Source organism: Elgaria multicarinata, chromosome 5 (genome assembly GCF_023053635.1).
Source record: "Elgaria multicarinata webbii isolate HBS135686 ecotype San Diego chromosome 5, rElgMul1.1.pri, whole genome shotgun sequence".
In the NCBI taxonomy this organism is placed as follows: domain Eukaryota; kingdom Metazoa; phylum Chordata; class Lepidosauria; order Squamata; family Anguidae; genus Elgaria; species Elgaria multicarinata.
The window spans coordinates 73,233,558-73,377,736 of NC_086175.1; the positions used below are offsets into that span (position 1 = coordinate 73,233,558).

General features: G+C 41.9%; 3 protein-coding genes across 13 annotated transcripts; 1 reads left to right on the forward strand and 2 right to left on the reverse strand.

The window, feature by feature from the left end:
* Window positions 1–1,048: 1,048 nt before the first annotated feature.
* DOP1B (DOP1 leucine zipper like protein B) lies at window positions 1,049–68,139 on the reverse strand. 2 transcript variants are annotated; one of them, XM_063126657.1, is made up of 37 exons: window positions 68,048–68,139; window positions 61,197–61,359; window positions 51,974–52,155; window positions 51,194–51,364; window positions 48,567–48,756; window positions 47,037–47,135; window positions 45,577–45,700; window positions 42,518–42,627; window positions 41,959–42,073; window positions 39,724–39,844; window positions 37,210–37,329; window positions 35,927–36,032; window positions 35,301–35,492; window positions 32,867–33,557; window positions 31,602–31,873; window positions 29,449–29,601; window positions 28,343–28,443; window positions 27,670–27,860; window positions 24,909–26,535; window positions 24,094–24,205; window positions 22,675–22,860; window positions 20,606–20,731; window positions 19,942–20,076; window positions 19,632–19,687; window positions 18,535–18,639; window positions 18,386–18,452; window positions 17,520–17,664; window positions 15,323–15,405; window positions 14,909–15,018; window positions 13,657–13,803; window positions 12,831–12,892; window positions 12,471–12,599; window positions 9,366–9,502; window positions 9,081–9,136; window positions 7,330–7,485; window positions 5,324–5,453; window positions 1,049–3,241 (listed from the first exon to the last, which is right to left on the reverse strand). In XM_063126657.1, exons 2-37 carry the CDS (start codon window positions 61,332–61,334, stop codon window positions 2,984–2,986), a joined length of 6,903 nt encoding a protein of 2,300 aa, XP_062982727.1. In that variant the 5' UTR covers window positions 61,335–61,359; window positions 68,048–68,139; the 3' UTR covers window positions 1,049–2,983. The 2 variants fall into 2 exon arrangements, with proteins under 2 accessions (XP_062982727.1, XP_062982728.1); XM_063126658.1 differs by lacking the exon at window positions 68,048–68,139 and adding an exon at window positions 67,673–67,718.
* Window positions 68,140–74,634: 6,495 nt separating this feature from the next.
* LOC134398962 (carbonyl reductase [NADPH] 1-like) lies at window positions 74,635–81,353 on the reverse strand. Of its 2 annotated transcripts, none has more exons than XM_063126656.1 (4): window positions 81,244–81,353; window positions 79,500–79,815; window positions 78,068–78,175; window positions 74,635–75,737 (listed from the first exon to the last, which is right to left on the reverse strand). In XM_063126656.1, exons 2-4 carry the CDS (start codon window positions 79,783–79,785, stop codon window positions 75,301–75,303), a joined length of 831 nt encoding a protein of 276 aa, XP_062982726.1. In that variant the 5' UTR covers window positions 79,786–79,815; window positions 81,244–81,353; the 3' UTR covers window positions 74,635–75,300. The 2 variants fall into 2 exon arrangements, with proteins under 2 accessions (XP_062982726.1, XP_062982725.1); XM_063126655.1 differs by having other exon boundaries at window positions 79,500–79,790; window positions 81,244–81,351.
* On the forward strand, window positions 80,517–97,534 carry SETD4 (SET domain containing 4). 9 transcript variants are annotated; one of them, XM_063126647.1, is made up of 12 exons: window positions 80,517–80,679; window positions 81,980–82,100; window positions 82,297–82,405; window positions 83,044–83,139; window positions 84,563–84,600; window positions 85,214–85,302; window positions 87,457–87,886; window positions 88,758–88,932; window positions 91,131–91,212; window positions 94,658–94,738; window positions 94,859–94,982; window positions 97,302–97,534. In XM_063126647.1, exons 3-12 carry the CDS (start codon window positions 82,333–82,335, stop codon window positions 97,434–97,436), a joined length of 1,323 nt encoding a protein of 440 aa, XP_062982717.1. In that variant the 5' UTR covers window positions 80,517–80,679; window positions 81,980–82,100; window positions 82,297–82,332; the 3' UTR covers window positions 97,437–97,534. The 9 variants fall into 9 exon arrangements, with proteins under 9 accessions (XP_062982717.1, XP_062982716.1, XP_062982715.1 ...); XM_063126646.1 differs by lacking the exon at window positions 80,517–80,679 and adding an exon at window positions 81,534–81,587; XM_063126645.1 differs by lacking the exon at window positions 80,517–80,679 and having other exon boundaries at window positions 81,536–82,100.
* Window positions 97,535–144,179: the final 46,645 nt, after the last annotated feature.

Genomic DNA, 144,179 nt, shown 5'->3' on the forward strand with positions numbered 1-144,179 from the left:
CTATAAGCATGTACAGCTACCCCTCAAAATTATGGGGGCTCAGAGGATCTTGTGTCCAACTTCCCAGTTACAATTTCCATTCACAAAATGCATATTGTAATGTGGAGGAGTGACCTTGATAGGATGCTGTTTGTAAAGTTGGAGTTCTCCAGTATGTGTTAGAAAATTATCTGCAAATATCAAGTAATAGTATGACCTGCTTTGCACATCACACTAAGCTACCATGTTTAATTAACCCGCAGGACTTAGCGCTGTGTGCCAGCTGCCATTTTGAATATGTACTCTGCAGCAGGTGCACACTGTGGCTTGTGTCATGCGAACCTGGGCAGCGTGGGTCATTCAAGGGTTAAAAAACTCTTGGATAACCTTAGAACAGCACAGTCTGCCTGCATTAGCACAACACAAGCCATGGCACCTGCCCGCTGTGGCTTGCATATTAAAAATGGCAGCCAGTGTATGTCACTAAGCACTATGGGTTGATTAACCCATGGTGGGTTACCTGGCAAACAGATTGATCTAGTTTTGTCAAAAATTTAAAAGATGTTTTAAGTGGTATAAACTATATTAATCTTGTCCTCAGGATTGTTTAAAAGGAAATGGGGTGGATGGGAAACAAACAGAAGGGAATATGAAAAAAACTTGATGGATATCATCTTATGTGGAAGGCTATGTTACATATACTATGCACATCCCCCTCTGCAGATTAATATGGGATCCTGGAGTTAATTGCATGGTGTTATGTATTTGATAGTTCTGTTGTTTTAACCATATGTAGTATTGTATAATAGTATAGTAAAATTTCAAGTTTGTATGTGTTACAATGATCTGTGGATTGAGCAATAAACGTTTTGTGTGTGTGCATGGCGAAATATCTGATATAAGCTGCATTTCACCAGTATTGGTAGAGAAGAGTAAAGGAGATACGTAGAGCGCTTCTGTCGTAAAACTGGCATTGCAAATGAAAACTATCCTGTTTCCCTGAGTATTACCAACATTTGCATACATTTTGAAAATGTTTAAAACTCCAATTAGTAAGGAATACACAATATTGAGCAGCATTTTATGCTTTATAATGGATACTACATCTTTATACCTATGATTAAATAATGTGTGAAATAATTTACATTCAGAAGAGCTGAATTTCACATTCATAATGAAAAAGACCATTTCGTTTTTGAGCTTGATTGCATCACATTAGAAAATTATTAACAAGTGAATAACGTTTCATTTTAGCCACTTTAACATAATTACAATAAAGCATATAGTATGTTCAGCATTTCATCAGTATCAAAATTAATACAGAAAACCCAACATAAATCTGTAGATAAGAATACACAGATAACCTACGATATAAAATGTTGAAATTAGTGTCCGTATTGTCAGACATTTTTGCACCATACACCAGATATTTGTGGTACTGGTGGGCACTAAGACAAAGAGTGATAATGATGAAATTAAAAACAAAACACAAAAGCAACTCTTGCCATTAAATATTGAAATTCAGGTTTTTGCAAGAATATTGCACAAAAACATTCGGCTCAATCTAGCCAATCTTAAGCATTTGAACTGCCCCTTTGATTTCAATGGAGAAATTTGACCAGATGTCTAACTTTCACATTGAAATAAATGCGACTTAGAAATGTTCAGGTTTAGCTAGGTTTTGTCCAATCTATTTTTAGGAAGTGACTGTGCTTGATCTACCACAAGTAGTCAGTATTTGGGGTGAGGTGGGGGAGAGAACAAGAGGGAGAGAAGACAGACCTGCTAAAGAAATAGTATTTTTTACAAGAACTTATGAAACAAGGGCAGCATAATATCTAATAGATTTAAAGAACAGGCAAGCAATTACAATTAATACATAATTTATTTTCTAGATAATTTTTCCATTTGTAGCAATTGACATTGCACCGAGATAACTAACACCTTCCTGCTCCCACAATTCTACTCATGCATTACAAATACTGTTCAGTAAACAAGGAGCTGGAACCAAGAGTCTCTCTACCCTCAAATTAAGTCACAATATGAAGAGTTGTCTGTAATCTTTGTAACACTTTGAGTAAATATCCATATCTGCACAGAAGTTTAGCACAGAATTATAAACCATTTGCTTAGAAAATTAAGTATTTCTAATGCAGCAGATACACCCCCCACGCCTTTCAATAACTGTACAGCCCTTATGCACATATTCTTTAAGAATTCTTATAAGCCCCCACAATTAAATTCTAATTCAGCAAATTGTCAGCGGCAATAATGAATTTAAAACTAGTCTAAAAAGCTTCCAAGTAAAAAGTTTTCTTCTACTTTTAGAATCATTATTCTTCTATAAATCCTATGCAAATATATAAACTTAAAGCCCAATCCTGAAGATACTTACTAAAAAGTAATTCCCATTTAGTTCAGTGAGGCCTGCTTGCTAGTAAGTATGCTTATTATGTTTGCAACCTTAGGCTGTTAAAGTTGTTAGAAAGTTTATACATATATTTTGTTAGAAGAATTCATATGGATACCTACACAGCATGCTATTTTGTTTGTCCCAGCTTACCCAGTTTACAGACAAAACTAAAAAAGAACAGTGCCTTCATCTGCCAATCTATTCGTTGCACATCGAACATTTTATTTCTTGGAGTTTTGCCTTTAAGAGAGTTGTACAAATCTGAAAGTCTCTAAAAACAGCCTTGATCAGATAAACAGCAAATATACCGCCTTAATTATATGAACAACTTAAGTATGCTTCTGTTTTATTTTCCTTCATTTTAAGAATTGTACTAGCTATTATGCTAATTTGCTCCTACAGAAAATGAGGATAACATATCACTAATTAACAAAAATAAAACCAGTGTAGACGGCATTGGTAGGAAAAGTAAAAATGAGTTGAAATCTGTAAACTTTAAAGTATTTAATCCTAGTATTTACATCTTTTCAATAAAGCTGAAACTTGGTGATAACTACAAGCCTCATACAATGGAACTCTTTTTAAACAAAACTAACTTTCGATATTTTCTATAAAATCACGTTCCACACATTCTTCTAGTAGCTTCAGTGTCCTTGTGCTGCTGCCAATGGGACAGTCCATTTTGAGAGCCTTTGAGCAGTGTGTGTTTAGTGACTTGTTGCTTTCAGTTTTAAAAGCACAGCTTAGTATCCTGAAGAATGGCATTAACTGTGTGATACTAGATATAGAACGAAGGTCCAAAAGAGGAAAGTCATAGTTCTTTGTTGCTCTCTCATTGATATTTTTTTCCTGCAAAGAAACAGAAAATTAAAATTATTAATATACATTTGCAGAGATTTTTTAAACTATACAATATAAACAGAAATATGTCCTGGATATTGTTTTCCATTTGAAGAACATGATTTTAACATTATATAATTAACTTACTCTACTAGGACTTAAAAAATAAGTTTTTTTTTTTTAACAAACCCCAAAATTACCGCCGATGTAGCTTCAGTTCAGTGTACTTGGTCATATGTTATTACTCCACCATGATTACTACTGAGACAGACATGTGTAACAGAGTTATCCTGTGCAACTGTCACAGGAGAATGTTAACATCCTCCCAGCTTAAACAAGTAGAAATATTTTGAAAGTTGTCCTCCCACCCCACCCCCAAGTAATTCCCTGTTGTTCTACAGTAATGCTTGAATAACCCTTTATTTTCACTTTTAAAGTGGCAAACAGAACTAGAGTTTCTCCTCCTCAAAAAGTCCCCATTTAAGAACACTTCACCTTTATTTTTTCTCTTTTCTCTGAAAGGTATATGCTTGCTCTTTCCAACATAGCATACACATCTCCTGCTTTTAAATAGGGCTGCCAGTCGCTAGGAAATCCAGCCCCTTTGGGGGCTTGATGGATTTCCCTGCAGGCCTTGGCTCGGCTTGCATTTGTGAGCTGAGCTGCTGACTTTTTCCTGGAACCCAAGAAATTTTCAGGGTTTCTCCCCATCCCTGCTAAAATCAGAAAATTGCAGGCGCAATTTGTGTAGCGTGTGCACATTTCAGTTACAATTAGCATAACTTGCACAAATGGCAGCTCTAATTAGCATAATTTGCACAAATTGCATCCATACAGTACAGTTATGTGGAAATTGCCACAATTTGCGCAAATTACGGCTGCAATATGGCTACAATTTGCATGACTCGCAAATTTTAGAGAAAAAAATGGAATGGAAATCTATGAGCTGGCCAGACTCACACAGATTGAGTTGGGCCAGCTTGCAGGTTGGTGAGTTGAAGTTGGGGGGGGGGGGAGGGGGCTGAGCTTCGGAATGCTCTGCGGATGTCACTCCCCCAGACAGATTCCTCTGACATCCCTCCTTTTAAATATGATGGAGTATGGTGGATCTGTGTGTTCCCAAGTTCTATCTAACAGCCATCAAGGAGGGCATTAAGTGTAGTTGCCCCTGTCCTTTGGAATACCCTGCCCCTTGGAATGAAGGCATGCATCAACGATTGTGAGCTTGCTAAAAATGTTTCTTTTCACCCAAGCTTTTTCAGCGTAATTTTTGTTGGTAAAATATGCCGCTGGTTACTCTTTTGGATTTGTATTTTAAAGTGGACATGTTTCTTTTTTCTATTGTATTGTATTGTTAATTGTGGTTTTGTATTGTACACCGTTTTGGTAAATTCCTTTGTTAAGCAATATATAAATTTATTTAATAAATGAATAACCAAACAAGGAGTAAACTGTTTAATCTCCCTCAGCAATGATATCCTTTATTTGTACTAAACTCATACTAGGGGCGCAGGCAACACTGGGAAGTATTCAGAAATCCATCATAGAAGAACAGCAGGATCTAAATGTAATAAATCAAATCAAATCAAATCTGGGCTTAAGTTTCAAAATAGAGCTAGATGATCCTTCTAAACCAGGTATGGACCATAGGGCTTTACCATCTAGCCCACCAGCTTATTTCCTTGGCCCCTCACCTAGGAAAACAGTCTCATCTCCAATCAGCAGCTAATAAGAGATAACACCTTTTCCCTGGCTCAATGCTGAGAAAGGGAGCCTCTCAAAGGACTGGGCAAGGAAAATGCTTCCCCTCCCACACATCTGATTTGCATGAATCAGCTGAGGACGTGGGACTGGGGAGAGTATGTACATGCACAGATGAGAGAAAAGAGAGAGAGAGAGAGAGATGGTGTGGATACACAGATGCTTATAGTGTGTGAACTGTGTCTCTGTGAATGTGGGGTGATCAGATTCAGTAGGTTTTGTGGGTGGGAACTTGGCCTCTGGGCTGGAAAAGGTCCTTTCCATAGATTGCTTTCAAAACAAACTATGAAATTGTTAAACCATGAAAGTCACTTGAAATTTAGTATTTACCTCAAATTTCAGCTTCAATAAATCCATGATTCTTACAATATGTGGTTTATATTCCTGGTGATTTTCCATTAGATCTGAGGTCATGTTGTAACCCTCTGTGTCCACCTCTGGAACAAACGCCCATCTGTACCTGAAAACAGAGGCATTTTGAGATAAGAAATCCAGCACTTTTTTGAGAATCTTGGTTAATAGAAACAGAAGAGGAAACACTGCCAGTCTTCTAACAAGCTGATTTGTTTAATACTAGCAAATATACTAGTGTTGTCTGGGTTCCATAATAACCCTACTTTAAAAAATTACATTCTAACCCACCTCCAGATGAGCTAGGAACTCTAAATTTTGGACGTACCCGAAAATAAATGTAAACAAATTCGAGGCTTTGGCAGCCATTTCAGAGTAGCTGCCTCATCCTGCACCCCCCTTGCATCCACTGACAAAACGCCTACAACTTCCAGCATGCCTTGGCCAGGAGGGCAGACTCACTGAGCTCTGGGAGCAGCAGAGTGCTTGTGGCCTCACCTGCACTGATCTCGGGGGATTGGCCACTGGTCTGTGTGATGGGGACTGTGCAAGACCCTGCATAGGTTCCTGCAGCATGTGCAAGTGCTCCGCAGCTGCCTGTGTCCTGTGAGAGTGAGGAGTGGAGGAAAGCAGCTCTCAGGGAAGCTGTGGGAACCCATGTAGGGTCTTGCATGGCCAGGTGGGCAATCCCCCGAGATCAACAGTGGTGAGGCCCATGCGATTGGGGCTGCGCAAAAAGCTGCATAGGTCCCCACAGGGTGTGCGACCACCTTGCAGCTGCCAGTGTCCCGTTAAGAGTGAGGAGCGGAGAGAAGCGGCTCTCAGGGGATGCAAGCAGCTCCAGGACACTGGCATACCCTGTGGGTACCCATGTAGAGTCTCGCATATCCAGGTGGGCTATTCCTCCCAGATCTGAGGTGGTGAGGCCATGAGCACCTTGTCGCTCCTGGAGTCTGGTAAGTCTGCCCTCCTGGCTGGGAGTTGTAGGCGTAATGAGGCTCGCTTGGCACCAACACTGTTATCTTTTCGACGCCAGGTCAAGGCTTTTCTCTTCTCCCAGGCATTTAACAGCGTTTAACAACATATGCTAAGTTTGTTTGTTTTTTAATGGACCCCAGAACTATTGCTGTTTACATGGATACTGTTGTTTTATACTGTTGTTTTTATATTTTTTGATGGTTTAAAATTTTGTTTACTGTTTTTAATGTTCACTGTTTTTAACTGTTGTAAACCACCCAGAGAGCTTCAGCTATGGGGCGGTATATAAATTTAATAAATTAAAATAAATAAAATAGAATAATGGCTGCCAAAGCCTTGCATTTTTTCCCCGAGCACTTAAACAAACACACACACACACAAACCTGGTTTTTTTTTAAAAAAAATCTGGTTGATTGTACAGCAAGACCTATCAGCGTCCAAAATTGTAAGTTTCTAGCTCAATTGGAAGTGGGTTAGAATTTCCAGACATACAAACACCTAGACATACGTTCAGCTTTATATGTATAGATGAAGAGGCCAAGTAGCTGACCACTATGAACTTGAGCAAAAGTAAGACATTCTAAGCTCTACTGACCCCCTTCCTTATGATATTAATTTGGCATACAGAATATAATGTACCCCATGATCAAACAAGTTCACTAAAAATGGTCACCACAGAGCAGCTAAAGGGAAAGCAAACATCATTAAAAACAACAATCTACTAAAACAGAGAAAGCAGAAAGCACACATTAAACTTACAAATCTAAGAAGAGCCAGGACATATCTATGTAACAGAAAGATCAAAGATGTGCTGGGGGAAAGAAGTGGTCAAGTGGCAATGAAACACTATTAAAGAAGGAAACAGGGTTTTCTACATACTGGGTGCCATGACTGAAAAGAGAAAAGACCCTCACATATCTCTGCAGCAAAGAGATGTGGGAAAGGGCCTCACTAGATTATTTTCACAACTTTCCTATCTCATAATTTGAATAAAAATCAGCACTTACATTTGAAATAACTGCATCTTGTCAGGTGGAAAGGAAAGTGCAGTGTCCAAGAACTTACAGGCTGATAAATACAAGGTTAGTTCATTCGGCTGTATATCACCAAGTAATGGACCATTGCAATCTGATGTTTTCTGTTTGCTTATTTTGCTGCTGTTTCTGTGACATTCAGAAAAACAGAAGTTAAGGATTTAAAAGCAAACCTAGTGAGTTATGTTTTTATGCCAGGAGAAATGTGGACATTGAAAAAGGGGAAACCACAAACTATACACAAAAGCGTATCATGAAACCCTGACATACAGGTAGATCTGCATTTGAAGCCCCATAGGAGAAAAGGTGATCTGAGGGGAAAGCAGGAATTGGCAAAAGGCTAAGGCTCCCCCTCCCCTGTGTTCAAAGACACAGATACCACAACTGTTTTTCTTTTTATAAAAACACCCACATTGGGGCTTCATTACATGAATTTGTGTGTAAACTTTAGCTTGTTTCTAAGAGTTAGAGCAGGACTCCCCAGCCTGGTGCCTTCCAAATATGTTAGAATACCACTCTATCATCCCCATCCAGAATGGCCAATCGGAAATGGCTGCTCAGAGCCAACAGCTATTACAAATGATGTTGACAGTTACCATCTGTTTACAAAAATCCCCTTTTGGTCAAGGTGCTTGAGAAGGTGGTTGTGACAGATGCTGAGGCTCTTGGAAGAGATGGAATAACTGGACCCATTCCAATCTGGGTTTAGGCCTGGTTTGGAGACAGACCCAGCCTTGGTTATCCTGATGGATAACCTTTATTGGGAGAGGGACATGTGACGTGAGACCCTGTTACTTCTCCTTGTTCTCTCAAGAGCTTTTGATATCATCAAACATGTTATCCTCCTGGACCCACTCCATGAAGTTGGAATAGGGGGCACTGTATTGCAGTGGTTCCACTCTTACTTGCAGAGTTAGTTTTAGTATTAGGGATTGTGTCTTCGCTCGTTGGGAGTTGTACTGTGGGGTACCAAAAATGCGTTTTAACATCTATGTGATAGGCGTGGTCAGTAGGGAATGTGGGATGACCTGTCATCATTATGCAGATGACACCCAGCTCTGTTTCTCTGTTACATCTGAATCAGGTGTGACCATAGGGCTAACCAACTGATGAACACAATATCAAAATCAGACATCATAGATCTAATACCATAGAGAGAACTTTCATTTGAAATGCAACATTTTTCAAATTAGTCCATTCACAGTCACACTGCTAGTCATCAAGTGCTGAGCTGTCAAATGGTGAGAAATAAAATGCACATGTGAACCAGCCCACTGTATTATGTATACTGATCCTTATAAAAAGAACAGACTTCTACCCTCCTTTATTTGTGCAAATCTAGGATGAAGTCTTAGTCAGTGCAATTCTTGGAACACAGGAAACTACCTTATACTAGGCCAGACTATTTGTCCACCTAGCTCAGTATTGTCTATTCTGACTGACAGAGGCTTTCCAGCACGGACTTTCCCATCATCAACTGCTACCAGATCCTTCTGATTGGAGATGCCAGAGACTGAAATGGGTATCTTCTTTGTGCACAGCATATGCTCTATCACTAAGCTATGGTTCACTCCCAAAGCAAAGAGGGGGGGGGGAATTATGAAACAGGTCACATAGTTGACAGCAACCACAATCACCATATCAGTGGTCTCACTAAGATTGTTCATCTTATATACTTGATTTTTAAAATGTTTATTATGTACAGTAAAAAACAAAAACCTTACTTTGCTGTTTCTTCATCCTCAGCTAAATCATCTTCTAGTTGTATAAATGTTTGAATCTGGGTGGTAATGGAGGAAAACAAAAAATGTATTAGTACATGCAGTTCAATAATTAACAATGATTTGCATTGTATTATGAACAAAGGAACTGTGCATCATCATGTATTTGAGGAAAAAGATCACAAGGCTGAACCATCAGCAACACTCTATTAAACAGTAAGCTTCAGCTCAAAAGAAGGATATTATTTTGCTGAAGCTTACTGTCCAGTTATATTCATGATTACCTACCAGTTCTGTCACCATGATAGGCCATAATGAAGTTAGATGCTGAGGGGAAATTCTTAGTAACAGAACCCTGAAAAACAGAAACATCTGAGCAGCTGCTACAGAAGTCTGTCCAACACGCAGATTATCAGTCAATCGCTCTAGAATAAAATTTAACACAAAAAGTATTAATATACATGTGCTGAAATGTAATAAATCAAAAGCAAAAAAATGTAACTGGCTAAGTCAGTTGAGGGACAGAGGTAGGGGCATGAAACTTACCCCACAACATCCCTGCATGTGGTCTCCCCATCTGTTCTACTCCTGACCTTCATATATTTATTGAGAAGGCCTGAAGGGGGCTTCTATGAAAAGGGCTTTGTTGTCATTATTGGGAAATTACTACACCTTTTTGCTTCTATTACTTTGATTCTTTTTTTTTTACCTCCTTCATTTATTCTCTCTCTCTCTCTCTCTCTCTCTCTCTCTCTCTCTCTCTCACACACACACACACACACACACACACTCTCTCTCTCTCAGGAGAGATAGGAGATTAATATCACTATTTCTCTGGGATGGCGAGAGATAGCAATGTAGTATGGAGGTCTGATTTAATATCATTTTGCTATTTTGAAAAATACACATCAGTGGGTGGCAAAACAGAAAAAAAATCTTAACAGAATACTAGGGGAATCCAGAAAACTGGATCCCAGTGAATAACTCAGCAGAATTGAATACTACCAGTTGCTAGGGAACATGAGCAGGAGGGTGCTATCACACTTATATCCTGCTATGGGTTTCCTATGGGTATCTGGTTGGCCACTGTGAGACAGAATGCTGGACTACATAGGCCTTTGGCTGGTTCAAGCATGGCTCTTATTATGTACTTAAAATTGGTTAACAGGAGATTCACTTCAAGTCATTCCCTCCCACCCCAGCAATAAAACTGTCAGTTGATGCAAAAGATGAACATGAAGAAAGATGTAGAACTGTGCAAGCAACACTGTAACATGGGACCCTTTTCATGGGTATTTCCCAGTAATGAGCACTAGGAAGAGATTTATTTGTCAAAGCAGAAAGACACACCTAGGAGGCCAGACCTCTTCCTGTCACATGCTGCACAGAGTAAAGTTGTGACATCAACTGAGTAATGGGCTGAGTCATCAGCAAGGCTAGTGTGCATGATGAGCAAGAGGCTTCCTCCCAACCCTAGAGCTATAGACAGAGGAAAGAGGATTCAACAGCCCTAATGTTGGGTGGAAGCCTGGAATTTTCTCTTTAAATTTGTATTAGGAAATAAATAAAAACACACACACACACACGAGAAAAGCAACAAACAAATCTAAAAGACAATAAATAATCAGTGTGACACATGGGAATCAGGGGTGTGGGCCCTGAAACCTGAGGTGTCCATGCAGATTTCAGCCTTGTTTCATTAGCCAGCTACTTGGGCTCTGGCCATCCTCACTACTGAAGTATGGATCATGACAGGTTTTGGCCAAGGTAATGCAGAGCTCAACTGGAAAAGGTTCCGCACTCCAGATGTAAATAAAGCAAGTTATGGGCCAATGATGAACAAGGCATAGCATTCTAAAACTTTTGATAGTGGAAGAAAACTACAGAGCGAAGTTGGGGGATGAAATTACAAGGCTTAATATATGCACATAGTTGTGTATTTTTCAGGCTGTGCTGTTGTTCTAGAAAGATCTCAGGAATACTCAGTGAATGGGTCCCAAGGTCAGCCGAAAGACCATACTAACTAGCTTGGTGTGCAAGCCTCTTAAGCAAAGAGAAGCACTGAAGCATGCAAGAAGTGTGGGAGGAATTCTACGGTGATATTTGTTTCTGCTTTGGGGTAGCTGGGCACAAGCGCAGAGACAAAACAAGCCTCTGCATCCCCTTCAAGGTTCTAAGGTGGAGGGGAAAGGCACAAACGTCAGCTTGTCTCTGCACCTGCTAGGTGCTTGGAAAGCCCAGCAGACTCAGAGGCAAAGCCAGACAACACTTCCCAGCCTCCCTTGTACAACTTTGAGGTAGAAAAGGAAGCAGAGGCCTGTGGACTTGCCTGGGCATGCAGGGCACTCTGAGCACCCAGCAAGCACAAAGTCAAAGGAAGCCTGCAGTGTCACTCCAGAATCAAGCTGGAAAGGCAGGAGCCTGGGCTTATTTTCACCTTGCACAGATTCCCCCACCCTCTGCCCAGCTCCAAGCATGGGGCTGAAGGGTTAGCAGGGGAATTTCCGCTGACCTCACACTGCATTTCAGACAAGGAACAAGTCCCCTCCACTTGGGAGGCTGGCCTGGCCTTGTGGACCACAAAGTTTTGGTTGGCTACCAAGACCCACCAAAATGTGCAGGTCCCTGGCAATGGCTATCTGCCACATTATACAAACAATCAGCTAAAAAAAGAACCTACATTCTTCAGGTCAACTATTAATAAAACTTCATTCTTATGAGCAATGCACCTCACTATCAGACCGGAACTTCTGCTTGATCCAGTTCACTTGCAATGCCAAATCATGCTTTGATGTTTACATGAGCAAGCATCTGACTCATAGGCTCCCTCCTACACTTCATCCCCTCTTGCATGTTACAATTCCCTCTCTTTTGTGGTGAGTTACTGTTTTTACATCTGAACTGGCAAACTATACTTTATGGTCAAATAAATAAAATTAACTGCTGAAGCAGGTTTAACCTGGGGTACACTGTTATTTCTTACTGATGTGTTTTCATTGGATATGTTCTTATTTTATGAGGTTTTTTTATTTTAACTTTTTATTTTAACTATTTTATTATTAGCTGCCTTTAGCACTATTTTAGTGAAATATGTGATATAAATTCAATTAATAAAATAAATAAATTTGTGATTGCCTTCTAAATCAGAATTATAAACCAGTTTTATTCTGGTTTGCAATTTTGGATTAGAGAGCAAGTACGAACTATAATTTGCCACTTCAAATTATGGTTTGCTGCAACAGATGTTGTATGGGACGGTGTGAGCCCAAACTATGGAGTTCCATGGAGCTCAACACCTGAACTGAACCTATGCCTTTGTAAGTATGTTTCCATGAAGGTTGAACTTCAAGAGGTTGGCTGAACATTTCTAAGCATTGCAAAGTTAATACTCACCTTGTATTAAAGGAAGATAAAGGTGATATTGATCAATTTCTCCACTGAAAATTGCAAAGGCTTGGCGCTTTAACAACATTGCTTTTTGCTCAAAACTTGGGAAAAGTTTTAAGGAACTGCTTTGCATATCTGAAACCAAAATCATAACAGGTAGTAACATTAACTTGCAACTATTTATGAAACACCTAGTTGCTGCCTTAACAGGTTGGTAAAGGAACAAAACAATAATAGAAGCATTACGTATCAGCCGCCTAGGTGTAAATAACTCAACAACATGTTTAACTTCTTACTTTCTTCTTGCCAATTTAAACTTTCTATTGAAGTAATGGGGGAAAAAGTCAATTATGGGAAAATACTTACTCATCAAATCTTTAAACATAGTTTTGTCATGTGTAAGAAGATGATCAATAATGGCTTGCCAACTGAAAAAAAAAGACAAATAAAGATTAGTGTAATTTAAGTGTAAACCCTCTATCATCTTATGCGACATAAGCAAAAAGGAAGATTGCAAACCCATATACTGTACAGAGAAATAGTGCAAATCCTTTGTGTAGCTAGTCTGTGAAGTATGCATAAATGACAATATAGACACATGCGTGTTTGTCATATGACTACACAAAGAGTTCCCCCAATTACCTACACAAGTTAGAAATGACATCTCTTTAAAAATTTCATCTTGGGTTAAATCACTACTGAGATATAATTTTTAGTTTAATGTTTCTTACACTTCTTTAAATTTATGCTAGAAAAAAGATGCAGATTATAAAAGTAGGTTTTGAAAAAAAATACTTTCTCTGCACACTGATGGAACTGTATTCCTTTAATAAAGCCCAATATTTTTCTCAATGGGCGGGTTTGCATGTCACACTAAGTTATCCTGAGAACAAGCCATAGCAGATGCATTGTTTGCAGAACAACCCATGCTACGCCCGACAGATGTCTGGGCTTGCTATGGCTTGTTCTCCCTCTCCTTCCCTCTCCAGCCAGCTCTGGCTTGTATCTAAGGCACCTTTGCAAAAGAATTCATCTTGTCTCGTCCCCCTCATCCCTATTCTGATTGTTCCCCCTTTTGGTTCGACAGATTTAAAATCCAAATTTTAGAATTACAGCTTCATTATAATCCACTGGCGATTGCCAGTTTGTTCATTCAGAAAACAACTACAAGATTGCCCTTCTCACGTCTTACTGAATGCACGAAGTGTCCATCTGGAAAAAAGCTGGATCCATATATAATTCTAGAACTTCTTTCTTCCATGCTCGCTTCGTATAGGCATAGCCACTTAGGGAACTGAGCAACTGAGTACCAGCACGGAAGCTAGGAAGGTTGTAGGCACTGTAAACATACACAATATATACACATACAGATCACTCACTTTTGCATTATATATGCCATATGACACAGGAATTCCAAACCTTGCAGAACATTACCCACTTAATTTTGTTGATATAGAAGAGAATAGCTATAGGTTAGCTGTATGGAAGATGAATGCATTGTATTTCCTAAACTCAGAGCTGGAGCCAGTTTCATCAGCCAGCAAGCAAATCTAACATGATAGATAAAGATTACACTCCTCTTCTAGGGCAACTAAAATGAACAAGAGACTGGAGCATTTCCCCTGTGAAGGAAGGTTACAACAGCTGGGACTGTTTAGCTTGGGGAAAAAAGGGGGCTAAAGGGAGACACGATAGAGGTGTACAAAATTATGCATGGTGTGAATGTGGATAGGGAGACATTTTTCTCCCTCTCCCATAATACTAGTACTAGGGGTCATCCCATGAAGTTGATTGGTGGGAGATTCAGGACAAATAAAAGGAAGTACTTCTTCACCCAGTGCATAGTTACAACTATATTATTTGCTACCAGAAGATGTGGTGATGGCGACCAATATAGATAGTTTTAAAAGGGGTTGGATAAATTTCTGGAGAAGGCTATCAATGGCTACCAGTCCTGATGACTATGTGCAACCTCCAGTATCCGAGGCAGTAAGCCTATATGCACCAGTTTTGGGGAACATGGGTGGGAGGGTGGTGTTGCAAGGTGTCCTGCTTGTGGGTTCCTGATCGACAGCTGGTTGACCACTGTTGGAACAGAGTTCTGGACTTGATGGCCCCCTGGTCTGATCCACTATGGCTCTTCTTATCTTCTAATATTCCTAGACTTGATTCCTAGACTAATATTCCTGACCCACTGAAATGAATGGGCCTTCAGTTAGACTAACTTAAATTCCATCTATTTCAATGGATCTATTCTAAGTAGGATTTATATTGGATTTTACTCCATGTGTATTATCACTTAATTTCCACTGATCTGTCAGACATGTTACAGATTAACAGTCTTGAAGTGGCCTAGACCTTAATCCTCCCTAAGCAGGGTCCCTTGTTACAGTATGTGGATTGTAGAAGTTACATATACGTGATGTAAGGAAAATGTTATTTACCTGTGGTTGCGTAAGTAAGGAAACACATAATATAGCAAACGTGATATTAAAGGCACTGCTTTCTCTTTTTCATCACTTCGATAAACCATATCCAGGAGGGAAGCAAGAACCTAGAGAAACAACATTCCACATTGAAAAGGAACAGCACTTCGCAATAGGTCTAAAAACTGGCCACGTCTTCTTTAGTTCTATCAATAGATCAACTGCTATGGCTATGATTCAGCTTTGCATGCAAATGACCCACACTGCAAACTATGGAAAAGTGGTGTATGCTCAAGGAGCTCCATCTGTCACAGAGGGTTAGGAGAAGCTCTGTGAGCACAGAAAAGTGGCAGTTGTGACATATATATATATATGGACAACAGCTGCTACAGGACTGCTGCTTTCTCAGAGAAAAAGGGAATCAGGACTCACCTCTGCAAGGAGAGAGAGGGCTTGAACACTGTATGCTGATGGAGCAGAGGCAGAAACCATTGAAGAAGGTACTGCTGAAGTATCTGTAGAAGTGAAATTTTATTTTTTGTTTTATTTTGTATTTTTTGGAATGAGGCTGACATTTTTACTGCAGAAATAGTAGTTTTGAAAAAGTGGCAAAAGCACAGAAAGTAGCTTGGATTCACATGTTGGGGAAAAAAAGTTCTGCACACAAGGGAATAAACTAGACACAACAAGCCTTATTGTTGGCTCAAACATCTAGTCTGACAGTGTACCCTCATGCCCAGTGCCTCTTAACAAAAAGCAGAGCTGCTTTGGGAAGGAAAATTAGGAGCAGAAAGCAGTGGAGGAAGAGGTACTTAACCTTCCCCTCAACCAACACAGGGAAATGTGCATGCCACATGGAGGCCCCATCTGAGAAGCAATGGGCAAGTGAAGAGCTAAGTAATCATCCCTCCCCATTGCTTTGCTAATCTAAATTTCCCCGCTCCTGGGCTTTAAGACTTCAGCGTAGTATGGAGATATTTGAAACTCTACTGGGGTGTGTGAAGCAGGGGAGATTTGGAGCAAAGAATTGGCCGCCAGGGAAAGAGTTAAGTATCCTCTGCCATTTATCTATTCCAAAATGTCCCTCTCCAAGCTGCTTTCCTTAGGAAAAAGGTGGCTAAGTATGTTGGCTTGGATCTAGATTTATGCTGGATCAACTGTGCCGACAGAAGTGGACTTCCCCACCCACCCCCTTTCCAATGGCAGCCCTTCAAGGCCACTGAAAATGCTCTCCAGAAAAGAGTCAGAAGACCCTGATGGAAGAGGTGAGCATGTGTGTGTCTGGGGGAGGGGGAACTCCCCAAATCAGGCTAAGGTCCTGGATCCAACCCACAGCATGCAATGTCTTGTTAATCCTTTGATTTAGTTTTTAAATTTCCCATCCCAAACAGGTTTGCATGGCACCCTGCATGCAAACACTGTGCAGAGTTGGCTATTTGAAACACTATTAATTATTGTGTTATGTGGAGGGTACTGTTGATTATTTCCTTGACCACCATTGGTTATTTTGTCAGCCACAGAGTTGCAAGGCAAGAGCAGTCACAGTGGCAACTGCCGCTCTAGCCCAGCTGGTAGGATAGATTTTTGGTATCAATGGTTGATAGGATACAAGCAGGAGGACTCGGGGTGGGGAGAGGGGGAGTCAAGTGTGGACTAATAGTCAATTCAAGCCTGATCCTAATCCATACCATGATTGATTATTACCATGTTGTGTGGGGAGTACCTCCTAGAGAAAACACACACACTGTTGAGTTGATTATTACTGCACTGTTGACTATGTGTTGTCTGAACACAGCCATTGAGTCAGACCATTGGTCCATCTAACCTAGTACTGTTGACACTGAGTGGCAGTGACTCTCCAGGCCTTCAGGCAGGATTCTTTCCTAACCGTATCTGGAGATACTAGATATTGTGGGACCCTCTGCTCGCAAAGTCTGTGCTCTAACATTGAGTTACATCCCCTCCTATTAGGGGGATATTATGAATCTTAAAGTCTCACTGGCTTGAGTTTGCACGTATTGTTAAGCCATGGTAAGGTTTGTTGAAAGCTAGCTTGTTGTGTCTGAAGCTGTCGCTGCAAACAAACCATGGTTTCTTAACCACCTACAAATCACAAATAGAAACCATGCTTTGTTGTTGGCCTATGAAGTCGTGCTTGTCATGATGTCTGAACCGAAACCATAGCTTATCCCTGGTTGTCCACCATGAGACAGAGGCACCTGGTAAGAGCAACCTGTAAACAAAATCACTGTGAAGGCTGGTAAACTGGGCAGGACAGGAACAAACCAGAAATAGGGAAAACAAGCCTTAGCTTAATTGTAGCTTTTTGTAACTGACAAGCAAACTATGGGTAACAAACTATGGCTTAGCGTTACATAAGAACACAGCCAATTTATGGCCAAGGTAATTGTCTTCTCCTACTCCTCCCCTCCATCTTTAGACTAAAAAAGTCTGCCACCATTAAATTAAGCCAAGTACAACAACATACACCACTACTGGAATAATATTTTCCTGCCTCCCTTCATTTTATCAAACATTCTTCCTGAAGAGCTGTGTATGACTAAAAAGCTTGCCATTACTGCATTTTGTTCCCTAGCTGATCCAAGTAACTAGTTTCTGTTTCTCTTACCACAAAAATCATCTTCAGCATTGGATTCATCTAAAGAGATCTGAGGCTGTGCTTTCACCTCCAGATTCCTACTCAGCCAGCTAGTTTGTTCTAAGGAGGAACCAGCAACACTCCCCACGGCTTCCAGTATTTTCTGGGTTATCTCCTGAAAAGTGTGAACAGAGTAAGAAAGAAAAGTAATTCATACATAGAGACACACAGTTTTGTTTTTGAAAGTAATATTTGTTTTATTGTAATAAAACAGACAAAGGGCAGTATTCAATGGTAGTCCTACTTAGATGCATTCACTTCAATGGGTCTACTCTGTGCAGGAGTATCCAAAGCTGCAAAACCAGACCAATCACTACTAAAATTATCTTCCAAGAAGGCTGAATATCCTACAGAGGGTTTTTTTTTCTTGGCATGGCAAACCAAAGTCAATTATCTCTTATTCTGAAATTCATTGGGCTATCAATCAATATTCTTTCAGCCTCTAGAGTTTCCTCCCCATTCCCCACCACCCGATATAAACGGCAAGGCACTTTTCTGTCTGAACAGTGAATGCTCCCTTCTTCCACAAGTCAAGGTGCACAGTACCCCAGGCCAGCTATATTATTTTGACACCTGAGCCAGAAATAGCTAACAAATTGCTGCCCTTTAAGACACCCAAATCAGCTGCATGATGTGGCCCCCTCTCTCTGCCAGCCCTGGGTACAACCAATTCTATGCTTGGAACTCTGGCCATGGAAAGAAGATTAAGTCAATCCATAGACTGAGGCTATTAAATACAGGTCTTCTATATATTATTAAGTTAATTGTCACATTTGTTGCATGACTGGGAAAACCTAAGATATAACTATATGAACTGATGACATGTTATGGATTACCTGAAGGTCTTTCTGATCCTTTTTATTTTCCTGGTTTGGAGTTCTAGTCACAAAATCATTCAGAGTGCTGGAGAAAAATAAACTAAATTTAGCAAAATAATCTATTATATTTATTAGTGCATAAATTAAAGTAATTGCTACTGTCATACCTGAGAAGCAAAAAATACCCAGGTGGTACCAAATTCAGTTGCACAGATTCCTTCAGCACTCCTAACAATGACTGGAAGTTCTCTTGCAAGATTAAGACAGGAAGTCTGTGGAGGGAAAGCCTCAAATTCATTTTTGAAAAATACCAAAGCTTCACCAACAGGAAGTATCATCTACAGCTTTACAGATAAGGCTACTCTAACTGAGGCTAGCTATTCCTACCTATTGTTGCTATAGGGCAATTGATTGGTGCTGTGGCAAATTTTTTAGCGGACAGCTAACTGTTGCAACTCACTTGGAGCCTTAATTTGCATACTTATTAATGTACCTATCAGATACATTATACAAATGACAGTATAATGTCTGTTACAGCAGAACTAATAAAGAATTTTGTGGTGCCTTAAAGACTAACAAATTTATTCTGGCATTATTCTGGTTATTCTGACATTGTCTGCTCCTCAGATGATCAAGTGTTGACCTCAAACTGGCAGATTTATCTATGCTGGGTGTGTGGAAGGATGGAGAGTAAACTGTATTATCAGAGGGAACTGAAATGCAAAAATGACAGTGATTACTTTAACAGTTCCACTCACCAAAGTGTCGGGTGGTAACATGGGCATCATTGCAATAGTGAACCAATTAACATATATAGTGTGATAAAAAAAGAAAAAAATGTCCTTATTCAAACAACAGGAAACAGAACTAAATAAACTCCACTTCAGTAATTTTGTATTGATATCTTTCCTTTGTAATTCCTTTGTCCAAGAAAGGCCAGTCCCTATCTATTAGTCTTTCAATTTGCTAAACTCCAAAACAGCCAGTAATTGAAGTCACAACCCATATATGGATCATAACCTTAAAAATAATTAACCAGACAGTGTCCTGATGATAAAAGGGATTAAATTGTTGTTGTGGCTTGTGATATCATGTCACAACAATATGGCTCTTCAGGACAATTTGTATTAACCTTTTGCAGCTCTCTGCTATTTTCCTGTAGCACAGGACACAAGAACATTTGCCCAAGTATTTTTTGTAAGAAAAGACTCAGTTACCGGAATGCATTCCAAAAGAAGGGAACAAAGCCTATCAGTCTATTTACCTTTGTATGAAAGCATAGCAGAACTGGAGCACAGGGATATCCACTAGGGAAGATTTCTGGGAAAGAAAGAGGGGGGGGGAGTCAATATAATTCCTATGGGTAATACCCCATCTTAGTCCTATGTAGAATAGACCAATTGAAACGAATGAGGAAAGTTAGTCTTACAATTGTGCAAGAGAAGCAGGAAGCAAAGCCCTGGTAAGGCAATACAATTTCCACTTAATCTACAGAATCCCTCAGAAGGTTGATCAGCACCTGCAATTCACCAATTTGAATTAATTAACAAAGATTCAGTAAAATGTACTGTTACCTCTTCACCTTTGATTTGGGATGGTTTCTTTACAACTTCTTTTACTAGATGCAATATAGTGTCAGTCTTCAGAGTATTGAGTGCACAAACTAGGTCAAGTAGTATGAGCTGAGATGAACTAGCTACAGGAGAAATCTGAAACAAAAATGGCATTAGGGAAGAACCAGCCCTCAGACACAAATCTGAGACATGCATTTTCTGGCGTAACAAAGACTTCTTATTCTGAAGAAACTCTGCATCCAAATTAAGAGTTGCAACCTTGAATCGGTTCAAATGTTAGACTGTTTAATCCCCTAAAACTTTGGATGATTAGAAGAGACAAATTTTAAATCAGAAAAGCACACTACATTTGGTTTTAAAAAAAACGGTTTTAGTTCTCCTACTACAATTGAAAATGAAGAGGAAATTAATGAACCGTCAGCAGAAATTAGTACTCAGATAATGCATCTGAATTGCTTTCAACCCTTGAAGCTGGGGCCTCTCAGTCTACTGAACTGTTTCCTTGTAGAGTCCCCATTTATATCTGGTAGACAATGATCTCCCTTAACATTAATTTCTGTGAACCAGCCAGAGAGCTTGGGTGGTATAGAAAAGTAATAAATGAATAAACAAACAAACCTTGGGAAAAGAATAAACTATTTATGCGGAGACTTTTCTTCTTTACCTTTGTTTTGCTTTGACGCTTATGAGATTTTTTGCTGTTCCATACTGCTGCTACTGCAGCCATAAACTGCACTCCAAGATGGCCGGTGAGGGGATTCAAGAAGTCTAGGATTTTATTCTTTAACGTCTATAAAACAAAGTATCAAATATTTCTTGTAGAATGGGTTCTCATGGAATTTGGTATCCCAACTGCTATGCACCCTGATAAAATGGAATAAACCAGGCCCTCATCTTGATGTTGTCAGGTCTGCAGCGTGAGGTGGCACGAAGCAGTGCGCTGCTGCATTGGCGCTCCTTCCGACCATCTACAGAAGGAGCGTAGCTGCGGCTTTCCTGTAGGTGCCACCACTGCCGCGCCTGCCCGCCCGAGCACACACATGGCAGTTCAGGGGTGCCTGAGAGTATCTGCACCGGGGGGGGGGGCGACAAGGGGGGGAGGAACAGGGTGTTTCCTCCCTCACAGAATATCCAAACCCCTTTATGTATTTATGTTAAAAATTATTATTATTTGAACAAGGGTCTGCAGTGGCAAGGAGCCTCGTTCCAAGCTTTAAAAAAAGCAGGGTAAGTGCTTGACTTTTTTAGAGTGGAGCTTTGAGGCTTTGCCCCTGGATTGCTTCGGAGTGACGGCTGCATCATGTAGATCACCTGCTGCCACTCTGAAACTACTGCAGGGAAAACGCCCGTCTAGACAAGCCCCAGATCACACTACTTCTGATCATACTTTTTGTTCTCACATTGATAAATCCTTGCTTGCAATTTCCTGTAATCTTGATTCCCACAAGAGTTACATGAACAGTGGGGATTTTGATACTCTTTTTCAAACAGCAGTTTCTTCATGCTGCAATTGGAGGCTGCTTTTGAAACTAAGTGTTCCAGTTGTTGAGGAATGTAAAAGAAACTTGCTGCATGTATGAAAATACATTTTGGCTTAAAGTAAGTCAGTGAATCTGGGCCTATTTACTAAGCCTGTTTAGTATTCAGTGGGACTCTTGAATAAGGATGTTTAGAGCTGTTCTAAAAGCCATTTACAATGTATGTTGCTACTGGACTGTTAGTGACAACAGGAGTGAGTGGGGGATTAAAACGGTGTAGATGGCTCAGCTTGAGTTCTACAGCTTTTGCAAAACTGGCTTCTTTGTTCACACTGTACATTTGTTAATTATTATTATTATTAAAAACGCTTGGTATAGTAAATTATCTTTTCCAGGTAGCCTATTGACAAATGGAACAGAGCAAGCAAAAAAAGTAAGTAACAAATGAGTATTATGGGCTTTTCAGATACTTAACAAGGCAAGCAGCCTCCTCAGTCAAGAGACAATAAACCAACAACAAACGTGCATGCATGTAGGTACAAATATATGACCCTTTTCCTAAGAATAATGAAGTAAATGCATGGAGGCTATGGGGGGGGGGGGAGAAGCAGAACAATCAGAATATTACTCCAAACCCAATACAGTCATCTGTTTGCACTACATGTTTAAGACTGGAAATGTAAGCCTTTGCAATTGACCAATAGTAAACACTATCAATAATTTCCATAATAGCCTGGAACTTAATAAACCAGGATTCCCTTATCGTTTATGGGCAGTGTGCTACTGCATACTGCCTAATCTCTTCCACTTGGCTTTTCCTGCAAGTAGGAGCAGCTAAACAAACCATGGGCCTTCCCATCGATAAATTTTTGTGAACCGCCCAGAGCGCTTCGGCTATTGGGCGGGATAGAAATGAAATAAATAAATAAATAAAATAAAAATTATTTATTGTTATGAGCAAACTGGGAATTCCGATTTGGTTTGCCCGGGGAGAGATAATCTAGAGTTTCTAGTTTGCACATAACAATCAACAAATGAAAGTCTGAAGATCCGTGTTTTATTTATCAGCTCCCACTTTTAGGAAGAGCCAAACAGGAGCGATAGGGCAGAGTGCAGGAGCATGTTGCTTGAGCATAAGTCCAAGCAAGGTTGATGTCTATTTGGAACTTTTCAGATACATTCAGAACCTTTAGGATTATTCCAGCAGTGGAGCCCCCTGCCTACATGTCACCCAAGCTTACTGAAGCATTCTTACTTTGGTTGCCTTAAAATAAACTGAAGAAGAGCCTTTTGTTCCAAGGAAGTCAGCTGGCCTTTTCTGAGATTCTTCCTTTTTTATAACACTCCAAAGGAGAGACATGGTGTTAATAATTTGGGGAAGTTCTTCCAAAATGGCATTTCTAGCATTTCTTAGACTTGTAGGGTCAGCGCTCAAAAAGGACTGGGAAGACCAAAACAAAAACAAAAATCCACATTACAGATATGCAGGAAAGAAATACCACATTCATAATCTTAAACAATATATTCTTAAAAAATTAAGCAAGGTTGTCCACCACAATAAAGACATTGTAAATCTGGCCCTGTTTTACTATATGTTCATAAAAATAATACAATAATTTATGGGAAAGTCCTATTAATGCATAAACAGGGCAATGATTTTATTTCACTATTCCTATAATTTAGACAGGAAAGGGAAAAAAGGTGCTCTAATTCAGAATTCAGATCATTAATATTGCTGATTCCATTAATGACAGTCTTGGCTTTGCAATCAGACTTAAATTAAGCATAAAATGGAAAGGAATTTTGTAAAAAATTCAAGTCAAATGGACTCATATCATTCAATTGTTATTTTAACGAAAATCCTATAAAATATTTAGAAATATTTATTAAAATACCCAACGCTTCACTTCTCAAAATATACTAATACACAAACTTAATCAGCATCCTTTAAACTAAACACATGTCCAAGATTCTCCCCTGCCCAGCTCCTCTGGCTCCATTTGAACACTACACATACAGCTACCTTTAAGGCATGCAAACTGGGATGGTTGCACACTTTTAAGATGCGTCCATAGTCACAGACAATAGAAAGCCAGTGTAGCATAATGGAATTCAGGCGATCTGGGTTCTAGTCCCCATTTGGCCATGAGGTTCACTGTGTGACTGTAGGCCAGTCACTGGCTCTCAGTCTAACCTACCTAACAGGATTGTTGTGAGGATAAAATGGAGAGAAGGATCTAATAACTATTCCTATAATTTAGACAGGAAAGGGAAAAAAGGTGCTCTAATTCAGAATTACATTATTAGAATTACATTATTAGAATGTAAGCCTATGCGGCAGGGTCTTGCTATTTTACTGTTTTACTCTGTACAGCACCATGTACATTGATGGCGCTATATAAATAAATAATAATAATAATCAAGTAAGCCACCTTGGGTTCCTTGGAAGAACTAACTAACTAACTAACTAACTAAAATAATCCTTTCTTATCTTGGCCTGACATCTGCTAAACCAGTCTTCTTTTGACACGAGAATCACATATTGCCCATGCACTAACAACCTAAAAATCAAATTTGATTTTAAATGTTTCTATAAATGGGAAGATTAACCATTAAAAGCATGTAGTAGGCACCTTGTGACAAAAAAGAAAGAAAGAAAAACAAGCATGGTTACCTTTTTGGTTTGATTTGGATGATCCAAAAGACAAAAATGGCCAATAGTTGTTAGACCTTCCAAAAGAGTTAGAGGATAATCTGGAGTAATGTTCTCCCTTTTAGAATGAATGCTTTGGGGGAAAAAAGTTAATAATTCAATAGGCTATTTCAGTCAGAATTTAGGGGGTGGCCCCACTTACTCTATTAACCAAAACCTTTTCTTCACACTCTCCTACTCCTTTTCCTTCACCCAGCTAGATGCCTGCTGCAGATCTACCTATATGAGGATCATTCCCCCACTGGTTAACTTTCAAAGGCAAAAAGAAAGCCAGGAGAGCTTCCAAATGGGAAAAAGGAACAGGGAGAAAAAACAGAATGAAAGAAACTTGGAAGAAAGTGAGGCATATTTTTTTTAACACAAAACTCTATTCTTCTGTCCAAGGCAGGAGAAGAACTGCAGAGGGCTTCCCCTCCTGGTGGAGATAGGAAGTTGAAACAAACCCTACTTCCAGACTCCGATGGGGGGAACTATCCATAGCTCAATGGAATAGTGCATGCTTTGCCTACTGAAGGTCTCAGGTTCAAACCCTGGTATCTCCAGTTAAAAGAGACCCTGGAAAGCTGCTGGAACTTTCAGGTGACAATACTGCGCTAGACAGACAATAGTCTCACCTGGCATAAAGGCACCTTCCCATGTTCCTCCAGCCTCCTCCTCCAGAGTAAAATTTAGAATACTCTAAAATTAATTTTCTAAGAAAACATGCAAATAAGGAATGATATGCTGACCAGAACCTAAATTTGCAGGACATAAAAAACGAATAGGCATTTGCTTACCTTACAGACACTTTCGTTGACAACTTCAGAGTTTCATGTTCATATTGTTTGACAAGTTCATCCAGGTTCTTGCATATCTGTACAATAAACGGTGCTACTGTCCACCCTAAAGATTTCCCAAAGTATGGCAAGGAATACGCAACCAAGCTCACCCAAGCTGGATGCATGCCGTACCCATACTCAGGCTGCAAGCCTCGGACTACAGCAGACACAAATAATCCTTGCGAAGTTATAGGATGTGGATGTACATACTGCATAGCACCAATTGCTTCCTGGAAGTTAAGAGCCCTTTGCCATTCCTTTGATAGGGCTGGCTGATTCTCCAGTTCCTCCTCAGTCTGTCCAAGATGATGCTCCAAGACTATCAACACTTGCAGAAGTTTAAGCAGCTCAATCTGTAAAGGGTGCTCGCTCCAGATCTGATCACGACCAAAGTTGATGAGGCTCTCCTCAAGGACACACTCATCACTGAAACCATTAGTCTTATCAGCCATCATATGTTCATAGCATTTTTGACTAACATACATGGATGCAGATAGAGAAAGAAGGACAAACTCTTGAACTTTGCATCTACCAAGCAAGTTGTGTATAAATTCTATATTCTTGCTCTCTGCTGATTTGGCCATTGTAGCCAGCTGGGTCATCATTCTGATCAAAACTTCAACGCTTTTGACTTGGACATCCCTATTGCCAAGCACATCTTTGTGGGTCACCTTTAAGTAACAAGGATAATAGGAGCGCAGGAAACTCAGACAGAGGTATGTTAGCAATTCTATTAGTAACGAATGGGGACACACAGTTGGTGACTGAGTTTGAAGCTTTCCATAGAAACTCTGCCCCACAAGAGCTTCCTGGTGGCGAGCTAGAAGATTGTAGATGAGATTCAGATGTGCTGTGGAGCTGGTATCCATACTAGTGGTGGCCACAGCTTCAATAAACTCTCTAGGGTTTGTTTTGAGCACTGCTTCAAGTACAGAGAAAGCATACAGGACCCTTTTGGAATCGTATGGCTGCAAGTACAAAAGAATGTGCTTAAACAGAGCCTCAACTATCTCCTGCTTTTCCTTCTGCTGTTTTAGCAACCTAGATGTGGTAAATGCTTGAAGCTCCAAATCCACCTCCTCATCACTTGAAAGAGATTCTGATGCCTGAGTTTTCTCAGAATCTGCACGAACCAGGTTTAGCATGGCGCTGGATTTGGAACTGTCAGGAGGATAAACATTAGAAGAACCAACATGTTTCATGTTTTCTTTGCCATCTGTTGAGGCACTATAGTTCTCCTCATTGCTCATATCTTGCTGGTCCAGAGAGGGAGAAAAGGATGATGTATTATCACTGTCAATAGGCCCAGTGCTGGTATCAGCAGACTCTGTGTGTTCACTGTTATCCTCCTCACCCAATTCTCGTGGAGTTTCTGCACACTGAGAAGGATAATTTACAGACAGCTCATTATTTAGCAGACATTTCTCTGGATCTTTTTCAACTTCAGCCCATATAGCTTCCCTGTCCACGGCTGTAAACTGGCTCATCGGCAAACTTTCTTCAGAACTGCTTTCATGTAGCTCAGGAGCTCCCAATGGCTCATGGAAGGAGGCTTTTTTCTTTTTATACCAGAGATGCATATCTTCTGAAAAAAACACAATCATTTTTTTTTAAAAAAACCCCACTCATTTAGTAATGAACAAGCATGTCTCCAGACAGCCACCATATCCCTGTCCCACTATCTGAATACTATAGAACTTGGACCATAAGAGTGGGTTACCCTCTTCTTCAGCTTTTCTAACTTGGGACCTTCCAGATGTTTTAGACTAGAGCTTCCACAATCCCTGATTGGCAATGCTGTCTGGAGCTGATGGGAGTTGTAGACCCCAATCTAGGGCACAAGATTGGGAAGGGTTGTTCTTCCTTTTCAACTATGCCATGGTGGTTATTTGCATGTTTTAATTTGATTATAACACAGGAACATTATGGGCTTTTGTTTTTATATTGCACCCTGCCTTCAGGATAGAAGTCAAAACCATGGTCTTGATAAAATATCTAATAACTTTAAAAATATTAAATAGTGTGTTGCTAATTTTTTTAATGAACTACAGCAGCTTTAGTGTTAATAAGAGACTACTTTCACTTCTTGAACATAATGCTTTATTAAAATAATCCAAGCAAAAACTAAGAAATAATAGGCCAGTTAACATAACATCTACCCAAGGTAAATTGCTGGAAAAAATTTAAAAAAAATAGAATTAAGGCATAAGATATAAGATATAGAAGAACAAGATTTGCTAAAAGAAGAATCAACATGGCTTCTGCAAGGGAAATCCTGCCCCATGTGGCAGATTAGGCAAATCTTTCATATTTAGACCATCTAGGTAATTCTATAACCAAATGCATGGAAGAGAATTCTGGAATTAAACATGGGATTCCAATGGCTAATGCAACACTGTGTGGCCTCCTGAACTGCAAGTAATAAAAGCGCTCATCTCTGAGGATTGCCAGATGAAAAAGAGCAATGCCAGGCCATTGGAAATTGATCACTGGCACCCTTTACTGATAAGAAAGGAATCCAGATAAAGAGGGGCCCATGATAAATTTATAGTAATGTCTTTCTCCTAACATTGTAAAAAAGGGTACTATAAAACAATTAGCTTCATAACAAAGTCAGGTAGGCCGTCAGATAAAGTGACCAAAAAACTCATCCCGGATCATAAAATACAGATGGATCCTCAGTCTGATCCAAGAGGACTCTTATTAAATATAATCTTACCTGCTGAGTTTTTCTGTTTGATGCAGTGAATAGAGGTACGTTGTGTCCTGGGATGAAGCAGAAGCAGAAGAACAGGTTCAAGAATTCGTGCAACATCATTAAGGGAGAGTGCTCGTATCAACCAACCCTGTGCTGCAGCACCAATTGCTCCATCTGAATAATTAAGGCTGTCCAATACAACAAACAGGGACCTGCATGGATAAATTACAGTAGTGTTAATACAAAAGAGCAAAGCTGAAGTAGAAGATTAGAACATAGTTTAAAAGGAACATAAAATTTTAGACACTTTTCTCATTAATAGTAAACTTTTCTGCCATCTTTCACATCTCTCTCAAGGACTGGCAGTGAGGAATGCTGCTATATATGCATATATATGAGAGGATGTGTGGAAATGGCCTCTAAGATCAGGTGGGGGGGAAAGGCTAAGCCTGACATGTGAAAATACTGAGTGACATCCAATTAGAGCAGACTTCTAATTAAAGAACAGAACATTCTCCCCTCCAAAGTCTGTTTTAGAGGGTCCTCCAACCCTCTGGAGCAGATCTGGGGAGGGGGGGAGAGCAGGAATCCACTCAGCAGATGGACACAACTAGATTTTACTCTTAAGTCTTTTTAGCTCAATTGACTAAAATAAATATAGTTTATCAAGTATACAAATGATGAATAGCAATACCTGTCAAAAGATCGATTGTGGGAAGTGACTCTGCTGCCTTGAATTTCTCTGGTCAAATGCCACATGATAGAGAATCGGAACAGTGCCTCCAGTCTTGTCCCCTAGCAGGAAAGGAACCCAAAACAGTTAAGAACAAAAGTACATAATACAGCAGAATATAGTTAAAAGATTTCCAAGTTATCATTGCAAGCTCCATCTATTGATAATTATGGAAGACAAAAATAGTTTGCTGAACTTGCAGCTTGTCCTCAGGTAAAGTGGTAGTATTCAGAGCAAGTTAGTTTCTTCTAATTTGAGAAATATAATCTGGCTGGAAAGTGCTGATCTGAAAGATGATTGTGAATATGAAGTTTCTTCATCTCTGGAAAAATAAGTACTTTTTATTGCTAGAAAGCGGGCTGGTTGTTTTCTAATTATCCAGGTAACTGCAGTCTACTCTTATTTCAAAGCCCAGCAGAAGGTGTAAGATATCATCTATGGATTGAGTAAAGGTTGCTCAAACATCGCCATAAAAGCAACGCAAAGTTAAACAAAATATTGAATTTCTGCAAAGATGATTTCAGTCCAGAGCTATGGTAGTCTATGTTGGGTAAGGTGAAAGATTTCTGCCATTATATCACTACTGAATAACAGTCACAGGTCCAAAAGAGAAAGCAAATTGGCTTGTTTGTTTGTTTAGTTATGCAGCTAAAGACATTTTTAAAAGGATAGAGTTTGGCAAATGTCAATCATCATGGGAATAAACCATTTAAAAACACACACCTTACTGTTATAAAATTTAGTGGAACTCAATACTAGGCACCTATGATTATTTGTTGAGTAATCCCTCAAACTATGGGAAGGAATGAGATCGAATTGAAGCTTTAAAAAGCAGAGACTATTATAAATCACTCTGGGAGGGTATACAGGACTATAAGTGGATATACAGGACTACAAGCCTCAGCATTCTTACTAGTAAGTACACCCTATGGGACACAAAAGGGCTTATGTCCAAGTACACGGACAATGAATAGCAGGACTGTGAAGGTGGGCTCCCAACAATCCGTATACACCATTAGACTGTTCAACCCTTAATAACGCACTGGTCTCAGAACAATAAGCCTTACTTTATCATGATCTAGTAATGCAAGGCAGATAATGTCTTCACAAATATTAGCCGATGGAGCCAGACAATGCAGACGGTAGAACAGCTCTACACATGTATTGTGATGCTCTCTTGTCTCTTTGTTCAGCTGATCCCAAAGCACCTGAGCAACTCTCTGTAGTGAATTTAAAAATCAAATGAACAGGCAGGTTCAATACAGAATAAAAGAAGCTTTGTATTACTGAAAATATTTCATGTTTTTCTACCGTCACACAGTACCATTTTATACATGCAAAAAAGATGAAAACAGACACCATCTTTGAGTCAAATTAGGCCATGCAGCAAATATTAACATTTACATTTCAGATTAACTTAATGCAAATTCATTTTAAAGCAGCTAGTGGAATAATTTGAGAGATAAATACCATTGGACAGCAGATTTTTAACGGGAAATTCAGAGATCGGAATTTACTGATATATTTTCCTATGGTGGCTTTGCCTTGGCAGAAAGCACTTCCACTCATAAAAGTCAGATTTGTGCAATTTTCACCAATCCACACATCTCACTTAAATTGTTTATACCCTTCCTGCCCTTGAAAAGCTTCTCCTGAGGGTTGGGAACCCTGAAAAGAACGAGATATGGCGCACAGGTAGGGGGAAATTGATGGAAATAGTTTTGTGTTGGCTTTAGGATATGGAATGCGTTCTCTACAATTGGGGCCCCCTCTCTTGGACCTTTAAGAAAGGGTGCAAAGATGAATCTTTTTCATTTAGCCTTTTTCAATTTTTAAAATTATTTTTCTGGGTTTTAATGTTCTTGATTTCATTGTGTTACCATTTTATTGTTTTAAATTGTTGCACACTGCCACAATGGCTTTTTAGCAGATAAGGTGGTATATAAATATTAATAAATAAGAGTAAATAAAATAATGGAAGTGCTTTCTGCCAAGGCAAAGCCACCAATGGATATAAGGGTTATAGATTCATGTATATATTTGTGTATTTATTTACAGCATTTATACCCCAACCTTTGGCCAAAAAGGCTTCCAGAGTGCCTTTCAAAGATGAGTTGCATGACAGTCCCTACCGTCAGGTTTATAAATGATGCACAGGAATAAGAAATAGGGAAGGTGGGATGATATATAACTTTAGAACACTGAAATATAACCTAATTGAAGTGACAGTGACAGTTTACTTCTTCCTCTCCTACTCATAGGGCAGGTAGTTCTAACAGTCTCTGCAAGGGGAAGTAGGGCCCAGTGCCTGCTTGCTGAAGCAGCAGCAGGTAAAGAGGGTAGTGATATATACTTGTGTGTGTGCATATGCATGTACATTGTTAACAAATTTTGTTACTATGGGCTCATCTACATCAAGCAGGATATTCCACTATGAAAGCGGTATATAAAAGGCAGGAGCCACACTACTGCTTTATAGCGGTATTGAAGTGCACTGCAGGATCTACACTACTGCTTTATAGTGGGTACTGAAGTGCACTGACAACTGTTGGGGCTCAAGACACATCTACACCAAGCAGGATATAACACTATGAAAGTGGCATGAAAGTGGTATATGGCATGTGTACATGGCTCCAACAATTGTCAGTGCACTTCATACCATTATAAAGCAGTAGTGTGGCTCCTGCCTTTTATATACTGCTTTCATAGTGGAATATCCTGCTTGGTGTAGATGAGCCCTATGGTTACAGAGGAGGTTCTTTAAGTTTTGGAAGGGCTTTTCAGAAATAACATGGGCAAGGGAATATGGCGTCAACTGTACTGTTTCTATTTTCTTTCTCAGATAGCTGCAATGGCTCTCTGTTTTCCTTGCTGCCCACTGGGATGCTTAGGTATCTTCAATGATAATAGGGATATTAGTGCATCAGGTGGTAGAGAGCATCCTGGATAGAGTTTGGTACTGTTCACTGTACCTATGGCACCACTACTACTACTGCTGCTCTAGTAGCTTAGCTGTGTTTTAGTTGGGTTTAGCAGGTTTGAGGACAGAATATTTCAACAGCTAGATAGTAACAAGAAACATTATTCAGTCAGAAAGATAATGACAATGCTGGTAAATAGGACAAATGTATCAGTCCTACAGATAATGTGCTTCTGAAGAAAGTTCATCATATTATGGCTTTGCATGCATTTTTTATTAAAAGAAAAACAAGTACAAAACCTGATAGAAGTCTGTTTTCTCTGAAATTAGTTTTAGAACTCCAGGAGCAATAGGAGGAACAGTGACCATCTGCAATCTTCCGAAGAAGGGGTTTTGCCCAGGAATTTTATACCGCTTTATTCTGTCTTCAAGAACCAATGCCAATGACTGGGAATGGTTGATTACTTCTAGCAGTACAGAGATGGACACATTTTGAATGTAGCGGTCATTTTCACAGCAACATATTGTCATCAAGGATTTGAGCCACAGGGGTAAACTGGATTCACAGCCTCCTGAGGAAAGCAATCAAATAGTTTAGCTACATTTTTTGCAATGATAATTGGTTCCTTGAAATTCTTAAAAAGTGATGTCTCCATATTAAATAGCTGCAACAAAATGTTGTAGTGTATCCTCATCTCCAAGCGGGAGTATTCCCCCCTTCAGGGTTCTAGTCAGCCTCCCCTCCCCCTCCCCACAACCAGTTTTCCCAATTTTTTTTTCCAATTTACAGAATCTACTAGAATCTATAGCTACTGAGCATGCTTAGTCTTCTCTGAGCGAAGTTCTGCATATTTTACCCCCTTAGGTTTTTTAACAAGTGCAAACTTTGTGGTTCCTCCAAGCATGTTAATACCTCCACAACTGCTTATCTTTCATCTGAAAGAGCCATTGACGAATTGTGCATGGGATCAGATTAGAGAGATTTCACATCCATACCTGAATATGCCGTTGTTTCCTCGTATTTGTAATGTACATCTAAACAGTACAATCCCATGCATGTAAGAATTACCATGCTCAATGAGACCTACACTCAGTTACGTGAGCACTGGATTGCAGCGAAGAATATTAGCACTTTTAGGGACATCCCGTTTCTGTGGAGTGGCCACAGCTCAGTAGTAGAGCACTTGCTTTGCATGCAGAAGATCCCAGGTTCGATCCTCAGCATTTCAGGATGGGCAGTAAAAACTCCTGCCTGAAACCCTGGATAGCAACTGCCAGTCAGTGTCAACAGTATTGGGCTAGATGGACCAATGGTCTGACTCAATATAAGCAGCTTCCAGTGTTCTGGCATATTGATACAGTTTAGATATCTGCTTGATCTGCCACCCATCAATCTGCCTCACATCTATCAAATTTAGAGCCTAACATGTAACACAGTTAAAATGTGCACAACACATTGTGCACAGTTCTCATGGAAGTCTCCTGCTTGCCCAAAACATACTATTTCACATTCTTCTGCAAAGGAGCATTCCTGCACACTAGAGCAATAAGAATGTTCCTCTTACCAGGCACTTGAAAGAGAGACAAATAGAGCTGTTCAGTTTCTTCTTCAGAAAGATAGACGGGGAATGTAGTACAATCCAGTAAGAGGTAGCATACTGATGCAAAGGCCTCTCTGCAGTCCTCTTTTAAATCTCCCAAATCAAGCATGACTTGGTCAATGTCCCATTCTTCCTCCTCTTTCCCTCTTTGACTACCAAGGTCATTCAAACAAGATGGAGGCTCCAGACCTTTCTGTTTAAATGGTGATCCCCGGACAGTAAATAAGTCTGAAAGCATCTGCTTAAACTGAGGCACAGTGATTTGCTTGGAATCCCACGAGTGTTTTTTCTTTCCATTATTTCCAGTGGCTCTGTAATGGTTTCCTTTGTTGTCCCCTTGTCTTATGCATGCTGTTGGAACACTGCCATTACTAGAATCTTGTAAATGAATCCCAAATATGTATTTACTGGCAAACTTTGCAACCAACTCCTGGATGCAGTGTAAGGTCTTCTGCATGCTCCCACCCTTTTTCCATACATCATCCTTCTCAGGGATTATCCTAGGCATCATCAAATGCTGGGATAGCTCTGGGGATGAAGCGCTAAGAGCAATACCGCTGTCTTCAGACTTGAGTGGAGGAAAAGGAGTGTCCTCCTCATTCTGAAGCCCTTTGGATTCTGAACTCAATTTCTGGATCTCTTCCTTTACAGGGCTCTGAAATAATTAAACAAATTATGTGTGGTTCTAAATGTGGATTTGGAGGATTACTTAATATAGCACCATTTAAAAACAACACCAGCAAGAGTTAATTAAGATATCCTTGCAATTAACAATACTTCAGTTGGTTGGGTCCAACTGGGGCCTTGTGCGCATGGCCACAAGGCCGCACATGGCCCTTAACTGTGTGAGGCTGCGATGTAGTGCTTCCAACCTGCTCCTTCCAGAAATGATCATTTTCACTCATTTCAGGGGTTCCCTCAAGAAGCACTACATCATGGGCATGTGCAGACTGGGGCTGAACGTGCATAGACCGGAGGGATTGGGCAGGCGCGCAAGGCCCCAGCTGAATCCAACCCAATGATTCCACCCTTAAAGGTGGCTTAGAAATAATTTTAAATGAAATAAATAAAAATAAAGTGGAACATTACATATACATGAGTTGAATACAAGACTGGTAGAGAAGACATAGATTTTAAATCTGTCTAGCATTTTACTATTCAAAATCTAAAGCCTATAGGCTTCTAGTATTACACAGCAGGAATATCAAGTAATCAGTCTGAGGATCAAACTAGACGTGATATTTGTCATGTAATTTGGTGCAGTGTAGCCATTCATTTCCTTGAAAGACAGAATGCCCCTGCCCACTGCACCTGTTACCCGAAGTGGAAGAAAAGTTTCAACTGACACCAGTGGGAGTGTTCTTTCTATTGTGAATAGCATGCAGTGACGTGTATGTGACTGGTACAGACTGAGACTGCAGCAGGGGCAAAAGGTTAAAGCCTGCCTTTCCCCACACACTGTCCTGATCCAGCTTATGTCCCCTGCACTGGTTATTTAAAACAAACAAACGGCTGTGCAATGCCAAACTACATGACAAATGTCACATCTAGTTTGGCCCAGAAAGTGGTGAAGTATGGGGGGAAAAGGATATGTATATTAGGCCACCATCATCATAATAATGAAGTAAGTGTCATTGAAACTGCATTATAATAAAATATGTAGACAGCTATGGCATTCCACTACCACAACACCTGGCTCAGTTTGTTTCCATCTATTTTCTAACTCTGAAGTAAATTCTCTTCATTTACGAGACCACTGACAAAGAAAATAGCTGGAAACAAGAAGAATCTGACACTAATCGTTATAGCCCCTAGACACATTTATTTGGGAACAAGTATGAAAAATATTTTCAAATGAAAAACATCTTGCTGCGCCAGAAGGCAATTAGCAAGTGAAATGTGTTTTCTGAGGCAAGCTCATTACCTACATTTAGGACACTTTATTAAGCAGTCCAATGTACATTGTAATTTCCCAGATACCAGAATATTATTATAGCCTAAATCCTGGGTTGGAATACGAATTACCTCTTATAATGTATGAGGCTGAATAAAAAGTTTCCACAAGCATCAGCCTAAAAGCACATCAAGTCATATTCAACATTTACATAACTATTTACACCTCACAAGAAGTATTTATTTATTATTTATTTACTACATTTTTATACTGCCCAGTCACTGAAGCTCTCTGGGCAGTTTACAAAAATGACATGCCTTTGAACAAAACAGTACTGATATCCAATTTAATTTTAAGAAGGAAAAACAAACAAACTAGTGTGAAGTGTTCCATTACAGCACAAGAACTACAGAGTAGCCTCAATAAATCAACACATTAAAGATCTGATGAGTCCATTTACAAAACATGTCAAACATTAGTTATAACACACGTTTTAATACGTACAGTGTCTGAGCTTCCTGTTTCAGTACTTAGGTAGGCAGGAGGCATCTGCACTTTGCTAAGCACTTTGAAGCATGTCCGTAAGGCATGGGTGAGCTCTGGTAAACTAAGAGTTTCCATGTTTTCAAGGAGAGACTGCACCATGCAGCTGAGCATCTGTGGCAGATACAGAGACTGCACTTCGGAATAAAGTTCCTACAAAAAAAAAGAAGGCATTTCAAATAATAAGGGTGTGGCACATTTCATTTAGAAATTAATTCCTATGTACTTTTAAAGACAGATTTCCCTGAATTAGAGAGACTCTATAGAAGTTGCTTTACTTTAGCCCAAATAATGATTAAAAAAACATGGCCTAGCTTAGATAAAGTTAGGCAGTATCAATCAGGATATAAAAACAAGTTTCTAGGAAATTCCAACTGAAGTTCTAGGTGTTTATTTAAAAAATGCCAATTTCCTAGTACAAAATCTCCCCATAAATGTGTGATAAGATGAGCAAAGCCTTTCCCATATCTCTTTATAAATGTGTGACGTTCAACAATAAGGCAACTCAAATAAAAATGTGTGTTTTTTTGGGGATTTTTTTTTGGGGGGGGATGGCTCTAGACGCAAAACTAAAAACATTCACTTACCAATGGTATCACATCTAGAAGAAATACCAATAGTGTGCAGAGTTCTGAAACTGCTGCAACATTGACAACATTCTTAGTCAGAAGTTGTGTCTGCACAGATGTGTTTCTGCCAATGGAAGAGAAAGCATGTTTGAGAAATCTTTTACCAGTAATTGACTATATTGATCATTTTATATTGCTTCCCACTTTTAGTAGAAATACAGCTAAAAATAATACAAGAATATACAATACAGCAGAATGTAGGCAGTTTAGAACTAGAACTGACATTAAGTTCCTCCAAAGAAAGCTACATTTTTTTTCATTCCCAAAACTAGACCAGTCTTAAAAATAAACCTTTCTAGATATTTTCTAGTCCAGACAATGTAATTGCTGGATAGATAAATGTGACACTAATTTCTAGGAATAGTATACTCTGGATGTTCAATGCAGTTAACAAAACATGGGAGGTAGGCAAATATGGGCTTTCAGCTGATATTTGAATTCTGCTGGGATGATAGTAGACACTTTTGCATTTATTTCAACTAGCTAATCAAAGATCAACAAGGTATTTTTCCATACAGTTTTCCTTCCACCCCAAACCAATTGTAACATTCACTATTATAGGAAGGGCTGAGGGACTCCCAAGCAACCGTAGAATCTGGCAGATTTGAGCATCCTGAAAATTTCAGCTATCATTAAAAATCTCTAAGTACCACAGTTATAAATAACAAGTTCAGAAGTATAGGCTGGAAGGATCTCATACACAAGGTCATGCCATGTAACTGGGTATCTGTGGTAAACAGCAAGTATAGACTTTTGGAGGAAAGGGACTTTGATAGGACTATCAAGTGGAGTAAATATGACAGCAGTATTCATGTACCACCCAATCCATATCCTTCAAAAATCCTGTTTACATGTAAATGTGAATATATTTTATGCAAATTATGCATTTTAATATCAGGCATGCCTTCACTTTAATTTTAGGGGAGAGCAGGCTAGAGGCAGAAGATCTGTTTTTTCTTAGTCTCCCACCCTTCAGGATCAAGGTACCTATCTCTGAGGTAACTTTTATCCATACAAACAGGACAAATTAACAAATACAGAATTAAAAAACCCTCTGAAAATTATGAAAACTAAAAAATGAAAGATCACATTTGTTTATGAAGAAAGCCTCTTCAGTTAAAAAAGAAAGTGAAGCAAGCACCCAAGTGTTAATTTAATTTTGCCCTCCTAATTCATCAGACTTCAGTCTCCTTCAATTCAAATCCATCTCTGTAAAGCACCAGTATAAAATGTATAGCTACCTGAAGCAGTCTTCGAAACATCTGGTCATATAATCCCAGAGAAAATCTGTGCTTAAGGAGGTGATCAGCAGATTAACTGTTTTAACTATCTCAGATGCATTCTTGTTTTCTTTGATTGCACTAAAACAAAAGAGTAACCATACAACACATATATTTTTAACTATTAAGCAGTGCTATAAGAGTAAATAATCAACCCATATTGTAAATATTGTGACCCATAACTGTGGTCATGGGTAGGGGGAGGTATGGTGCTAGGGGAGGAACAGGCCAGATGAGGAGAAGAGGGGATAGATTCCTGGCGGCCTTATCAGCTTGCTCCCGGGTCTAATATCCCTTTCCTGGGCAAGGTGCTTGAGCGGGTGGTTGCAGGACAACTCCAGGTACTCTTGAATGAAACGGATTATCTAGATCCATTTCAATTGGGTTTCAGTCACTGCCTTGGTCGCCCTGTGGGATGACCTCTGTCGGGAGAGAGACAGGGGGAGTGTGACCCTGTTGGTTCTCCTGGACCTCTCAGCGGCTTTCGATACCATCGACCATGGTATCCTTCTGGATAGGTTGTCTGAGCTGGGAGTTGGAGGTACTGCGTTGCAGGGGTTCCGCTCCTACTTGGATGGCCGATTCCAGAAGGTGATGCTGGGGGATTATTGCTCTGTGCCGTGGCTCCTAAGCCATGGGGTTCCACAGGGCTCTATCTTATCCCCTATGCTGTTTAACATATACATGAAGCCGCTGGGGGAGGTTATCCGGAGATGTGGACTGAGGTGTCATCAATATGCAGATGATACCCAGCTCTACCTTTCCTTTTCATCAAACCTAGGTGAGGCAGTGACTGTTCTGAACCAGTGCCTGGGCATGGTAATGGACTGGATGAGGGCTAACAAACTGCGACTCAATCCAGACAAGACGGAGGTACTGTTAGCGGGTGGTTCATCTGTCCGGCGAGGTGATGCTTGCCCTGTCCTGGACGGGGTTGCACTCTCCCTAAAGGATTGGATCTGTAGTTTGGGGGTGCTCTTGGATCCGGAACTGTAACTTGAGACACAGGTGAACTCAGTGGCAAAGAGCACCTTTTATCAGCTTAGGTTGATATACCAACTACGCCCTTATCTGGACAGAGATAGCTAGCTACAGTTATCCATGCTCTGATAACCTCTCGTTTGGATTACTGCAATGCGTTATATGTGGGGCTGCCTTTGAAAATGGTCCAGAAGCTTCAGCTGGTACAAAACAGGGCAGCCCGTTTACTAACAGGGACTGGCCGGCGAGATCACATTACGCCAGTCCTTCATTGGCTGCCAGTCCAGGTCCGGGCCCGATTCAAAGTGCTGGTATTAATATTCAAAGCCCTAAACGGTTTGGGGCCAGGTTATTTGAAGGAACGCCTCCTCCCATATGTACCTGCCCGGACCTTAAGATCATCTACAGGGGCCCTTCTCCGTGAGCCCCTGCCAAAGGAAGTGAGGCAGGTGGCTACTAGGAGGAGAGCTTTCTCCGCTGTGGCACCCCGGTTGTGAAATAAGCTCCCCAGAGAGGTCCGCCTGGCGCGCCTACACTGTACACTTTTCGTCGCCAACTGAAGACCTTTTTATTCTCTCAGTATTTTAACACTTAATTTTAACTTAAATTTAAATTTTACTGTTCTAACTATGTATTTTAATCTTATATCAATTTTGCTGCGTGGTTTTATCCTGGTTGTGCTTTTTATACTGTATTTTGTATTTGTGCTTTTAACCTGTTGGTTGTTTTATTATGGTTTTAATTTTTGTGAACCGCCCAGAGAGCTTCAGCTATTGGGCGGTATAAAAATGTAATAAATCAATAAATAAATAAAGGGTGGAAAACGTAACTTTAGCAAGAAAAACATCAAATGAATCCATTTTCAGATGTGATGGTGCCAAAGTTTGGAACTAGGAGTTCAAAAATTAAAGTGAGACTTCAAGCCCATTCTTCTTCTGATATTTAGGACAGACTTATGGGGCCTCCATTACTGAGCTAGTGCTGCTACAGCAGCATTCAAGGTTTAAGAAGTCATTGGTCACTGAAGAAATCTAATAAATTCTGGGGAACTATATATCTCTTTGATTGCTGCTGCACATGCTTACAACAGCATCCAGGCCACAGAACTCCATAATAAATATAGTTTCCTTGAATCTCGATGACCATAGCAGGCCATAGGATGCATTGGAACTATGTTTCCAAGGGACTCTTCTAGCTCAGATGAGCTGATGATCTAACAGAGGTCCAGGAGAAAATCTTTCCCATGACATCAGTAAAAGCATGTCATTAGTTAGGAATGGGGCCAAGAGCAGTTCAGGACCAAGAAGAATTTACTTTCAAGTAAATGCACAAGATCTTGGCACTCAAAAGTGGAGAATACTGGTTAGTAACATAATAATTTTGATCAGCTGAAAATCAGCAGACAGATATCCATAAACACAAATAATGAAGATACATATTTTATTTATCTAGTAAAATGAATAATCATTTGAACATAAACGACTAATGGTTTACCTTGTAAGTGTATTACCAGTTTGACTATAGCTAAGTTTAAGATCAGTACCCAGTGCATCCTTGCAATAACTGTAGAACGCTCTAATCACTTCAAGAAACAAATCAGCAACAACTGGTGGCCCTGCAATAAAAGGAAAATTAAATTAATACAGTGATTAAAGTCTGATTTAGTGCAAAATCTTACGCTAAGATTTTATTTCAGAATTTGAGTACAGGGAATATAAACCCAAGATAGTGGTTCCATGTATTACGCAGATAATTTTCAAGCATTATTTGAGTTTCACTGGTGTGATTAAGAACTGGATAAAGTGATCAGAATTTGCACTGCAAAACTTCAATGTTCTGTATTGCTCAGTTTTACACTCTTTGTTACTTCAATGAGAAAGGTCTCGATTCATTTATCAGCTGATGGAGGGTCTTGCCTAAAATGCGCATAGTAATAAACTACTTCACCTTTAAGCTGCCAGATTGTTTTTTTTTCTTCAGATAAACAATTGCTCTGGAACTTTATTTTAACTACATAAAGATTCTTCAGTGTTATACATCAGAAAGGTGTGCTGTAATTGCTTTAGAAACATCTGGTGTTTTTTCCTGGTCACTGCAACTATTAATATGATCCACTACAGACTTTCACCCACTATAATACCTCCCTCCATTCCCATGGCACCCATTTTCCAGCATCACTCCACTGGCACCCAGAGTCCAAACACAGAAGCAGCCAAGTTACCTATTTCTATTTAACATCATAAAAAAGCTCCTGCTGCATTCATGAAGACTGAAGGAGTGAAATGATAAATATGTGCCTTTGCTTGTTTGTATAGTGCTATGCAAGTTAATTGCTTACAAAATCATGTCACAATTTGAGAATTTGTAAAGGAGAAAAAAGGAACAGGAAGCATTGGAAGCACAAAAAAATCTGGACTACTATAATATGCATTTTCATGTAAAGGTGAAATGAGACTGATGTGCTTGAAAATGTTCACATCTTTGAGCATTTCCTTCAAAGCAGGTAATTCAAAAGGTAGCCATGGTCATCCTTAAGAAAAAACAACAACCCTACAAAATCTAGTCAGGCTATGAAAACACCAGTGGATGACATCTTCATTAAACTTTAAACTATTTTCTTCCAGATATGTTTTTTAAAAACGGAGAGAAAAACTTGCTTGCTAAAGAATATACACCAAGCAAGATTTTATCAGAAGTTCAACTATACTAAAAATCAAGATGTTGACTGAGGTTCTCTTTTAACTAAAACATTGCTCTGGTGCATGAAATAAGCATTTTTCTAGGGTGATATATGGCAGGCTTTTAGGAGTGAAGAATCGGCATCTCACTTTTACCAATGAGATCCACTTCCCTGTTTCATTAGAGAGAAGGGTAAAAAGCAGGATTATGAAGCACCTTACAGTTAAGCCACAACAGACTCTGCAAATGCAAGATGAGCTCAGCAATTTCTTTAATTGTGTAGAGAACTACTGGAGACAGCCACAAGAAGTAACAAAGCAGCTAAAGCTGGCAGGCATTGAAGACATAATCCAGTGCTAAAACCATTCAATAAACTATTATGAAGACAGCCGTGGCCATAAAACCGATGCAGACAAAAGAAAGGTCCGTTCACTAATAAAGCACTCACTACATATCTTTTAGGCATACTGAAGCACATGGCTAGTGATCCGGACAGAATGTTTTATCAGGACTCACACAATCACAGAGTTGGAAGGGACGTCAACCCCTGTTGTAAATTCATTGTTAACAACAACCCATAGTTAGTCAGGATCATGCCAGAGCAAGAGAGCTGCCTCCTGTGCACTCGCTGCTTCCGCTTTGCATGCTCTTTATCTGACAAGCCAGGAACGCTCCAACCATGGGTTGTTTGATGTGACATCCAAACCCAGAACTCTGATTTTTGAGGGACAAACAATCCATAGTTTGAACACATCTTTTGTTGTTCGGTTAAAATTATGTGTGATTCCTCCCTCAACAATCCAGAGTCCTGGGTTTGCACATCACAATGGACAATCCAGGAATGGACATTCCTAGGTTGTTTACAAAAGTGGATGTAAAGCAGAAATGATGAGTGCACAAGAGGCAGCACACTCCCTCTGGTTTGACCCTGAGTAACTATGGGTTGTTTAACCCATAGTTAGTCATTACATGTGGACCAAGTCAATGTACCCACCACACTGTAGCCTGGCATTCTTATGTATCTGTTCTCTTTAGAAACTTCTCTCTTACCTATTTCAGGTTTGTCAAGTAGGCTTATGAGAATGCGGAATGGTTTCAAATATGCATGATGCTGTTCCTCCAAATCAGATTCTGCAAGTTTCTGATGTAGTATTTCAATCAATCCCTGTTAAACAACATGAAAATATTGATACAGAGTCCTTTTTGGTCTACTCCTGTGAAGCAGTGATTACTGCCCGTAGAAAGCAATTTATTTTATTTATTGAGTTGAAAACATTAAAAAAAACCACTCTGCCACATGCTGTGTGTGTATTGTAGGTGGAAGTGGGCACTGTAGCTGAAGAAGCAATATATCAGCCATTGTTTTATGCCCATATTGCTAAGCAGAAGAGAGAGTAGTATATGGCACTCCTGCAGTGTAGTCCAGTGATGTCTAGTCTGTTGGTGCACTGGGTTGTTTTTTTTTAGGGAAATGCAACTGACCTGTCATAAGGACTGAGTTATACTACATCAACCAAGATCTTGAAAACTTCATTAATGTAGCTTGAGCAGTTACCAGAGAATTTATCCCAATACAGGTTGTATTCTTTAAAGAATATTACACACTTACCTCAACTAAAAGATCTTTGGAATATTTTCCAAAAAAATAGAGGGCATGGTCTTCTGAAGACATAGAAATAGACGAATCTGGTACCATGGTACCTCCTTTGATATCAGAACCTAAAAATTAAACATAATAAATACAGAACATATGAAAGTAGTTTATATTTTATATGAACGTAATACATGTTTTCAAATTAATGGCACAAGAAATTATGGCAAAGGTTGAACAACTTTTTCCCTCTTGAGACCTTAGCAGCACTCCTTGCCATCATAGTTGTGTCAGCTATGTAAATTGTGGAATTAGAATCCTTGGGTAGTATCCAACCATGCTCCAGTGTTAGCACGAATTGCACTGCGCCAGCATAAAGCAACGCTTGCACAATGGAACAAGCACTTGCCAGGCAATGGAAATAAGCGGCAATTTGCCACTGCTTTTCCCTAAGTGCTAGTTACGTTGCACACGCGTTGATTTACTCTAGTACATTTGGATATTACTCCTTTGCTCCATTTGGCAGGAGGACTCACCTATAAAAAGCAAACAGAGCATGACCACTTTTTTTCTGATCTTCTCTAGCATCACATACATGCCTTGTTTTATACTGGAAGGGATGGAAACCCATAATGTGACCTGCTATTAAACAGGTCCAATGTGAGCTAGCTTCCTGTGAGCTATACAAATTATATGAATATCATGTTTATTAGCATAGACACCATCAAGAAAGAATTGCAAGTATCACTCGGGGTTCTAATGCACACAACAATTTATAGTAGACTCGCCCTCCTGAGTCAGATACTTGAACAGAGATTAACATTTCAGATAGATGCCTGCCAGTTGTTTCAAAACATATAGAAGTCAGATATTCAGACTTAACAGTGATTACATAGGGCAGAAAACTTTGGTAGTAGAGCACTAGATGACTATCGTTACGATCGGAAGCAAACTCATATGTAAGCAGGTTAATGAGATTAGAGTCAGTTTCTTCCTTCCACCTCTCAGGTATTTATTTACTGTATTTTTAATCTTCCCAAGAAACAACATTCGCTGGATGGATTAGAACAATAAAAAGACTAAAATGAAAGCAGTTAAAATGTAATACACAATACAATATATAAGAACATAAGAAGCGCCCTGCTGGATCAGACCAAGGGTCCATCTAGTCCAGCACTCTGTTCACACAGCGGCCAACCAGCCATCGGCCAGGGATGAACAAGCAGCACATGGTGCAACAGCACCCTCCCACCCATATTCCCCAGCAACTGGTGCACACAGGCTTACTGCCTCGAATACTGGAGATAGCACAGAACAGAACACACTATCAAATATACAGGAATAGATAAAACAGCCCCAACAGCCCCAAGAACATTTAATGCATTTAAAACTAAACAATACAAAATTCACGATCTGTCTAAAATTGAATTCTTGGATTTAAGACAATGTAGAGCCACCAACACAAGTGTTATTATTCTATGTTGTGTTAGAATAATAACACTTTCTGATATTCCACATCAGAAAAAAACAAACAATTATACTGTATGTACAGTTTCATGTGAATGCCTACTCGTCCTGAACAAAAAGTCAGATTTTCTGATTATGGTATGAAAATGTCACGTAATGATGGAAACCCCTTTCCTCTTAAATAGAAGCAATATGTATGTAGGAAGAGTATTCATAGGATGATGCCCTATATTGAGTGAAATAACCAGCTCCATCAAGTCTATATTGTGTGGCACCTGCTCTCAAGGGTTTCAGACTTGCTATTTCATTATGGAGTCCTTCCCAGTACTACTTGGATAGGTGAGAGATTGAATTTGGGACTTTCACGTGGAAAGCAGGTACACAAAAAGGTTCTTGCCTTAACAGAATGCAAATGAATGATAAGAACAAAGTTAAGGACAATGGTTTATATGGAGTTAATGATTATTACTAGGCTGACTGATCATATAAACTGAGTTTCCTTTGAGACTCCTTATCCTATGACTTCTTTGTTATACAGTATGCTACAGTTGAGGCTTGACTAGAATTGAAACGTTTTACTGTAAGTAGTCTTTACTTGTTTATCTATATGTGTGTACACACTAAAATAGTAATGTTATAATTGGAATTTTTAATATGTATCTCAGTATGTATACTGATGATTTTACTTGAGAATGATATAAAGCAGTCTGCCCCATTTGATCATTTTCCCCTGTGCATACAAGCCTAGGTAGGTGTAAAGATTATGTGTTGTATATACAAACATTTTCTTCCATTTCTCCTTCTAAGGCATTAATGAATACTGTTTGTATTTCCATGTCTTTATATGCCAGATATTTGGCCACAGAAGAAGACTTTCTGGACGAAGTGTGTCCGGCCACTTGAAAGACAGTGCATTTTTAGTAATTCATTGGATGTAAAATTTGGAACCACAAGTGCTCCTATGTAAAAATACTGTTATTTTTAATTTATCTGTTTTGTATTAAATTTTGTACATTTCATTGTCCTTAACTTTGTTCTTATCAGTAAAGCAAATGATTTCATCATAATTAGTTGCAAAATGTGCCTGAAGCCAGACTAAAAATACCCCAAATCACTTATGAATTGAATGGTCAGTTACCCAGTTCTGCTACACCTTATTTGATATTTCAGAGAACAATTCCTAACATAGTAGACGTAAGACTTCATTTATGGTTTTATACTTGGTACTCCTGGAGTAAAGTTCCATTGTCCCAATAGAATTATTGTGTAAACAAGCTGCTCCATGTATGGCACTAGAGTACAGCTAGGTTCACACAGGGGGCTATTCACGTGGTACTCCCTGTCCATTGAAGTAACTGAGGAAGCCCTTACACACAGAGATTTTTTTTTTGGGGTGAACATACTGTTGGGGCATCTTTCTACATTAGTTGCAAAAAGCAATTCTATCAGCAGTGTATTACATACTACTGTTTGAGGCTGACAGTGCATTAATTTAATATTGTGACATATGACAAACACTTTGCAAAGGTATTTCATTACAGAATAGGCTGTCCATTAACTCAGATAAAATCTGCAGCACTTTAAAGATGTGACTATAATTTGTACAGTACCTAGTAACCATGCATATAACCTTCTGTTTAATGACATATCTCTTCTTAAGAGAGTCTGTGCAGCTGCTGAGAGAAGATGGACAACATCAGACCTAGATAGTGGAATGGCACTTTCATTGGGATCCTAAAAAAAAAAGGGAAAAAAAGGACAAGTCAGTTGCAGGTAAGCTTCCTTAAACAAAAACAAGATAGGGAATATAGAAGCAAAACCACTAAGGCAATTAAATATTAACAAAAGAATCCTCTCACTTCATTACTGTAATTCATTCATGTCTTGACAAAATCATGGTAACATGTATCCCTGGCTGCCCTTAATGTGTTCTCTATCTTGGTTTTCCTTGAAGGAAAAATTAGTAGTTAATATCTATTAAACATTCCCAACTAGACATTGCAGAGGGAAAAGAACATTGCCATTTGCCATCTGTTTCCTTTATGCATGGGCCTACTCAATAGTAAATTTAATTATGTGTAGGTAAAGCAAATTACTGTTTCAGGCATTAGGTATAGTAGTGAGCTGTTGATCTGCTATTTTGTATCCTCCCCTTTTAAACAATTGAAGCTAGAGCATACATATTCAGACCACGGGTTTGTTTGATACGTGTGAAGGTTTTTTTTTGGGGGGGGGGATATTTAAAAACAAACAATCCTAGATTCACTTGTATGTACAGGAAATATATAAAGATTAATACTGGAACAAAGAGGGATAACCAAAGAGAAGAAATGCACCACTGATGCAATTAATGCAAGTAAGAGTAGTGCTAATTAGATCAAATATAAATAATAGGCTCTATGATTTCCTGCAAATGATCACTGTACATGCCCATGAGGTCCACTCAGCACATAAAATTGCCTGTGAGTGCTTATGAGTCAACACTGAGCAAAATTCTATGTCCAATAAGTTTCTATGTAATGACTCAATGAATAGATGTTTCTCAGTCTCTAACCATGGGCATATTTGGAGTCAGGTAGCAATTCCTTCCTCTCTCTTACTAGACTGGCAGAAATGCTGGCTTCTTCTGGAGAATGTGGCTTGGATTATTCAGACCCTGGAGCAAATAGCTCCAGCTGTCTAAGAGCCTTCTCTCTACTTGTAGTACCACTGTGGACTGGACTACATAAATAGACCTGGGAGCAAAGAGTTGGTGGAGGCATGGGGTGCCTTTTGGTTCTTTCAACCCTTCAAAACAGCATTCGGAAAGTAGAGTACAGGCTGATTTGTTACTCACTGTTACTCTTACTCACTGACAGGTATACATACGTAGGGGTAAACTGCCTAGGATTCATTAGTGATATGCTATAAACAACTGCTTTCTCAATTTAAAAAAAAGCATTCCTGCAATGACACTTCAACATGTGTTGTGGTGCTAAACTGAAATGTCATCTTTTCCTAGCATTTATTTGTCAATGTAGCAAGCCTTAGGATCAAAACGCAAATAATTAAACTGAGGTCACCTGCTTACCAAAGATGAATAAAATGGAAAGAAGAAGAGCACCACTTCCAAAGTGTTTCTTTGTACAAGAACATTCGAATCCAGCATTGACACACAAAAAGCTTTGATCTGTAACAAGAGTAAAAATAGCAGAATTACATTTGATGCTACAATGAAGCCACAAAGTCAATCTGTCACCCTACAATAGGCCAATTTATTGCTCTTGCTTAGAAAATTTGACGGTTCCATGCCTTTACGTTTACTCTAGTGGGAAACAGAAAATCTAATAGTTGTATATTAGCAATCTCTGTCTCCAGTCAGAACATTGTCTAGGTGCTAAGGTGCTATCCAAATGAAGAAAAAATTAATTCAAGACATGACAGCATGGTGTTCTTTAAGGACATTTGTTCACAATTTTAGTCTTGTAATAACTATGTCCAAACAAGAGGGGTTACAAACACATAACCACTAAATTAAATAATTAAGTAACAAATACAAAGTGACAAAGTGTTGACAGTTCTTTTTTAAAACAACAACAGTACACAGTTAAGTGGAGGAGAGGTCAAGTTCTTGTAATCTAGGGTAGTTGTTGTTATTGTTGTTTTTAAAATTTATTCCTAATCAAAACTTAATCTACTTAATTTGTGTTCCTAAGTACACTGCAGCTCAAGGTATGTGTTGGAGCCCCTGCACTGGAAAGGAGCATAGTTAAATACTTAACATGGGAGTGGACAACTTGAGGTCCTCCAGATATTTTGGCCTACAAATTCTCACCATCTTCACCGGCTATGGTGGCTGGGACTGATAGGAGTTGAAGGCCAAAACATCTAAAGGGTCACAAGTTACACAGTTAGCTTCGGATGCTACTACTGGTAAGCTTCCGAGAGCGTAGACCTACAGTGCACAAAAATGACAATACAAAGCATCTCTTCCACTCTAGAGGAACAACTATTTTCTTCACACAAGGACAAAGGACTAAAGAACATTTCAGCCTGTCTCCCTAGAGCCCATTCTGTGATTACAGTTCGCTATATGAAAGTGGTTGCACTCTGAGCGCCCCATGTTACGCGAAGGCTTGGCCGTTCATTCCCTGAAACAAGTGATGTAAGGTGCACATTAGTATGTAGTCTCTTGCTGCCAGCCTTGAGTTGTATGGGACATTTGTACAGAACCCCAATAGTACTGGGCAGATTGGGCCATTATTTTGATTGATATTCTACTAATTTTATTTACATTTCCTGTTTTTACAGTTTGCAAGATTCTCCTTACTTTCAGTGGGGCATGTCAGCAAAAGGATGGCAAGGCCTCTTGCCAAAGCAATCAATAGGGGGGAGGATTACCACCAGAGTTCACCTCCCCCCATGCTACATTTCATGTGGCCCCCACTGCATACAGATTTATTGCTGTTGACCAACACTGTCAGAAAAAAAGGAGAAAACAAGAAGTTGGCAATATTACTGTCCCTGAGTTTATGATTAAATCTGTTGTTTGCCCATGTTTCTGCCACTGTTTATTTACAAACACATGCAAAAGAACCACGTTACCAGCTGTGTAACCTACCGTGAACTTAGGATCAGTACCCAGCATGTACTTCTGCTGTTTTCCAGATAATTCTCTGTTGATATGACTAACACCAAAAAGGGATGCAGGTAGTCTTATAGAAGGGCTAACTAGGACACTTCCCCACAGTGCTGAATAGAACACTTCCTTTCCAATCACTAGGGACAGCTTCACAAGCAATGCATCTGTTCTGTAAAAAGGAAATGAAATTAAGTGGAATAGAGCTAGGCATTGAGAACATACTACACCTATTTAATGTGATCTACATTGGTTCCCAATGGCCTTCCAGGCTCCCATAAAGGTGCTGGTTTTAATATTTAAAGGCTTAAATAACTTAGGACCTGTCTTCTTCCATATGTTCCCTTCCTGCATGCTCCTATAACCATCTGAGGTCTTTTTCCAGATACCTCAGCTGTTTGAGGAGCAAGGGTTGCTCAACGGGGACATCTACCTTGTAGAATAGCCTTTCTGGTGAGATTTGTCAAGTCGCTGCACTTTACTTGGTTAAAACATGGTTGTTTAAGAAGATGTTGAGTGCGTGTGTGTGTGTGTGTGTGTGTGTGTGTATGGGTTAGGGTTATGTGATGTTAATGCTGTTCCCTTTTGATTGCAGCTTTAAATTGCTGTTTTTGCTTATCACTTGAATTCCTGATTTGCTATATTAATGCTGCTCCACCATGAACCTTGCTTTACATGGGTTGATGCATAGGCTTTTATATATGGAACAATCTTTTATTATTTTAAGTTCACTTTTTAAAAATAAGGCAGAGTATTTGATTTTTAAATTAAAAAGGACTTCATTCAGAAAGCTTGTATATACTGACCTGAAATGAGTCCTGTTCCTAGATGCCTTTTGGTGCAGGGCTATTTCTAGAGAAAGTTTCCTTCTAGTTTGTACCTGGGAGCACCCGATTATTTGCACTTATAATACTGCAGCCACATAATTCATGCTGAATTATTATGTCAATTCAATAAACAAAAAACCTATGGTTTATAAAACAACGTCAAGGATGTACCCTTTTCCACCAAGCACCAAAAAGTGGGAAAATTGGGAGTTAAGGCTCACCAGCCTTAACGCCACATCCTCCCTAAGGAGGCAGAAAGTACCAGTGAAATTCTCATTCTCCCAAAGCAGATAAACCATGAGGACAGGATGGAGAATAGGATATGCAGAGGTGACTGTGGGGTTGTGGAAAACTGATGACGAACAACTTAGAGCCACCTACTTATTTTTTTGTTTAGAGCAGCCCTTCCCCAACCTGGTGCCCTCCAAAGGTGTTGGACTACAACTCCCATCATTGCAAGTCAGTATGTCCCATGGTCAGGAATGCTGGGACAGCAGGATGGGGAACATAGGGCGGTGGCTCCAGGCAAGCCCCAACCCTACCCCACCCCACTTACCTGCTCTGTCGTTGCTGGGCCCGGGCTTGAACTGAGCGCCCTGGTGCACCTGGAAGCAAGGCCACAACTGCAGCCTTGCTTCTGGGTGGACCCAGGGGCTCTATTCAAGCCTGGGCCAGGCAATGACGGAGCAGGTAAGAACCCCCCCTCCCGCCTGGCCCCTTACCTGGACCTGCCGCCACCGCTGCACAAACTGCAGAAGCTCCAGGCAACCCCCCTCCTGCCTGGCTCCTTACCTGGAGCCGCTGCTGCACGAACTGTGGGGCCAGCTTCTGGTGGAGCCGGGGGCTCCATTTAAACCTGGGCCAGCCGTCGGAGGAGGAGGTAAGTCACTGCCCCCCACGGCCTGGGCCCACCGCTGCCGCCGCATGAACTGCGACGGCAGTGGCGGCCCCAGGCAAGCCCCCCCACTCGCCCCCTCACATCCCGGCTGGGCTCGCCGCCGCATGAGCGGTGGCTCCAGGCAAGCCCCCCCCCACTTACCTGATCTGTTGGGGATGAGTGCAGGCCGTGCTCTCCCTTCTCCCCCCCTCCCTCCGGGGAATTTGACGCTGACGTGCATGCGTTAGCTTATCAGACTCCCCATAGGGAAACATGCGGATTTTAAAATATAAATTAAAAATGATGGAATGGTCTTTTGAAAAAAGGCCATTCCATCAATGGGGAGGATAGGGCAAATCAATCCTACTAATGGATTGCATGGGGAGGTTTCCAATTTGGCGTTATTAGTGCGCAAAAAAATGGTCGCCAACCCGGAAGCATTTCTGATCAGTTTGAAACAGAGATGCTTCCCCCCTTTTGTCCTTTGAACTGCCATCCAGCCCTCAATATTTCAGCAATCTTCCTGAAACACGCAGGGTATGTAAAACCAGCATTTCTTTCTGGCAGTACTCCGTTTCAGAAAGATTGGTGAAATATTTTTCATTTTAGAATGCTAGAATGACCCACCCTCCAGTAACTGCTTTTAACATGGTGGAAAGCTCTTTTTACTAAGCATCCTTAACTACAGGGAACACGACTGTGTTCCCTGTAATACAAAAAACAATATCTGCCCTTTATGGGTTATTTTCAAGAGCTAATCTTCCCCTATACTATTAAAGACTTTGGAAAGACAAATCCAACCCCAACATTACACCAATGAGGAACTTTTGGAAGTGGGGGGTTCTTACTAGATAGGAAAGTGTTAAAAAACAATTTAAGTTCTTCTAAAAGCAGGAGATACCTACCTGTCATAGATGTCTGACCCTTCCTCCAATCCAGGCAGAAGTCCAATTAAGAAGGCTTGAAGACTTGGCAGGAGGGACTTCTGGAGCGGGAGAAAATACTTCTCGTACAGACCAAGAAGAACAGGCCTCACTGACATTGCTGCATTTGCCAGCAAGGGAAACAAGCCAGAGCTGGGGAGGGAAAGACAGAAGTTGTCTTTTTAACGGGAAGCATTGATGGCTGTTCTCGCATGTAATACCAAACCACCAAACCACAGTTTAGTCTGAGGCGGAGCTGCAGTGAACCTTGGGCTCGTGTGTTCTCCCCTCCAATGTAGCCATGAAGAGTTAGGATGTTTCCGCTTCCATTTTAGGTTAACCATGATTTGTTATAACATGCAAGTCTAGAAAAAACCATGGTTAACTTAACTATAGTTCACTAAGTTGGTTTGTTTCATCAAACCATAGTTAATTGTAACTTCAGATTTGGGTTCAGACATAGGGCTGAACTGTGTTTAATCTAAAACAGAAGTGGAAACTTTTGGTCTCCTCCTCACAGCTGCAGAACAGGGAGGGAGAAGAGCATGCAAGCCCAATGAGTACTGCAGCTCATCCTTGTACTGCTAATATTTAGCATGATGTGCAAATGTAGCCGCAGTCCACCTTATGTAAATCCCATTGAGTTTAATAGTCCCAGGTATTGGGAGTATTACAGTTTAATTCCAGGTGAGTATGTTTAAGACTGCAGCATCAGTTAAATGTTAGACTTTTTTTTTTTTTTTTAAAAAAGAGAAATCTTACCTGTACAGAAATAAGTCCTTTGCAAGCCATTTTGTCCCAATAATTTTAAATATTATTTCATACGTCTCTAGTGCTTTTAGATGCACTCCACTAGGTAATGCTGGATGTAAACACTGAGACAATCTTTTGCTGATAATGAGACGTCTTGGTAAAAGGGAGTACTTCAAATTACTCTGAAGAGCCTATAAACATGGTGGGAATTAAATATTATAACTTACACCAACTTCAGTCAGCAAACAAATTGAAGCAAAGTATTTATTTAACAGAACTACACTTTTGAGAATTTGATACATTGTTGAATTCTAGAGATCTATTATAAAAACTCTTCCCAAATACCTAGGAATATCTTAATAGCACCCATAAATTAAGATGCAACATCATTATACTATTAAATCCTGGCCCATCACTCAAAACCAATTACAAGATCAGCAACCTTAAAAATAATAAACTTTTCAGCAAATTAATCTCAACAGAAAGAACTGCTGTATCAGAGGACTGCAATCCACCACACACTTACCTGGGAGTAAATGAAACAAAATTTAATGAGAAACATTATCAAGTAACACAATTGTGTGTACAGAACGGGGGGGGGGGGAACCCTGCTGTTTTCTTTTTCTGTGAGGGTAGGGGCCACATAGAAGCACCAGACAAGGAATAATCCATTCAGTAATGACCTCTTGTTTGGTGATAAGTATCACATTCACTAAACAAAATTTAAAATGGCTGATTTGTGATTGTCATTTTACACAGCCAAATTATTACTTGTCTATACAGATGGGTATCTTATCTATTTTGCTCTATGGGTTTTTTTAATACGCTTTGGACTGCTTATTTTATACACTGATTTCTGTTCATAAAACCAATGGCACTGTTTTGAAACAGACTTGTATGTGTGCGTTTATTGGAACAAATCTGCCTAGACACAGTGCAACTGATATTAAAAGGTCCCTTACGTGTATCTTTGATCGTCTGTATGAGCATACACATATTCAGAGAGGACATTTGTTCAGGTTTTATGCAAGTTTGAAAGCCACTGTTATAAAGCTTTGGCACATATACAATCAACTACAGTACCACTGTGTACAAATGAAGATAATTAGAAAAAAATCAAAATCATTTTTAATTTAACAAGTTTAAATCCAAGAGATAACTTTGCTTGAGTGAAATTTCAAGTATTAAACCTATGAAATATTATTTTGCATTGTGGTTTACAAATTAAGCTGCAGTGATTTGGACTTTGGTCAGTTTACTTTAGCAAAATAACCAGAGCAATTCACACACCCTTAACAAATACTTTGCACCTCTGTCTAGCCACCCCACCATACCCTTGATGATGAATTCTACATTTTACAGCAAATTAACATTTTATAGTAAAATTAAATGCAAATTAAAGCAGCTATACATATTCTGTCTGTGGCAGGACTACCATGTAAAGGCAAAAATGTGACAGTGAATGACACACCTTTGATAAATACCATTCTGTCCTGCTAAGACCAACGCAAGCTTAACAAAGTTTAAGGGTGATAATGCAAACAATATTTAGTCTAATAGATAAAACAGAGATCTACATATTGCTGACCAACACCTACAGCTCCATCTTGCATTGCTTGACTTTTAGGAGTCATTTAGGGGTGGTTGGAGGACAATCATTTTTCTTCCTTGAGGGTGTATATATGTATTTAACCTTTACTTTCCCAATTAGATCTCCACTTCAAGCATCTGACGAAGTGGGCCCTAACCCATGAAAACCTATACCACAAAACAATTGGTTATTTATATGCCACAAGACTTTGCTGTTTTTATACAAATTAAGACTACATGGTCCACTAAACTGTCTGGCACGATCAGGTTTATGTGCACTTAAGGGTGTGTGGACCTACTTAGTAATCAGGATGGGAGATCATTAGGACATCCATGCAAGAGAAGGAAATACATGTTTTTTTAAAAGAACAATTAACAGTTGATTGCCAAACAAAATGGAACATTTTCCAGCCCTTGCAGGAAGAACTCAGGCACTGACTTTGATGCTGTACTGCACATTTTGGTAGATTTAAAAACAAACCAGGAGACAGCAAACAATACAGCTAACCCTGCTTCCAACTGTAAACTGCAGATTAAGAGGATATGGTACTCGTATTGAAATGCTGATTTGCGAGTGTGCTGTGCTAAAGGCAAAATTGGATGGGGGCAAACTATGCCTTTGTCACACCCAAGTATCAAATTAGCAGGTAACAATCTGTACCAAGTATAGAGTACCTCACAGTTACAGCAAATTGTTTCAGCAACAATTATACAAGGGGGACTTGAAGTACATGTTCTCAGTTCAAGTTTTACAAATGAATTATGTTCTAAAGAAGTCAGGTATATACATTGTTCATCACCACCATAACAGTTGAGTCTGGGCAAATTCTACTACAGAGTCAAGACTGTCAACTGTATAATCCACAGTATCCTCTTGTCATTTCCGTTAATGCCATTAGATCTAATTAAGACCAGTCACTGTCAGCAATACTAATAGAACATTTCAGAAGCTTAGCGTGTGATTTATTACCTGCAGCTGAGAAATCAGAAGACAAGAAATAAACCTATTAAAAATACAGCAGACAAAAGCATGAAAGAAAATTAAGAGTACAAGTTTAAACCGAGGAGTTCTAAACTACAGCTAATTTGTTTGGCACAGATGTGAGAAGTGCATGCCTCATATTATAATTACACTTAATTTCCTGTGCTGCCCACTGCATTAATGTAAAACCAGTAGAGATGCTCTGGGTAAATAGATTACATTCCAGTGCCTATTTCAAAGTAAAAGCATATTCTCCAAAAACAATTCTCTTTGTGTTGATGCTTTCTAACTCCAGAGTAATTTCATCTGCGGAAGGAAGGCTCGAACTAGTCAAAGTGCAAATCACCCTTTATTGTTGTTGTTAGTGGGGTGAGAGAGGAGAAATTAAGCAATCCCTTCCCCCTGCCATTCCTCAAAAACTTACAATATTTATATGCCAACTAATAACCCAAATTTCCTGGCAGCTTCCGGTAAAAATAAGAACAAATACAAAACAAGATCACAGAATCATAATATCTAATATGGCATAAAGCGACCAGCAGAAATAAAATCAATACAACGAAGTTCACAGAAACATCAAAATAGTTCTTAGAACTCCAAGAATACCCAAAGATCTAATAGAAAAAACAACAGTAAAAGAATTTAAGACTGAAACGTGTGGGGGGGGAAAGAGCTTTTTACCTGTTACCAAAAGGACTACAATATGGGAACTCAGGAGTGCATTCCACAACCGGGGTGCTACCACGAAAAGGCCCTCTGCTTCTCTTTCATAGCCTCCCAATGCACTTCATTTGGCAGGAGCACCTTAAGAAGGGTTTTGAAAAGATTATCTCAAGGTCTGGGCAGATATTTGTGGCAGGAAGTGATCCTTCAGGTTAGCTGATCCCAAGCCTTGAATTGGACCTAGAAATGGACTTGACAAGCATTGACATAATAGGATCACACCACCAAGTTCTAGTTAATAACATTGCTGCCTTATTTTGAGATAGATGAAGTTGCTGGACAATTTCATTGCAATAATCTAAATAAGAGGTTACTAGAGCATTGGTCACTATAGCAAGCCTGTCTCGGTCCGAATAAGCTGATTGTACCCCAACTGTGCAGGGTTCCAAATCAAATGGAAGCCTAGCATACAGCTGTATGCACAAAGGTATCCTTGCTGCAGGTCTTTGCACTGTAGCTGTGCATGCCTTCCTGTGAGGAGGGTTATGCGATTACATGATGTCATGGGACAGGCTACTGAACATAGCCCTGTTCCTGCTTCCATGATGTATTTCAGCACTTTTCAACAATGACTGAATCAGGCTTATATCTCTGTCTTATCTGGACTGAGGCCCAATATATTGGCCTTCATCTAGTTCTAGTGTATTACTGAGCCTCGTCACATAGAACATCAACTGCCTCACCTGGATTTGATGAAAAGGTGAGACAAATCTCAGTTACATGTATTTGCTGTGTAACATAATTGTCATTCAGGGCTAAAGCTCTTTAAATGCTTGTCTGCTAAAAATCAGAAAGAACATGCGACAATTCTCACAATAGAGTCAGCATATATAGGGCTTTTGTAAAGAGCAGGCAGGAATGCAATTGTAGAACTTTTATAGAAAGCTTTAAAAACACACACCAGGAACTGGCTTATACAAAAACTCATACTGGAGGTGGCAAAACAGAAAGAGAGGCCTATGCTTTAGCAGGGTTGCAAGATTTAATCAACAACAAATCAGGGCTGCAAGGTTTAATCAATTGGATTGACATTTATTTGGGGACACCTCTTCAGTTGATTAAAAAAATTACTGCCCAAGTTAAAGAAAACATGTATTTAATTTATGCTACTACTTATAAAAACTGCAGATGGCAAGCACAGAGGAGGGGATGCCTTTCCTGCATAAAAATAAACACATCATGGAAAGCACAAAATGCTCCCCTTCCTCACTTACAATGTGCAGGTTTCACTCTCTTGAAGTCTGATCTTAAGCTTGTTTGCTCTTAAACAACTCACAGATTTGTATTACACTGCAGCTTAAATGCTCCAGTACAGCAAGTATGTCGTACATGGAGACCTGCCAAGAGCTGAAGAGGGTATTTGTCTCGGTTTATCTTCCCTTCTTCATACTATTATCCCCTCTAAACTTCTTTTACCTCTGTTTACCCAGCTCTCTCATCAGCCAATCACAATTTTTCCTCCCTTCACTCACCCTCTACTACCTTCGCAACTCATTCCCTTCTCACCCTTTCCTCCTTCCACCAACTATATATTGTTTACTCTTTACTATATCCATGTGAAGTCCTGTCCTTGGAATTACTGCTAAGTGAAACTGACCTGTGGCCATTTCAATCAGCATCACAGACAAGCTTCAGCCCAAAGGCAAAAGGCAGAAACTCTCAGAGTATAATGCAAAACCACCTGTTATAGTTTAATTTTCAGATCCAACATATCTGAGTCGTGGATGGTTACTGCTCATCAGTAACTGCTTTGGAAGAAGTTGGAAGAAACATTTCTTTAAGCTGGAAACATTCAATATTACAAAAACTGTATTTACTGTTCAGCCTACACCTATTTCTGCTACTGCCTTGCATAAATAGCAGCCTCGTGCAATCTTTTGTCATTAGCACATCAGAGGAATACTACAGAAATGACTGGGTTTTATTACCAGCTCTGTACAAATCTAAAGAGGCTACTAAATGCTGGCTATCATTATCAGTGACAACACAGTATTTCTTAGTAGTCCCTTACATAAACAATGAAAATGCTGTTCAGACATTGGCGTGGCTTTATCTACATCCAGCAAACTCCACTCACAACAGACAAAATGACAGAGCCTCTCAAGGGATGTTGAACAATATAACAATGCCATAATCAACGACAACTAACCAATACAACCCACAATTTCCTATTTTCAAAAGGAACAGGGTACATTTTTATTCCTCCCATTATATTAATTTGGATTACAACAGCACTATTTGTTTAACTGGTGTCATATTTAGAGAAGTGAAAGAACTTCTGGTGTCTGCTCTCCTCCCTGCCCCTGGGACTGCCCCCTTTTGCTCTCTTTGCCCTCCAAGCGCAGAGCTGCCGGTGGCACGGAGAAAACTGTGGCAGGTACAACGGGACAGGGAGAGCAGTTTCTGGGCTCTGAAGTCAGAGCCCTGGTTCCGACCTCAGTTCCAAGAAACCAAAGGATCCTATGTCCGCCCAGATGCAGTCTAGGACGCATAAGATTTCTCTCGAAGAGTGCCTTCAGATTAGCAGGTTATATATTTTTTTACTATCTGCTGCCGCTGCTATTCATACAAGGAGGAAGTTACAGAGGAGGTTGTGCAATCCAGACTGCATCTTTCAATCTGTCACTCTTTGTGTAACATTTCCCAGTATATATGTGTGTTAAATGTTGCTATTTTACCACAGCACCCATTCATCTAGCTTTCTTGTTAACCCTGTATGTTAATTTCCTTTAACAGAAATAAAACCTGCCTAATTACAACCCCACCTGAAGGGTCTCTGGCTCATCTGCACTTTTCTAGAAAAAGTGAATCCAGTTTGTTAGTGTGGGAGGATCTATAAGTATAATTGCACACACATGGCACATATCCACACATATTAATTGAATGAATGAATAGTTTATTTGTTTGTAGTACAAAGACCATTACAAAATACAGAATTGCTCACATATAGCAACACACATTATTTAAAATATTCAAAATATTTGAGGTACAATCCTTTCTCAACCAAGGAGTCAGTCAGTGGGTCACTCTAGGGGTGCTCCATTTATCTGCAGCACCCACCCTTTGCTATCACGATGATGACATACATGCCAAAGTCACAAGGATAATTTCAGTGATTACATTATAACCTAAAATGCTGGCAGTCAATATCTGGCACTATCAGATAGGTGGGATCTCTGATGATAGTTTATACAAAACTATTAAATCAAATGGTCCCCCTTACAATCTACACAGACTTTGTTAAGAAAGTTATTTCTAATTTTTTGGGCTGCAGCGGCAAACTTTGCTACCTTAATTGTGATTGCTTTACTATGGTCCACCAGCAGATCACAGATAATGTCTCTAGTGTGCCAACCCGCTCTTGCTAACAATAGTTCCTTTAGAAAACACTCCCTGATTTCTTTGTACAGAGGGCAACGCAGAAGATAATGTGCTAGGTCTTCGATATCCCCCGAGCCACAAAAACAGATCCGCTGGGCATGGGGGACTTTTTTATACTTCCCCTCCAAGAAAGCAGAGGGCATTGTCTGAAAACGAAGGGCAGTAAAGGCCTTTCTTAGGGCAGGAAACGATAGGTCAAGCAAATATTGTGAAAAGTACTGTTCTTTCTTAATAAGACTAAACCATGGAGAGAAGGCCTGTAATTGACTAGCTATTGCGTTTCCTTGGGCATCAGCCTCATAGATTCTATCTCCAATACTCCTTTTGTTATTAACTAGCAGTTCCTGCACCTCCTTGGCATAGAGCTGGGACAAAGTTAACCAGTTATGTGCCCATCCACCCTTTTTCAACTGTTCATTGAAACATTGTTTAGCTAAGTTATTTTCATCTAGAGTCATTAACTTTTTCCCATAAAGTATAATACTCTTGTGGATTCTTGACTTGAAGGAGGGCAAATCCACCTCCATTTTTAATAAGGCAGCGGGAACCCCTACTGGAAGAGCTAACAATTCCTTCAACACCATGTTCTGTACGGTCTCTACTCACATATTAATAAATAAAAGAAAACGTAAACCTTCCAATTCTAGTGGGAGGAAATATACATGTAATGGAAAACACAATTTATTCCGGGATAGCAAATGACAACACTGAAATGAAATGCGGCAAGCGTGCTAGACTGAACACAGCCTAAGAAGATTAAGGGAATAAAAGAAACTGCAGCAGATGAGCTGATAGAAAACAAAAGCTGCGTTCTGGAAACTAATTCCTATGTTGCAGCATATTTCACAACCTATAGATTAGAGCAAAGTTCTTTAACTAGCAAGTCAAATGTCTATAGCCCCTATTGCTCACTGAGGTAGGAAGACAGCAGCATTCAATTTAATCACAAAAGGGAAAATCTCTTTGCATTTGATTATCTGAAAGACTCTCCAAGATTTGTATAACCCATTTCTCTTACAGACCACAATAAGGTTAACTTTTGATTAGGAACACTTTAATTTTTTCTTTATGTTTAATAGGACTTTTGTGGAAACACACATGAAGCTCTGACCAGCCATTCTTTGTTGTTACTGTTTTCTACAGACGAAAGTACAAGAAATGCAACACAAAAACTACCGCAAAAAGTTTTTTTTTAAAAAAACTAGACCTCCCAGAGATAAAGAGGACACAAAACATTTCAAAAGGTACCTACCAGACCAAATTCATTTGCATCTGAATGATTTTGGAAGTAGCTAATTTATTTTATTATTAACAATTATATACCATCTTATTTGCTAAACACACACACACACACACACACACCATCAAGCAATTTAAAACACTAAAAATAAGAACATTAAAACCAGTAAACATTAGAACATTAAAATGACATAATTTAAAAGAATAGATTAAAAACATGCATCTTCACACCCTTTCTAACAGCCAAAACATTGAGAGCCAATTATAGTTCTTGAGGGAGCATTTCCCACAGTTTAACAGTACATCCAAAAAGGTGACATTGAAACTACAATGTGTTACAAACAAAAAAGATTCTCCCTGCCACATGCCTGTTTTATTTTCTAGCTCCACTTCTGCTTTGGGGACTAAATTTAGGTAACTAAGACACACAATCTGATGACACAGGATAGACAGCTGGTGGTATGTTTCCTGGTAGGTGTAAGATCAGTGAGTTGCTGGTTTTTCTGTAATGCTGAAGATCTTACTACATTCTACTCAGATGAATCTACAGCTTTTATTTTCATGTTCTCTCTTCTGCATGGAAATAACTTCTTAAAGCTGGATTTAAAAGTATAATTCATTATTTTAAAAGATCTATTTTTCTATCACTCATTCTTCAACCACCAAGATATTGTTAAAGAGATAACCATCTGTTCCACCTGAAAGAACCAGCACAAAAGGATGACATTGTTCCAGCCCAAGGAACACCAGTAAGATCCTGCTGCTGTGCATAGAAAAATAACATTTGGCAGCTAACTAACCATAGAGTACTCTTTCAATATATTAGCAGCAACAATTTTTATACTAAGAAACTTACTATAGATCCTTATTAACCTTTTTTTAAAAAAACTTTTTGGAATTTTTTAGTATTTTCATACTTCATCTAGCTTATCAGATGTTGCATTTTCCATTAATTTTCTTTTCATGTTTTATACCATCCACAGGACCTGCTCAGAGAACATGCTAAGCCATAGTTAGGCTGCTAAACCTTTTGCAGCAAATGGTTAGCGGGTGTGTTTAAACTGTGGTTATGTAGCCACCATGGCTAGGAATGGTTCACACGGCATGCTAAGTCATGGTTCACATGACATGACATGCTAAGCCATAATGTTTAGCTCAAAATGCTTAACCACCGTGGCTTAGTGTGTTGTCTGAACGGGGTCAATATCTGCTCATCAAAAGCCTGTCAGAATATGTTAATTATAGACCTATATTGTAGGTGATAGATACGGTACAGACTTGATTTCTAAATAATTAAAAACAAAACAGATATGGTACCTTGTTAAGTTTACCAAGAGAAGATATAAGATCTGCCCATTCACTTGAAGATTCAAAGTTCCTCAAAGCTTTATCAATTGCTGAAGTATAGTTTCTGTATCTATAATCACCAAGCAACTCCTGCTCCTCAGGGTCCATTTTAAATTTTCATTGCCAAAATCTTCTGGGGAAGTAAAACAAAAACAAATGAATAAAACTGTGATAAGTATCTCAATGACATTTGACATATTGAACTGGTTTTTTGGTTAAAACTATATGCAAACATCCCTAATGAGAAGCAGTAAACATAAAGTCAACATTAAGAAATATACTATTTTGAGATGCTGCATAAAAAGTTGACCTCTACAAAAAAGTTGCAGTATTAATGCTTTGGAGCTGTAGTTCACTACTCATAATCTATGAAAATGTCAACCCAGTGCACGGTTGCAATGAAAGACTAACTCCATGTTAGATATAATTAGGATAGGAATTGAAAATAAAACTGCCAATATCATACTGCCCTTATACAAATCTGTGGTGTGACCACACTTAGAATAGGTCACCACACCTAAAAAATGATTTTGTAGACCAGGCAAAAGGACAAAAAAAGGGAAACTAAAATGAACAAGGGCCTGGGGCAAATCCCCTATGAGAAATAGCTTCGGCTATTAGGCGGTATAAAAATGTAAATAGTAAATGTAATAAATAAATAAATAGTTATAAAATCTGGGATTGTTTAACTTATTAAAAAAGGCAAGTAAGGGGAGACATGATAGAGGTGTATAAAATTATGCATGGTGTGGAGAAAGTGGATAGGGAGACATTTTTCTCACACTTCCATAACATTAGAACCCAGGGAGCTGACTGGTGGGAGATTCAGGACAATTAAAAGGAACTACTTCTTCACACAGTGCATGATTAAACTATGGAATTCACTTCCACAAGATGTAGTGATGGCCACCAATTTGGATGGCTTTAAAGTGGGTACATAGAGGAGAAGGCTATTATTATTATTATTATTTATTTATATAGCACCATCAATGTACATGGTGCTGTACAGAGTAAAACAGAGTAAAACAGTAAATAGCAAGACCCTGCCGCATAGGCTTACATTCTAATAAAATCATAATAAAACAATAAGGAGGGGAAGAGAAAGCAAACAGGCACAGGGTAGGGTAAACAGGCACTGGGTAGGGTAAAACTAACAGTATAAAGTCAGAACAAAATCAAGTTTTAAAAGCTTTAGGAAAAAGAAAAGTTTTTAGCTGAGCTTTAAAGCTGAGCTATCAAAGGTTATTAGCCCTGACGGCTATTTGCTACCTCCAATATCAGAGGCAGTATGCCTATATACACTAGCTGCTAAGGAACTTGGGGGCAGGAGAATCATAGAACAGCAGGGTTGGAAGGGGCCTACAAGGCCATCGAGTCCAACCCCCTGCTCAATGCAGGAATCCACCTCAAAGCATACCTGACAGATGGCTGTCCAGCTGCCTCTTGAAGGCCTCTAGTGTGGGAGAGCCCACAACCTCCCTAGGTAACTGATTCCATTGTTGTACTGCTCTAACAGTTTCCTCATGTCCAGCTGGAATCTGGCTTCCTTTAACTTGAGCCCATTATTCCGTGTCCTGCACTCTGGGAGGATTGAGAAGAGATCCTGGCCCTCCTCTGTGTGACAACCTTTTAAGTACACTGTTTATTATTATTATTTATTTATATAGCACCATCGATGTACATGGTGCTGCACAGACCACACAGTAAATAGCAAGACCCTGCCGCATAGGCTTACAATCTAATAAAGTTGTAGTAAACAATAAGGAGGGAAAGAGAATGCAAACAGGCACAGGGAAGTGTAAACAGGCACTGTTGCATTCCCATCCTGCTTGTGGGTTTCCCGTGGGTAGTTGGGTTGACCACTGTTTGAACCACATGCAGGGCTAGATATATAGTTATTGTGTATTTTGGCCATTTCTTTCAATGGGTTCCAGATGAACCTCTAGGTAAACCTTTTCATGTGTACAGAAAGTAGTAGTTTGTTCAATAAAGATATCACTCCACTGTCTTAACTCCAGAAATTGCACACATTACCTATCTCACTATGATTTTATTTTGTAGAATAATTGCAGTAACATCTAATTATTACACTGAAATGTTTTGAATTCATGGAGCCAACAGTCATGGAACATGCCCACGCCTGAGAAGTTAATTGTTAACTTTCAGGTGAAACAAAACCAAATCTAAACGGCAAGAGCTGCATTCTTAGATTAAGAAAGTATAACATGCTTTTATTTAGTCAAAGGTTTTATGAAAGTATATTGGCCAACTTCATTATGTGTTTTTTCAAGTATATATTTTAGTAGTCAATAAACCTATCTGCTGAACCTCTCAGTGGCTTTTAGTACCACCAACTGTAATCATTTTCTGGAATGCCTGGCCAGCATGGGACTTGGGGGCACCATTTTGCATTGGTTTTCTTGATCAGCAGAATGGCAAATCAGGGAATAGGTGGTCCACCCTGTTTTGAATGAGGTTCCATTCTCTTTAGGATTATTATGAAATGCTCTGTGTTGGGGAGAGATGTGCCCTCTGCTTGGAAACTGCAGTTAGTCCAGTAAATCTTTGGCCTATTAAGCTAATTATCCTGGTTGTGCTTTTATATTGTATTTTATATTATGGTTTTATACTGTTGTTTTATACTTTGAATGGTTTTAATTTTTGTGAACCGCCCAGAGCGCTTCGGTTATTGGGTGGTATGGAAATGCAATAAATAAACAAATTGTTTTATATTATGCTATTTGATCCTTTTTAGCTGGCCTGCTGCTTTTATCTGCTCTTTATTTTGCTTGAATGGTTTATTCTGTTTCGATATAACTGCTTTTATTAGTGCATTTTTAATATTGTAATTGTATAGCATTGCTTGAGCATCTAGTGCGGAAAGTCAGGATAAACATTTAAATAACTACTACTACTACTATTTGTATTTATTTATTTAAAATATTTCTTGCTGGCCTTTCAGGGCAGAAGCCCTCCCAAGGTGGTATTATACAATAATACCTCAGAACATTGTAGAGACAGAAGTGGTAAAGGTAATAAATCATCCAGTATTTAATATTTCAAGTTCTTTTACACTTTCAAGAGTGATATATACTATTATATTCATTACTGTAATATAACCTATCTGAAATTCTTTGTCTTGGTTTTAGTTCAGATCTACTGTTTTACTGAGGCTAGAGATAAAATGCTAGGACTGATTTTTATCAATGTATAATTATCTAACCAGTTGAGTATACATTAAAAATCATCTCACTGGGCACTTCTAGAAAGCTACATCAGGCATTTCCCAAAGGCTTGGATATCTGCCTTACTGCAGAGTAATAAGACTTACTGCAGAGTCATATTCACACAGTCAGTTTTGATATTATACATTTCAAGGAATATTTGCTATTTTCACTTAGTATATCCTCATAACAATACCATCTGGAAATTTTGGGTGAAAGAGAGCCAGTTATGCCGAGCCACGAAATTCACGTCACCGCCAAGCAGATATTTTAACCTGTGTGTATCTCACACAAGTTCAACAGTCTGGTCACACTGACATAACATTATCTGTTTTGCCCCACTGCTTTAAAGAGGGATGGAATGAACATACATGGTCTGTCTTCTGAAGTCAAGGCCCTTACCAAAAACAGCTACCATATACTGATTTTAAAATTGATTGCTTTTAAATTTTATTTTGTAAGCCATCTTGTGCATCTGACAAAAATGTTTATCTTCTAAGATTGCATCTGTGAGTTCAGCATCTGGAAGTTCAGGTGTACATCTCTGAATGAGTGTGCGCACACACAGAGAGGCCGCTCCCACACACACAATTAAAAGTATTCAAGACTTGGCAGGGGCAGAGATGAGGAAGAGAGGATACAGGCAGGAATGATGAAGTAAACACTGGTTCTTCAAAGGCTATTTGGAAATCTTTGTGATCTCCTAGAAGCCAGAATGAAGACTGAGAAGGAATGTAGCAGCACTTCAGCTGGCCTATGTACTAGATTGTCTGCAGTGGTTGTCTGACAACCAATGTTTTATCAATAAAATGACCCTTCCACCACTCTAAATTATATGACTGAAATAAAGAAAACTCAGGGTAAACACAAACTGGATTTTTATGTGGAAGAACTGTGAACTCCATTCAGTTCTGGTACTCAAAATAAATTATCGGGCTCAGATGTTTTAAGAACATAATAAGGCCTATCTAGTTCAGCATTCTGTTCACACAGTAGCCAATCAGATGCCTATGGGAAGCCCATAAACAAAACACAAGCATGTTTTGATACTGCCTCTGATACTGAGGATAATATATAGTCGTCATCATGACTGGTAATGATTGATAGCCTTATTCACCAGTAATTGTCTAATTTATGTGTATATCTTTTGTACCATGATATGATTGGTGGACTTCTATTAAAAAAACAAAATAAATCCCACAAGCCTGAGGTCTACCTATCCCTGCTGTTGAGGCAATTGTGAACAACTATTTTCTTACAAACATCTCATAGCAAACTGGCAGAATTGCTCTGAGGACAGACAATTGGATGGATAGACCTCCATATTAAAAGAGTGGAGAACAATGTTGGGAACTGCTCCTAATCCAGATTTTTTTTATTTATTTCACAGCTGTATATCACTTTCCAATAAAATCATTAAAACATTTAACAACAAAATAAACCAGTGCTCAACAAAAAAACTTATATTGGTTAGGTCAAGCCTCAAGGAAAGACTGCTTATGTAAATAAATATCCTGTCACTGAAAATGAACTTGATGGTCTTTTGAAATCTCTAAACATTTACAATCTTAATTACTAGTGTTCTAAATACTCACTGGCAGCTTGGCAATTCACCCATTACCAGGTTACAACGTCAGTATGATTCCTATGCCATACACAGTAAAAAAGAACGCAGAATGTTCATTAGCTGCAGCTTCTGGTATCAGATTAAAACACTATGGTATAAGAAGCTGCACCTACTGGAATTCTTCCTTCCTTATGACAATTGCAGACACAGGAACCATATTTTGTTTAACCCAACAATTCAACTTTTCTAGCCCACTATATGCTTGGTGTTCTTGGGGTTGGTCACATCACAGAGCCAGTGAGGTGTAGCAGTTAGACTGTTGGACTGGGACTTGGGAGATCCAGATTCTAGTTCCCACTCAGCCATGAAGCGCACTGAGTGATTTTGGGCCAGTCACCGGGCTGGTTTGCACAGCATGGCTAAGTCCTCATGGATTATTTAACATACAATGAGCCATGGTGTATGCTGGGCCATGCGGCCACCATTTTAAACCATTAACTCTCCTACTGATAAAGGGTTATATGAGAATTGTTTAACCATTAAAGAGCCTATTGTTGCCAGGTCTGCACAACATGGCGCAACCCCCAATCCTGACTGTTAGAGCAATATGACAATGGAACCAGTTACCTAGGGAGGTTGTGGGCTCTCCCACACTAGAGGCATTCAAGAGGCAGCTGGACAACCACCTGTCAGGTATGCTTTAGGGTGGATTTCTGCATTGAGAGGGGGTTGGAGGTTGGACTCGATGGCCTTATAGGCCCCTTCCAACTCTACTATTCTATGACTCTATGATCACCCCGATACTGTGTCACGTGAACCAGGTCACTGACTCTCAGCCTAACCCACCTCACTGAGTTGTTGTGAGGATAAAACTGAGAGAAGGATCATGTATGCTGCTTTGAGCTTCTTGGAGGAAAGGTGTGATATTAATATAACAAATAAATAAAATTGTGGCAGATCTGAAAGCAAACAAGAAACACAGAACTATTAGGGGCTCTAAGCAGCACAGAATAAAACTAAGGAAAAAGATACCTGGCAGTTGGTTTTATAATACAGTTTTTGACTGATGCTCCAAGAGACGTTTATATTAGTAGACAATAAAATATTCATCCAAATACTCACTGCCATCTTCTCTCCATTTGGCTTATGGACAAGGAAAGACTGCAGCATGTGGCAGTGATGCATTGCCCTGCAGAAGTCCACCAGTTCAAGACAGCCTGTTAACTGGGTCTGACAGAACTTCTCTCAGCTCGCCAAGACATTCTCTCTCCTACCCACCACCACCCACTTTCGTTTCAGCTGTACTAAACAATAGAGGCACACAGTGCTGTGCAAATAAGACAAGGTGGATAAAGAGACTGCCTGGATTATGCAGTTAAGAGCCTTTTCTCCTGGCCTTTGACAGGCTGCTGCTCCCACATGGCAAACACAACAGCTGTTAGGCAGCAGTATCAACATAACAGCTGGACAACAAATAACATCACATGTGTTATGTGATCGTACAACATGTTATGTTAAATTACATGTTATGGTACAACAGCTGGTACAACACAAAACGTAACAGCTGATACAACATGAAGCTTGCAGAAGTACCTTGGGGTAGGAGACAACCTGTAGAATCTCAGAAACCGTGAAATACGCACGTACATACGTACAAACCCATGTACATATTACACGCGTAGGTTTAGACATCTATCTGGGGCTGAGGAAGGAGGAAGCCAGCACTTTCCCATCCGTCCACCTTTTCCTCCCCAGGCACAGTTGGGAAGAAGAGCTCATATCATTAAGGCTGGGAAGGCATTATTTCTCCCTCGCACTTGATGTTCCGAAATGCACCTGAAGGTGAGGCGCGAGGCAGGTTCGTCTCACCGGACAGTGGGGCCCCTGCTCTGCCTCCCTCAGCAAGCCCCGCAGCCTTCTCACGCAGTCACCGCCCAGGGAGCAGGGAGAGGAGCAAGGCGGAGGCGCTGCCGACTGAGCTCCCTCAATGCGGCAGCAACAGCAACTGCCCTTCCACGTTCCCTACTCACCACCTGCGGAGGAAGGTCGAGCGGAATGCCCTGACGGCTGCTCCCACCCAGACGGAAGGCGCTGCTACTGCAGCAGCCGCTTTCCCCGCGGCGGCTTCTTCCCCTGCTGCGACGACGTGTCCCAGAACTGGGCGGGGCCGAGGCAGGCGCCAGAGTCTACAGGGAAGGCGGGCGGGAGCAGAGAATGGAATATCCCGTAACCATGGTGTCCGGGCCAGGGGAGGTGTCACTCCCTCCTCTTCTCCCTCCTCCCGTTCTGCAGCCAGCTGGGAATGTACCACTTCGAAGCGCGGCGATCCGAACAGCGGACGATAATGGATCCATTTTCTCTGCAAAGGACTTCCACCCACCTTCATTATCCCCCTTCTCTCAATACCACCAAGGATCCAGTGACTTGGACGTGGGTCTGTTTGGAGTTCAGACATGAAGACACATCCCTCCCTCCCTGGCGACATGGTACATCCTAATAGCGTATGCATGAGCGTATCTCAAGTTCCACCTGGTGGCGAAGGCATAGGCTGCAGCCAAAGCGGCCAAGTTGTTTCCGATGAACTTATTGCGGTAACGCCTGATGTTAAACCGCTGAAGTCAGATTGGAAACAACATCAATCTGTATAATTAAAAGTAAAGCTTAGTTTGAGCCAGAACTCAAATGGTTCAATCTCAGGGCACACTGTGAAGGGCGATCAGTTCTGGAGCATATAAATAACAATTATGGTTTGTTATTTATATAACACTATCAATGTATATGACATGTTACAGAGTGATCAAGGTATCTCCTGTCAAGAAGAGCATACAGTATGCAGTGGGGTGATGAGACGGGTTCTACCATTCTTCTCTTCTCAGTAAGCATAGCCTTCCATCACTTTTCTTGGATGGTGTGGTTGGGCTCTGCTCCTCCTTTTAGAAAAATACAATAGCAGGAGTAGATAACCCCTGGTGCCCTCCAGATGTTTTGGACTACAACCTCCATCACTGCTGACTATTGATCTTTATATATTCTTTATATTTTAGCTGCTGGAGCTAGCAGGGATTGTAGTATCTGGAGAGCACCCAACTGCCTACTGCTGTACTATATGTACTCCAGCGCCAGGTTTTGGAGGGCCCTTGGGCAAGACACACTCAATGGTCCCCCTCCCTCAGTGAATCGGTCTTCACACTTCCATTGTCACCAGCTGCTCTTGCTCCTCATCCTCGTCCTCATGATTGCTACCGCTTGCTTGGAAGGCAGTGGCCTCTCTTGGTCCTCTTTCTTACCATTGTCTGGGCCAGAGAAAAAGGCAGGTGAACAAGTAGCTTTCAATGGTGAAAAGGAAAAGCAACTCCAAGGGGCATTTCTCAGTAGTCCCTGCTGGGCTGTGGGCCCTCACCAGGTGCCTGACCATGCCTATCCTTGATGCCAGCCCTGACTATAGTACAACACAGTGCCTGCGGGGACCTCCAATGGCACCCATGAACCTCTCCGCTTCCTGCCCCCTTAAAAAAAAAATACTTTAAAGAAAAACTTTGAAAGATGTTTGGGCAGTCTTCTTTCTCTCCCTTTCTAGCTTCTACCCTTGCTCTTTCTCTCCTCTTTGCCTTGCTAGTTCCCCCTCTGAGCAGGATTAGAAGGCATTGACAGCAATATCCCCTGTGAACTTGTCTAATCCCTTATTAAAAGCATTATTAGTGGCCATATCTGTATCTTTTGTAACAAATTCCATAGTTTAACTATGTACACTTTGTAAAGGAGTACTTATTTTAGTCTTTCCTGAACCCACCACCACTCATAAGACTATCCCAGGCTTTACTGTTACAAGAGAGAGAGAGAGAGAGAGAGAATGTTTTCTATTCACTTTTCTTCACACCATTCATAATTGTATACACCCCAAGGAGAGACTAAAAGTTCAGGCAGCATTGTTGATCCAGATCAGCAAACCCAGTTCTAGTTGCTTTTGTCTCCAGGGACAGGTAAAACCGATGGTTCTTAATTCCCTATTCCAAACCAACTCACCCCCAAATACTTTTCATTACAACATTTCTTTTTCTCCAGCTACTGTGAGGAATGTAGCTAAACTCCCAGAGAACAGGAAAGTCTCTCTCTCTCTCTTTTGTCTCTTTCTCTCTCTCTCTCTCTCTCTCTCTGTGTGTGTGTGTGTGTGTGTGAGAGAGAGAGAGAGAGAGAGAGAGAGAAAGAGAGAGAGATGTCAGCCTTGGCTCCACTATGCCACTGCTACTTCACAACAATTAAAACTACAAAACACATTATAAATTACAATATAAAATGTAAAAACATAACTTTCCCCCAAAGTTCTGCCTTTTAAAGTTTTTAATGAACAATAAGTGGAAAGCTTCAATTAGGAAGAGAAGAAGGATCTTGGTAAGGCCAGCTAGCCTTCCTCTAAATCAGCCTTCCCCAATCTGGTGCTTTCCAGTTGTTTTGAACTTAAACTCCCAGCAGCCCTAGCCAGCATGGCCAATATTCAGGAATTCTGGGAGTTGTGGTCCAAACCATCTAGACAGTGCCAGGTTGGGCAGGGTTGCTTTTAAAGTTATTCACCTAGCAGCTACCCCCAACTAACCCACCAAATACACAGGGGGGCAAGAGAGAAACTAGTCCACTGTGTATTTTCTCCAGTGGGGGCAAAAAGCAGGGTTTGGGGCAAGGTGTGTGTGAGAGAGCAGCAATGGCTGGAAAGCGTTAGACATCACCTTCCCACAAATTCTTCCCTAACTCCCAGTTTCAGCCTGGAGCCTTACAGGGATTTAGTAACAATATATTTAAAAAGTCTGTATACAGCTTGCAAGTGGAAAGTGCTAATATTTTGTAGAACCACAGTAATCGATCTGTTTCCAGATGACTGTGGAAAAGAATTTCCTCAACATTACTGAAGGGTCCTGGAATGGTATGGTGACAAGCTTAACCTTGCTCTCCTCTATCATTCTGCCTTCCTGGATCATGCTGTGTCCTTGGGGAATTCATAGACAAGATTCACCTTATCAAAGTTTATGATAAGCTATCTTCAGCTGGAGCTAATAAAGACAATGCATCACTAATTGAATCCCTTGTTGCACATCTGCCACAGAAGTTGAGGGAAAGGATTTTTTTTTTTAACCCTAGGAATCTTCTTGCTAGGGAGCTCCTGTAATCCAAGAAGCTACCCATTACCCATCTACGTAGTCTAGAGCAAGTATTATACGAGAAACAACATTCTTCTTTTTATTTCTTTGACTGATTTTGTTGGGAAGATAAGAGGTGAGTGTGTGTATGCTGGGAGTTAGAGCTTTATCACATCAGCGTTATACTGTGCAATCACTGCGAATTGCATGCAAAGGACTCAGAAGTTTTCCACCTTATAATCTGCTTTGATTGTGAAGTACTCCCATCCATCCTGCCTTAATTGTGCAATAAAGCAAAAAGATTCGCCATATTTAGCCCCTACGTTTTGAACATATCTTCCGAGCCACTGCTGGGGTGGAGGAGCAGGATTTTAAAGAAATGCTTACATCTGCGTAAGCTTTAAAGATAAAGACACCAAAATTGGCACAGTAATAGATATTAGGAAGAGCTTTAAACATACCAAATTTGAATTGAATTGGGTCATCCGTTGATTTTTTAATGATTTTTTCACATTTCCCTCCTTAAACTCACTTCCTGGTATGCAAAGGATCACTGTCGCCCGGTAGCAAAAACAACAACAACAACCATGAAAGCTTAGCGCTATGGGGATAATCCGAGGGAAGCAGGTACGTGGGATGAAGCTTCTAGACTCACCTTCTTTCTTGCTGTATGTCCCCCCTCCTTTATTCCCCAGCACCATCATTGGTTTAATAACGGGGCATTCCTTATGCTAGCTTTAATCTAGCAGAGAGGGAGGGCTGTGGACAAGGCTGTCACTGACCCCATCCCCCCAGAACCGCCAGTGGTAGATTTATGTGAGCATAACTGGGGCCTCCAAGGAGCTTCTCTCTGTCAACAGAGAGCAAGCTCTGTACAGCCACACAAAATTGGCTCAAACAATTTAAGCAAATAATTATTTGTCAGATTAATATTCAAGTGTATGGAATATATTAGCCAAATCTGCATTAGCCAATGCATTTCATTTCTTTAATTCCTCATGCATAGCAATTTGACACATTAATTGGTAGTTTGACAGGTGTAATATGTGGAGATGTAAAAGGAGCTTTTGCTCTTCCTCACTACAGATGGGAGCTAACAAAAACAGGAGTTAAGAGCTTAATGCTTTTAATGGTAGATTTAGCAGACAGCTGATTTTCAATATGGGGCCTTATATGGTTATTTTCTTTATACTTTACCCGTATTGGCATGTTTTTCTACACCTGCATGCCCTTCTTCAGCCAGCCCCTATACATATAAGATTTGGAGCATGGATTCCAGAGAGTTAACATTTAGCACTTATTGATTGATTGATTTTACATTTACATCCTGCCTTTCCTCCAAGGGCCTCCTCTTCTTCCTGTGAACTAGGTTAGATTGAGAGTCAGTAACTGGGCCCAAAGTTACCCAGTGAACTTCATGGCTGAGTGGGGACTAGAAGTTGGGTTTCCCTAGTTCCCGTGCATCACTCTAATCACTATGCCACGATGGCTCTTTGCGCACTAGAGATAGGATGAGAAACAACATGAGAGCAGTCACAGGGAGAGTAGTGTGCACAGAGTGGTAACGGAACGGAGAGCACAGTGCTTAAAATGGCATTATGATTTTAGCTGATTATTGAGCAACTGGCAAGACCAACACAATATACCCATGCAGCTTCCTGTTATCAGTAACCCTCCTCATTTACAGCCAGCTGCAATATGGCAGATAATCCCAGGAACAACCTCACCAATGACGAACTGTTTTTTCACTAACACATACTGGTCATGAGGCCCAGCAGCAGCAGGGGGCAAAAGGGCCAATTAAACTGGAGTCTCAGATCCCTCATCTGGAGATCTGGCATAGCTCTGGGAACTCCCATGCCATTGTTGACCCACCCAGGGCAACGTGCATTCAGGAGAATACCAGCTGCTATTGTTTCTCATCTTCTTTCCCATCATTGCTACTAGTTGCTTGCTAGGCAGGGAGTCAGTTAAGTGGGCAGTGGCATCTCCTCCCCACCACTGTTGCCTGGGCCAGAGCAAGAGTTGCTGGTTGCAATTGTGAAGAGGAGGAACACCTCCAAGAGGCTCCTGTCAGTGGGCCCCTGCTGAGGTTGAGCCCTCATGGGGTGCTCAACTATGTCTACCCTTGACACTGGCCCTGGTTTGGCTTGTGATACATCCATTGTTTGGGTTATGGTTCTTCTGGTGTTTTAGTTGTCTTCATGGGAATTATGTTTAAAATTACACAGAGCACATTTAAGTAATAGATACAATAGCATATCTCTGTATTACTTTCAAGTAATTTGGGAAGTTTCAAGTAACTTATCAGTTATTTCCAAATAGTTTAGTACAGGAGCAATGCTTTGTGAAACAAGGATAAGTAAGCACCACTACCATCTAGAAATTGAGAACCTTACCTGCAGCTGAAGGTTGTAGGAGTGGAGAAAGCAGCCCATGTGTTGTAGAAGAAAATCTAGTCTGTTGACACTGTCTAATACGTAAGCCCCCTTAGGGTGCAATCGTATTCAAGTTTAGACAGAAAAAAATCCTACAACTCCCAGCATGCTCCATCATGGCTGGTTGGGGTATGGGACTTTTTCTGTCTAAACATGCACATGGCTGCACCTTTAGGGAATAAGATCCAAGTGAACCTTGTTCTGCTATACAGTCATGCTTAAGATCATGCTAACTATGGCCCAAAATGCAAATTTGACTTGTGTAGGCAAAGTGTGTGGTGAGAAACTAACTACAAATTAACAAAGTTCATGTCGTCAAGGGTGAATTGATTGATATTTCCCCCCTAGAATAACAGAAGCTTACTGAAATGTAGCGTGTTATATATGGATCTGTAGTTAATACTGGCTTGTCATACTTTAACAATATAAACTGTTGACAAATTAACCTTAATTTGACATAACCTGCAGCTAACTTTGAGTCCGTGGCATCTAGAAGACAAACATGATATTAGCTGCATTTTTAAAGCAGCAGTCTTAGCCTCAATGCTTGTATTTGAGAGAAAAAGCATTTATGGGCCCCAGATCCAGAATGTGCTCCTGATCATGGCCTGTGATCAGTTTTCTGCTGAAGCAAATCACCCACTGAATGGTTATTTGCTCCTAAAGTTGCTGTTTACAGCAAACAGCACTTTGAGAGGCAAAAAGCAGCCAGAAGGGAGCAACTTACAACAGAATCTGGGGGCACACAGCTGTTTTTGTTTTCTAAAATAAAAGTAGCCAGTTAAAGCCTAGGGCCTAGCTTAGGCCATTAGAAAATGCAGTTACTGTTTCTGCATGAACTGTTGCAAGACTGCGCAAGTTAATCAAATTTATGGCACAATTTAGTCGTATTCATGCATTTGGTATGCATGGTTTATTATAATGCACATTTGTATTTTCTTGCCCTTGAAGGAAATTTGCTTCACCATGCTAGCACTAGGAGTGAACAACTCCAGGGTGTGTGTGTGTGTGTGTGTTTAAAAGGGTGAATATATTTACAGACCACACAAATTTTTCCCCAACAGCAGCCAAATTTTATTTATTACATTTTTATACCGCCCAATAGCTGAAGCTATATTTGTTAAATTTGTTAAAACAATCACTTTTATTTAATATTGCCATATATTCAGATTTGTGGTAAAGTTTATACCAGCTTAATCCATTCATTATAGAAAATAATCTCAATCAAAAAGTTAGGCACACACATTTTGTAAATCTCCAGGAGTAAATGATTTTAAAAATCAACATGAAGGTGAAAAAAACTGAATTAGCTGCTTATATCAAGGGAGGAACATGTATACTAAAAGGCTGCTCACAAGATGCTGCAACTGAAGCAACCGAGTACAGGCTCTGGACAGGGACGTTAGACATCAAGGCAGTTCTATATCACTTTCTCCCATCACGGTTTGTCAGTGGTGGGGAACATGTGACTGACCAGACGTTGTAGGACTGCAACTCTCATCAGCCCCAGCCAGCATAACCAATGGTGAGGCAATGAGGGAGTAGCTGTCCAAGAACATCGGAAGGACCACATGCTCCTCATCCCTGCTATATGCAGTCTTCTGTTACAGCAGACGACTGTTACAGCAGATCCCTGTCAAGAAGCCTGTTCTCCATTTTGATCAAGCCAAGTATCTAGAATTTCCAGTGTGTACATCTAGAAGCATGATGGACCAGTTACCACTTCTGTACTTTCTTTTCACTGACATGTTGGCCGTGAGGCCCATCAGCACCAGCTGGCAAAAGGGCCAAATAAACTGGAGTCTCAGCTCCCTCATCTGGAGATTTGGTAGCTTTAGGGCCTGCCATGTCGGTTCTGACCCAGCCAGGGCAACAGGCATTCAGGAGAATACCATCACCTTTCCTCGTCTCATTCAGCACCCTAGCTTGAATTCTGGACAAAACTGTCACTCCAATTTTGGATACCCCGTAAGCAGTATTTGGCCAACCCTCCTTCTCATGCACACCATTCTTGGTGTCTTCGACAAATTTTTCCATGAGTTTCACAAGCTCCTCTTCAGTGATTGTGTCGTTCCGAAATTTCTGTTGCAGGTCTTTGCTGCATCTAGCCAGTGCTGAAACGGCAACCATGCTAGATACATTCACCACTCGGGCTATCAGAAGGAGAAAAAGGTGTTACAGGAATAGAAACTATTTTATGGTCTCAGGTTGTTGTTCGAAAACAGCAGTTAAAACATTTCAAAAAATATGTTTGGTGGGAAATGTCATATAAAATCCAAAGGAGCAAGAGTTTAAAATCAGCATTAACAGCCATTAAAAATTTCACTGTGGCATACTAACTAAAAGCAGCTTGGAATAAATGGTTTTTAAACATCCATTTAAAAGCCAGCACTGACAGGGTAAAAGTATGTTCTTTGGGAATGAGTTCTACAAATAAGGGGCCACTAATAAAAAGGTCCTTCTCTGTATATGATCCCTTATACCCTCACTTCACTACAAGTTGAGATAACGTTCAGAACGAGTTTTTCCTTAAGGACTGCAAGATTGAAGTTTTGAAGGGATTTTGCTTCCACACAAAACATGATGTATGGCTTGGAGTTGCAGGACTTTTTTTCTGTCTAAACTGCATAGGATTGCACCCTTATTTACTTACTCTTTCCTGGATTCTTTTATTAAAGGATTACTTGAGCTGTTGTTCACCAAAGGATCTGTATAATAATAGGTTAATTTGTAAGGAAGTTAATCGATTGGAAATGGGCAACGTAGGTATTGGACCAGATGACCTTCAAATTCATATTGCCTGCAAGTTATTGGTATATCATATCAGTTCTTTGAACTAACCTCTTTCTTTGATAGAACATATACTCATGAGCTAAATGTTGAGTAGTGGATTCTAGGTCATCTACAATGCAATCCAACTGAAACAGAATAATAACCAATTATTTCCCCCTTTTACAAATTCATTCTGTAAAGTTGTTCCTCTGAGCTAGATGCAATGTTGTGCAAGTAGACGTCTTCTCGTGCAATGACCTTTCCCATCCTCTCTTCACTGTAACCTTCCACCCACCCGCCAATGTGTTCTAGAGATTGTATACTCTTTTAATGAGTAACTACTGTAACAGGCTAATGTATAATAATAAAGGATGTCTTTCTGCGTGCCAGTCCAGGCCATAGCACCAAGACAGTGAAACCCAGAAGCCTGACACTAGGCATGCATATTAAGGGGACCCTAGGCACATGCACCTCAGGATTATTTTGTTTTTAAACTAATTAATTTAAATTTAAATGTGTTCCTGTGGTGGAAGTCTGCAGTAAGATCTTCGGTCAGTAGGGGCAGACTGCCCTAACCAACCCATAGTTTTGTAATCCATACGGTCTGAGGCCAGGGGCAGCTCTAGGCCGGCCCACCTATTAACCAGGGTGAAGTCAGGGGCAATCAAGTTAGAAGAGTGGTAAATTGCACCCTCCCCCACCACCAGCCTAGCCCCAAAAGCCCCAGTGAGAAAGCATCCTGCAGGGCCGTTCAGAGCAGCCGCTGCCACCGCCTCTCTGTTGCCCCTCTCTTGCTCCCATGATATCTTGGCCAAGGGCCGAGCCCAGATCTCAATCCACCCTCCCTCCCTGTCATCAGCATGCAAACTTCCCTCTCTCTGTTTGTCGCCATCAGCCCCAGCCTGGAGAGCCCCCACGTGGCAGAAAGTAAAGGCAGTGGGCTGGGGGTGGGAGGGTTGTGCCGTGGTGCCACTGCAGCAGGAGGAAGGGTTGCACAGTGGTGGCAGCGACAGGGTGGGAGGGTTGCACACAGTGGTGGTGGCACAAGTCCCAGCATTCCTGACCATGGGACATACTGACTTGCAATGATGGGAATTGTAGTCCAACACCTTTGGAGGGCACCAGGTTGGGGAAGGACTGCTCTAAATAAACAAAGAAGTAGGTGGCGCTAAGTTGTTCGTCACCAGTTTTCCACAACCCCACAGTCACCTCTGCATATCCTATTCCTCATCCTGTCCTCATGGTTTATCTGCTTTGGGAGAATGAGAATTTCACTGGCACTTTCTGCCTCCTTAGGAAGGATGTGGCATTAAGGCTTGTGAGCCTTAACTCCCAATTTCCCTGTTCTTTGGTGTTTGGTTGAAAACTGTTGAGCCTTAATATTGTTTTGTAAACCATAGGTTTTGTTGTTTAATGAATCGTTTTAAACTTTATTAGCTTCTTTCTGTGTCTTTTCGTTAGTTTACTTGGAACTAGTTCCCATTCGTTTCAATTTCTCCCCAAGAAATGTGGCTACGATCAGAGATGTAAGCATGTTTAAGATGAAACGCTTAAGAAGTGGAAAAATAAATTTAAAACACGAGGTTTAAGAGAATGCTTCTGCTATGGTTTTGCCTACAAGCAGTTTGTGATGTTTCTGTTGCATTCCATCTAAGCACAATTAGCTTCCCAATACTACAATGTCTGCCTGGATTCACTGTGGTGCACTCACCATTCGGTTTTAGCAGTGGGAGCAATTCTCTGCAAGCATCCCGGGTTGCAAAAAAGTTTGTTTTCAGCGTGACTTCTGCCTGTATATCAAATGGCGTTGTATCTGCACCTTTTTTCCAGACGGGAAAGAAAAAAAACCCAAAGTCAGGACTGATAATGAGCAAATGCAAACTCTGAACCCCCTCCACACACACACCATCCTGCTGACTTCAAAACTTAGTGTTATTTTGGACATTACTTAGAATATATTTGTAGAAAAAGAGTATATACCAGGAAAATATTAGTGCAATAAAGGATCGGGTTCATAGATTGGGAGGCCCTTGGATCCAGAACTGTCACTTGAGGCACAGGTGGACTCAGTGGCAAGGAGTACCTTTGATCAGCTTAGGCTGATATACCAACTGCACCCTTATCTGGACAGAGATAGCCTAGCTACAGTTATCCATGCTCTGATAACCTCTTCTCTGGATTACTGCAATGCATTATATGTGGATCTGCCTTTGAAAACGGTCCGGAAACTTCAACTGGTACAAAACAGGGCAGCACAGTTACTAACAGGGACTGGCCAACAAGACCACTTCATGGCAGTCCTTTTCCAGCTTCATTGCTTGCCAGTCCAGGTCCAGGCCCAATTCAAAGTGCTAGTATTACCATTTAAAGCCCTAAACAGCTTGGGGCCAGGTTATCTGAAGGAATGCCTTCTCCCATATGTACCTGCCCAGATCCTAAGATCATCCTCAGGGGTCCTTCTCCATGAGCCCCTGCCAAAGGAAGTGAGGCAGGTGGCTACCAGGAGGAGGGCCTTCTCTGTTGTGGAATGAACTCCCATTTTCTAACTCCCTGTCGCATCATCCAGACTGAGCTAGGAAGATTGCTGGCTATCCTCAGAACATTTCCCCAGTGGCTAGAAGGCACTGGCTGGCCAGCAGAAGGGTGGCTTGTCTGGGGAAAAGAGAGTGTCCTGTCAAAGCTTCCACTCCTATTTGGGCAGCATTCAGAGCTGCTTCCAAGGCTTCAATCTGGAGCTAATTTGGGCTGCTTAAATCCTGCAGCCTAAGGGTGAAATCCTATGCATGAATAGACAGAATAAAATTCCTACAACTTCCAGTGTGCCCCAGCCAGCTTGGCTGGTGAATGCTGGGAGTTGTAGGATTCCCATCCTCCCCGTCTAAACATACATAGGATTGCACCCTAAGGGACAAAGCAAGCATTACTTTAAAGTAGCTATGCCTTCATTTTTTTACCCATGAGTAGGCACAGGAGGCCTATTCTGGCTTGGGACCCAAGTGTGGCTATAGGAAGCTTTCCCCCTGCTGTGGGCTCAATCTGGATCATGTCCAGTGAACATGGTCGTTGTTGAAAATCACATCTAAAATTCAGCATTCAGTACGTAACGTCTAAGTTTCTGAAATGCTTCCTCAGCAGCATTTTACCTTTGAAAGCTATCCCTGCGTTGTTGACTAGCACATTTAATCCTCCGTACTTCTCTTTTAGGAAATCGCAGAAGGTTCGGATACTCTGCAGGTTGTTGATGTCCAGTTGGTGGAAGAGCGGTTTCAGTCCTTCCTCCTGCAGCTTCGCCACTGCTGCCTTGCCTCGTTCAATGTCGCGGGATGTCAGGTACACATCCCCAGAGAACTGCTTGCATAGAGCCCGCACAATGGCCAACCCAATGCCTTTGTTGGAGCCGGTCACCACGGCTACTGGAGTGCTAGACATCCTTCCTGCCAAGTAAATACCAAAGTAACTCTATAGGAAAAATTAGTATCAAAAGGATCACATGTTAATTTGTTTATTGCAAGAGGAGTATTATTTGTCAGAAAGCTGTATAGCCTGTTTGTTCCATTGCCTCTGATCAGGAAGTAGGAATACTTTTTTTAAACTTATTTTTGTATCTTGAAAACAGCAACAGAGTGACACTGTCAACTGAAGACTTTCAGTTCAACAAACTTTTAACAACGAACGGCTGTTTTTATGGACTGCTGCTTTTAAACGGATATGCTTTAATGCTGCTGGTTTCATATTCAATGTATTTTTTTATTTAAAATTTAATTTGATGCTGATAGTTTTGTTTACTCTTATTTTTACTCTTATGTTTTTAAACAGAAAAAGCAGAAGACAAATATTGAACAACATAGGATTTTGGAATCTATGCAGTGTTCAAGACACCTGTTGCATGTGGCAGCAATGGCCTCCTTACTGTGAAGTGTAGCCCAGTGGTTAGCAGGCAAAGCACAACCAAGCCATCACATTGATCAAAACATATTGGTCAGATGTCCCATAAAAAGCCAAGATTAAGCTAGGCTACATTTAAGGCACAATCCTATGAATGCTTGGACAAAAAAAGTCCTTTAACTAGCAGTTGTATGACTTTTTTTGGTCTAAATATGCATAGGATTGTGCCCTTACATGATGATGCAGCCACTGTCTTTCATTGGGAGCAGGCTACATGGAGTTACAACACTTGAATACGGAAGACAAACAGGGAGAAGAAGAGTGTAAAGTCCAATGCACAGGGAAGGTTTTGTAATACGCTGTCTAGAATTGCTACTTTGCACTTGTCAACTTAAAGCACATCTCCTATTTATCAGAATCTTAAGCAGTCAACCGGTTGTATGTATATGTGTTTAAATATATAATGGAAATTCAGGATGTATGTATGTTCTGTGTTTTAGAATTTTAAATTTTGTATACTTGTTTTTATCTCATTTTAGAATTTCTGTAAACCGCCCAGAGAGCTCTAGCTATGGGGGCGGTATATAAATGTAATAAATAAATAAATAAATAAATCAGAACGCTGGACTAGATGGACCTTTGGTCTGATCCAGCATGGCTCATCTTATGTTCCCTACCGCTATGTTAGGAAATTAAATTTGATAAAGCAGGACCGGGGGCCAAAACAGACAACACTTTAAATGTGCGTTTACCAGCACTATCTCCCCGAGCTCGCCGACTTTTCCTCTAGAGCAAGGGTCCCAATTAGATCTTTAAGGCCTCCCCCCCACAACTAGCCCTGAAGCTATGGTCCCAACCCGCTGCGCGTACTCTAGAATAAAAAATTGGGAACAAGGTACATTTGCTAGACTCACGTTTAAAATAATGCCTGTTTGGGCCCTAATAAGGACGGGGGGGGGAAGAGAAAAAAGGAGATTTTAAAAAATAAATTCAGCTACAAACCTGCTTTAGCTTCTGCAGTCCCAAATGCCTGCTGAAATGCGTTTTTAAGCAACACCCCAAGCCCGAAGAGATGTCACTGTGGGAGTGGCGAACCTACCCAATGGGACGTGTGTCTCGTTTAAACATTCCCCCCTGACAGCAGGCGACTGGCTGAGCTGTGTAGACGCAGCGCTCGCCTCTTCCTGTTCCTTGCAATCGGGAGGAGGAAGAGCTGCTCGGATTGGGTTTTGTTGGTGTCGGTGGTGGTGGTGGAGGAGGAGGAGGAGGAGGAGACGGAAGAAAGAAACGTACCGGCAGCCAAGAGAGGCTGCGGAGAGCTCGTCAGCGTGATCCTGTTTACTCAGGTCTTCGTGTTCCTACTGTTTTCCGTGAGATCTGTTCCCTAGAGAGGCTGCAATCCTGTGTAGAGTTTTCGTCAGAGTAAATTCCAGGGAGCACATTCGGACTTGCGTCTGAGTAAATACTCTTCGCGTTTCGGATTGCAGCCAGATGGAGAGTAATCATTGGGGATTTATATTTTATACAAATGCTCCTATTTATGTCAAACCCCCACCCATAAATACCATTAATAACATAAGAGAAGTCTACACTGAGCTTTATAATGCGTGAAACCATTCGTCCATTTAGCCCAGTATTGTTGACACTGATCGGCAGCAGCTCCACAGGGTTTCAAGCAGGATTTCTTTCTAGCCTTACCTGAAAGTGCTGGGCAACGCATGTCCTTCTCCTCCTTTAGTTCAGCGTTTCCCTTCCGACCGTAGCCAGTGAGATGCCTCAAGGAAGCCCACAGACAGGAGTTGAAGACAAGCAGATCACAGGCGTCTTTTGCTGTTGCTCAGCATGCTGCCCCAAGAGAGGTGTGTTCAGTGAGTGCATGAAGCACCCCTTAGATGAAATGTAAATAAATAAAATATGTGCCATGTTTGAGTATGTTGGCTATGCAGGTTTCTTCCCGATATATTTGTAAAATCAGATAGTAAAGCATTTTTTGTTAACTACAGCAGTGTAATTTTTGTGTGTTAAGCAACGTGTTTTTTCTTCTGTCTCTGTAAGGAGGTTGTGTACAGAATCTGAAGGTCTTTGGTTAATATGAAGAAAAGCAGAGGTCGGACATGCCGAAAGAGACGAAGAAAACAAGTTGGAACTGTTTCTTCAGGTGGTGGTATTGTGATTTAAAACAACAACAATTACAAAAAACATTGGTTCTAGAATATTATGATTAATTGAAACAGGTAGTCCCTCCAACCCAAAAGCTAAGAAAATCCTTAGTATATAATCCTATGCATGTTTCTGTCTAAATATGCATAGGATTGCACCTTTAAAGTCCTGTCTTAACATGGTGCTGAGACAATGTGTAATAGTTTGGGCTGTAATGTGCCAATGTTTGCCCGCCAGGATGTCCTATTGTTGCTGAAGAAATATTATACCAGTGTCCTGGTGTGGGATGCTAGCAGATGATTAATCCACCTTTATTACTAGGGTTAATGTTTGTAAAAACCAACAGGCCAACACAGTATAACAAGACTATCTTATACATATTCATTCAGAATCTATTTTTTTCCTCAAGAGAGGGCAAAATTGACATGTTGCACTTTTAGTAGTGAAGAGTTCAGCTCTGCTGTCATGTTATTCAGTTTACTCTGCTACGCCAAAGGGTTTGGATTGCATTCATCAATTTCAGTGATTTATGGTGTGTTCTGCATGTGTAGTAGTTATGTTGGTATGAAATACCATTTTTTGTAAATCAATCCCTTAAAGTGATAGATTTCAGTGTAATCAATTGCTTTCCCCCCTGTTTAGTAAATCTTGGACACAGATATGAATACATACTACTTAAGAAATGGCTGAAAAAGAGAGGCTATAATGATAATAAATTAAGGCCAGCACAATTTGCAGGTAATGTTTTAATAGTTTTCTGACAGACTGTGTTTTGACTAGTAAAAGATGTTCAAAATGTTCTGGAGTGAGCAGTGAGGCAGCAGGGTTTGTGGATGGAAAGTCAAGTAAAGCTCTAAAATAATTTCTCTGAATTAGGTGAAGAAAATGGCAAATGAGATTCAGTGGAAGTAAGTATAAAATCATACACATTAGGAGACATTATAAAAATATATAAAATTATGAATGGGGTGTTGGGGGGTGAGATTCTCCTCTTCTCATAGGATAACCTAGAACATAAGGTTGCTAGATGAAATTTGCAATAGATTCAGTACTGATGAAAACAACAAGTCTTGTGGCACCTTAAAGTCTAATAAAATTATTCTGGCATAAGCTTTCATGGACTGAAGCCCACTTCCTCAGATACACGGAGTAGTATGTAGAATTGCAGGTTTATATTCAGTTAATACCAGGGGCAGGAAGGATTGTAAACCATGTGGTTAATAAAAAATTAAACACAGAAAATACTATCAGTGGCCCCGTTCAGACAACATGCTAAACCATGCTGCTTAACCACAAAATGGTCAATGGAATGCATTAAGGTTGTCTGAACGGGGCCAATGACAATCATATTAACAGTGGTAATTCACAGTGCATTTGTTGCTGATGTTACAAACATCTTGGCACTAGGTAACCCAATTAACATGTAATTTTATTAAAATCCTTTTATCCTGATACAGTTTTGCTTCATACAAAGCATAATTAGCACATGAGATTTGTTGCTACAAGATGTGGCAGAGATGACCTCTGGCTTAGATGGCTTTAAAAGTGACTAGACAAATTCATGGAGGATGGGTCTATCGATGGATATCACCCAAAACAGCTAAATAGAATCTCCTCTAAATACCAATTCCTAGGGGATAAACTGGGCGACATTGTTGCCCTCATGTTAGGTGGGCCTCCTATGTGCATTTGGCTGGCAAATGCTGGATGAACCTTCTGTCTGATCCAGCAGGTGTGGTCTTATATTCTGATGTTACTCTGGCTTGAATGTACAGCTGGAATGATGGAACTATTCAAGCTGTTTATGATGTCTGACAAATACTCATTTTTATGTATGTATCATAGCTGCAGTCTTCAGGTAAGTTTAAAGAGGGTCCTCGACTCTGTCCTTCACACAGTGGCTGGTTGGCCACTGTGTGAACAGAACGCTGCGCTGGATGGACCCTTGGTCTGATCCAGCATGTCTCTTATGTTTTATTCTAGAGCACAGTAGGTAATAGAGAAGCTTCAGGAATGCAGTGCAGGGTTACTCTATGTTTTCTAAACACTTCTATATTCTCCCCCATCCTGTTTTTTTTTTAAATCTAAGCATTCTGTTGTAGCATTCTGGGGAAGCTAGTGGTAGTAAAACTTCATTGCACTGTTTTCTTTTGTCTTCTAGAGACAGGAAGGGGATTGATGACCACAAAAGCTCTTCAGGTTTGTGTTACTAAGGAGGAGTATATGGACTGATAAATATATATTTTCTTGGGGCATTCTCATTCATATTATTAGTACTTTTGTAGCAGCCTTAAAACTTGCTTTGTAGACTATACATTGGATTCATCAAATCAAATTCTGAACTGGCGGGTAAACTAGACATTCATACTAATTTAAACCAACATTTCCAAATAATTTATTCTGACGTAATCAAACTGACTTTTGTAGGATTGGTGTTTAGTCAATGCAGAGTTGCTTTTATTTACTTTATTTACATATTTCTATCTTGTTTTTAAAGTGGGCCTTAAAAAGCAGATTACAATAATGTAACAACACAAAAATGGTTTAACACAATAACAATTAAACAACAATTTCAGAAAAGCGATCATAACTATAATTGAAGAGCTAAGCAAAGCAGTTAAAAAAGAAACCCAGCCCAGCGTTTTAGTAAAAACAAGTTAAACTAAAACCAGCATTAATGTAAAACTGTAAAAATCCAGCACAACTCTCTGTCATTATGATATATTACTTCCAAAGTTCCAAAAAGGAAACAAGTTCAATGTTGGTCAATATATTTACTCTGAAGTTTTGTTTGTTTTTTAATATTGCATAGGCAGAAGAGTTGATTATTTCACTGCCCGAAGAATGCTTACTCACCACTAAAACTGTACTAAACAGCTACCTTGGGGAATACATTGTAAAGTAAGTTGATAGTCAGTTAAAAAAATCTTGAGTCTTGTCTATTGAGAATTCATGGTACTCTCATTTAAATTACTTCTTAATGATTTCCTTTACTTTCAACAATGCTGTGTTTAAGTCTATACATACTGCATCTTTTACTCTAGGTCAGGGGTTGGGCCACTTGTCCTCCAGATACTGTTGGACTGCAGTGTTCATCAACCTTAGACAGCATAGCCAATGTTGAGGGATGATGGGACTTGTAGTCCAGCAACACCTGCAGTCTACAAGTTGCTTACCCCTTCTCTAATTGCTGCCAGTTATTTGATGGTGCGTTAAAGGCAAATATATCAAGAGAATACTGAAAGGAGCATCTTTTCAATGGAAAAATCAAACATTAATGCTCAAATAAACATGCATAAAATACACTGCACAGATAATTTATAATAATAAAGAATCAGGAAAAGAAGCAGGAAAAATACGCCTTTTAATTTCAAAATGTGTTTTCAAACATTTAGAATGTCAGATCAGCATGCATGCTAAATCTTTTTAAAAATAAAAACTAATTGAAGCAGAAGAAAATGTATTCTGTAAGAGCAGTTCAGAACAAATGAAGTCTGCAGTCCTGTGAACACTTTCCCGGGAGTAAATCTTATTAAATATAAGTGGGTCTTATTTCTGAGTGGACATGCACAGGATTGCACTGCAAGTAACTTTAAGCTTCAAACAGATGAAGAAGACTGAAGGGCTGATATTGGATTCCAGTCCAATTTTATATTGTTTTAATGTCTTTATTTACTGCAAAATTTAAATTTTCAAAGTCAATAAACCAAATACCTGAAACAATATTAATACAACACAAAGCACCTGCATTTATTTACATCATGGTTGTTTCAACAGTCACAATCTTTAAGAAAGGGTAACCAGCATTTTTCAGAACTTTGTCCCCCCCCCTTTCCTCTTCTTGTACTTGTAAAACTTCTGTTAGACAGTTTTTCAATTTTTTGTCCAGAATAAGGCTTGATGTACTATCATGGCTGGCTTGTCAATATGTTTCATTATTTATTTATTTAATTACATTTATATACCGCCCCACAGCCAAAGCTCCCTGGGCAGTTTATAACAATTAAAAACAGTAAACATTAAAAGTATACAAAAATTAAAAAAACATAAAAACAGTATAAAAACAACAGTATCCATTTAAAAACAATTCTGGGGTCCATTAAAAACAAACTTAACGTTGTTAAATGCTGTTAAAATGCCTGGGAGAAGAGAAAAGTCTTGACCTGGCGCCGAAAAAATAACAATGTTGGCGCCAGGCGAGCCTCACCGGGAAGATCATTCCACATTCGGGGGGCAACCACTGAGAAGGCCCTCTCCCTTGTTGCCATCAAAGTATTTATGGGGTAAAAGGGATATTATAATTGATCAAATTCAGTTGCATATACAGTTTGGGTATATTTTAGGCTGGAGCTGCCATATATGAATATAAGCAGCCTTCAGGCTGCCAGTTGGATTTTAAGCATACTTGACTTGTGCCGGAGTGTGCCCTTAGCATTTGCTTTGATGACAGTGACTCACCTGTGTGAGCCAGCATGGTGTAGTGGTTAGAGTGTCGGACTAGGACTTGGGGAGGCCCAGGTTCTAGTCCCCACTCAGCCAAGAAGCTCATTGACTTGAACCAGTAACTCACTCTCAGTCTAACCTACCTCATAATGTTGTGAGTATAAAATGGAGGCGGAGGATATAAATGTAATAATTAAATAATCAAGCTTTGTTCCACATGAGCAGATTTGTGTGTTAATCCCACACAGGAATGTTTTACATAATTTAAAATGTCAGGGGCTTGATCCAGATTTGAGCATGTACAACTGGGCTGAAAAAGGCAGACGTTGTCATGTCCTCTGTTGTCATGTCTCACCACCCAATTTGGGGGATCTCCTCATTCCCCCCATAGAAGAGCCTTCCCCATTCAGCGGGGTCCTCTAACCCTCTGTGTAGCATTTGGGGTGGGGAGCTGGTAGGGATGCCATGGAAAGGAGGGCACGGGGAATTCTGCTTTCACCAGCCCGGTTGCACACACCTGAATCTGGATCTAACCCGAAATGTTTAGTGAAAAATATTGTTTGGTAATATGTTTACACTTCTCATGCTTTCTTTTGCTTTTTTTTTAAATAGATGGAAGCCCCCCATTTCTCCTTTGGTAGCACTGTGTACATTTTTAGTAGCAGAGAAGGGTGCTCACAAGAAGTCTTTGTGGAAGCCATACCTGGATCTCTTACCAGACACGTATACCTGTCCTATTTGTTTGGAGCAAGAAACAGTGAACCTTTTCCCTGAGCCTTTAAGAAGAAAGGCCCACGAGCAAAGAGAACTGGTCCATGACCTGTTTGAATCCTCCCAGACTTTTTTTGCTTCTTTGCAGCCTTTGTTTCCTCAAAATGTGGAGTCTCTCTTTAACTGCTGTGCCTTCCAATGGGCTTGGTGCACCATTAATACAAGAGCGGTATATATGAAACATTCACAGAGGGACTGTTTTTCTAGAGAGCCAGATACGTATGCCTTAGCCCCATACTTGGATCTGCTCAATCACAATCCAGCTGCCCAGGTAAGACAATTTGAGTCAGACTTCTGGAATATATGGGTGTGAAATTCAAATGAAGATGTGGGACTTGCAGTATGGAGTTCTCTTGTTCATTCCTTGTTCCCCGTGGTTTCCTAGCATCCTTCCAATAGTCAGCCAGCTGCTGGGCTACTAGGGCTAAGATCCTTCTATGACTTCTCAGCAGGCAACAGTGGATTCTTGCAGAAAGTAGAGGGGCAGCCAACTTCCATCCTCAGCAAGCCACTGTGAGAGCTAGGATTGATTCACCCACACAGAGATGCTAGCTTTCCACCCACCAAGTCTTCTGGCAATGGAGTCTCCACTCCAACAGGGCCATTGGGGAGGCACCTCCAGCAAGCTGGATCTGAGGGTTAAGATTCCTCTGTCCATCATTTGATGTTTTCCCCAGAGCCTTGTGCTTCGATTTAGCCTCCTTCGTGAAGGGGAAATTTGTGTGATGAAAAGGAGGCATGGTTGCAAAGCTCCTTGGATAGCTCCTGTAGAGTTCTGACTGAAATCCGGAGCAGATTCACTGCCCCACTGACATCGGAGCCACTAGCCTCAAAGGCTGCATCTCCTGGCTTGATCACACAGGGTGCCTTTGCATGAGGAACAGCTATGTGTTCCTTTTAGACCAGGGCTCTGTAGGCTGGAATGGGAAAGGGGACAGCTGCTAATTAAGAGAAGAACTCTTGGCCAAATTTCAGCAAGCCAATTGCCTCAAAGGAAACTTGATAGAAGAAACCGGGTGTGGGGAGACAGTCCCACGCCACAGTGCCCTTAGTAACGTGAGCAAGAGTAGTTCCCAAATAGCTTTAACTTTTTTATTCGACTTTTCCTCTCATACTCTTGTATTTTCTCCACCTCCTCTAAGGTGAAAGCTGCTTTTAATGAAAAGACAAAGTGTTACGAAATAAAAACACTGTTACGCTGTGAAAAATACAAAGAAATATTTATCTGTTATGGCCCTCATGATAATCAGCGTCTGCTTCTAGAATATGGCTTTGTTGCCGTCTGCAACCCGCACAGCAGTGTGCATGTTGGGACAGGTAAGGCTGTCATTTGCCCTTGACAATGATAATAACCAGAAGCTTAGGACAGGGACAGGCCACCATTCACTGGGTGGAGCATTGAATTCCACCGCATTTTAGGGGTGCCTCTTCCTGCTGCAGCTAGGCCTGTGCTGGCTTGGCCTGACTTCAGCTCAGCTTGCATGATGTCTTGGGCATCTTTCAGAAGTCAGTAGGGTGAAGCAAAATGTGACAAGATTACAGGGAGATGGCAAAGCCTTGGCTTGGAACCACTGGTGTTGGCAGTATTGCTGGCCTTACCATCTCCCCCTTACACACCTTCCCCGATTGGCTTGTCATACTGTGAGAATGATGGGGATGCCATCAATATTGTCTTTGAGAATGATGGTGCTGCCATCAATGTTGGCGTATTCTCCTGAGGTTGTTGAGCCACAGCAAGGCCGCCCATGCTGCTGGGGTAACATTTGCTGGCATAGGGAGGAACCTCAGCAAGGATTCCACCAGTGTGGTCCAAGGCTTCTCAGGTTACCCCAGTGATGTCGCTACAGCTCTCTCACTGCTGGTTTAGGGTTGCCTGTTCTTGAAATAAACAGTCCCTCGTGCCTGAGCAGGGCCTGGGGGCAAAGCCTATGTATGCTCAAAGGGAATGCTTGGTTCACCTAAGTCAAGGGTGCAGAACCGCTTTCTGCGCAAGGGCTGGGTTCCGATTTGGAGCAGCTTTTGGGGGCTGCATTGCAGTGGTGGGTGGGGTGGAAGGCAAAAGGGGTGGGGCTGAGATTAGTTCCAAGCACAGAGAAATCAAACAATTGCCAAGCAGATAACTGAAAGAAGTGAGTCAAGCCAGATGTCATGTCACGTCATGCATATGCGTTATATTTTCAATGAAATAAGTGATTAGCAAATGTTAATTCCACCAAAGGAGTTTTCCTGCAACTATTCAAATGCTTAATGAAAATGAATTCTTCCCCAAACCTTACTTCTGTGCCAGGTTAAAACGTTGTTTTATTGTTCTTCCCCTTAGTACTTGGTAAACATTTTAGTTGTAAACCCACCATTATCAATGCCAATTGGGAAATGGACACAAATGCTTTCTAGGCTACATAAGGTGGGTTGTGCTGGATTGCTTTCAGCTTTATTGTTTCATCTGCCTGATCCTGGGTGTGTACTGTGTCAGGATGAGCAAGTGAACAGAGAAGGCAGGTGCTGAATTGGCATGGCAGCAGTGCACTCTCCTTGGGGAGCAGGATTTGTCCACTGGTGCTCAGTCCATCTTCATGGGGTGCAAGCACCCCATTGCTGCAATTTGCCATTTATTTTAATTGATTGATTTCTAACCCACCTTCTAGGCACACAGCGCTCACAAGATGACTTACAAAGAATTTTAAAAGAAGAAAAAAATATAACAACTACCTCTCCTCGCTCTTTGTACAATGTATTAACCAAATGTAGACTGGAATAAAAGTACTTTCAACATTTTTTCTTGTAAAAGCCAGCAGTGATGGAACCATGTATATTTCCCTGGAGGATGAGCTCCAAAGGAATAGGTCCACCACTGAGAAGTCCCTGTCCCTGGTACCTGCCAACCTAACAGGCTGTAGTGTTGGACCAGAGAACAGAAGCTCAGGCACTGATTGTAACACTTGGGCAGGCTCATACCCCAGGGCAACATTCATCATTATTATTATTATTATTATTATTTGCATTTTTATACCGCCCAACAGCCGAAGCTCCCTGGGCGGTTCACAAAAACTAAAACATGACCATTTAAAATTTTGTACAGGTAGGCTGGAGACACATGCGCTCGCACACACATGCATGAACACTTTGCCTCCCTTGGGGAAAGGAAAACCACACAGGCTGGGAGAAGAAGCTTTCACTTTTCTTGTCCAACGACTGTGGAGTAGATGCCTCAAAGTCAGCCAGGCCAGTCAAGTTACATTAGAATTACAGAGTACCCAACCAGAAGGGAAAAACGAGAGCTTTCACATTGTTTCCTAAACCTTTAGAGGAAATACTACTGATGGGTAAAATCTAATGTAAGCCCAACTTAGAGTAGACCCATTGAAATGAATGGGACTTAAGTTAGTCATGATTACTCTAAGTAGGACTTGCTTTGGATTTTGCCCAATGATTAATGTTCTAGAAGAAAATATTTAAAACACTATTCTTTGTTACTACTGCTATTGGTTGTAATAAAGATTTTTCTTTTTCCTTAGATATCTTGCTTAAATATCTTTTTCCAGAAGATAAGCAGAGACATATGAAACTTTCCATTCTACAAGAACACAAACTTTTAGCGTAAGTTATGAGTCTGCTTTGAAAGGTTTTGTGTTTGTCCCTTCTGGAGGAATTGTTTGTGGTAAGGACAATAATAGTGCCAAAATAATTTACTATAGTGTTTGTGGCTTTTGCAAGGGAATTGGGACTGAATGGATAGATTCTGCTAACTCCGTGGAGCTCATGGCAGAACCAAGGTCCATCCTTGTAATATATCCTCAGGCGCCATGTTCATAACCCCCTTAGATGCCAAATCACAACTGGTGGATATTTTGTACTAAAACAATTAATGGATGGTTTGTGTATGATGTAAGAGCCTCGTGTGGCGCAGAGCGGTAAAGCAGCAGTTTCTGCAGCTGAAACTCTCAGCCGGAGCTGGTTTCAGGCAGCCGGCTCTGGTCAACTCAGCCTTCCATCCTCCCAAGGTCGGTAAAATGAGTACCCAGTTAGCTGGGGGAAAGGCAATAACGGCTGGGGAAGGCAACGGCAAACCACCCCGCTATAAGGCCTGCCAAGAAAACATCAGCGAAAGCTGGCATCCCTCCAAGAGTCAGTAATGACTCAGTGCTTGCACGAGAGGTTCCTTTCCTTCCTTGTGTATGATGTACACATGGGCGTACACACACACACATCATTGTGAGGAAGCATCAGGGGTCACTGTTCAATCCCCTAGGTATTCCTGGTAGCAGTAGCCAGCCACAGCTGATTAAACCGAATAAAAGGGTACCAGGACAGGGGCTCTTTAAATGGTTCCAGGAATCTGAGGGAGGAGGAAGAGTTGGGGCAGAAGCACAGGATAAAAGCCTGAAGGTTAGAAGCTCAGGGGATGAGGAAGATGGAAGAAAGAGGCTGAAAAGAGCAATGGGAAGGAACAAAGACTGGAAGATAGGAGGAAGGGGAGAAGAGCAACTGGGCTTCCTTGCTAGGGACCCACAACTGAAGAGGAACTGCTAGCAAACACAGGCAAGGCCTACCTGTGCAGTCAGCGGCCCACAGGAACAGATGGATGAAAAAAAAGCTTGCTTAATTCCACAGCTAGCTCAGGAATAGATCATCCTGACTCTGCAACTACTCATCAACCTCAAGCATCATTTATGCAAGCAGTCCCACAGCTCCTATTGCTCCAGGGTAAGGCACTGTAAACCCACAGCTACCTACACTGTAGACCTTCATCCTGCTCCAGCAGATGCTTTTCAGTATTTCTCTGGGTGTGTCCATTTCAGTCCTGCAGCTGCTTATTTCATGCTGTGACCTTGCATCCAGGGACCTGCAGATACTTACTGCTATCGGCCAAGATATTTTGTGTCCTCTCCTGGAACTACTTACTACAGTTGCTGAGGGGAGGTCCTACCAATCAGCTACCAATCTGACTGATCCTGTGCTGTTACAGGAACTAATAAAGTCTATAATTGCTGCATTTATGTAGTCCCGGTAATACTTCGGGATGGAAAATATGGAACGTCTTCCCCTTGGCAGGGGGGTGGGGGCACACTTGTGAGACAATAGTTTATAAAATGGTGAGCATAAAATTTCTGTTTTACTGGTTACTGTTCACTGCATCTCATATTGGCTGTGTTCGCATGTAACACTAAACCCTGCAGGGCTGATGTCAAGGGTAGGCATGTTTGGGCACCTGCCGAGGGGCCCACTGACAAAAGCCTCCTGGACTGGCTCCTCTTCTTCATCATTGCAGCCTGCTTCTTCATGTGTCTCTCAATCTGGCTCAAACAATGGGTCGGTGAGAAGGAAGTGCCACATCCTACTTGCTCAGTGGCTGTCTTGCCTGTCAAGCAAGCAAGTGATAGCAATGATGAGGAAGAGGAGAAATAAAAGCTGGTGATAATGGCTGTGAGAACATAAACTCACTGAGGGATGGTGCCTAGCTCAAGGGCCTTCAAAAACCTGGAACCAGAACTGAAGCCATGGTTTATAGTAACCATGTTTTGTTTGCTTTAGACATAAATTGTCTTGCAGGTGAGAAAACAATCCCTGACTTGTTTTCCATGTTTCTGGTTTGTTTCTCTCCTGCAGAGTGGTTTCATTTTCAGGCTGCTCTTGCTGGGTGCCTCTTTTTCAGGGAGGGCAACAGCACAAACTAGTGAGGGATAAACCAGAGTTCTGGGTTCAGACTCCATGGCAAGCCATGGTTTAAACAAGCCAGTCACTGTGCCTGTTCAGACAACACACTAAGCCATGATTAGGCCGCTAGCCCTTTTGCAGCAGATGGTTAGTGAGTGTGTTTAAAACCATGGTTATGTAGCCGCCACCATGGTTAAGAATGGTTCACGTGACACGCTGAACCATAATGTTTAGCTCAAAATGCTTAACCACCGTGGCTTAGCGTATTATCTGAACAGGGTCTTTGTAAACCAACAACAAACAATGAGTTCTACTTGTGATTTATAGCTGCTTAGCAAACCACAGCTTTATGTGCTAACTAGGCCATAGTATAATGGTTTGAATGCCAGGCTGGGATCAGGATGTTCAGATTCTCGGTCCTGAAGCTTGCTGGATGATGTTGGGCCAGTCATTACTTCTCAACTTAACTTCACAGGGATATTGTGTGGAAAAATTGGCAGTGGGGAGGAATCCAGGTATGCCAAGCTGAGCTCCTTGGAGGAAGGATAGGCTAAGATGGTAATAAATGGATGCCTTCCAGAATAGCACTCAGTTTGCTTGTGTTGTTGTTTTCCATATTGCTGCATTTTGCCATCGCATTTTAAAGACTTCTTTAAGTGAAATTGCTGGGAATTTTAAAATGCCCGTGCCCTTTTTAAGCAGACTAAAAGGGTGCCTTGCTTGCTTGTATTTTAGGGGGCACATGAGGAGAAGCAATTTCAGTGTGAGCATGGAGATTTTATAAGGGAAGAGCTTTAAGAGCTTTTGTTATGTCTTATTTTAAAATCCTTTTCATCAGAGACATAAGTATACCTGAGAAGTAGAAATAAGGGGAGGAGGCAACTTGACCCCCCCCCTGCCTTTCTGAATTTGGGGCCCCATTCTCTCTGCTTTGGAATTTGGGTGGTGTGGGAGGTCAAGCTGACTGAGATCTTCAGTAGCTGCTACAATACAGTAAGAACTCCAAAAATTATAAGATCCCTGTGGGATCATTTCAAGAGTCCATGTAACCCATCAGCCTGTTTTCACCAATGGCAAGTCAAATGAATCAGGAAAGCCCATGAGCAGGGCATGCTCAATAACCCTCCCCCTTGTATGTGGCTAGCATGTGGTATTGCAAGGTACTCTGCCTCTGAATGTGGAGGTTCTATTTAGCTGCCATTGCCCAATAGCCATTGATAGACCTATCTTCCATTAATGTTTCAAAGGGCAGCCGTCGTTTGAACACTGCTGCTGAGTATTGGATGTGTGTATCGGTAGAAGGAGACTATGCTTTTTTTGTGAGCAGAATATGAAATATTCTGGTTTTAGACTTGTTTTTAAATTATTTGCTCTTTTCTATCTCTAGTGATCTGACATTTGGCTGGGATGGACCATCCTGGAGGCTTCTTACAGCACTCAAACTATTATGTCTTGAAACAGACCAATTGTAAGTTTCAAATGTTTGCCGAAAAGAACCAGAAGTATCGTTTTGAATGCTGTTGTTGGGTTTTATTTGGGTGTTCAGAAGTGACATACATACAAATGCATTCAACTCTCTTGGTTGTAGTACTTCCTGGAAGAAAGTTCTGCTTGGTGAGGTCATTTCGGAGAGGAATGAAAAGAAGAGTTTGGACCTTGCAACAAAAATATGTCTGTCATTAATAGAGGAAACTTGGCATGCCCTTCAGAAGGTATTCAATTTGCTTTTTAGTCTGCTGTAGCTCAAGGACTGAGGGTGGATCACAGTATTATGAGAACCACATCGAAAAATAAAATTAAAGAACGTTGCGGTATTAAGATTAAAGAGCATTAAGACCCCCAAAGATTGAAAAACAATCCTGAAAGTGACATCCATTATACCAGTTTCACTTAAACCACTAAATACCAGTCCCCAAAAGGAAGAGAGTTCAATTTGTGGAGAAGATGCTTTGCTTTGCTAAATCTTTCAGAAGAAGGAGATCCAGAATTGTGGAGAAGCCATAAATCTTGCTTCTCTGCACTCTTACCATAAAAGTGGGAGGCATAGATTGGGTACTCGAAAGGGTGCCCTTCATCAGAGACTGGGATGTGGGATTAAGGAAAGTGGTAATTTTGCCAGAAGTATGAAGTCAATGAGATTATTTTTGGTAACTTGCTAACTAATAAAGTACATCATGGAGCTCAAGTTAGTGGGATTCTGAAACAAACAGGTTGGCAGTGTCTGTCTGTCAGTGTTGATGCACTCCCTGCCCCAAAAAGGGCCATTAAAAGTTTGAGACCTATTTACAGGAACTTGGAGAAAGCTGTCATTTTCTGAGGTATGTCTAGTGCCAGGTATAAATCAGTGGTAGGGAACCTTTGAGCAGGAGGGTTGGCCTTGATGGCCTTCTAGGCCCTCCCAACTCTACTATTCTATGATTTTTCCCTTTGAATGACCATTGACTGCCCCTCCCTTCCAAGAAAAATCTATTGGATGCAATATCAGAGCCTAAACTGGGCAGAGTTTGCAGAATTGTATTGCGTTCTCTCTGGGTCTGTGCCACCCCACATGAAATTTGGCCGAGGGATGCACCTGGTCCCTAGGTCGCAGGTTCTCCACCTCAGTTCTAAATTGAAGTATGAAAAAAAAGTATTCACTGCTGAGCTAAACTCAGCACTGAGAAAAGCTAACCGTTATGATCTAAACAAATAACACAAATTAAGCAGAGCTGTGCATTTTTTTCCTGCTAGTCCTGGGGCGAGACAAAGAGTTTTGTAAGACAGTGAAGCCCAGCCCCAATATATTTATTTATTTATTACATTTCTGTACTGCCCAATAGCCAGAGTATATGCATCTAGACAATTATCAAAGGAACTGCCTCCACTTTATTTTCTTCCTCTGAGATTTCAACAACCAGTGACTATATTAAACCTAGTTAAGCAATCTCTTAAGGACTAGAAACATTGCTTAAGGAAAGCTGGTATTTTCAAGGCATTACATTTTGTTCCCAGTTCCAAATTCCATACTTATGGAGTTGTGGAATTATTATTATTATTATTATTATTATTATTATTATTATTATTATTATTATTGATAATAAATATATTTATTTCTTACCTGCCTCACCCTCTGGATCAAGGCAGGGAACAACATCAAATACAAAAATACTATAAAATACGTAAAACTGATTAAAAACATATAAAACTAATACATTGTTAAAATAACAGCCAGCATATCCACATCAGTGCATATATCTCTTAGCTGGTAAAAGTGCAATATTAATGTAAGCTATGTCAGTTCTTCCCACACCTGCTTGTATAGATATCCAAATGCAGCCATGCAATACATAGTATACCTACACATTCAAAAATGAATACCTATTTTAGCTATGAATGTATGTCATCAGACTATCAAAACTGTACTCTAGAAGAGAAGCTAGACCAGGAGAAAAACTAATTGGGTGGTTTGGTGAAACTAGGCAGAGATTGATACTTAAGGTTTACTAGATATAGAAAAGAAAGAGTTTCCTTTGATGAAGCAAAGTGATATTGACAGCTTTCCTTTTTGAGTTGGGCTTATAACAGGGTTCATATCATATTTTCCTCCACAGGGAATTCAGGGCTGGCCTGACTTTGCACATGTTCTTTGCACTTACACTTTCGGCAGCCTTCTACAGCAGTGGGCAGCAAAATATATTGGCTTTCATTTTGCTTTGCGAATGAAAGAGTTTCTAATATGAAAATAGATTTGAAAATGGAAGTCCAGCACATGGTGAAAGTTAAAAAGCTAGAGGGCAGCTGAGCAGGGTTTACAGTGGCCAGGGACATGAGCTTGGGTGAGGCTTTGACCCTGTCTGTGACACAGAACAAGCCATGTAAAATGCATATGCAGAGTTTAATTTGCATAATATGCAGAATGTGTGATCAGAATTTTGCCTTTTAAAATTATTTTAAGTGCAAGGCCTGTATTTTAATTTATATCAGTGTTCATTGAAGTCTGCTCCTATGGACTGGGGATTTTATTAATATCGCTTTCCTGTTTTACTTTTCAGGTGTCTCTTTTAAAAAGGGATTGTCTGCATCTTGTAAGCCAGCTAAGTTTGGTAGAGGCGTTGCGCACAGAAGATCTAAGAATCTTGCAACTGTCATCTGAGATTCTTCAGTGTTTACCTTCCTCAACAAGCTGATCTCCTTATAACAGAATTGCATCTCAGAATAGAATATTTGATAGGCAGTATATCTTTCATCGCAGAAGCCACAAACTTTATTTATTATTTATTTACTATTTTTTTTTAATCTCCTGCCTTCCTTGAGTAAGTGGGCTCTATAAAAGCAGAGACAGGAAAAAGAAACCCACTGATTCTAAAAGTCCTTTAACTAAAATGAAAAGTTCGAATGAACTGGGGGGGGGATGCTTGTTGGAACAAGACAGTTTTATAGTGGGCAATGCCCTGTCTGGGGAGGGCATTCCTTGCCTCAGTAGAGAAGGCCCTTTTGTCCCCATCAACTTAACCTTCATCAGCAGTGATGGAGCAAGAAGAACCTCAGAGATTGAACAATGTTCCTGAGCGGGTGCTTATGGGACCAGGTGTGTTAGATTTTTGTGTTGGAATCTCCGATCATGAAACTCTAGAGCTGTTTTGTATTGTAGGGACCCTCTAATCTAACATGTTGCACTGTCAGGAAAGGGAGGCTTCATCTTCAAGCATATCTAACCCCCCTGCAATCCCCTCTCTTTTAATAAAGGAATACAGCATGTGACTTATTCATATTAATGTGTGTTGCTAATAGAAAGGTCAGCAAACATTTCAGTATATATGGTGGGAGATTCAGGACAGATAAAAGCAAGTACTTCTTCACACAGTGCATAGTTAGGTTATGGAATTTGCTATCACAAGCTGTAGTGATGGCCACCAATTGGATGGCTTTAAAAGGGGGTGGAATAAATCCTGGAGGAGAAGGCAATCAATGGCTACTAGTCCTGATGACTACGCCTATATATGCCAGTTGCTGGGGAACATGGGTTGGAGGGTGCTGTTGCACCGTGTCCTGCTTGTGGGTTCCTGGTTGACAGCTGGTTGGCCAGTGTGTGATGAGAGTGCCGAACTAGATAGACCCACGGCCTGATCCAACACGACTCTTCTTATGTCCTGCATATTAAACATGTCACCAGTTCTAAATAAGGGTACAATCCTAAGCATGTTTAGACAGGAAGAAGTCCTACAATTCCCTGCATACTCCAGCCACCATGGCTGGCTGGAAGGATGCTAGGCGTTGTAGGAGTTTTTTCTGCCAAAACTTGCATAGGATTGAACGTTAGGTCACCGTTGCTGTTTGACCACTTGTAGCACAATTCTAGTTGCATGCCACTCATGACCCCATGTGTCTCTTCTGCATCTAAGGAAAATAAATCTGAGGCTGTTTACTAATTTGCAATCCTTGTGTATTTACACCTTTATTTGTCTCTTCCCATCCAACCAAATCAAAAGCACATCAGCAAGATTAAATTAGTAATTTGAGGGAAAAGGGGCATCACAAAGTTCATGGCAACTTTTCTTTCACATTTTCTTCTTCAGGTTTGCAATTTGCATGTTGACCACTGGAGGAGGTCATTCAGAGCTGGACTCAATCAACCTGATTTACCTCCTATGTGTTTATATGGTTTAACAAACCATCAAACAAAACACAATTGTTGTCTTTTTAAAATTTCTCCCCATATACACCTAGAAAGGATTTCAGCATGCAACTTGTAGCATATTGCAAAGCTAAACATTTTTTAGGGATTTTAGCTTTTGCTACCAGCTATGCATGGTTTTTTAAAGAATGAGAGGAATTATCTTCTTATATACTATGTTGTCAACTTTAAACATACACTAAAGCAAAATGTAAAGGAGTAACAATTGTGTTAGATGTAATAAAGTTACAGGAAAGCGAGTATATGCCTTCTACACTGTTATAATGCCAATGGAAGCCACTGTTTTATTTCCCCCAGTTATTAATAGTAAGGTACTCATGAAAAAAAGTAGAGTGTAGTGATCTCAGAAGCTCCCTTGATATCATTTTACAGCTATCATTAGACTGGTTTTTAGTTTCCCAGCTTCAGCTATAAAATGTGGGAATCATTCATCATGGGTTAGTGCTTTTAGACCTGTCTATTCAGGAAAAGATAAGATAGTATCAACTTTCAAACTCTGTTAATTAAAGCTTTTAAGTACATTATGAATGAAATGTCAAAAGATGACACTCACCAAGGGGAAAGATCTGTAAGTGATGTCTTCAAGGATTCATTGTTGTTCGAAGTGAAATACTCCTTAGAAATATGAAGCTTTGTAGAAGAAAGGGACTCCTTTACAGCATGAATTATATGAAGTAATTTCCAGCATGGTGCCATCTATGAGTATAGATGGAGATGATGATAAAGAGGGAGAATGGAAGAAAATGTTAGCATTGTGGCAAAGTAAAACATGCCGAGCTTGTTTAATTGCAAACTAAATGCAGGATGGACTTGTTACAAGGATTGTAAACATAGGCTGTTTTTCACGTTGCCTGGGGCAATTTTTGCTTTTGTGCTAATAGCACACACAAATTCCTAGCATTTTATGGTTGAAATGTGCCGCCAAGAGAATCTTAAGATAGTTTGATAAGCATAAAAGTAGACTGAATATAAATAGTATGAGATTGTCTGAATTTTGTCACATACAGAATAAAGTCCTTGACCTAGTTAGTGGTTTCGAGTGCTGGTCAATTAGATTTCTAGAGAGTATGATGAGTGTGTGTGTGTATAGGGCAGGGAGTCAGGGAGAGAGATGAATGCAAGGTCAGCCCAAGTGTGTGTGTGTGTCTGTCCAGACTGTCATCAAGGTCAGACTGGGTGGCTGAAGAACAAGACGTAATCAGGACTGAGGCAAAATGGTTCAGGGCAAAAAGTTCATGGTTTGTCATTTGATTAGGTGATACAATGGGGTTGTGCATGTCTCGGTCTGATCAGAGAACAGAATTAATCTTCCCCTATAGGGAGCAGAAACTTTCTCTGCCACCTGCCTTGGGCTGCAGCACTTTGAACTATGTTGTTGCTCTAATCCCACCGATGCAACACATACACTATGGTGGGTCATGGGAGAGGGCTTTCTCTGTTGTGGAACCCCGACTCTGGAATGCCCTCCCCTTGGAGGCCCAACTGGCGCAAACGCTGACTCTATCCTGGTGCCAAGTAAAAACATGGCTTTTTAATAAAGCCTTTAATGGTAAATTCACCTGGCTTGCACATTGTTTTTACTGCTTTTAAATTATATATTGGTTTTAACTTGATTAATGGTTTAATTTGTTTTTAAGTGTGTATATTTATTGTTTTATATTATATGATTTTATCTGTATGCTGCCCTGAGATCCAAGTGATATAGGGCGGAATACAAATGTTTTAAATAAATAAATAATACAGGGATGAGCACCTTGTGGCCCTCCAGATGTTTTGGCCTACAATGAGCCCATCATCTCTCACCATTGGCCTTGCTGCCTATGGCTAATGGGAGTTGTAACATCTGGAGCATTGCAAGTTGCCCATCCTTGTTCTAACAGGGAAAGAATACTGCCTCCTCTTCAAATATCTGGAGGCCTGCCCTTGTGTGAGAGTGGAACATGCTGTCTCAGGAGGTGGTGGGCTCTCTTTGGAGGTATTTAAGTAAAAGGTGGGTGTCAGAGATGTTGTAGTTGCATCCTGGATGTACTGCAGATCCTATGTAGAGCAGGAATTGGGCTAGATTACCTCCAAGGTCTCTTTGAAGTCATGCTTCTGAAGGTCCCTGGATCCAGTGGAGGCTGGTGGCTCTGAAGCCAGTGGAATGGTGAATACACTCCAGGTTTAAGTCAGAACTCCAAAGGAGCTATCCAAGGTTGGATAGCTCCTTTAGAGTTCTGACTGCAACCCAGAGTGGATTCGCCGTTCCACTGGCATCAGAGCCACCAGCCTCCACCGGATCCAGAGACCTTCAGAATCATGTGTACAGGATGCAAGTGCTTGGATCCCTACATGTTTGTTATTAAACCCAGACTTTGGGATAGGCAATAAATCTAAACAAATATTCAGTCCTCTCTGTTGAGGCATTTATCAAGTCTCCATTATCAGAGTTCAGCCATGATGTTGCTAGCCTTGAGCAAGATGCTCTCTAAGCCTCACTATCAGTTCTGAGGTTTGGGTATAAATTAGGGGTGTTCACGGACCCCCCGCTCCGCCCCGTGGGCCGATCCAAAAATTTTGGATCGGCCTGCTCCGCTCCGCGCCACTCCGTCCATGCTCCGCTCCTCTTCGCCACGGAGCTCCGGCTCCGAATTGGAGCTCCGCAGTGGAGGGGAGTGGTGCCAGGTAAGGCCGGGAGAGGAGGGTGGGGTTTTTTACCGGGCCCTGCCGCCGTCGCTGCCTGTGCGGCGATGGCAGCAGAGCCCGGTAAGGGACCAAGGGGGAGGGGGGCCTTATCTGCCTCTGTCCGCGGTCCGTCGGCTTCTTCAGTTGAGCCCGTGGTTCAACCAGGAAGTCTGGGCCGCAAGTGCAGCCCAGACTTCCTGGTTGAACCGCGGGCTCAATTGAAGAAGCCGATGGACCGCGGACAGAGGCAGGTAAGGGAGAGGAGGGGTGGTTACCAGGCCCTGCTGCTGTCGCCGCATGGGCGACAGCGACAGCGGCAGGGCCCGGTAAACCCCACTTACCTTTCCGGTGGAGCTCCAGATTGAGGCGAAGGATCCGCCTTCACCTCGATCCTCTTCGCCACGCTCTGCCGGCCCCCCAATCCTCTTCGCCTCCGCCTTAAGGGGAGGCGAAGCACCCCGCTCTGCTTCTAATTCGCTGGTCCGATTAGAAGCGAAGCATATCCCTAGTATAAATGGCCTATGTTGCAAACAAATTGCAAGGATGACTTACTTAAGCATCTTGCATGTTAAATATATAGAAGAAACGACTAACAGTAAATACAAACCCCAAACCAAGCTGGGTCAGTAATACTGATACATGAGATTCAAGTGGGACTTGTAGTATGATTAAAATCATGTTCCTCATGATCCAGAAGAGAATTTCCTCTATCTGGTGCCCTCCAGATGTTTTAGACTACAACTATCAGCATTCCAGATCATTGGCCATGCTGGCTGGGGCTGATGGGAACTGTGATCCCAAAACATCTGGAGGGCATCAGGTTGGAAAAAGCTGCCATAAAAAAAAATCCTCTTTTAAAAAGTGTAATTGTAAGTCATGTTGACCTTCACTTTGCTTTCTTGGTGAGGAACATAATGTGCTAAATTCAGTACAAATCGAAAAATAATTAACCAAGTTATTTGGCCATTAATTTCTTAAATTGTAAATGCCTCCTTGAGAGAGGGAGTGGTGCCAGCCTCTTTAAAAGAGGCGGTAATTAGACCACTCCTGAAGAAGCCTAATCGACCCAGAAGATGTTAACAACTACAGGCCGGTGGCTAATATCCCTTTCCTGGGCAAGGTGCTTGAGCGGGTGGTTGCAGGACAACTCCAGGCACTCTTGAATGAAACGGATTATCTAGATCCATTTCAATCGGGTTTCAGGCCTGGTTTTGGAACGGAAACTGCCTTGGTCGCCCTGTGGGATGACCTCTGTCGGGAGAAAGACAGGGGGAGTGCGACCCTGTTGGTTCTCCTGGACCTCTCAGCGGCCTTCGATACCATCGACCATGGTATCCTTCTGGATAGGTTGTCTGAGCTGGGAGTTGGAGGTACTGCATTGCAGTGGTTCCGCTCCTACTTGGATGGCCGATTCCAGAAGGTGGTGCTGGGGGATTACTGCTCTGTGCCGTGGCTCCTAAGCCATGGGGTTCCGCAGGGCTCTATTTTATCCCCTATGCTGTTTAACATATACATGAAGCCGCTGGGGGAGGTTATCCGGAGATGTGGACTGAGGTGTCATCAATATGCGGATGATACCCAGCTCTACCTTTCCTTTTCATCAAACCCAGGTGAGGCAGTGACTGTTCTGAACCAGTGCCTGGGCACGGTAATGGACTGGATGAGGGCTAACAAACTGAGACTCAATCCAGACAAGACGGAGGTACTGTTAGCGGGTGGTTCATTTGTCCGGCGAGGTGATGTTTGCCCTGGACGGGGTTGCACTCTCCCTAAAGGATCGGGTTCGTAGTTTGGGGGTGCTCTTCGATCCAGAACTGTCACTTGAGGCACAGGTGAACTCAGTGGCAAAGAGCACCTTTTATCAGCTTAGGCTGATATACCAACTGCACCCTTATCTGGACAGTGATAGCCTAGCTACAGTTATCCATGCTCTGATAACCTCTCGTTTGGATTACTGCAATGCGTTATACGTGGGGCTGCCTTTGTGAACGGTCCGGAAGCTTCAGCTGGTACAAAACAGGGCAGCCCGTTTACTAACAGGGACTGGCTGGCGAGATCACATCAAGCCAGTCCTTTTACAACTTCATTGGCTGCCAGTCCAGGTCCGGGCCCGATTCAAAGTGCTGGTATTGACATTTAAAGCCCTAAACGGTTTGGGGCCAGGTTATTTGAAGGAACGCCTCCTCCCATACGTACCTACCCGGACCTTAAGATCATCTACAGGGGCCCTTCTCCGTGAGCCCCTGCCAAAGGAAGTGAGGCAGGTGGCTACTAGGAGGAGGGCTTTCTCCGCTGTGGCACCCCGGTTGTGGAATGAGCTCCCCAGAGAGGTCCGCCTGGCGCCTACATTGTACTCCTTTCGTCGCCAGCTGAAGACCTTTTTATTCACTCAGTATTTTAACACTTAATTTTAACTTAAATTTAAATTATACTGTTTTAACTCTGTATTTTAACCTTATATCAATTTTGCTGCGTGGTTTTATCCTGGTTGTGCTTTTTATATTGTATTTTGTATTTGTATTTTTAACTTGTTGGTTGTTTTATGATGGTTTTAATTTTTGTGAACCGCCCAGAGAGCTTCGGCTATTGGGCGGTATAAAAATGTAATAAATAAATAAATAAATTTCTCAGAAACACTGCTGTTTTTATAATGGTACACTAGAGGGTGTACGTACTCTGCAGAAGAAGTTATCCTAAAACAATTAAAAAATGTCCTCGTTTATTTTTTTAGAAGAATGTTCTTCTCCAATACAAGGGAAAAAATGAAGTCAAGAGTATATGTTCTAAAACAGCCTCAAAGATTATTCATTCTTCTGTTTTGTTAAGCTTATAGTACAGTCTCTCCAAAGTAGGTAGCACTGGGTGTGTCAGGCACAGTGTAGCTTATGGAGGATAGGATTTGGTGTCTGTTAGTCAAGATGCCTCTGGATTCAGTGGCAGTGTGCTGAGGAACACCAGCTTCTGGGAGCAACTGTGGGAGAGGGTGACTAACTTCACGTTCTGCTTGTGGACTTCCCAGTCATGTGATTGGTCACTGTGGGAAACAGGATGCTGGACTAGATGGACCACTAGTCTGATCCAGTAGGGTTTATCTTATGTTCTTAAGCTGCAGTTGTTTGCCTTTATTATCTTTCCAAATAGTATTTAATATTCACTTAGACACCTTTTGCGTATAGACCTGTTGTGGAAACCTTCTGACTGTAAAGGACATTGGACCCCTCTGAGCATTCAGAGGATGCTGGCTTGGTCTATTGGCCTTTGCTATAACCCTGTGTGAGGAGTGAGTAAGTCCCAGAATACACCAAAAGCTCCACTGTTGGCTGAAGCTTGTAAGGGAAGACTGGAAATGGTGTGCAAGCTGGCTTGGGGAAGCCTGTTCTCAATTATTGATCTTCCTGGTTGTGCTTTTATATTGTATTTTATATCATGTTTTTATACTGTTTATTTTATAATGTTTGTTTTATACAAAAATTGTTTTAATTTTTGTGAACTGCCCAGGGAGCTTCAGGTATTGGGCAGGATAAAAATGCAAAACAACAACAACAACAACAAAACCCTTGATAATCTTCTGAGTTCTTAGGAACCGAGTTTGGAAACCATTGACATTTTTGTTTCCAGTTATAATACTGACTTTTTAAAGAATGTATTGCAATGAATCCCACAGATTACCTGTCCATTGGTGGAAATGACACACTTAAGTTATTCTAGGAATAAGAGCCATCTCACACTTGTTTATTAAGAATAGTCCACACTATTCTGAAGGTTCAGGACGTGATTTATTTCCATATTCCATCCTTTAGGAACAATTGTTTCACTTGCTTTGGTTAGTAAAGCTTGGTATTTCTGTTTTAATCTAGCCTAAGAATCAGACAAACTGCTTCCTATGAGAAGTGACTTCAGGTTCCTTTCCTCTTTCTCCTCTTTATTCTGGTTGTGCTTTTTATATTGTATTTTGTATGTGTGTTTTAAATTTGTTGGTTGTTTTTATGCTCTTCATGGTTTTTAATTTTTGTGAACTGCCCGGAGAGCTTCGGCTATTGGGCGGTATAAAAATGTAATAAATAAATAAATAAAGAAAGAAAGAAAGAACATAAGAGCCATGCCGGATCAGCCCAAGGGCCCATCTAGTCCAGCACTCTGTTCACACAGTGGCCAATAAGCTGTTGTGTCTGTGAGGGGAAAAATGCACCAAATAGCGTGGGCACAAAAGAGACAAGCTCTGGTGCTTAGGAATTCGTATTTTTTAAAATTTGTATCCAAAGGTCAGCTGTTGACCAGGAACCTACAAGCAGGATATGGAGCAACAGTGCCCTCCCACCCATGTTCCCCAGCGACTGGTGTATACAGGCTTACTGCCTATGATACAGGAGGTAGCACATAGCCATCACGACTAGTAGACTTTGCTAGCCTTCTTTTCCAGGGATTTATCCAATCTCCTTTCAAAGCCATCCAAACTGGTGGCCATCACCACATCTTATTGTTAATTCCATAGTTTAACTTTGTGCTGTCCTGAATCTCCCACCAATCAGCCTCATGGGACGACCCCTGGTTCTAGTATTATGGCAGAGGGAGAAAAATGTCTCCTTATCCACATTCTCCGACCCGTGCATAATTTTGTACACATCTATCAGGTCTCCCCTTAGCCTCACTTTTTCAAGCTAAACAATCCCAGCTGTTGTAACCTTCCCTCATAGAGGTGATGCTCCAGTCCCTTGATCATTTTAGTTGCCTTTTTCCGCACTTTTTCCAGCTCTACAATCGTTTTTTTTTTAGATGTGACCAGAAGTGTACACAGTATTCTAAGTATGGTCACACAGATTTGTGTAAAGGTGGTATACAAATACAAATACAGTTTTATTCTGCCACTGTATAGACAGCTCTTTAGTTACTTGCAGGAAGGGTTTTAAACTATTTTGGTCCCCTGCTTTCTGCATTCGGTCCTAAGGCTGGAAGAGGTCCCCAAGCTGGAGTTGTAAAAAACAGTGCAGGAAAGCTTACTCCTAGGTCACTTTGAGAATGCAGAGTGTGCGGGGATTGGCAATACTTGACTCTTCACTGCCCCTTTCCCCACAGACTTCTCAGAATGGCCAGTCCAGTTGCCATTTTTTTGAATCCATGCCATCTCATGGTGGTGAGCTCAACAGGTCAACTGTAAAGAGTGGGGAAATGCTTCAGATTTGCTTGTTTGAAACTTGGGGTTATGTTGATTCTATGAGTGCATCCTAGGTTTCATATTGGATGTAACTGGAAACATCAATGGACTTACTCTTACTCTTTTACATTGTTCAGCATCTTAAACCTCCCGGTTCTGGTCTAAATGCATGTGATGGAGCAACCTTGCTAAAACCGAGCAAGTGTGGCCAGTGCCTGGAAGAGAGACTGCCTGAGGACCCTACTTACGCTACCTAGAATTCCATGATGTAAGAAAGGCAGGAAATTAATAATAATAATTAGGGCTGTGCACGGACCCCCCGATCTGCTCTGGATCCCAATCTGCAACTTACAGATCGGGTCCACTACTGATCCGCCTATGGTCCACTCCACGGCGGGGCTCCGGATCGGAGCTCCATTTCCCCCCTAGACTTGCATTGAAAATCAAATGCCTAGAACTTTTTTACTTTTAACGTTAGAAACCTCAAAATCGGCATCATGAGAGCTTATCCATGTATCCACATTCATGGCCAGTTTGAAGCATATCCGAGCATCCAGTGATTTTTGGCAAATACATAAAAAAAATCCACCCCATTTTCAGAAATGCAAATATCTCCATCATTTTTCAAGATACAAACTTGAAAATGGGCACCATCCCAGCTTCCACCTAGATCCACATTCATGCCAAGTTTGAAGCAAATCTGAGCATGCCCTGATTTTTAGCGATTTTTAAACTTTTTAACCCTCAACCCTAACCCCAATTAACAAACCTTTCGACATCTCTGTCACTTTTAGCGTTAGAAACCTCAAAATCGGCACCATGAGAGCTTATTCACGTATCCACATTCATGGCCATTTTGAAGCAAATCCAAGCATCCAGTGATTTTGGGCGAATATGTAAAAATCCCTCACCCCATTTTCAGAAATGTATCTATCTCAGGGACATACTAAAACAAAGGACAGTATTTGCCCATAGGGAAACCATACTTGCCCATAGGAATCCATTGCAAAGCGCTTGCCCATAGGGAAACATAGGACAATTCTCCCCTATAGATTGCTATGGGCAAGCACTTTGCAATGGATCCCTAGGGGCAAGTAAGTATGGTTTCTCTATGGACAATTCTGTCCTATAGATTGCTATAGGCAAGCGCTTTGCAATGGTTTCTCTATGGGCAAGTATGGTTTCCCTATGGGCAAGTACTGTCCTTTGTTTTAATACATCCCTCTATCTCAGGGATTTTGTAAGCTGCAGACAGCTAAACGGGCTTCTAAATAAATAGATCCCTATTCATGGCCATTTGAAAGGAAATCCCAACATGCCATTGTGGGGAATATTTAAAGATAAACCTAAATAAGAATCTTCAACACTTCAAAAATTAACAAGGAACTTCAACAGGGTGAGCGCAGCAGCAATGCAGCTGCCTTTTCATCACCAGGAAGGACTAATGCCCTGAGTCAAAGCAAAACACACACAAACCAGCCCTGTGAGGCGAGCACAGAAAAGGAGAGGCAGCAGCAGGCGGCAGCTATGCCCTGGCCTGAAGCACTGGGAGCAAGCATGCCATAGGCTTGTGGGGTTGACCCACACAGCCCATCTACATCTCCCAGGCACCAGGAGGGCAGAGAGGCAGGCAGAGAGGTGACACACACACACACACACACACACACACACACACACACACACACACACACACTGTGCCATAGATCTATGGGGAAGTAAGTCCCAGGCAGCAGATCCCAATACCCCACAACAACAGCACCCAGGCGGAGGCGGGAAGGCAGGCATGCAGCAGACATTTCTGGGGGCACAAGTAAGTGAGCCAAGGATTGTTTCCACTTTCCAGACCACCAAAGCCAGTAACGCAAACCAGGCCTCTGAGGAGGGAACAGCACAGAGAGATGCCTTTTGCATCCCATAACTAATAGGGGGCTAGGAGGATAAGAGTAAAGCTTTGTCTTCCTTGCTTCAGAGTTGATTGACTGCACTGTGATCACACAGCCATTAGTAAACAACAACAGCAATAATGTTAATAGCAGTACTAGTAATATTAATAATAATAATCATCACAACAATAAGAACTTGAACCACAATGAAAGCCTACCTGACTTCACTGAAGAGGGAAAGCCAGGAGAGCTTTGGCTATGGGGTTGTATATAAATTTAATAAATAAACACAGGAGGGGTGGAATTAAAAGCAGCAGTGTAGCTGAATCTAGGAATAACAAGAATTTTTTAAAAAGTGCTTTGTCTTTATTACCAGTAAGGGGAAAATAGACGTGCCCAGAGGGACAGGGGATTCGTCATTTGACCGGTCCTGTCTAGGTACGTGCCTTTGAGAAGTGACATCACACTTCAACTCGTGCATGTCATTGGCTTCTCCAATGGCTAACCTTTGGAGGGTTCTGATGACCCCCCAAGGCAGGGCAGTGTGCACTGGGCACACACACCTGCTGTATGGACATCATCCCCTTGCACCACATCTATTCAGTTGTTCCCCAAGGTTATGGTGGGTACCTTGCAGTGGTGTGTTGCCTATCTGTTATTTAACTTCGTATATGATTTAAGGTTGTGTGTGTGAGTTTAGTGGGGCTACTGCTTCAAAACACTTTAAAAAGTCCGATCGAAAGACAAAGAAATCAAAATTACTAGTATCCCAAGTTTTGCTTATTCCAGTTTTGCATCCAGTTTTACTTGTTCCCCCCCTCCAACATTGGGATTGGAGGATGCTTCACATCAGGTGATCACTTATCATGATTGGGCATTGAATCTGTCAATCATCAAGATGGGAAAAAAGCGCTTCCTCCCTCCCGTTTTCACTATTCTATAAAAATTATAGCAAGCAAACCGCACGACAAAAACTTCTGAAAATTGATACAAATGACCCCCAATCATCAATGTCTATGCACAGTAAGTTTCAGGGCTTTTTTTTTTTTTAAGTTATAGTCGTATTTTTGCCCAATGCAATCCTATGGGGAAAAAACCAAAATGGCGGGCAGAGCGCCGAAAACAAGTGGAAAACAAGAAATTGACTGGGTTGGTAGTTGAATCTTGCTTAGACATTGGTGATGGCACAGTGTCTTCTCAAGGGTAGCAAGCTAGTTCAGGGGATTAGGGCTGGCCCCATAGCTGCCATAGTTTTATCCCCCAGCACCTTGCAGACACTCTTGACCTCCCAGCACCTCTGGTGGCTGTCTCACTCTGCCTAATAGTAGGGCCAGTCCTGGCTAAAGTAGAAATGTGAGTGAAATAAGTGTGAATGTATATTTGAGGATTTGGATATATAGCAAATGTTCATGAGCACAGTGAAAGTTTAGTTTGGTAAATAAACCCTAATGCCTACTAGTTTTAATTATTGTTATTTAGAATAAAGCAGAGAAAATTTAATTCCCAATAACAAACAAAGACCCATATATACTTTGTGCAACTGTACTTACATACTTTTAGAGATGTACCTTCATATGCAATTAAATCTCTTAAAATGGCCTTTGTTCTGTTGTGTTCAAAGCATTTTATAACGCTAGAAGTTGCATTTTGGGGCCCTGTATCAAGGGTCTTTGTTGATAAGATCCTATCCTGTATGTGTCCTGCATACACAGAAAGGGTAAGGAATCTTTCCCCCCCATTAGAACGCTGATATTGTGAAGAATGATGTTGAACAGGGGTACTGTATTAGTTTCTCTTCCTTTGTTTGAAATTAAAAGAATATATGTTTTAGAAGTCATGAAAATGAGTTTTGTCTTCCTTTCCTCTTACTGTCAAACAAAGTTTGCCTCGGCTCTCAACTTCACATGGAATTTGTCATGGACAGGAAGCATATACCTTACCTTGTGAATATATAACTTGTAGTCGCCTCTTTGGAAGAAAAGAAAAAAAGAAAAGAAAAGGAGCCCTTTCATCATGTTCAGTTTTCCTCACTGTTTTATTTCACTTAAAACATCACTCAGGACCAAGTGGTATTTGTCAGTAGTAATTGGCAAAGGCTGCAGGCAGTTTTCAAGGCTGTCTGGGTGGAAAATCTCAAAGCAGTTGTCTGCGTTGAAAGAAAATATTACATTTGATCTTTTTTCTCTTCCACCTCCCCCCACTCTCAATCTCACAGACATGATGTATGTCTGCATTCCATAGCTTGAAGAGTCCTCATTTTTAAATGTCAGGAAGTAGCTTTTCTTTAGTAATGTACAGTATTGTCTGGGAAGTAACCACAATGTACATACAGTTATTTTGTGAGTTCTTTTTAAAAGGTTCCATTTTATCATCCACTTATTGTGGTTTTTGCTAGTTGGCAAGGTATAACATCTTGTGCAATGATGGCATGCATTGCAAGGTAAACTTGTTTTTTCTTCTTCTTCATGCAGGCATAGATTTCTTCCTGGGTGTTTCCTTTTTGAGTAATGACTCTCACACCAAGACCTCTGGGCAATTAATCACCTTTCCTGTAATCCAGTCATACAAATAGAATAGAACTTCATCACCTCTGTACATGTGCATGTCCATGGTAATGATAAAAGATGGATGATCAAGTGCTGCAGTTTTAACAAGTCAAGCTGCTAGGACAGCCTTCCCCCAACCTGGGGCCCTCCAGATGTGTTGGACTATAACTCCTATTATCCTCAGCCAGCACAGCCAATAGTTTGTCAAGTACTACATGGCCTATGGCCATACTGAGTGGGAATGCTGGGTATTGACAGCCAACATATCAGGAGGGCACCAGCTTGGGGAAGCCTGTGTTGCAGGGTTTTTTTCTTCTTCAAGGTGCATGAAATATAGTTGAATCAGTCCCAGATTTTTTGGAATTTATGAAGACCAGAGTTGAATTAAAACCAGTGGAGGCTGGTGGCTCCGATGTCAGTGGAGTGAATCTGCTCCAGATTTCAGTCAGAATTCTAAAGGAGCTATCCAAGGTGCATTCAGTTCTGACTGAAATCGGGAACAGATGCACCACCAGCTTCCACTGATCAAAACTGCTATCATTTAAGGGCTTGTTTTTATTCTATATGTTTAATGATGTCTTGAGTAGACGAAGTCCTCACAGAAGCTGTAAACCTGGGTCTGGGCTGTCCTACTTTAGACCTCAACCATGACTGAACGCTCTTACAGAATGATTATAAATTTTAAAAACCCATTTACATAGAACAGTAGTTTAACTCCACATTCCCTCCCAGCATCCTCTTGGTGTAGACGGAACTAAGAGACCTAGGTTCAGTCAGTCAGGGGATGGGTGAAGGGGAAGAATGACAAGGCCCCCAAATAGTGCCAGCACTTCTAGCTCAGCCTTCCGCAATGTGGTGACCTCCAGATGTTTTGGACTACAACTCCCAGTATTTCTGGCCTTTGGCTAGGGATGATAGGAGCTGAAGTCCAACACATCTGGATGACCCTGCAGTGGGGAACACTGCTCCAGCTCACCAGCCTCCAAGTGGGCTGAAAAGTTCTAGAGGGAGAACCAGTGAACAACTGACTAGAATAAATTTAAAATAATTATTGAGAACTAGGATTTATTTAACAGAGAGAAGGAAAGCAAGCAAGCAGGACAACTAAGGTGGTTATACCATTTTAAAGTCTATCTCTGAGAAATACAGAAGATGGGATGGAGTCCAATAATTGAGTTAGAGGTTAGTATTCAAAGTCTGTCAGATGGCTTTCTGGCTAGATAGTCCTGGGATACTAGTGTAGGTCTCAGACTCTGTCACCACTCTGGTGGTGGAGCTTCTGTTGCCTCAGTGCTGCTCTATGATGGCACAAGGAGGCTGCTAACTCTATTCTCTGTGATCTTCTCTGGATGGTTCATTGTCACTCCCTTCTTCTCTGTACTTTCTCTTCAAGCTTCAGGTGTCTTGAGAACCTCCCCCCTCTCTGTCTCCCAATGTCCCCAGAATCCTTCAGTCCCCTCTGGCAACTCTCCAGGGCTGAAAAGGGCTGTGCTCCAGGCTTCCCACAGGAGGCTGCACCACACATGACATGAGGCTTTGCAAGTATGAGGACAACTAAAGTTTTGCAGGGCAGGTAATGAGCTCAGAAGCATGATAAGGCAGGCTCCCAATGACAGGGGCTTTCTAACCACGTTCAGGTGGACACACTTGCAAGCCCATATTTTGAATCTCATGTTCAATGCACGGATGTCTTTAACACAGTTGGGGCATGGGAACATTTCTGGGCAGGTTGCAACAGTAGATGGATCAGGGAGAAAGCAGAAGAGAAAGGGAGAGAGGATATGTTAAGGAGAGGTGATACAGATGTGAAAGGTCAGCCACATACAGGAAATGGTGTTCCCATTGTGTATGTCAGGCCGAATTGCCACATTCCCTAACTGAATTGGTCCCATGTGCACTTAAATTAAAGTAAATAAGTCTGGAGACTTATTTTCTTTTTTTGATCCCACCCCACCCCCACCGTGATGGTGAGTTAGAATTTTGGGCTGAAAATGAGAGGGGGAGAAAGCTTAAATCACCCACCCCAAATTGCCATGGTCCTGATCTGAATTGGCCCCCATGTGCTTACACTAAAGTAAGAAAACAGAAAACTTAGTTTCACCCTTAGTTACTGTTCATAAGAACTTTAAACTAGGCTGGTGTTTTTGCCCCTGGCCTTTTTGCCGTTACCCACACCATTATTGCCTGACTTTCCACTTACCACTGGTGTGTGGTGTCTAAGAGCACCTTTGAGATGGAATTTGGCCCTCGGGTTGAAAGTGGTTCAGCACCCCTGCCCTACAAGTTCCCTTCCAAATCTATGATTTTACGAGGGGTCATTCTCATCTATCAGGAACCCCTCTTGAATGGAGGAGCACTATGCACACCCATAGGACTGTAGGACCTCTTCTCATGCATGCCAAATGCTTGGATGATGAGGGTGGAGGGATAGCCCGTGTAGCCTTGTGGCTCCTTCATCAGTACATATGGGGGTTGATCTGAACTATCTTAACTGCTCCTGTGCTTCAGTGGTCTTATTTTTGTTGCTCTGGGCTTCAGAATCACAAGACCCGTGACTGAACATGGCAAAATTTGTATTAATTGACTATTGTTCTATGGATTGACAATGATGTTTCTGGTTTTGAGTAGAGATTATTTAGGATTTTTATACATATCCAGAGACACAAATATTTTTGAGCCTAACAGTTTTAGGAAGTGATACTGGAAATGAGTGTGCACTTTAATAATTAGTAGAATGTTCTAATAACTGGGGATGTTGTTTTTATCATTAAGAATTTACAATGTATGTGGTGTTTTGAGGTCTATCTCTGTTGTTAATCATCCTAATGTAATGTAGGCAAATATCTGCTGAATTCGGTTTCAATGTGAGAAAAGGGAAAAATGTTTACTGGAAATTGTAACTCATCAGGTTTTTTGAAAAATGATCTGAACCATATATTATTAGATGGCTAAGGATGGCTTTACATTTACATAGCCCAAGGGAGCAGAAAGATTTAACTAGCAAATCCTAATTCTACTCAGATAAATGGGAACAGATTCCTTATCTTTAAAGTTTTCATTCTCAAGTGTGTGTGTGTGTGTGTGTGTGTGTGTGTAAAAGAGTAAATCAATAGACCATGCTTGCCTTAAGTCTACTGTGATTCCCCACCTCCCACTCCTAATCCACTGGGAATAGTTTTTTCTGCAGAAGCCTATTAATTGGGGGCACTACTGCATTCTTGTATGGCCACTATTGAATTACTGGGGCTTGTACAGGAGAACATCCCAGGACTGAGTATGGAGGAAGGCCTGAGAAGGAAGTTGTCACAGCTTTGTAAAGAATTCTTTCAGGGATCTGGTCCAAGGAGTACTTTCTGCTCTATCCCGCCAGGACCTTTTCCAATCTATATTACATTACAGAACTTGATAGATAGGGAGCCAAGTTTTGACTCAACAGTTACCATTCTGCTACCAAAAATGGCACTTCCCTCTTTATAATATAGGAATAAAAATGTGTAACCCATTGTACAACAGAACAGCAAGACCAGAACAAACATCCTGATAACAGCAGATGGAGTTGCTAACTGTTAAATGGACGCAGAGCTTCTCTGAACGAGTGATTTATATAGCAAGCTCATGCTTGGCCACTTATGGAAATTTGTGGGTCCATTACACAGGGTTGTTAACAGCCAGGATGTCTCCTGTGCTATCCCATGGAAATTGAGCTTTTGAAAAAACAAACAGATAATGTGGTTCCAGATTGCTGCTTTTGAATCCTTGAATAGGAGAGTTCATAGCACTCATGGCACACAGGAAATGCTTAATTATAGCACCGATAATCAGTGCTCAGACATATTCTGTTAATCAATGTTTTAAACTACTGTTTGCTTTAATCCAATAGTATTCATTATGCGAGGGGTGGTGGTGGTGGTCACATAAGATATGATGGTGTTTGCTTATCTCTGAGACTGTTTGAAGGCCAAACCACAGCCATGCTGGATAACACAAGTGTGGTTAGATAGTGTAACTCTAGGAACACTTCTCATGGCTTACCACAAAAACCTCAATGGAGATACACTGGAAATTGGATTGAAACTGTTCTCTTATGTGCTTTTCAGGGCTGAAGCCACAGTCAACACTGGTGACCTATTGATGCACTTATATGTTAAGTTTGCCTTTTCATTCAGACAGCTAAAAATCCTGGTTCATTTTTGTTTCCCCCCAGCATAACTGTGCCAGAAAACAATGAAGGTTCAGAATGTGATCAATGCTCAGCTAATATGGCTGTGTGTCTTTTAATGGATCTGGATGATAGCCATGGATGTACACAAACTCATTTTGTTAGAATGGATTTCCCATGCAGTTTGTCCAAAGGATTCCTTTGGAAGAAATCTGCAGGGAGGGTGGCCCCCTCTGAGGGGATCAAACCTGCCAAGGTTCAGATAGATAAGTGCAGGAATATTTGTGCAAGAGCAGCCTTTACATTTTGAGGATACCCCAGGAAGAGCATGATTATCTCCCTATATTCCTTGTGAGAATGACAGATACCATAGAGTAAGTATGTAAGTAAGAAAACTGACCTAATAAGAAAACTATGACGTTTCAGAGGGATAGGTGCAGCATTTTATGTGGAAGGGGAGTCCTCAAATGGGGGGGGGGAGTAATTCACTTAACCTCCCCTACTCCCCCATGAGTTTTTGGACAATTTGTATTAAAATGGCACACATTGTAGAGGTGTTTCCTGGCATGAAACGTGTAAAGTTTCAGAAGGATAGGTTCAGGGGCTAGGGAGTTATGATGACTTAAGGAATTTTTTCATAGTGAAGCCAGCTGGGGTTGAAAGGATGGCCATCTCATGGTCCCATCTTGCCCTACACCAAAGCAGAGTGACTGGAGAGCCCTTGGTAAAATGTGCCCTAGGATTAGAAGGTGAACCCCTCAGTTGCTCCACCCCTCCTTCCCCCACCAACATTTAGTGAAATAAAAGCATTTGTTGTCTGTCCTGCTTGTTCACATCATGTAATTAACCCACAAACTTCCATGAGTGGCCAGTCACGAGCATGTTATAAATCACTCATTTAGAGAAGCCCAGAGTGAGAACTTCACATGTGAGAGTTGGTGAGGCCAAATTTTCAACAGTTCACTCTCTCATCCTGAAGTCCAGCTTTCCCAATGTGAATTAAACAATGTTCTCTTCATGCGAAACTGAAGTAGTAAAACCCAAACTCTACCTGAATAAAGAGGACTGGTTTTTTTTCACATTGTGATCCTGATCATCCACTTTCTTTGCAAAATATCTGCCCAGAGGAGTGCTAATAGCCAACTCTATACAATTACAACAAAAGCTTTATACACACTCTTTAAAATGACAGAGGGTCCCTTCCCTGACCCTTAATACCTATACCTTAGTCTGTGAAAGAGGGTCAGCAAAATGGCAAGGGGCCATGGCCTTTGAGGATGTAAAGGAGGCCTCCTGTGTACCCTACGTGTGTTTGTGTGCATCGATATATTTAGTAAATATGGTTTCGGAGCAGGAATGTAGTTCATTTGCATGGGCTCCAGGCAAGTGGGCTGCTGTTGAATGTTTTGATATCCCCACCTTTTCCCTAGAACAACTTTCTGATTAGTTATTTTGGGCCTCCACTAAGACGCAGCACACCTTCCAAAGCAAACAAACCCTGCCCTATTGTGTCATGAGAATTAGCGAACATTTCTTTCACTATTAGCCTCAAACTACAGGTTAAATGAAGTTCTGTGATTTTTCCCCTCCTGCATTTTTTTAACCAGAGCTGGCCAGGGCTGTGCAGAAGAATGGTCGAGAGAGGCACTTAACTCTTTCCCATTTTAGCCCTCCCTCTTACCTAAACAAATGCCGCCCCAAACTGCTTTTTCACCCCTCCAAGCAAAGTATTGCTTAGCATTGACCAACAAAACATATGGACACCTGTTGTCATTTCTGTACTCTGTCAGAGTAAGTCTGGCAAACCATGAAGTGATTTCTCATGCCCAGACCTCCCTAGACACTTACTATATTATATATTTTCTCCGCGTCCACTTTCCTTCTGTGGAACAAGTCCACATATGCGCAGTTCCCAGGCACTGACCAGACGCAGACCTGCTTAGCTTCAGAAAGTTGGCTCTATATGTATGTGCCTTCAGACCATGCCCTGCCTGGGACGCTTCATAAAGTCTGTGCAGAAGAGTAATTGCATGGCACGCGGTCTTGAAGTCCTTAATGTTTTGCCACACAGAAGAAATTCACTGAGCTTTTCTTGAGTCAGATTAGAAGTCTGTGGCCAGTTCAAACAAAGCTTCAGTCGAACACTTGCAGCTACACAGCAGTTGGATGAAAATGGAGACACAGAACAGAGAAGTCCTGGCTGTCTCATACAACCTGCCTGTTTCCTTGCCTGTGATGTGCCCACTCCCTCAAGCTCAGTCTTTCATCCATGTTTATTTTTAAGACCCAAAGAAGCCTGACATAGCTGCATCTGTGCAGAAGAACTGGGGGGGGGGAGAAACTGTTTAACCCTATCCCCCACCCCCCGCATTCTTTTTCAGTTCACAATTACCCTTTCCAAGCAGCTTTTTCACTCTCAGGAGGAAAGGAATGCGGGGAGAACATCTAGCTTCTTAGTTTGCTGAAGCAGAAAATCTAGGATGACTCGACCACTGCAGTGTATCATTTGTGGCTACTGAATAAAAAGAGGAAGGGGAATGTAAATTTTCAGTCCTCATTAGGTAGATAGGTGCATTGAGGGTTATGGACAGCACCAGCTAGGCTATATTGTGACACACCTCTTATGTCTTCTCTGTAGCGGCACCCACCCTCTGGAAAACCATCCTCGTGCTGTTCGGGAGATGGAAAATGTAACATCCTTCAAACTTCTCCTGAAAACATATCTTTTTAGGCAAGCTTTCCCTGGTCTATAACTTACTCTGGTTTTATATGACATTTTAAATTTTTTAAAAGTTTTAAATCTTGACTTTTGTATATTATGGTTTTAATTGTAAACTACCCAGAAAGCCTTGACTGTTGGGGTGTATTAATATGTAAAAAATAATAATAAAATAATGTATAGTTTTTATGAGAATTCTTCCATCAGCAAGTTGTTTCTAATAATTCAAACTGATTCAATTTTGATACCCCAAACTGCAGAATAGAACTCAATTTGAAAAATGGACACATTAAGGGTGTAATCTTATGCTGGGGAATGCTAGGAGCTGTAGGAGTCCCCCCTTTCTAAATATGTATAGAATTGTACTTTAAATTAGATTATTGCAAAGATAAACCGAGCCAGACAAATTCTTTGTAGTTTGGCAATGCTTTTTGTTATTGTCAACATGAGTAAAATCTAGAAAGGCCCCAAAAGGGGCCACCAAGAATAATAATACAATGCAGATGACAAGATAAAATATTTATTACAATTTAGTGTGTTTTGAACCTTAAAATTGAGAGGAAGCTGAAGGACCAGCATATTGTAACCTAAAAATGTCTGTATTTCCTTGGTGAAGGACCATTAGGGTCTAAAACATGTTGGATTCTAAGAAATATTTGTCTACCCCATTGCTTTCCTACTCTCAATTAACACAAATACATCTGGATGAAGACCCCCATTGTCCGATGGGCAAATGTGGAAGATCACATTCACTTTAGGATGATACACGATATTTGGCAAACTGATAGCTGAAGTATCTCAGATATCTCTTGTTGGCGAAAGTTGTTCATTTTCCTTAAGATATAAGCTTGAGATATAACCTGTTGTATCATTTCAATAAATGATACGACTTCTGCAATGAGCTCTACATAGGGCTAACTTTGTGCCTAGTCCGGAAACTTCAACTAGTTCAAAATATGGCAGCCAGGTTGGTCACCGGTACACCTAGGGGTGACCACATTACACCAGTCTTAAAATCTCTTCACTGGCTGCCAATTAGTTTCCGGGCGAAGTATGAAGTGTTGGTTATCACCTTTAAAGCCCTACATCGTTTGGGTTCAGGCTACCTGCGGGATCGCCTTCTCCCGTACAATCCACCCCGCACACTCAGGTCCTCTGTGAAGAATTTACTCCAGCCAACAAAAACAAGGCTGACAACTATTACCCAGAGGACCTTTTCTTCTGCCGCTCCCAGTTTGTGGAATGGCTTGCCGGGAGAGATTCGTCAATTTAACAGTCTTCCAGAATTTAAGAAAGACATAAAGACTGTTCTCTTCTGGCAGGCCTACCCAGTTGAATTTTAAGATGTCTTTTTTAATGGTGTGCTGCTTTTAATGATGCACTGGTTTTAAACATTTGAATTAGTTGTATGTATTTTATGGTGTTTTTATTTGTGTTGTACCCCGCCTCGATCCAGAGGGAGAGGCGGGTAACAAATAAATAGGGATGTGCTCCGCTCCGATTAGGAGCGTAGAAGCAGTAGCGGATTGGCCTGCTCCGCCTTACCCAGAGGCGGAGTAGGAGCGGACCGCGGACCCCCTAGAAGCAAGGCGAAGAGAAGCGACCATTTTTCGGAGCTCCGAGTTCAGTCGGAGCGCTCCGGTCGCCATCTTGAAAACATTTCGCCATAGGATTGCATTGCGGCAAATAATCGCGCATAACTACGTTGTTTTTGAAGCTATCGTTCTGGAAATTCTTGTGCACAGAGAGTCGTGGATGGGGGTCATTTTGAGACCACTCTCACCTCTCTGCGTGCTGTGGTTCACGTGCAATATTTTTTTAAAAATCGGGTCAACCGCGGGGCTCAAACTGCGTTTCGGCTTTTCGCCCATAGGATTGCATTGAGGGAAAGAATCGGGGATAACTGGGGGGGGGTTTAAGCTATCGTTCTGAAAATTCTTGTGCACAGAGAGTCGTGGATGGGGGTCATTTTGAGACCACTCTCAACTTTCTGCATCGTACGGGTCGCGGGCTAGAAGTTTTTTAAAAATAGGGTCAACCGCGGGGCTCCGTTTCGGCTTTTCGCCCATAGGATTGCATTGAGGGAAAGAATCGGGGATAACTGGGGGGGGGTTTAAGCTATCGTTCTGAAAATTCTTGTGCACAGAGAGTCGTGGATGGGGGTCATTTTGAGACCACTCTCAACTTTCTGCGTGCTGTGGTTCACGTGCAATATTTTTTTAAAAATCGGGGTTTGGGTTTTTTTTATTTTTTTATTTTTATTTTTTTGGAAGCGATGACAGGCACATTCAACTCCCAATCCTGATGAGAATTGATCTCCTCAGAAAGCATCCTCCTCCAATCCCAGCGTTGGAGGGGGGACTAAGGCAGACCCACCCTGAGAACTTTCTGTTTTGTGTCTCTTTGTGGGTTGGCGTTCGTGGAGGGAACACTTAGTTAGTTAGTGCTCCTGCTTTGGACTTTGGAGATAGATTAGGATAGGTTTAGTTTGGCGTGTGTGTGTGTTTGTTTGCTTCTTTCTGACTTGTAGCTTAGTTTGCCCTGTGTTTTCCCCTTACTTTGATTTAATATAAACTTTATTTTTGAATTTTGGAGTGTGTGTTTGGGTTGGTTGGGTTGGTTGCCCCCCCCCCTTCCCTGTATTAAAGCCTGACTGTTCTGCTTTTGTGAAAGCTTTCTTTTGAAAGCATACACACAGTTTTTGTCCCATTTCCCTACATTTATATTCTTAAACATATTTTATTATATTCTTTCACATAGTCCATTAGTATATATTCTCATACATATTATATTAGTATTCATATTTTGTTCTTCTTATAGTAGTGGTTGGTTCTTTTCCCCCCTCCCCTCTCTTAAATCCTGATTGTGTTTCCTTCTATCTTCTATACCAAATATACCAAAAAAATTGGATTCTCTTTTTCTTCTCTGTGTAACTTCGACGGAGTGGGCTGCTTTTGTCAAGTTCAACAGGCAGCCACAGATTGAGCATTTTGGGGAAAGCATACGCACACCATTTCCCTATTCTTAAACATATTATTATTATATTCTTTGACATAGTCTTAGTAGTCTATTAGTATACATTCTCATACATATTATAGTAGTGGTTGGTTCTTTTCCCCCCTCCCCTCTCTTAAATCCTGATTGTGTTTCCTTCTATCTTCTATATACCAAATATACCAAAAAAATTGGATTCTCTTTTTCTTCTCTGTGTAACTTCGACGGAGTGGGCTGCTTTTGTCAAGTTCAACAGGCAGCCACAGATTGAGCATTTTGGGGAAAGCATACGCACACCATTTCCCTATTCTTAAACATATTATATTATATTCTTTGACATAGTCTTAGTAGTCTATTAGTATACATTCTCATACATATTAGTAGTAGTAGTATTCATATTTTGTTCTTGTTATAGTAGTGGTTGTCCCATTTCTTGTCCCATTTCCCTACATTTATTAGTAATATTCTTAAACATATTATTATATTCTTGTAGATATTCTTAGTAGTAGATATATATATATATATTAGTATATTCTCATACATATTAGTAGTAGTATATTTTATTGTTCTTGTCCCATTTCCCTACATTTAAACATATTATATCTTCTTATACATATTCTTAGTAGTACCTTATACATAGTATTAGTAGTATTAATATTTTGTTAGTCATCATGAAAAGAGGAAGCAGGCGTGCTGAAAGCAGCAAGGCTCAGTCTGCCAGCAGTAAGCAGGCTTCCTCTCCTCCTGTGAAACTCAAACGGGCAACTCCTTGGCTGACTGCTCCAAAACAGAAGCAGGACAAGCAGCAGGCAGAGCCACTCTCTTCTGCAACTTGTGCCCGGCGTTCTCTTTTTGAGGGTGGGAATGGGAAAAGTGCCCGTTTGCAAGAGGCACGTGGCAGCAGTGCCATTAGAGGAGGAGGAGTATCCCCAACTCCTTCATTCTCCTTTCAGCCCACGAGCCCGATGATGGACCTAGACGAGGTCCTCAGCACAGTGGAGGGGGGGGGAGGAGGAGGAGGAGGCGGTGGGCCTCCAGGATGTGGGGGCTGAGGAGGAGCAGCAGCAGGCCGAGGCTCTCTCCCCAGTCTCATCCCACACCCCTGTTTCTGTGGCAACACCAGAGAGCTCAGGCGGGCAATTGGTGGTGTCACCACGGAAACGAAAGACAAGCATCGTGTGGGACCACTTTGAGTTGGGAGCGGATCCCCGCTTTGCTGTCTGTCGCCACTGCAAACTCAGCCTAAGCAGGGGTTCATCGACAGGGCATTATGGAACCAGCAGCATGAAGATGCATCTTAAGAGGCAGCACCAGTCGGTCTTGCTGGGGAAAGAGGCGGGCAAGGCGACTGGTTCCAGGGGAAAGCCGAAGGCGGCGGCTGCTGCTGCTGCTGCTGCTGCTGCTGCTGCTGGCACTTCCAGTCTCAGCTCTCCATCTCCCATCCCCACAAGGGTTAGGCAGGCAACCCTGCCGGAAATGGGGTGGGGGAAGTATGGAACCACAAGATGGCGTTTTCCAACGCCCTCCCAGATCACCACGTCAATCGGTGAGATGGTGGCGTTGGACGACCAGCCATTCAGCCTCGTCGACAACGCAGGCTTCAAGAGGCTGATGGCGCTTGTGGTGCCATACTACAAGCTGCCGTGTCGCACCACCCTGAGCAGGCGGGTGGTGCCTTCCCTGTACCGTTCCTGCAGGGAGTTAGTGCTGGGTCGTCTGTGCCAGGCAGAGGCACGGATGGTGCACTTCACCTCGGACATTTGGTCCAGCGAGGGCGGAGTGCACGCTTACCTGTCCCTGACGGCACACTGGTGGGCAGCCGTGGGGCAGGAAGGATCCAGCACTACAGGGACTGGCAAGGAGGGCTACTGCTGGGCCCTCCTCCACACGCAAGTGATGGACCAGTCCCACACGGCAGGGGAGATTACGGAGGCCATGAACCGCATGGTGGATGGGTGGCTAGCTGGGCAGAAGGTCACCCGCGGTTACATGGTCACGGACGGGGGAGCCAACATGGTGAAGGCGGTGCGCGACGGCGGATTCGAGGGCGTCCGCTGCATCGCGCACGTCTTGAACCTGGTGGTGAGGGATGGCCTTGGGATGGGCAGCAGCAAGCCCAACCTCGGTCCCCTGTCCGGGATCCGTAACCTCCTGGAGAGCTGCAGAAAGGTGGCAGGCCATTTCCACCACAGCGTCAAGGGCAGTCGCTTGCTGCGGGAGAAGCAGGAGGAGTTGAATCTCCCGCAGCACAGGCTAGTGCAGGATGTGGTGACACGCTGGAACTCCACCTACCTGATGCTGGAGCGGATGGTGGAGCAACAGCGTGCCATCCACGACTTGTTCAGGGTCAGGGACATGGGCGTCCACCACCTGGGCAAGCAGCAGTGGGACGCCATGTCCCAGCTGGTGGCGGTCCTCAAGCCGTTCCTGAACGCCACCGAGACCCTGAGCAAAAGCTCTGCCCTCCTCAGCCAGGTGATCCCTGTATGCAGGCATCTCCAGAAACAGATGGGCGACTTTCTGGAGTACAGGGATCCCGTCACCGGCAGGCGCTTCGAGCCCGAGGTCCGCGAAGCGGTGACTAGGCTGAGGGACGGCGTGACGCGGAGGCTGGAGCCCATCCAAACCGACAGGGTCCACATGTTGGCAGCCATGTGCGACCCTCGTGTGAAGGATGGGCTTTGTGGGCCAAATAGCAGGCAGCACTGGGTGGAAACGCTGGTGGGCGAAGTGCGGGCGGCATGGGCCAAGAGGGTGGGGCAGAGTGAGGCAGAGGAGCAGGCCACCCCTCCCCGCAGCAGCACCAGCAGCACCAGCAGCAGCCTCACCTGCATCCCTCCCAGCAGCAGCACAGGCGAGGGGTATTGGGAAGAGGCTCTGCACACCGTGTTTGGGCAGAGACCCTCCCCAGCCACCAGCCAGGATGACGCTGCAACCACCGTGCAGCGTTACCTGTCAGAGCCCATCGAGGACTCCTCCATGGACCCCCTGGCCTACTGGTCATCCCGTTTTCAGATTTGGCCGGACCTGGCGCGGGTGGCCATGGATCGACTCAGCTGCCCACCCACCAGTGTTCCAAGCGAGAGGGTGTTCTCTATGGCGGGCGACATAGTGACCCCTCACCGCTCTCGCTTGGAGCCGGACTTGGTGGAGCAGCTGGTCTTTCTGAAGGGCAATCTCCCCCTGCTGGGATACCCCACCCTCAAGCCCTCGTGGGAGTGACAGGCAGGCTCCCTTTAATTCCACCCCTCCTTGGGTTGGCAGGCACACTACAGTTCAGGCAGGCTGGTTTTTTCTCTGTAGGCACTAGGCAGAGTTTGTCACCGTGCGTGTGTGTGACTGACTGTGAGGGCAAAGCACCGCACTTGAGTTCATTTCATTTCTGTGGCGTCCGGTACAGCTTAGTCAACTCATCCGGATAGTTTTCCACCCAGTTCCAAAAGACTCCATTTATTTATTTATTTATTTATTTATTTATTTAATTAATTACATTTATATACCGCCCCACAGCCAAAGCTCTCTGGGCGGTTTACAACCGTTTGTCCATGATTGACTGCACGTTTAGGTGAGGTGCAAGCAGGGGGCAAGGCAATGCCTGGCACCACCACCACCACTAGCCAGGCTGCCTCTCTCCAGCAGTCCACGGGTCGCCCTTTGGAGTGCCCTGGGAGTGGAAGACGTACTCCCTGATCCAGAAGTATGGTTTTTTGAGAAGCAAACAGGCGAGTCCTCGCCTTTGAGAAGCAACCTTTCACTTGAACTCACGGAAGTCATTGACTTCAGCACAGCCACTACATAGAGGCTGTGGACCTCTGGGTGACTCCATCAGTGTGCTGATTTTGAGAAGCAACCTTTCACTGAAACTCATTCACTTCCCCAATTGAGGGTGAGGGAGGTTACACTCCAGCAGTCCACGGGTCGCCCTTTAGATAGCTCGGGGATCAAATGGAGTCCTTGATCTGTGTGCTGATTTTGAGAAGCAACCTTTCACTGAAACTCATTCACTTCCCCAATTGCGGCTGGTACTCCAACAGTCCACCGAACGCCCATAGCACAGCCACTTAGTGCATAGGGACAGTTTAAGTTTCCTCCTGAGAAGTGAGCACTCACTTCAACTCATGACAGCCATTGACTTCACCACAGCCACTACTGCGGATGCTGTGGTCCTCCAGGATGTGGGGATAAGTAGCAGTCGCTGGTCGAGCTTCTCTCCCCAGTCTCATATGGAGCAATTTTGAGCTCTCACTTCGACTTCAAGTTCAGACACTTGAGCACAGCCCCTACGGTGGAGGCACAGCTGGCCGTGCCTCTCTCCCCAACCACTGACTGCACAGGGACAGTTTAAGTTTCCTCCTGAGAAGTGAGCACTCACTTCAACTCATGACAGCCATTGACTTCACCACAGCCACTACTGCGGATGCTGTGGTCCTCCAGGATGTGGGGATAAGTAGCAGTCGCTGGTCGAGCTTCTCTCCCCAGTCTCATATGGAGCAATTTTGAGCTCTCACTTCGACTTCAAGTTCAGACACTTGAGCACAGCCCCTACGGTGGAGGCACAGCTGGCCGTGCCTCTCTCCCCAACCACTGACTGCACAGGGACAGTTTAAGTTTCCTCCTGAGAAGTGAGCACTCACTTCAACTCATGACAGCCATTGACTTCACCACAGCCACTACTGCGGATGCTGTGGTCCTCCAGGATGTGGGGATAAGTAGCAGTCGCTGGTCGAGCTTCTCTCCCCAGTCTCATATGGAGCAATTTTGAGCTCTCACTTCGACTTCAAGTTCAGACACTTGAGCACAGCCCCTACGGTGGAGGCACAGCTGGCCGTGCCTCTCTCCCCAACCACTGACTGCACAGGGACAGTTTAAGTTTCCTCCTGAGAAGTGAGCACTCACTTCAACTCATGACAGCCATTGACTTCACCACAGCCACTACTGCGGATGCTGTGGTCCTCCAGGATGTGGGGATAAGTAACAGTCGCTGGTCGAGCTTCTCTCCCCGGTCTCGTCCCACCCCTCTTCCGCTGTAACCCTGTCTTTGAGAAGCAAGCTGTCACTTCAACTCATGGACTTCCCCTATGTGCGGGTGGTACTCCAGTAGTCGACCGATCGCCCATAGCACAGCCACTTAGTGCGTAGGGACAGTTTAAGTTTCCTCCTGAGAAGCAAGCTGTCACTTCAACTCATGGACTTCCCCTATGTGCGGGTGGTACTCCAGGTGTCCACCGATCGCCCATACCACAGCCACTTTGTGTGTACGGACAGTTTAATTTTCCTGAGAAGTGAGCACTCACTTCAACTCATGGACTTCCCCAATTGCGGCTGGTACTCCAACAGTCCACCGAACGCCCATATCACAGCCACTTAGTGCATAGGGACAGTTTAAGTTTCCTCCTGAGAAGTGAGCTTTCACTTCGACTCATGACAGCCATTGACTTCACCACAGCCACTTCTCGGTGGATGCTTTGTTCCACCAGGATGTGGGTGAGGAGGATTAGTTGCAGCAGCTGGCCGAGCGTCTCTCCCCAGTCTCGCAATTCAAGTTATCTGAGAAGTGAGCTTTCACTTCGACTCATGGACTTCCCCTATGTGTGGGAGGTACTCCAGCAGTCGACCGATCGCCCATAGAACAGCCACTTAGTGTGTACGGACAGTTTAATTTTCCTGAGAAGTGAGCACTCACTTCAACTCATGAAACTCATGAAAGCCATAGACTTCCGATGCAACCTCTCTCTCCTCAGTCTCATCCTCTTCCTCTTCCCCTTCTGCTGTAACCCGTCTTTGAGAAGCAAGCTTTCACTTAAACTCATCATTCACTTCCCCAACTGAGGGAGGTAAAGTCCAGCAGTCCACGGGTCGCCCTTTGGAGTGCCCTGGGAGTGGAAGACGTACTCCCTGATCCCGAAGTATGGTTTTGAGAAGTAAGCTGTCACTTGAACTCATGAGCCTCTGTGCAAAAGCTGTCCTTGTGTGTGTGGTTGTGAGTGTTACTGCAGCTGCCTGTCTCGCTGCGAAAATGAAACAGGCAAGTCCTCGCCTTTGAGAAGCAACCTTTCACTTAAACTCATGGAAGTCATTGACTTCAGCACAGCCACTACGTAGAGGCTGTGGACCTCTGGGTGACCCGATCAGTGTGCTGATTTTGAGAAGCAACCTTTCACTGAAACTCATTCACTTCCCCAATTGCGGCTGGTACTCCAGTAGTCCACCGAACTCCCATAGCACAGCCACTTAGTGCATAGGGACAGTTTAAGTTTCCTCCTGAGAAGTGAGCACTCACTTCAACTCATGACAGCCATTGACTTCACCACAGCCACTACTGCGGATGCTGTGGTCCTCCAGGATGTGGGTGAGGATTAGTCGCAGCAGCTGGTCGAGCTCCTCTCCCTGGTCTCATATGGAGCAATTTTGAGCTCTCACTTCGACTCCAAGTTCAGACACTTGAGCACAGCCCCTACGGTGGAGGCACAGCTGGCCGTGCCTCTCTCCCCAACCACTGACTGCACAGGGACAGTTTAAGTTTCCTCCTGAGAAGTGAGCACTCACTTCGACTCATGACAGCCGTTGACTTCACCACAGCCACTTTGTGTGGGATGCTGTGGTCCTCCAGGATGTGGGGATTAGTAGTAGCCACTGGTCGAGCTTCTCTCCCCGGTCTCGTCCCACCCCTCTTCCGCTGTAACCCTATCTTTGAGAAGCAAGCTGTCACTTCAACTCATGGACTTCCCCTATGTGCGGGTGGTACTCCAGTAGTCGACCGATCGCCCATAGCACAGCCACTTAGTGCGTAGGGACAGTTTAAGTTTCCTCCTGAGAAGTGAGCACTCACTTCAACTCATGACAGCCATTGACTTCACCACAGCCACTTCTCGGTGGATGCTTTGTTCCACCAGGATGTGGGTGAGGATTAGTAGCAGAAGCTGGTCGAGCTTCTCTCCCCAGTCTCATATGGAGCAATTTTGAGCTCTCACTTCGACTCCAAGTTCAGACACTTGAGCACAGCCCCTACGGTGGAGGCACAGCTGGCCGTGCCTCTCTCCCCAACCACTGACTGCACAGGGACAGTTTAAGTTTCCTCCTGAGAAGTGAGCACTCACTTCGACTCATGACAGCCGTTGACTTCACCACAGCCACTTTGTGTGGGATGCTGTGGTCCTCCAGGATGTGGGGATTAGTAGTAGCCACTGGTCGAGCTTCTCTCCCCGGTCTCGTCCCACCCCTCTTCCGCTGTAACCCTATCTTTGAGAAGCAAGCTGTCACTTCAACTCATGGACTTCCCCTATGTGCGGGTGGTACTCCAGGTGTCCACCGATCGCCCATAGAACAGCCACTTAGTGTGTACGGACAGTTTAATTTTCCTGAGAAGTGAGCACTCACTTCAACTCATGACAGCCATTGACTTCACCACAGCCACTACTGCGGATGCTGTGGTCCTCCAGGATGTGGGTGAGGATTAGTCGCAGCAGCTGGTCGAGCTCCTCTCCCTGGTCTCGTCCCACCCCTCTTCCGCTGTAACGCCCTCTTTGAGAAGCAAGCTGTCACTGAAACTCATGAAAGCCATAGACTTCCGAAGCAACCTTTCACTTCAACTCATTGACTTCCCCTTTGAGAAAAAGCTAAGCTCCAGTAATGCACCGTTTTTCCGTGGGACAGCTCTCTTTCGAGAAGCTGCACTGCATATGCAGCAGTGCCATGGCTTTGAGAAGCCGAGACCCATCCCAGCCACCGGGAACCGGAGGAAAACTCCAGCAGTCCACGGGTCACCCTTTAGATAGCTCGGGGATCAAATGGAGTCCTTGATCTGTGTGCTGATTTTGAGAAGCAACCTTTCACTGAAACTCATTCACTTCCCCAATTGTGGCTGGTACTCCAACAGTCCACCGAACTCCCATAGCACAGCCACTTAGTGCATACTAGGGACAGTTTAAGTTTCCTCCTGAGAAGTCAGCACTCACTTCGACTCATGACAGCCATTGACTTCACCACAGCCACTTTGTGTGGGATGCTGTGGTCCTCCAGGATGTGGGGATTAGTAGTAGTCACTGGTCGAGCTTGTCTCCCCGGTCTCGTCCCACCCCTCTTCCGCTGTAACCCTGTCTTTGAGAAGCAAGCTGTCACTTCAACTCATGGACTTCCCCTCAGAGAAAAAGCTAAGCTCCAGCAGTCCACCGATCTCCCGTAGCACAGCCACTACATTTCCTGAGAAGTGAGCTCTCACTTCAACTCGTCTTGTAGTGCGCCCGCCGAGTTGAGCACAGCCACTACAGTGGAGGCGCCTGCCCGCCTGCCTGGGAGCCGTCCTTGTGAGGTAGCTGGATCTGCTGGGACTGACTCCCCCACAGATCTATGGCTTACTTGTGCAAGGTACCAGCTTTTCTGGGCCCGCCAACCCATGCCTGCCTGCCTGTCTGCCCGCCTCCCCCGGGGTGCTGCTGTGGTGGGGCATCTGCCAGGACTGACTCCTCGCCTGCTCTGCCCGCCTGGTGCCTGGGAGATGGGCTTTGCGGTTCGTGGCCAGCACCCTCCGGCACGCTTGCTCCCAGTCGTCCTCCTCTGTGCCCCTCAAGGCGTAACTGCTGGCTTAGAAAGAAACAACCAGCCATCTTTGCCTCACTTTGCGCCCACTTATGGGTTGGTTTGCTATGCGTTAGTGCTCAAGCCATCCTTGCGGCACTACAATGCATGCTGCCTGCCTGCTTTCCCTCCCTTCTCCCCTTCCCGCCTTGCAGCGATGGTGTATGTGTCTTGCTTTGACTAAGGGGAGAAGTCCTTCCTGCGCTCACTTAGACTTTATCAAATTCAATAATCCCTTTTTCAAATGTGCCAGAAGATTTAGGGTTATCTCGTGGCATGTTGGGATTGCCTTGGAACTGGCCCCATTGAGCTGTCTGCAATTGCAACTTTAAATCCCTGACATACTGGAGTGTTCAAATTTCAAAAGTTCCCCTAACATCAGGGGATGATGGGATTGCCTTGAAACTTGGTGTCCATGGGGACACATGGGTAAGCTGTCATGGGACCAAAGGATAGGTTTCTAACGTGCAAATTGACGTAGTTGTAGAATGGGACTTGATTTGGGGTGAGTTAAAAAGTTTAAGCCGCGCCAAAAATCAGGGGATGATGGGATTTGCTTGCAACTTGGCGTGCATGTGGACACATGGATAAGCTGCCCTGGTGCCGAGTTTGAGGTTTCTAACATGCAAATTGACGGAGCTATCCCAAGGGGTGTGAATGGGGTGCCCGATTTTCATAAATTCCCCAAAAATCAGGGGATGATGGGATTGCCTTGAAACTTGGCGTGCATGTGGACACGTGGATAAGCTATCATGGTGCTGAGTTTGAGGTTTCTAACGTGCAAATTGACGTAGTTGTAGAATGGGACAATTTGGGGTGAGTTAAGCCATGCCAAAAATCAGGGGATGATGGGATTTGCTTGCAACTTGGCGTGCATGTGGACACATGGATAAGCTGCCCTGGTGCCGAGTTTGAGGTTTCTAACATGCAAATTGACGGAGCTATCCCAAGGGGTGTGAATGGGGTGCCCGATTTTCATAAATTCCCCAAAAATCAGGGGATGATGGGATTGCCTTGAAACTTGGCGTGCATGTGGACACGTGGATAAGCTATCATGGTGCTGAGTTTGAGGTTTCTAACGTGCAAATTGACGGAGCTATCTAAAGGGGTGTGAATTAGGGTTATGGGAGGTGCGTTAGAGGGTAGAGCCGCGCCAAAAATCAGGGGATGATGGGATTTGCTTGCAACTTGGCGTGCATGTGGACACATGGATAAGCTGCCCTGGTGCCGAGTTTGAGGTTTCTAACATGCAAATTGACGGAGCTATCCCAAGGGGTGTGAATGGGGTGCCCGATTTTCAAAAATTCGCCAAAAATCAGGGGATGATGGGATTGCCTTGAAACTTGGCGTGTGTGTGTATACGCCCATGAGGTGTCATGGTGCCAAACGTGAGGTTTCTAACTTCAACGGAAAAAAAGTTGTTTACTTTTTTAGCTTTCAATGCAACCCTATGGGGGGGCAAAAACGGAGCTCCGGATCCGGATCCGGAGCTCCGAGCGGAGCGGAGCGGAAGTGGGCGGAGCGGGGGCGGGGCGGAGCGACCCGCTCCGAAAAATGGCGGATCTGCAAGTGAAGCGGAGCGGGGGGTCCGTGCACACCCCTACAAATAAATATATTAGTACTATTATTATAATATATATTATTAAATAAATAAATAGGGGGGAAAGAAAGAGGATTGATAGCCAATAGTGCTCAGAAACCAGAATTAGGCTTGTAGATCAAAATCATCACCCAGAACAGAGGCTAAATCTGGAGCTGGGAACTCCATGGGCTCTCCAGTGATGGAGCCTTCACCCCTCAACAGATACTGATGGGCAGAAACTCCATGCACTATTTGTTCTCCTTAAAACAGAAAATAAGCAACTTGTTTATTGTTGTGTAGATGCAATGTAATGTTGCCACATAAGACAGCATGGGAACTGACCACAACTTTGGTCATCTGTTTGGACCAGTGCTTCTCTAATGTTTGTTTTAAGTTTTTTTTTTTAAAAAAACACAGTCTGCACTACATTGCTCTGGGTTTCCAAAGGCAGCCCATGACAAGTTACATAAAAGAGCTCCAACGGACAAAGTTCATTATGATCTGATTGAGAACGCCTGTGCTTCAAATAAAGGGGGAAATAATTAGGTTTATTTTCACTGCCTGGGCCTGAAATGGAGTATCTCAGCAACGCAAGCTGGAAACACAAAAGATAGGAGCTCCACACACCCATTTTGTAAACTCAGCACAGGTGGCTAGAAAGAATACTTGAGCAAATATCAACAGTTGCTTGTGAAACTTCCATTGTATCCACGTTTGCTGTAGGCGGTTCCTGTAGGTTTGTGTATCCTTTTAGTGGGAAAAAAGGGTTTGCAAGAATGATTGTGCATTTGTAAACTTTACAAATAACTTTATTAGTATTAAATGTTTGTATTGCTACATTCTGTATTGGGGCTGCTGGAGCACTAACCTTGGATTCTGTTTCTGGTTGGATATTACTCATGGTTGCTTGTGGTGAATGGCCTCTCGTTCCCTACAATGGCCTGGTGTGCACTGAGTGTCCTTATGTGCATGCTGATATGAGGCAGGGGCACTTGTACAGGTGCTGTACTTATAATGGGCTGAATCAAGGCCATTAGAATTAATTTCCTTCCCTCTGTACTGACTTCACCTACAAAACTGCATACATCCTGCATGTCTTCACAGAAAAGGGGCTGGATCCAGACGTAGCCATGCTTACAGCAGACCTCTGAGCATGACAAATGAAATCAAGGGACAAGTTAGTTATGACTGAGATAAGCCTCATTGATTCCATTTGGTCTACTCTAAGCATGACTAAGTCTGGTTCCAGCCCTATGTCTGCAAGCTGTTGAACTCCTACCATCTTGTGTGCAGCTAGTAGGAAACCTCCTTCAAACTATAGCTCAGATCTTTCCCCCGATGACCACAGCAACAACTTGTCTGAGGCTCACTGATGCAACCTCATCAAATGGTCCACAGGGGAAGGCACTGGGCTTATTCTTCTACAAATACATGCAGGATCTCAGGCATAACTAATATGTCCCATTGATTTCATTGGTCATGCTAAGAGAGGTCTGCTGTAAGCATGGCTAAGTCTGGATTTCTGTAAACATCTGTTTTTTAAAAAATATTTATAAGGGGCAAATAATAGAATCGTCTGTATAAATATTCATTCCAACACAGCACCAGAAGCAATTGGCACTGATGGCAATGACCTCGGCTTATCTCTCTCTCTCTCTCTTTTATATTGGACCTGTTGTATCCAGTAGAAGGGAGGAAAACACACCATAAGATAGATTATTTATATTTATTTTTGTATGGAGGCTTTATAAAATCAAATCAAAGCAGCTTAGAGGAAAACACTTTATTTATTTATTTATTTATCTATTTATTTTTTGCATTAAAAATGGGCATCCCACATTTCTTTATAAAAGAAACCCAAAGAGGCTTAAAATGCATAAAATGCAGTGCATATTACTCAAGTTAATTTCATACAATAAAATACAGCAAGAACAGTCCAAATTACTGAAACCAATTTTATACAGTAAAACTGAGAGCAGGGAAAGCCAATTCAGTATTTTAATTGTTTTTTTTTTTAAAAAAGGACTGTCTTTGTGATCAAACCCTGGCCCTCTTCCTTGGAAACGGATCTGCAGAGACTTTAGGTGTGAGCTTTGTCCCTGCATTGTTCAGAATTCCACTCACCCTATTTACTCAGCTGTCGTTCAGCACGCTTTCGGTCATTCCGAAGAAAGATTTGCCTGAGAAGGTTCCATATTCCAAACAGCCATAGTGATTGAGTACATGTGAAAGAAAGCATGGTGAATAATCAGAACTGCATCAATTATGCCCCATTTTCATTATGAATGATTAAGTTGATTTTCAATGGCTTTTAGGGAGCATGTAGGTGTTCCCATTTGACAATCGCCGCACAGCGTAGCATGAGCTTTGGTCACTTTTGAAATTAATTAATGATCTGCATACCATGCAGATGCGAAATCTTCCTGACTGTAACAAATATTTGTGGAGCAAAGAAGACAGGGGGTGGCGGTGATAGTGGTAGCATTTGGTTAATATTCTTAGGAGATAACGTCAGCCAACAAAAGAAACGAACATTTCTGCATAAGAAAAGAAATATTGCTTTCCCTCCAGTTTGTCACTTGAATGATGCAACAACATTTGTCTTCATTTGATGCAAATGGAATACAGACAATTTGCTTATTAAATCAGAGAAGAAATCATTAATTCCCTCAGGTGATCCGGGTGGTAATTCACCAAACAGCTGACATTTTGTATAATTCAATTGGCAGGGAGAAAGATTCATCTTGTTTTGTGCTCCTTACTTTCCAAAGTTGTAGGAAGTGGCAGGGCAGCTTTCCAGGGTCACTTTCCTTTGTGAGACTTGCAGAGATCTTGTAATATCTCTTTATTTGCTTATAAACAGGTTGAGCATAGGGAAGCAAGTAGCAACACAGTTCTAAAGCAGCCACAAAAGCCACAGCAGCACCTTGGCTACACCACAAACCTGTTCTTGCCAAACACTCAGAGCCAAACCAGATCAAGCAAATGTATGTTTCTAGTTTTACTTCATGGCAGTTTCTAGAATAATCATAGAAATACCCAATGCTTTTCAAAGGATCAAACCCTCTTTATCACAAAAGTGTCATTTATGTGAATGGGTTATTATCCCAGATCAGCAGTCACTCGTGTGAATGCAGCCCCCACCACTGGTTGCAGTTTATAACCTGATACATTGTCACTCCCACCTCAGCTATTGAGGACATGGGTTCTTAGTACAATGGATGCGTGGCATTGTGTTTTATTGTTATAATCTAGTACTTCAGGGTTTTAACCTCTGTTTTGTGAACTGTCCAATGACCTTTGCCTATTGGGCGGTATAGAAATGTAGTGCATAAAGAAGTACGTCAACTTTCCATTCCCCCCCCCCCCATTTTTAATTGACATTTTGCCTCTCTTGGGAAATGATACTTATATTTTCCTTAGCTAATGGAAGGGATGGTGGTGGCATTTATAATATAGGGTCCCTTAATGAAAGTATTTGGGACAGATCCTTCAGATTAAGGCTACTGTATAGAAGTACTTTAACTGTGCCCCCGGGAGCTGCAATGTATATTTTCGTTGCTGTTCTTACTTTTTACGTTCTTTGGAGGTCCTGAATTTTTGAAGAGAAACAAAATACAGTGATGAAATGTGCAAGGTTTACTTTCTAAAGATGTCTGGATCATCTTGAAAATCCCCTGGGATTATAACTAAATAAAGACCACTGTCTGCTAGCATGGGTGTAGTTTTTTCTCTCTGCATATGTATTAAAATGAAATCCCATTTAGATACATGGCTTAATGAATCAAAGACACAAGTGTAGAAGTGATATGATGATACTGTCTGGGATGTTTTTGTCTGATGAAAGCCTCCTAATCACACTTCAATATTTATTTAAAAACCAGAATGCATTTAACCCATCAGCATTGCCTTGCATCAACTTGTAGGTTTCCATGGAAAACACAATTGCCTGGTATCATATGGATGGATTCATGTTGCCTGTACAAGTGTGTGTGTGTGGTGGGGCACACACAGTATAGGTGTGCCTTTTGATGTTCCCTAAGCTTGTAGAGTACAGGCAGGCTTTATTCACACATTGCATTGACACAGTAAAAAACGCCTGCTTTTCTAAGCTTTTCTGCCAATCCATATCTTCCCCAAAATCTCATAAACCCCTCCCCAAGCTTAAAGAGAACCACTGTATGTTTAATATAGCCTAATTCACAAATCGAGACTGAATAAGATGAAGGTGCCTTGCTGACAAATGGTATTGTGAGGTAGAGCTTATCATTGATGTGGAGAAATGTTTCCCATGCTTCCCTATCAAACCCAACTTTATCTCCAGCTATTTTCTGATAATCACCTGGTGAAATATGTACCAGCTGCAGGGTGAAGGGTCACTGGATAGCAATCTCAGTTTATCATTTGGAAACATATTTTCTTCCTATGCCTCATTTTCATAACCACGATCTCCATCAACTGCCATCGTTGGCAACCATTGACCGTCATGGTACAGATTGTATTCTCTATACCAAAGTAAAGGTGCTTTTTTCTATAGAATTACTGGCATCACTTTGCAGTGCTACTGGCAGAGCTTTCAGTATTTATGCTAATACCACATTCAGTCAAGCCAAAAGGCAGTATTTTGTGATCTGTTTAACTATTCGCTTTTCAAGTTTACACACCTTTATCTTTCAGTACATTGGAATGTTATCGAATCTTCCTCCGCCCTCTATTCAACATGGCTTTCTTTGAGCTTTTCACAACAGTCCCATTCTACGTGTGCTGTCGAATACAGCAGTATAGACATGTCAACAACAAAGTCCTTTTTACTGTTTTGGCTTCCTGGGAAGGTGTAGCTGTCAATGTATCACATTTCATATTAATTTGTAAGGTCTGGCCTTTGAAGGCCTAGTTGCTGATGAGCAACATACTGAACCAACAAACTCTGAAATGTGGAATAGGGAGACCAAACAATGACCAACATTTTGCTGTTAGGGAGCTGTAACACATCATTCAGCTTTCCATATGGATTGACATCCACACATGGTGACTGTCTATGCACCTATAGATGTTATGGATGGCTGCTGGTGGAGGAAAAGAAGATCCATGATAATTAGGATTTTGACTATTTTTGCAGTCAAGTAAATTGTTGCAAGGTAGATAATTCTACAGGCCATTAATGACTCCCTAGAATATATTGTTAACAGAAAGCTATCCCTACTCTATTTATAAAAGTTGACCAGACTGGCAGTTAAATCTTACTACAACACTGATAATGGGACAGCTTCCTTCACTCCACATGAGCAAAGTAAGCTAGTTTAGGGGTGACAGGGAAGGTTATATGGCACACACAGGTCTGTCCTCCAAGATTTTGTCACCACTTCTTGCCCCTCAGCATCTGGCCTGAAATGGCTGTTGCACTCTGTCTAATGGTAGGATAAGCTCTGACACCCATCACAAGAGAGCACCACCACAATGTGAGAACTCTGTCTTAAGAATAATGAAGGCTGGCCTACCGACAGTCAAAGAAAGCTGGAGTGGATAGGAATCGCACACACAGCAACCCTGTTCACTTGTTAATCCCCACACATTTGGTAAAGACATGAGGGTGGAGTGAGAATAGACCCACTGGCCTTGTTTCCTGATGTAGCTGTGCCCTGCTGCAGGCTCTATATTTGGTGTTTGAATGAAAGAGGCTTACACATGTACATCTGCTCCATGTGATCATGCAGGACAACCCTGATAAGTCTAGAGTTTCTATTTGCTTGGAGGAACCCTATGCATTCACAAGCCCAGATACACAAATGCTGAGTATGTGGCCAATGGCATTAGAAGGTGTGACCAGAAGGTGCAGTCCTGCTCCCCTCTTACGTAGTCACCAAACACATGAAGGGGATAATAAGTGAACAGGGCTAGTAAAGATGGGACACTGGCTACTTTTCTCCATCTCTTGTTTACCCTCTTCCTCTCTTTCTTTCTCTCTCCCTTCCTCCCTCCCTTGACTAATTTCCCCATGAGTTGGGAGGGAAAGGAACAGGGAAAGTTAGCCACTCAGAAGAGAGAGAAGGTGGTAGGAGTATAACAACCCAGAGAGCTTCGGCTATTGGGCGGTATAAAAATGTAATAAATAAATAAATAAATAAATAAACTGAACTGAAAGGCAGCCAGTGGCTGGTTCTTCAATACTGAGTGTGTGATTTCTGTCTCCTAAACTGTAGCAGGGTGGTGGTGGGAACAATTCTTGCTAAATATAGTTTATAATGCAAGTACATCAGCTTGTCATCATTCTCAGGCTCTGCTATACTGGCACCGAAAGGGGCAAATTCAGGAATGATTTTAATCTATCACCAGTCAATGGAGGGCAGAAAAATCATTTGAACTCCTACAGCCAAACATATATAACAATTGCTTAAGAGGTGACAGAAAATGTTACTATTTGTGGTTTGTTTGAATTGGTTTAAAGTGTTTCACTTGAACACAAGTCTCTCCTCTCCAACCATTTATATTAATTTTTTGGAAAAAAATTCTTTTGATGTGGGGCATTTAAAAAAAGATAAATACAAAAGATATTACTGCTGAACTTTTTAAAGTGTTACTTGATTTATAAAACTAACCCTACTCTTCAGTTATTGTTGATGGCAAAAAAGACAGCCCAGAAAACAGTGATATGCCTTTGAAAAACAAATCAGACGTCTTTCTTTCAAGGCTGTCAGGTTATTTTTCTGATGTCTTTTAAGGCTGCTAAGTTGTTGTCTAATCCTTACCTCAGGGCTAAAACCCTTTCAAGAGAACAAAAACACATGTAATATCAAAAAGAAAGGGTCTATACACTGCGCTCTCCAGAGCAGTTTGTCTGCTAAGAGCTCCTTAGAGGCCACGTTCAGATGAGCAAAATGTGGCAGAGATTCATTCAGTAATAACAGTTCCCTCAATCAAAGGCATCAGTGGCAGTCTCAGCCATTGAACTTAACTTCTGAAGTCTTAAAGGAATGGAAGCTGGCACACAGTGCAGTGTTTGTAATAAGGCCCAAACAGCCTTTCTTAAGAAATGGAAGAATATGGGAAGATTCAAGCGACTTGTCTGGGTTGCACCTGCAGAACTGTCTGAAAGGGCAAGTTTTAATCTCACTTCCAGAAGGAAAGCTTTTCTATTCACACTTCACATGCTGTCTTTATAATGGGCAGGCTGTACTATTCTATATGTATATTTTAATAATATAGACTTTTATATTTTGCCCTTCTAGTGCCCTATGCGCCATTCCAAATCTTTAAGGCGCCACAGAATTCTTTGTTTTTGCTGCAAGAGACAAACATGGCTAACCCTCTAGAAATTCTTCTTCTTCTTCTTCTTCTTCTTCTTCTTCTTCTTCTTCTTCTTCTTCTTCATCATCATCATCATCATCATCATCATCATCACATTTGTGGTTGGTCAGTTTTGTTTGCTTGCTTTTGAATTGGTGTACCCTTCTTTTGGGGTTAACAGTACTGTAAAATGATCAGGCTTTACTCTTACCTCTGGAGCATAGGATCCAACTAAATCTCAGAAGACTTTAACACATGGTACATATGTTTCTTCTCCCCTTTTTCCTGATGAGCTGATAAACAATATTTTAATATCAATGGCTACTAGCCCTGATGGTTGTGTGCTATCTCCAGTATTCGAGGCAGTAAGCCTGTGTGCACCAGTTACTGGTGAACATGGGTGGGAGGGTGCTGTTGCACCATGTCCTGCTTGTTCATCCCTGGCTGATGGCTGATTGGCCACTGTGGCCACAGCTAGACCTAAGGTTTAACCTGGGATCATCCAGGGTTCGTCCCTGCCTGAGCACTGGATCCCCTGTGTGTCACCTAGATGAACAGGTTTGACCCTTGGACGATCCAGGGATAAACCTTAGGTCTGGCTATGGCCTGTGTGAACAGAGTGCTGGATTAGATGGATCCTTGGTCTGATCCAGCATCAGGGCACTTCTTATGTTCTTAATATAGTTATATAGGAAAAGAAGGGAGCAGCCAGTGCACTAGGGGACTGGCTGATAGTAATGATGGAAATCCACGGAAGCAGCACTTTTGTTGAACTGCAGTCTCTTCCGGCCCCTGGCAGAATGCAGTTCTGTGGTGACTGCCTGAGCTGGTGCCGCACAGCACAGCTACAATCAAGGCCAGAATGTGTAACTTCTGCATTACAAAAACTGCTCACTAGATGTCACCAGTTATCTATAGTAAACGTTTTTTCTGAGCATTGCCCATGTAAGAGAGAATAAGTTCTCAGTTACACATGGTCCTTGGCTTAAACTTGTGTGACTGAAAATACAGGTTCCTTTCTGTCTTATGATCGACTGTGATGGTCAGAAAGCTAGACTTACAAATACTAATGCAACATCTTTGAAGACATGGGGATATCTGAAGGCATCTGATGGACTTCTTTAGAGTGCAATCTTATCTCCATTAAGTCCAACGGACATTTTGCCATTGGCTTTAATATGTGATCTGGACTGCATCCTTCGGAATCAACAGATACATGGAGGAAATCAGGAGGCACAGTCGCAGGGCCAGCCCTACAATTAGGCAGAGTGAAGCACCTGTCTCAGGAAGCAGATGCTGATGGTGGGAGGACAATGTGTTAGAGGACAGAGCTGCATCGGCCATGCAGCCTGCATTGCACCCCGTAAGGTAATTTGCTACCCACAAGTGCAGAGGAGGATGCTGTCTCTTTGCCAATGTTGAAGTAAGATTTCCTGCCCATCCAATTTCTGTTCATGGAATGGGGGGAGCCACCATCTCATTCTTCATCTCAGGTAACAAAATGCCTTGGGCCAGCCCTGCTGTTTTGTTACGATGAAGAGGAAAATATTTTGGGGACATTGTTTTAAGCAGCATCTAAAACAGGGGCGCAGAACTTCAGTCCCAGAGGTCAAATCCAGCCCAATGCGGTCCCAATCTGGCCCTTCAGGGTTCTCTAGAAGGTCATGTTATCTTCTGCTAGTCCCACCCCTTTTCAGCCAATCACTGATTATTTGGTAGTTTCTTGGCCTTTGTGCAGTTTTCTCTCCATTCTAAACAATGCCTCTCATAAGGCTCAGTTACTAGCAGTAAGTGCTTATAGTGACAGTATGCTGGTATTTTTGCTATGTCAGCCCTGCCTCTTTGCCTTTGGCTGTGGCCTACACTGGAATGAGGCCCCCGAGAGCTTCTCCAAAATGGAACTTGGCCCTTGGCCTGAAAGAGGTTCTTCACCCTTGGACTAAAGTGAACATCACTATTATAATATCGAAAAGTAATGGAAAACTTATTTTATTTATTTATTTATTACATTTCTATACCGCCCAATAGCTGAAGCTCTCTGGGAGGTTTACAAAATTAAGACAATTCAAAACAAAACAACAGTATAAAACCATAATATAAAATACAATATAAAAGCACAGATAAGATAAAAACAGCAGCAATGCAAAAATACAAATTTAAAATACAAATTTAAAACATCAAGGTTAAAATTAATTTATAGACTGTTAAAATGCTGGGAGAATAAAAAGGTCTTCACCTGGCGTCTAAAAGAATATAATGTATATAGAAACCAGTTCTACTAGTTTCAGTTACACAGAAATGGTCCAGGGCAGTCACTTTCCCCTTTTGTTCAGACAAACGTCAACTGAATGCAGTGGAGATACATACACATAAGGAATGTATGTTCTATGTTTTCTGCGTATTGGATCTGACCTCTTGTTGTGAGAACAACTGTGTGGGGGTTTTCATGGTCTTCACTTTAGTGCTGCATACAAAGGCCTCTCCACCGTCCAATTTCCACTCTCTTGGCCAGCTCTCTTTCTTCATTGGCCTGGATCAGATGACACGCTGGGCTTTGCGATAGAGCTGCAGGAGTGGCTATATAGTTGAATAGCAATGTCCAGATTTTGTGAAATCCATCTAGTGTGTGTTTTGTGGACAGATTCAAATGGATTCTCCCCCACTCACCCTGGTTATGCAGAAAAATACGCGAATAATTCTATAAGAGAGTTTGTAAAAGTTTACACAGTTTATGTTAGTATGCAACAATTACTCTATTGTTCCCCATTCCATTTAAATTTGCCCAGTGTATATTTGCTCAGCAGAAACTTACATATTTTCCTGTAAATGAATTTGTGTAAATGTCTGGGAGATATGTATATGGAAGTCTATGGACTCCGCATGGCCTGGGGAGGCCAGTCTGCAGCAGATCCCTTAGGCAGATTCTTAGAAATCTGAACTCATTTTAGTCCGTCTTGAATTTCTCCAGCATCCCTATAGTTAAGGCAACTGACATTTGCAGCATTAGATCATGATAAATCCAGAAAATCCTACTTATAAAATCAAGATGAGTCGTACTATCAGTAGGATGTTGGGTATGGAGAATCTATTTCATAGGGGTTATGATCTGGCCAAATCCCAGAATCTTCTGATGAAGAATAGCTGAGTCGAAGCAGTTTAAGAATGTTGCTTTCAGGGGCAAGCTTCCCATGTGTCCTACCATCTTTTGTGCTCACACAAAACATATTTTAATTTTCTCCTTTTGGCACTTTAAATTATGTCAAAATTCAAAGTTTTATGGTGGAAGTCCAATGGTGGAATGGTAAATTCTGAAGTCCAGGCATTCGTCTTGACAGCTCCTATAGCCACATCCCTATTGAGAGGCCAAATTGCAGACTATATCATTGCAGGCCATGGGTTCAGATGATGCTCTGTTGGGTTACAGTGCTTGGTTATAGATCAGATCTGATTCTAGAGCAGGAGTCAGGTTGGGTCAGGTCCCTCGGGAAGCAAGACAAAAAGCAATCAGCTTAGAGTAGTGCTGGGTTGGAAGCCCGAAAGGGTTGTCTGTATTCTGCTCCAACAAAGGTCAGAACAAGGGCCTTGCTAGATGAGGCTTTAGCCCAGTGCAAGGCTCGGGCTCATCCCTGTGCGTCCAGATAACGGGCTGAGCCCGAGACCGCAGGCGTGTAGCCAGCTACGTTTTTCCCAGCTACCGCATTTACTCCTGAGTAGCTGGGAAAAGAGGCGGACCGGAGCGCTGCGGTCATCAGGGATAGGGTGGGGACATGGGGGGGGGGCGGGAATCGCAGCCTAAGGGACATGGGGGAGCAAGAATTGCGACCTAAGGGAGATCGGGGCGGGAAACAGAAGCCTTCAGGGGGGCGGGAAACGGAGGCCTTCGAGGGGCAGGAAACAGAGGGCTATGGGGGGCAGGAAACGGAGGGCTACGGGAGATCGGAGGTGGGAAACGGAGGCCGGGGAGATCGGGGGGGGGATTGGAGGCCAGGGGAGATTGTGTGTGTGGGAAAATTGGGGGAACGTGGGAGCAGGGAACCAATTTTTTTTTTTTAAAATCCCCACTTTTAGCGCTGATGTGCTCCTGCGCATGCGGCCCCTTTAACTGGAAAAGAAAATGGCGGACGTGACAGGGCTTTCCTAGATCCCATTGCATCTGACGTGTAGATGGGGCCGACAGGTCGCGCTACTTTTAGCCTGGCCCCTCTACAGACCCGGATTCCAAGGTAGGCCTAGCAACGCCCCAAGACTGAAGTTTAAATAGGGAATTAATATCTGTGCCATATTTTCACCACTTTGAAGTACAATATAAATGCTAAGTATTCTACAGCTGCAGAGAAGTTACACGTTGCCAAACTTCCTCCAAAACTGAGATACATACAAAACTTTAAACAGGAAGATAAAATGCCAAACATGTTTTGGTCTACACTTTCCTCAGGAACAAGTCATATCACTTGTGGGAATACTTCATTACTTCATCTGCTGCTACTGCATAATGTGAGATTGGCAGCCACAGGCCAAAGGACCTTTTCCTTTGCCGCTCCTCAGCTGTGGAATGACCTGGAGGATGAAATGCACCTGCTGACTTCTTTGAATGTCTTTAAGCAGACCCTATTGTTCTAGCAGGCCGTCCCTTTTTAGAATCTTATGGCTGAGTGTCATATATTGTTTTATGCTGTATTTCTTTATCCTGTTTAAATTGTTTTCAACTTTGTATGCCACCTAGAGTATTTTATATATGGGCAGGATATAAATTGAATAAATAACAACAATAAAATTATTAATTAAGGCTTTGTGTCTCAGGGCATGTCTAGACCTCTGCCAGTGGTTTCTGAGGGCATGTCTAGATGGGGCGATATCCCGGGGATCATCCCGGGATCGTTCCTGTGCGTCCACATGACACACAGGGGATCCTGGTAGCAGGCAGGAAAGATCCCTGCATTTCCCCGGGATATTGCCCTACACTTTTGTCCCAGTTTTTCCCGCGGTCCCGAGACCGCGGGACATCTGGGTGGCTGTCCCGGATTGTCCTGGCTCCTTGCAAGTAAACATGAGGAGCCAGGAACCAGGCACAGAGCTCTTTGTGCCATTGGGGGTGGGAGGGGGAGCAGGATTATTATTATTATTATTATTATTATTATTATTATTATTATTATTATTATTATTATATCCTACCTTTTGCAATCGAGCACTCATACGCTCATTTTCGATAAAAAAACGACGACCCCAAAATGGAAGGTACGACATCTGTTGGGTTACAGGGTCTGAAATCATAGAGCTAGCAGTATAGAGTGGCCTAAATAGCCTAAATCACACAACTGCCGACTTTCTTAGTGCAAGGGCTGATGGGATATGGGGCAGAGCATTCAGAGGACTCAGGAGCTTATCTAACTACTTTGTGGTTAGCGTGTGGTTAAGGAAACTGGGAACCAGGTTAATGGTGTTGCGTGCGAACATATGGCTTGTGGTTAGTGCTAACCACAGAGAAGCACGGTTAAACTAACCAGAGAGCCCACAGTGTTGTCTGAATGGGCCCTTAGTCTATCTGTGGGCTAACTTAACTCTTAACTTTGTAAATAGAAGGTTGACACGATTATACTACATATCTTATTAATGTTTGACATAATACCTTGCCAGAGGAGAGGCCATAGCTCAGTGGTAGAGCACCTGCTTTGCATCCA

What these genes read in the sequence shown, in the direction of transcription:
- DOP1B (XM_063126657.1), bottom strand. Translation starts at nt 61,334, where the DNA reads ATGGACCCTGAGGAGCAGGAGTTGCTTGGTGATTATAGATACAGAAAC. An exon ending in TTCCATTTTATTCATCTTTG is followed by an intron (nt 45,701 to 47,036) that starts GTAAGCAGGTGA and finishes TTTTTTTTTTAG; the next exon opens with GATCCCAATGAAAGTGCCAT. An exon ending in TTATCTTCCTTTAATACAAG is followed by an intron (nt 9,503 to 12,470) that starts GTGAGTATTAAC and finishes ATTTTATTCTAG; the next exon opens with AGCGATTGACTGATAATCTG.
- LOC134398962 (XM_063126656.1), bottom strand. Translation starts at nt 79,785, where the DNA reads ATGTCTAGCACTCCAGTAGCCGTGGTGACCGGCTCCAACAAAGGCATT. An exon ending in CGCAGGGATAGCTTTCAAAG is followed by an intron (nt 78,176 to 79,499) that starts GTAAAATGCTGC and finishes TCTGGAAAAAAG; the next exon opens with GTGCAGATACAACGCCATTT. An exon ending in CCCACTGCTAAAACCGAATG is followed by an intron (nt 75,738 to 78,067) that starts GTGAGTGCACCA and finishes TCCTTCTGATAG; the next exon opens with CCCGAGTGGTGAATGTATCT.
- SETD4 (XM_063126647.1), top strand. Translation starts at nt 82,333, where the DNA reads ATGAAGAAAAGCAGAGGTCGGACATGCCGAAAGAGACGAAGAAAACAA. An exon ending in CAGTGTGCATGTTGGGACAG is followed by an intron (nt 88,933 to 91,130) that starts GTAAGGCTGTCA and finishes CTTTTTCCTTAG; the next exon opens with ATATCTTGCTTAAATATCTT. An exon ending in CAAGAACACAAACTTTTAGC is followed by an intron (nt 91,213 to 94,657) that starts GTAAGTTATGAG and finishes TTCTATCTCTAG; the next exon opens with TGATCTGACATTTGGCTGGG.